Genomic DNA, 144,179 nt, shown 5'->3' on the forward strand with positions numbered 1-144,179 from the left:
GTCTGTCAGTTTGTTGAGAGACACCTACGGCAGTCTCTTCCAAAGCTCCTTGCTGGCCCTTTGCTGAAGAAATCCAACAACACATCCTGTTCTGAGCTTTTTATTTCCGTCTCCTCCTTTCCCAGCCCACATTGCTGCCAAGCCTCCATTGGGTCTGAAATCAGTAACAGGCTTGTGTTGGAACTGGGCCTGTCTTATCCCCTAGCCAGATGTTGTGCCCCAAATTAATTTTCTCCTCCAAATATTTGTCTACTCTCAACAGTATATAATTTTTTTTGTCTATTTTCCTCTTGGTAATTTTGTCAGAGATTAACGTCTATATTGGAAACAAAAATGCATAAATATGTTTGCTGCCTTTCCTTTGTTCATAGTAGTAACACTGCTTAGTACATAAAGCTTTTCACCTTCATTAATTAATACAGACATTAATCAATATGCCTGCTTATCCCTTTATTAAATTGCTATTTGTCTAGCATTTATCATTTCTATTCCCTTAAGAACTTTGCATATCTCAGTGAGGTTCTCGCTTACTTGTGTCTTTTCCACAGCATGTTTAACCATCTTTCTCTAACGGTTTAGGATTGTTAAGGCCTGTTATTCCAGTTGTCCTCCTATGAACCCCTTCTGCCTTTAGGTTTTCCTTTTTTTCAGGTAACCAGAACTATGAATGTTGTCTCAGATTCAGATCTGAGTTACCACAGTATGAATCAGGGGTAACTGAAATAGGAGTAGCTCCATTGGAAGCCAGAGAACAGAAGCTGGCCCAGAATCTCAAATATAACCTGCTATGCCCATGTAGAATACTGTTATAAGCTATGAAACTGTGATGCTTTAATTTTCTGTGTGATAGGAAACTTCTAGGAACTTGCCCTCTGTGCAGATTAGAAAAAGGCCACTACTAGTATACTGTGTCCAGTTCTGGTGTCCAGGCTTCATAAAGAATATGATAAATTGGGCACGGTATCTGAGAAGAGCAACAAAAATGATTAAAGAATTAGAAAACCTGCCTTAAGAACTGAATCTATTTAGCTTAACAAAGAGAAGGTTAAGGAGTGACTTGATTACAGTCTGTAAATACCTACATGGGGAACAAATATTTGACAATGGGCTCGTCAGTCTATCAGAGAAAGATCTAACATGATCCAGTGACTTGAAATTGAAGCTAGATAAATTTAAACTGGAAATCAGGCATACATTTTTTACAGTGGGGGTAATTAATCTTGGGAAGAATTTACCAAGGGTTGTGGTGGAGTCTCATCACTGGCAATTTTTAAATTTGGTACTGGATGTTTTTCTAAAATATCTGCTCTAGGAATTATTTTGGGGAAGTTCTCTGGCCTGTGTTATACAGGAGGTCAGACTAGGTGACCACAGTGGTCCCTTCTGACCTTGGACTGTCTAAACCCAATGTACCTTTATATGCATCTCAGACTTTTCTTTGTTTTTTTCATGTTTCCCAGTATTTGGTAATGTTTAATTATATCATCCAGTGCTACCAGATCCTTCTCTCTTGGTGTACTCCAATGTAAAATCTCTTACACCTTATTCCTTCTCCATCTCATAGCTGAATTATATCCCTCTGTGGTGTTGCCCTAGTCATGATTAACATCCAGTTTCTACCTCTATCAAAAAAGTTTCCTGCAGTGTAGGTAAATTATATCCACAGTTTCTCTGTGTGAAATCTTGTCTGTTTCTTCTTCCATAAAGTGCTATCAGACATGACCTCTGTGGGTAAATCCATGCTCATTGTCTGCCACTTAGCTATAATTTTCTAGGTGGTGACCACCAATGTCTATTCTATATTAGGTTTTCCATCTATTTCTTATTATTGAAATTATGCTTGCAGATCCTTGATTTTCTGAATTTCCTCTGGGACTCTGTCACAGCGTGCTCTGCTCACCACTGGCGCACCTTCCTATGGCCACAGCTGGGGATTAGCTCTGCCAGTCTGACACCGGTTTCTGCAAGTGCTCTCTCCATGTCTCTCTCTCGGTCTGTCAGGACTTGACTGCTCCCTCTTCATGGCTTTGCCCCTCTGGCTAGGTCATTGTAGTTTTCCCCTTCTGGGGGTTTTGTTTACCAACCATCCCAAGCAGTCTTCTGATTTGCTGCCTCTCAATGGTGCCACTTCCCAGAGGCTGGTGGGGAAACCCAGGCTCGTCCTCTTTTCCAGGTTCTAGCCCAGGGACCCTACAACCAGCAGCTAAAGTCTGCACTGTCCCACTTCTTGCCACTGTTTTCCTGCACTGCTTCCTACATTGCCTCTATTGGATTCCTTCTCCACCCTCCTCCAGGTATGCCCTTCCCTTAGGGCCAAGTTCCCATCTCTCCCTAGCCTCAGAGAGAATGACTGCAGACCTCCTTCCTGCAGCCCCTTTTGGCCCTCAGCTACCTGGCTTTATATGAGCCCTCACCTGTCAAAATGAACATCATTCTTTAATTAGTCCTTCTTACTACCTGGTTCCTTCTCCAGGTGAAGCCTAGGCAGTTAATTAGCCCTAGCCACCTGAACCCCATCAGGAGCTGGTGTGGGGTGAACACTCCATCACAACCCCACTTTGGAAATATAACATAAGCTCCTGCCCAGTGCCTGGCTATCTCCTATTTCTAAGGAGGATTTTGTTGTCATTGTTTAAATTTCCCTGAAGTACAGCTGGGGGAATGGCTGGATTTTTTTGTTTGGTGACGCTTGCAAAAAACAGAAAAGAAAATTTGGTTTGGACTGAGCCAAATCTGAAATTTTTCAGAATTTTTAGTGAATCAAAAATGTCCATTTTGAGTCTGTTGCAGAGCAGGGATTTGTTCCTGATTCTCTCACATCTCAAGTGAGTGCCCTAACCACTGGGGTCAATAGAAACTGCATTTCTTGGTGAATAAACTATTCATCTGAAAAATTTCACCCACCTCTACCCTGAAGCACTTTGTTTATGGCTTCTATACACCCCTGGAGTTTCTAATTGTCAGTCATTGTCATTTCTTGCCCATCTGCTTTATGTATTCCTTCTTTCGGTATTTTCCTTTTACCCCCTAAAGAAGTATGTATTTGTGTGGCATCTACCCTCACATCCTCTATGCTGAGCACTCAGATAAAGGATTCTTTTAAAGTAAAACTTGAACTTCTTATAAAGTCTTTCTTCCATTCTCCACCTTTGCTTTTCATACCAATTATTTTACACTTAATATTTTTCTGTAAATATTTTCTCCTCTTTACCTAGTTGCTCCTGCTTGTGTATATCTCTAAATTCTCATAATTTTGACCCACTCTTCATCAGTACCATCCTCCTTTTATTCCTCGTTTGTATTGCTGATGATAATGACAGATCTTGGGTACACAGTGTGTTAATCTATCTCAGAGTGCTTGTCCATTTTTTCTCTTTCATTTTACCCAGAAATTCCATCATGCTTCCAAAATCTGCATAGTTGAAATGCATCAGTGCCCTTGTCATTGAAGCATTTTTAATGCTGCTTACTAAGAACCAAATTCATTGTCATTATTGCAATGATCCTTCCAAGCCCCCTGTCCCCTTTTCTTTGTGTCTCCCCTCATGTCTGCTTTGTAAGTATAACAGCTTTTCAAGGATATGATACCAAACATAGTCTTCTGCCAATGCAGTGATGACCCATTTTTATTTTGTGTCACTCTTCAAAGACAAAAGAAGGTGAGACTGTTCAAGAGAGCTATTGTGATTAATTGGTCTGTGCTACCTGTCCCTGAATGCAGAATGAAATTGGGACACTTTTCCTCCCAAAGCTAAATTCACAAAAAGCAGTTGGGCTTTCTCTAGTAAGCAACAGGCATGCACATCTGCCACTTAACATCTACATGATTTAGAAATGCTGAGTTGTATCAGCCAGATCAAAGCAATAATGCACTTGTATATTATAATTATTTCATCCGTTTCTTGTTTTCTTCCCCTGCTCCCTCTGGTATCCATTCAGTGATCTTTCTGAAATGATATGTTTCCCATTAAGATGTTCAGTTCCATTTTTGGTCTGGAGCCACCAATAGTAAATAATTTCCATTTCCCCTTGTATGTGAGAACATCTCTGATGAATGAACTATTTACCTGGCCTGTTAATAGTGATGGAGAAAAAATCTGTGGTACCAAGATGGTCTCCTTCACCAGGGTATCAGAGCATCTCACAATTATTAATGAATTTATCCTCAAAACACCCCTTGAAATGGGAAAGTGTTATTCCCATTTTATTGATGGGGAACTGAAGCACAGGGGCTCTGAGCCTACAAACAGTTAGTTAATGCTTAACTTAACTATCATGATTGCTTCCATTGAAATCAACAGGGCTACTTACAGTAGTAAAGTTCTGCATGTGTGTGTTTGCAGAGTCAGATCAGAGTGACTAAGTAATTCACCCAAGGTCACAAAGAAATTCTGTAAAGAGCTGGGAATTGGTCTCCAGATTCCCAGTCCAGTGCCTTAATCACAAGACCATCTGTCCATATGAGACATGTACTTAACATAGTTGTGTTAGGTGGTACAGCCATAATTAAGGATTTGTTAGCTTTTACCTTGGGACAACACTGTTTTGGCCTGCTGAATAGCTACTGTACATCACAGCAGAGAAGTGGTGTGCATGAAGTAATGGCTATACATAATCTATTTTATGGGGAAGTTGAGCGCCTTAATTATTTAATGTTGTAAGAAGCTAGAAAAGCATAAAGGCTTTGCTGTTTGTTGTGAAAAAGATTATAGGGAAGATCGTGGTGGAGTTCTTAATTATGACTCAGCTGGTGCACATCTCCATAATCTGAATCATGGTCATAGATATTGTCTCCCTGCACTGCAAAGAGAATTTCTTAATGATCTTCATGTTAATTGTTTTAAAAGTTGGCCTTTGCCTTCCAGTAGTTCTCCGGGAGCCAAGAAGCAGAGACAAAGAACACTCAAGCACACGCTTATTTTCATTTACCAGCTGTCACAATTACACTTGACTGTCTGCATCAACTGTCAGCTGTTGGGTGGATGGAGGATTTCTTTTGTTTTCTAAGCAACAAAGGAGTTTCTTATTAATTTAAATAACATGAGACATCTTAATCATTATGAACATGAAACCGAGGGCTCTTTGATTTCATATTAATGTGCAAAAGTTTCTTCTAAAGGGCTTATGAAAGATGTATAATTGAGCTATGGCAGCCTGTGGAAGCGCTCTTTAGGCATGAAGGAGGAGGACCTCTCGCAAGAGAGACTTATAAAACATTTAAGTAATTAAGAACTACTGGAAACTACATGTTCCAGTACATAGCAAACAGACACATTAAATATGGAAAAGTCCACATTCTGTTTTAAGATTGTAATGCAAAATGAACAGGATTGCTAAGTACAGTGAATGCTCAAAACAAGTAATATGATGATGTACTGTACAATGGGGTTTATCTGTTGTCAGAGCTTGAGGTAATCCAATATGTTACAGCCATTCTGGGGTCATCTATGCCAGTTCACATAAATTCACTCTGGCCTCATGGCTGATTGTTAATTTTTAGCATTGTTAAAGGCTTTACTAATTTCAGAAGATGTAGCAGGTATCATACACATCTCTCTGGCTCTATTTACGCTATGAGCTAGAGGTGTGATTCCCCTGCTCCAGTACACATACTCACGGTCGCTCGATGGAGCTAGTGTGAGGTATAAATAGTAGTGTCACTGCAGTAGCACGGGCAGCGGTGGCACCGCTTAGCTGTCCCAAGTATGTAGTCACCATTTTCAGGAGTGTTTAGCCATGCCAAGTGCAAGCCTGGCCATCATGTTATCACAGCTATGCTGCTATTTATACTCACACTAGCTCTCATCAAGCTACTGTGAGTATGTATGTGTACATGAGCTGGGGAAATCACACCTCTAGCTCATTGTGTAGATGTAGCCTTTGCATAGCTGACAGGAGCCATATTCTACCCTGAGTTACACCTACGTGACCCAAATGACATCAGTAAATTTGCATGGGTATAAATTGAGGGCAGGCTATAGGCCTATATTTCAAGCTTACTTTAAAATGATCCATAATGCCCCCTTGTCTACTGACAACCAGGGACAACAAGGCACATCACATTGTTTTGATATTTTAAAGAATATGACATAAGAATTAGAGCAGCCTGGGTGAGTGCCTTAAAATTTTCAACAAAACAGTCTAGTAAAAAGTTGGTTGCAAACTGAAAATAATGTAAACCTTTAGTTGTGCTTTTTAAAAAAGATAATATGCCATTTATTGGAGTATATAACAGTAAGTGTAATGATTAAACAAAAAGCAAAGCAGACTGAAGAAAGGTGTGTTTCCATTTTTGTGTTTTGAGTCTCACAGAAGTGAACCCATATAATCAGTAGCATTTTCTCTATCAGTATAAATTACTGCACAATAGATATTATTTGCAATTTATAGTAGATTCGGGAGTAGCAGCTACTTAAAGGTCTTCAACTGTGCCCAAGGGTAAATAGGATTTTATTATCTATTTTAATGATAGTGCAAAATACAGGCATTCCAACACTTACAAGCATAGCTGTAAAATTTGAAACAAATACTGTTAGGTTTTTCTCTTAGCTGATTTTAAAAACAAACAAAAAGTAATTTAACCTAATTATTTAATGACATGAGATGCTCCATGTAGAAATGAGTAATCGTGAAACAAGTATTAAATTATGAAAACACAAGCAACAATCTGTGTGAAATATTTGATTTTGCATCTTTCTACTACTCTGTTAATTTCCTGATATTAAATTTAACCTACGGTAAATCCTGTGATGGTATGCAGACAACAGTGTACCATATTGAATTAAATCTACTTAAAATGGCTGTTTAAAAATCTACCACTTATATAAGAGCTGGGTATTATTGTTATTTCTAGCACTTTACAAAAGAGATCAACTATCATTTACAGATGGGGAAATGAAGGGACAGAGTGGGGAAGTGACTTGCCCAGGTCACATAGCAAACTAGTGGCAGGGCTGCGGAATGAAGCCATATCTCCTGAGTCTCAGTCCAGTGGCCTAACCACTAGGCCACAGTATCTTTGCTCCTGTTATAATACCCATAAGTGAAGACTGCTACACTAAGGTTACAAATAAACAGCAGATAAAAACAAATGTTCAGATATCTACCCCAGATAAATAAGGCTTTTTTTTTTTTTTTTGGTAGATTCTGAGCTAGATGATAAGGCCAGGGGAGTGTCAATCCCTTTGAGTGGTTTAGGGCAAGAAATATGAAGATTCTGTAACACTGAATACCGAAGAAAGTTCATGGGTTAGTTTGAGTCCTTAGGCTCAGTCCTGTGTGAGCGATAGTGCATAAACTGCATCACTACATTGTTATTTCTCTGCTCCTTTAAGACTGCAGATTACTTCCCCCATTTGTCCAACTCATCAGCATATATGGGGTGGAGCCATTATTATCTTCATCCACTTCCCACCCACTTGCTCTCTGGTGGAGCATAGCCCCTAAGCTCTGCAAAGCACCTGATCCAGGTAGCACTAATATGGCTGGCACAGGAAGTTCAAGGTAGGAGGAAGCAGTGCACAACCAAGTTTGGGCTAATCCCAGTCTAGCCCTGTGAATTCTAATGTCAGTCCTTGTTTTCTCTTTCATTTTGTGGCTGTCAAACAAAAATCCCCTTTCATTTGCTATTCAAATTCAGTTCCTCTATTCAACTCATTAGTTATACAAACATTCAATAAATGAATGACATGCACATTGTCCAGTATATAATGCACTACACTGCAAATAACTCAGTTCAATTGCATTTATTTTTCTTGCCATGAAGCTATTGTGCCTTTTTAAGCCAGGATTTTGTGGAAAGACTTCCACAGAGACACTTAATTTATCTACCTTTCAATACAGGGCTGAGATAATAATGACGTATTGTACTGTGACTTTAACATTTCAGTATTTCCAGCCCCATAAATGCTGTTAATGTATTGTTTTGTTTCTACATCTATATCTGCCACCTTTGGACAAAATAGGTTTTAATGATGTGACCAACATAATTCATAGCAAGACATGGAAAGACTGGGGAAAACATTCAGAAATGCTCAATTAAATAGGCTAGAATTAGCCAGGGATGAGAGATACTCAGTTGCTGTGCTGTGTGTTACCATACCTCAAATGGACAAGCTGATGCAGATAAAAAAATAAACACTTTCAAGAGCGCTGTCTATAAGCAACTTCACTGGCTACAATGGAATTATGTCTACTGAATTTAGACCCCTTGCAATACAGAAATATTTGTCTGGACATAATTTCAAGGGAGCAAAATGATGGCGAAGGGATTATTTCAGTGATCTTATAATGAAAAACAATCTAAACGCAACGCAAGTTGAATACTTAGAAGAAAATGAATGCAGGGTTTGCTATTAAATAGCTTCAGAGCTGCACAGTATGAGAGGGGCTCAACATAGTTCCAACTTACTATCTGACTTTCTTAGGTTTTGCAGGTTTGAGGCAGATTCTTTAACAGTAAGTGTATTATTATCTGATTCTATAACACCATGGGTGTGCTTTGTGCTTTATAGACAAATGCAAGAAGATGAGGTCTTAAAGTATCACAAATAAAGAACAAGAGAGGCAGGTATTGAGAAAGAAAAGAGCTCTGGGGTTTGGACCATGTGTTAATAACACCATGCAGGGAAATCTTATAACGTCACAATGTTGCCACACATATTTGATCAAGACAATACTGACGAGCAAATTATGAGTTTTCAAATGACACCTTACAAGGCATACCTAGTTCAAAGATTACAGTAGGGGGTAGGGTGCGAATACAGGAGTGTATTGCATTACAGTGATACACAGCAGTCTTTGCCATCACCGCATCTCAAAGGTTTCAGTCTTGTTCTTGACAGCAGCATTAGTTTCCCAGGATTCACAGCCATAAGGTGCTATGGAAAAAAATTAAGCTTTTCACCAGTTGAACTTACATACGTTTTGAGATGCCTTGTTTTTCCATGTTTTCGTAAGGAATGCCGTGGCTGAGTAAGCATCCCTAATCATCTTCTGATTTCTTTGGTGCAGTCTCCTTGGTTGGCTATGTACAATCCCACATAATTAAATTCCTCTACTGCCTCTACAGCTTGACCATTAATTGTGATGTCCATTTGCATCTTGTTGTTGGGCGTGTCAAGATACAGGCATTTCATTTTCACCATATTCTGGGATAATCCATATTCCTCACTAACTGTTTTTACAGACTCCAACATTCATCGCATGCATCAATGGTTGCAGGAAAGAGCGTTGTATCTGAGGTCGGTTAAGAGGTGTCCATTAATGGAAATCCCAGCTGCTTCTACTTTGTCACTTCCAGGGTTTGTCTCATAATAAATTGTGCATACCTGCTGAAAAGACTTGGGGACAGAATGCACTCTTGTCTCACATCCATCCAAATGGAAAACCATGTGCTGTGACCGCTGTTGTTTGCATCTAAGTCTGAAGCAGTCAATGAAACACATAATCAATGGGTGATTATACTCCCTACATTTTTTGTGATTGGTGATATGCTTCTGTGTGCCTCGTCTCTCTCTGAAACAAACTTGTTATGGCGCTACTTCTGCTTCTATCATTCACTTCATGCGATCCTGAGCAGCACTTTATAGGTGTGCAATATCAGGGTGATGGTAAGATAGTTACTGCACTCAGTTACATCCCCTTTCATTGGTAAGGGTAGCAAGATTCCCTTTGTCCAATCATCTAGCCAATTTCTAGTCATCCATGCATCATTGCACATTTTCCACATGAGATCAATACCACCATCACCAATCACTTCTAGCAATTCTGCTGGTACCTTATCTACCTCAACTCTTTCCCAGGCTTTATTTTCATAATAGCATACACCACTACCTCTCACAGGATTGATGGCTCCAGTTCCATACTCTTTTCTGTTGTTCTGTATTGTAAGTGGCTCTGATGAGGCATACAGACTGGTAGAGTCTGCATTTGATATCATCACCTTCAGTAAGAGCTCTGCCATCATGATATTTTATTATGCTTGGTCTTGGGGAAACATTTTTAGTAAGAAGTCTGACCACTGTGAACATATCTTTTGTATTATTACGCCCTTTATAATTCTCAAGTTCCTCGCAATTTGCCCTGATGTGTTCACTCATGTCTCATCTAGCCTGCCTTCGTATCTATCTGCTCAATTCCTTGTCTCCACACCACTTTCACTCTGCATCAGCTTAAACACCTTCTCAGAACAAAGGTCATATTCCACCCCCCTCTCCCCCAGGCCAGAAGGCGCAACAAAATTATACTGGGGAGGAGGTTCTGGCCATTAAGAGTACCAGTAGCGATTATGAAAGTGCTGTACAAAATCCTTTAGGAAGTACAGTGCCTGATGTTTACACCGAGGAAAAGAATGACCTGAACCTTTATACATGAATCATCAAAGTAGGAACATGGACTGTGAGGAGTATCTATGAAGGGAAGCTGTGGAATCTCAGAGCTTCAATAGAATGGTAGGTCCTTTCATGATGGTGGATGGGTAGGTTGTGTACTACTCAGAATCCAACAAAATGGGAGAAAACAGGATTGCATTTATCTTATTTAAGGTGACATCAAAGAGTGTGCTTGGATGCAATCCAATTAATGATAGAATCATTCATATTTGCTTTTGAGTGAAGACAATTAATATGTTAATCATGCAGGTTTATGCCCTTACCAACAGCAGCTGATGCCACCATGACTGAGTTCTATGACCCGTTTGAAGAGACACTTATTAAAAACAAGCAAAGACATTACCCTTGTAATTGGAGAACTGTATGGAAATGTTGGAACTGAAGCTATCATAAAGAAGTAATGGGAAACAATGGTCTTGGTTTACAAAATGAGAGAGCAAAGCATTTAGTCAAATTCTGCTGCTTTAATCATCTGGTCACTACAAACACCATCTTCACCCAGCACCCTAGATATTTATATACATGGATGCCTGACAGTGTAACAAAGACCCACATTCCCTAAGTAATGATACAGGGACACGGAAGATTGAGTGTTCAATAGACAAAAGACTTTTCCAAGTGCAAAGTGTGGGTCAGACCATCAACTGTTAGCCTCAAATATAAACTTAAAACTTAAAAAGATAAGATGTTAGGGAGATCCACCATGTCTAGACTTGTCCAGAATTTTAAAAAACTACTGGACTTCTATTCAGAATGGGTTTGAGGCATTGCCTAAGGTGACAGAGGAGAACAACCTGAATGCAATTTGGAATAAAATGAAAACTATCATGCCTGAAGCGGCTACACATTTTGAAAAGTCAGCATTGGACCACACCATGGTTATGGAGAAGGTATCAAATTCTCAAGCAGTCTAAAAACCACCTGAAAGAATGATAGTAAAACAAGAGTAATTACAAACAGAGAGACAGTTCAACATCCTGTTTCTTTTGTTGTAATCTATCTAGTCTGAAACTCTGCAAAAGCTCATCTAGATAGGTAGGGGCCCTTTAGGTTAAATGATCAAGCAAAATCTTCTATTTCTAGAAAATTATCTTCTCAGTTCCAACTTTTCTTTCTCTCCTCTGACCCTTTGGCTGGGCTACCTGTCAGAGATACAACCTCTAGTTTCCAGGTAGCTGTTATCTCCTCTTGTCTCCCTGGGATCTCTCAATTATGTTTTCCAGGCTACTTTTGTTCTGTCCCTTGCGACCTGCTTGCTACACACAGACCGATGTACTCCCTGAAAAGCCTGTGAAATGTCCATTGTATGTTTCCCAGATCCCTTCTTCGTATGCAGTGCTTTGGTTAATATAAGATGGTTCATGTTTTTCATGTCCTCTTTTTTTGCAACTTAAAATATCCCTGAGCTCCACCTTTTCATATTTTATTTCCTATATTAACATCCCCCATTCCAAAGGTCCAACTGCTCTTTGTTCTAGCCTAACAAAAATTCTTTTCACATGTTAATTTTCCTGCCCGGAGGTGTCGATTTGAATCCTGCTCATTGTCTGCCTTTAAAGAGACAGAGGTAATATTTTCTCATAATTCCATCTTAACTTCTCAATCAGATATGAATTATTGGCAAATTTATGCTGATGTGTTAGAGCAGGGGTCGGCAACCTTTCAGAAGTGGTGTGCTGAGTCTTCATTTATTCACTTTAATTTAAGGTTTCGCATGCCGGTAATACATTTTAACGTTTTTAGAAGGTCTCTCTCTATAAGTCTATATATTATATAACTAAACTACTGTTGTATGTAAAGTAGACAAGGTTTTCAAAATGTTTAAGAAGCTTCATTTAAAATTAAATTAAAATGCTGATCTTATGCCGCTGGCCTGCTCAGCCCACTGCCGGCCTGGGGTTCCGTTCACCTAGGCCAGCAGCGAGCTGAGCGGGGCCTGCGGCCGGGACCCCAGCTGGCAAGGGGCCGGCAGCCAGAACCCCAGGCTGGCAGCGGGCTGAGCGGGTCTGGTGGCCGGGACCCCAGCTGGCAAGGGTCTGGCAGCCAGAACCCCAGACCGGCAGTGGGCTGAGCAGGGCCGGTGGCTGGGACCCCAGACCAGCAGCGGGCTGAGCGGGGCCAGCGGCCGGGACCCCAGACCGGTGGCGGGCTGAGCAGGGCCGGCGGCTGGGACCCCAGACCGGCAGCAGGCTGAGCGGCTCAGCCCGCTGCCGGTCTGGGGTTCCGTCTGCTGGCTCCTGCCAACCAGGGTCCCGGCTGCCAGCCCCACACAGTCCGCTGCCGGTCTGGGGTCCCAGTCCTGCCCACATAGAGTGGGTACCTACCTTCTCCCTGGTTCTGGCCCATTCTCTTCCTCTTTCTCTGCACTGAGCTGAGGGTGGGGGTGCACGGAGCACAGGGCTGGGGGTGAAGGAGCAGGCTGGAGGTTGGGGTGCAGGGTCTCGCCAGGAGCTAGAATGAGGAAGGGGACTCAGGGTTGTGGCAGGAGATTTGGGTGTGGAGCGCTTACCTGGGCAGCTCCCATTTGGTGCGAGGGGTGCAGGTGGGAATGTGGGGGGCGGTGCAGGAGCTCCCGTTTGGTGCTCAGGGTGGGGGGTGGGGATGTGGGGGGTGCAAGAGTTGGGGCATAGGGTGTGGGGGGGGGCTGGATATGTGTGGAGGGTGCAGGAGTCAGGACAGAGGGCTGGGGGTGTGTGAGGGGGTGCAGGAGTCAGGGCATGGGGTGTGTGGGGGGCTGGGTATGTATGGAGGGTGCAGGAGTCAGGACAGAGGACTGGGGGTGTTTGAGGAGAGTGCAGGAGTCAGGGCATGGGGTGTGGGGGGGCTGGGTATGTGTGGGGGTGCCAGAGTCAGGGCATGGAGTGTGGGGGGCTGGGTATGTGTGGGGGGTGCCAGAGTCAGGGCTAGGGTCGTGGGGGGGGTGCAGGGGGCTGGGGTGTGAGGGGGTGCAGGGGTTAGGGCAGAGGGCTGGGGGCATGTGAGGGGGTGCAGGAGTCAGGGCATGGGGTGTGGGGGGGCTGGGGTGTGAGGGGGGTGAAGGGGTCAGGGCTGGGGTCGTGGGGGGTGCTGGGGTGTGAGGGGGATGCAGGGGTCAGGGCAGAGGGCTGGGGGCATGTGAGGGGGGTGCAGGAGTCAGGGAATGGGGTGGGGGAGGCTGGGTATGTGTGTGGGGTGCCAGAGTCAGGGCTGGGGTCGTGGGGGGGGGTGCAGGGGGCTGGGGTGTGAGGGGAGTGCAGGGGTCAGGGCAGAGGGCTGGGGGCATGTGAGGGGGGTGCAGGAGTCAGGGAATGGGGTGGGGGAGGCTGGGTATGTGTGTGGGGTGCCAGAGTCAGGGCTGGGGTCGTGGGGGGGGGGGTGCAGGGGGCTGGGGTGTGAGGGGAGTGCAGGGGTCAGGGCAGAGGGCTGGGGGCATATGAGGGGGGTTCAGGGGTCAGGGCATGGGGTGTGGGGGGGCTGGGTATGTGGGGGGGGTGCCAGAGTCAGGGCTGGGGTCATGGGGGGTGCAGGGGGCTGGGGTGTGGGGGGGTGCAGGGGTCAGGGCAGAGGGCTGGGGGCATGTGAGGGGGTGCAGAAGTCAGGGCATGGGGTGTGGGGGGGCTGGGTATGTGGGGGGGTGCCAGAGTCAGGGCTGGGGTCGTGGGGGGGTGCGGGGGGCTGGGGTGTGAGGGGGTGCAGGGGTCAGGGCAAAGGGCTGGGGGGTGGGCTGGGATTGGGGGGGTGCTCCCAGCCCCCTGCCCTGAGTGGCTTACGGCAGAGGCCTGGAGGGATACGCCCTGATTCCACCCCCTTCCCCAAGGACCCACTCCTGCCTCTTCTCCGCCTCCTTCCCAATCTGAGCAGCGAGGGCGCTGGGGCTCCTCTTCTCCCCTCCCTCACAAGGGCCATCGGCGGCAGGGAGGGAGAGGAGGCAGGGCACAATGCAGCACGCTGGGGGAAGAGGCGGGGGAGGGGGAAGCTTGGCTACCGGTGAAGCCTGCCCTACAGCAGCAGCCGGCAGGACCAAGCTTGCTTCTGCCCCCACCAGAGAAAGTGGTAGGCAGGGGGTGGAGAAGAGTGGGCTGGGCCGGGCAGGATTTTTAATGGCACGCTGCTGCCTGCTGGGGTCCCGGCCGTCAGCCCCGCTCAGCCCGCTACCGGGGTTCGGCAGCGGGCTGAGCGGGGCCAGCGGCGGCTGCAGCGTGCCATTAAAAATCGGCTCGTGTGCCGTCTTTGGCATGCGTGCCATAGGTTGCCGACCCCTGTGTTAGAGCAATGGAGATGTTGGCATTGTAGGACAAGTGATACAATGCAGACAGAGGTGGCACACTGCAAAGCCATAAAAATGAGGGTGAGGAGATTGAATTTGATATAGAAGGAGACAGGTATTAGAACTAGGTCCACAATTTTGTAATGGAAAACTGAAGACAGATTGCCTGAAATTCAGTGCAAGTTAATCTCTTGTGATTTTTAAAGGATGGTGCAATTTTAGCAGTTTTAATTGGAGGGATAATCAGTGATTGGGGAAATCTACTTGATCATAAATTTTAGGGAAGAGGAAATGCAACATAACTAGAAATACATTGCAGGATCCCAGAGTAGAGTCATGTTAAAGAACTGAGAACCATATGTTAAAAGATTAAAGATTATGACAACACAGTTAAGGCAGGGTAAAATTCTTTAGTGAATTTACTCCCCTCTTCCATTTGTGGAAACTCTGTGAGGAGATTGTGATTGCCTCAATTTTTGTTGTTGTTTGAATGTGTTAATTAATAGCTTTTAAAACTCTATGAATATTCAAAATGTGAGTTGCTATTTAGATGTCATTGGACAGCTAAATCACGTGAAATTTCTACTTTTTGGCTGAAGGCAAGCATTTGTGGTGCAAATATTTGCCTGTACAAATTTTTCAGTTTGGTTTTCATAAATATTCATGCACATGACTTCAAAACTCTTCTTCCATGAAATTTTTTGCCATGAAAATTTGATTGCCCAGATCTTTGCACAAAACAAACATGCCAGAGGCATGAGCATGCATTAATTTGAAAATGGAAATGAATATTCATGGAAGACCTTTACATTATACACCCAGTTCTAATAATAAAAATGTGGTGCTTTAAAATAGATATAGATATATGCCACTATGAATCACTTGGCTGGAAAGCTGCTTTGCAAAGTGATTGTACTAGTACCTTAACCCCACTGCTTTACAGAGCGCCTTGTGATGACACTTACAAGGGAGGACATGACTGTATTATTAAATATATAGGAAGCAACAGCAGAAGTAGTGATCGTGGTACAGTTTGATAAGGGATAACACAGTGATGAACTTTAAAAGAACAGATTTACCTGAGTGGGTGGGATGGAAAAGAAGCTTGAATAGAACTATTATGCAAGGTCTGTGCCACCTCAGACCCATTTCTGGCCACTTTAATGCCCTTATGCAGCCAGAACAGCATAAAAGGAGCCTTAGCTTAACTAATAATAAGGCCCAATGTGTCTATAATGAACTTGAATTCTTGACAGAGGTGGACTATTCCTCCTAGAACAGTGATACTACATTCGTATAGTAAAGAACAGACAACTTTCTGTCATGCTCAGAGAAGTAATACTCATTGTGCCATAACAAAGTTTAATATTTAACTGGCTCACAGACCCTTTGCAGGGAAGAGTGGTGCATTGTAAAGCTTTAAGGTGAGATTTTGTGCTGAGACTGTAAGAGGTGCAGCACAGAACTTGTAGGCTAGGAGGAGAGGGGCTATCATGGCTTTAAACAAACTCTCTTCCCTCCACTCCAAGGTTGTTCTGGGACCTGGAGAGGCATAACTGAGACACCCCTGGGGGATGGGGAAGGGCAAGTTATAGCAGCCACTCCAGCCTGATCTATGGCTGCAGTGCTGACCTGATCCTCCACAGCCCTGGTGCGTTGGACCCATCCTGAGCAAGCTTCTCCCATTCCTAGCATGCCTAGAGCTTGTGCAGCCAGCTCCATGCCACATCCCTTGCAGCCTCCAGCATAGGGAGTTTGATGGGACAGGGGAGATGGTCACAGTACTGTTGTATTATGACAATCCCCAGCTGCCAGAAACAGCCCATTAGGAGCCTTTGTAGCTGGGCACAATTTGGAAATTGCATTAAGTTGCTTATAGGGAGTATAGATCACTCTAAATTGCACCCGGGATGAACTGTCCCAAGGATTAGGTAGGGGAGAAGAGAAGTAAAGGTGGCATAAAACCATTTTTGCCCTGTCCCTCAGGTCCTGCACTGACCGCATAATACGTAATCAACCTGTGAAATTTCACAGCAGACTATAGAGTCAAATACAGGAACTGGATTCTTAAAAGGACTCTACAACATCAGGTCCACTAACACAGCTACCATGTTCTATCAAAGATAATTAGAGTAATAAGTCTCATGGATCAAGGTATACAATGATGACATGCATAAGTCTGGGGAGACTTTCACTGTTATTTAGTTGGCCAAGTACAATATGGGGATTTTTCATCAAGATACTAGCCACAACTGGAGATAAGAAAATCAGATTACATGGTCCATTGGCCTGATCTGGTATGGTAAATCATAGCTTCTTATGTTTAATTGTATAAATGTTCTGAAGCTAATAAAAACTGAATGAGTTAGGAAGTGCTTATGCATATTTTATAAAAGGAACATTAAAGTAGAATTACACTTTTACTCTTACATGCTTACTTTCCTGCCTAAGTGCACTGTGTATATGGGGTCAAACAGTGGCATTGTACTTTAAAGCCAATGTCACAGTGAAAGAAATTAGCTTTAAGATTATATATTTATGAAAATGGCTTTAAATGTTATAAATCAAACTGTACATTTCCAAATGTGAGATTATGTGCATTAGTGCAATACATTTCACATTCTCATCCCCAAAACAAGTCAAAAGGCCAGACTGATTTCCTATGTAACCCTACTGAAAGAGTGGGGTTTCATGGATTTAAATCCACTGGGCCTCTTTCACCACTGCGTTACTCCAGTTCCATAATAATGCAATGGAGTTCCACCATTATAAAATTAAAGTAACAATGGTGAATCAGGCTCATTGTGCTCTTAAAATACTACGTGCCACATCCTCAGATGACAACTTTAATAGAGCTACGCCAGTTTACATCAGCTGAGGGTCTGGCTCTAAATCTAAACGTCAGAGTCCAATAAATTAGATGGACATTTAAAAAAAATTTTTTTTTATTTGCCTTCTGGAAAATTTTAGAAGTAGCCACCCACCACTAAAGTGTTTTTGTGATTCAAAATTCAATCTGGACTGTACATGCAAAAATGCTAACCTTCCTACTGGCTGCTCAGAGAAGAGACTCTACTTTCCCTCTCCTATTCCCTAGGATGGGAGAGTTGCCATTTCCCCCCACTCCATCCCTTTCCCCTATCATTAACCTGTCTCTCTCCTTTCCCTGTCTCCCTCTATAGCCCATCATGTCTCTTCCCACAATCCCATTCTCACTTCATGCTTTCCCCTCATTTTCCCTTTTACAGAACTGTACAGTTCACATTTTTCCTCTGCCACTCAACATATTCCTGCAACTCCCTTATGGTCCCTCTCTGCAATGCACATTTTTCTGCACTCCTCATTCCTATCTTTCCTCAGTCATCTTCTACTCCCCACCATCCCCCTACACACCTTTACGTTTCCTCCTGCCATTCCACATTCCCTTGCACTCTCCTCAGTCTTCTGGAAGCTATCATCCCCGAGGGCAGCCTGGCTTCGGTACTGTGGAAAACAATGGGGGTGGGCTATCTTTATTAGGACAGTCTCACTTCTACACACAAAGGCTGAAAGGAATGGCAGCCATCTTCACTGAAATCAGCTTGACTTTTTAGCCCCTTTGAAAGTAATGAGAGGGGATAATCCATTTGAATAATGGAAAATTCACAAGTTGGAAGCCAGGACTCACAAGATGATGTGAAATTTAAAGGCAAACTCCCTTCTCACAAAATATCACAAGGCTTGTGATAAAATTGTGAGAGCTGGCAACATTGTATTGGTGGGAACTCCTGATTTACAATAGTGTAAATCAGATTGGAATTAGGCTGTAAACTTTCATAGATTCATAGATTCTAGGACTGGAAGGGACCTCGAGAGGTCAACTTTAGGCTGCTCTGACTTGAACTGAAGGTCACTTTGGCCACAGCCAGGATTTAAGTAATGCCTCTTCCCGAGCTGCAATAAGCGCTGCTGTGGTACAGCTGAGTCTTGAGTCCAAGAATCCCACCTTTTCATTGAAACAAACACAATCATTACCTCTTCCCTTACATTCCAGTAGTTGTAGCACAGTTTATATTCTCATTATTCCTCAATACTTTTATTAGACTCTGTTTAGGGACTCAATTTATAATCAACCTAGTCAAACACTTTTCCTTTATTTGTCATTCTCAAAGAATGCTTGGGATCCAAATATTGTTAACATAATTTTCTGTTTTTTCTTGGGATTCTGCATATTTGCTGATGCAGTATCAACTATTTTGTTCCTAGGTTGTTAAAAGTAAACTAAACATGAGTAGATTAAAATATATTAATATAGAATGCTCTCACTGTCAGGGCCGGCCCACAACATTTTGGCACCTGAGGCGGGGAGCTCAAATCATACCCCGATGCCCCCTCACTTGGGCCAAAACTTTGAAAGGTCTCAATTCTGCCTTCTTCCTGTTCTACTCCTCTCATGGTACTGCTCTGTTACCTACCCCAGTAAAGGAGAACTAACAACTTAAAATGCCTTGTTCAAAATTTTTAAGTAACACTTAACTTTCAAATGACTGAACAGCAAATGTAACTTTTCTTGTCTGCATAGTAAACACTGGCATTTTTATCTGTTTGAATAATCAAAGTGGTTCTTTCCGTGCTTTCTTGGTTGCAAAGATTTGAACTGCTTCCTGAAGGTCCACAGTCTGGGTCAGCTCACGATCTATTGAGAAGGTTGCAAGGCCAACCAGCCTCTCCTGTGTCATTGTGGAGTGTAGATGTGTTTTTATTAACTTCAGCTTGGAGAAGCTGCGTTCTCCACTGGCAACTGTTACAGGAAGTGTTAGAAGTATGCACAGAGCAACAAAAGCATTTCGAAAGAGGGTGGTCATCTTATTTGTACACATATATTCCAGAACAGCCTTTGGAATTGATCCTGCTGAAATGTACCTTGAAAGGGCTTTCAGTTCATCACCTAAATCACTCGCATCAATATCGTTCATGTCATCCTGTGTCAACACTGTCTCTGGTGTTCTGCATTGCTGGTTTAGGTCTTCTTCAGGTATAGTGAGGAGTTTTGGAATATCATACACCATCCCAAATATACTGTTGTGTTCCTTGAGCTGCATGAAACGTTCTTCAACTGACTGTATTGCACAATCTAGCACCTGGTTAAAGAATTCAACTTTGAATTTTTGTTTGGGGTCCCTTATGGGATTATCCCGTGCCTCGTAATCAAAATGTCTTCTTCTTCGGTGACTCTTGTATTATTGAATGGGTGGGAAAATAGCGTCAGTGTGAAGTTCCTCTGCAAACTTCTGTGCATTCTTCAGAACGTTTTGAAATCCCTCATCTGACCGGTAAGACTGTAGGTATGACTTTGCTTTGTCCAGTTGTTCCATTGCTCCAGATATATCAAGGTCAACACCTTGGAGTCTCTTGCTTACAACATTTATTTCAAACAGTATGTCATGCCACAACACTAAGCCACACAGAAATTTGAAGTTATGTATGTTTCTGGTGATTCCATTTCCCTCTGCCTCTGTTCTCCCACGAACAGTTCCGGTCATAGCATTATCCTCCATAATGGCAACTATGGCATCATCTATCTTCCCAATTTGCTGTTTGATAGGCTTTATCGCCTCCACTCAACTTTCCTATCGTGTGGCACTCAGTGGTTTCAGTGTCAGAAAGGATGTTCCCAGATGTTGCTTCAAAATTTGCCATTGATTGGTTGATGCAGAGAAAAATACATAGATGCTTTGAATTACATTAAAAAATTCAGCAGCCTCACTAGAAGCTGATGCTGCATTACTGACCACCAAGTTCAATGAATGAGAACTGCATGGGACAAAAAAAGCTCAAGGGTTTAACTCTCGGATCCGTGTCTGCACTCCTCTGTTCTTTCCTCTCATGTTGGCACAATTATCGTAGCCCTAACCTTTCATGTCAGCTATCGCAATTCCCCTATCTTCCAACTTTTTAAGAAGCACATTTGTCATACCAGCTCCTGTAGTATCATCAATGTCAATAAATTCTAGAAAATGCTCTCTGACAGTCACCATTGCAGGGACATTTTCACTAGGTTCTGTTGTTGTTCCGTATGGTTGATGTCAGGTGTGCAATCCAGAATAACAGAGTAATATCTTGCTGACTTCAGATCTGCCACAATCTTCTGTTTGACTTTTGTTGCCAGTAACTGTATGATCTCATTTTGAATTGTTTTTCCAAGGTAGTGGTGTGTGTACATTTCTTGGGTGGTGACTCTTCTTAGATGCTCCTGGAGTACAGCATCAACCTCAACCATCAGCTCCACAATTTTAAGGAAGTTTCCATTGTTTGGCACATACAGCTGATCTGAAGTGCCACGCAGTGCTAGGTTTTGGGTAGCAAGCATTCTCACAATGGCAATGAGCCTTTTCAGAACATTTTGCCAGTAAAGAGACTCTGATGCAATCTTCTCTTGATGCTGATCATCTATGGTGGCCTTTAAGCTTAGTGTCATCTCAAGCTCTTTCCACCTATGGAATGCTCTCTGGTGATTTGCTGCCTTCTCATAGCATGCCTGATTTCTAGCCAGATTTTTCTGGTCCTTTGTTCCTGTAGAACCCAATGTGGCTGGAACATTAGACTGGAAGAGTTTGCAACAAAAACAGTATGCAGCTTTCTGGGTTTTTGAGTATATAAGCCATGGCCTCTCCACTTTGTCACCATTGGGGAATTTCACGCCAGTCATGTGTTGGATGGAAACTTCTATTTTCATTGTCTTTGGGGAACATGAAGTTTTTCACTTGCTATGGCTCATGCAGTACAAGGAAGTCCCTCAGGCTACTGCTCAAGTGGGTCCACAGTCCTGGATCATCTAGACTTAAGGAACTAAACTCAGCAGCAGCTGTTTCTTGCGCCTCCACCACACTCTTCTCTGATCTACACTTTTCTTCAGGAATGTGCATGGTTACATCCATTTGAGATGGAGATATGGATGCTGCAGTAGCTGCCCGGTCACCTGCACTCTGACTAACTGGAAGATCAGGCATCTCCTCACCACTCACATCCTCACTGGGGCCGGAAGGCTCACCGTGAACATTTGTGTCTATGTATCTCAGGAGAGCTCCTTCCTGTTTAGATAGAAAAGCTTCCTTTGCTTTCTTTCTTTTTCTGAATGCTGCCCAGTCCTGTGCCCTAGAGGGGCATTTTCTTCTTTCACTCATGACTGCTGTTCTGTGCCAGCTATAGTGGCTCTCAACACTCAATTGAAGGGGACAAATAAGCAGGCTGTTAGCAGGGCCTGAGTGAGGGAAGATATCAGTGTCTTAAGGGCCTAACTGGCTACTTCAGTTGACTGCCTGTTCTCCTCAAGTGGGTTCAGGGAAGCAGCAGGAAACAGGAAGCTCCCTGAGAAACTGGTATTAATCAGTCCAGGCTCCTGGGGGTGCTAGAGAGGTACATAAGAGGCTCCTCCTCCTTTCTCTCTTTGCAGCTCCTGCTGCTTTCTGTTATTCCCTCTCACCTTTTCTCCTGCCTGCCTGTTCTGTCTCTTGTGCCCTCCTTCCTCCAGCACAGCACTCCACCATCTCTGTGCATCTAGAGCAGAGAGAATACATATGGACCAGCAGCAGACACAATTTTCTACACTCTGGGTCCTAGTGGCGCCCCCCCCACAGTCTGGCACCTGAGGCTGCCACCTCAGTTCGCCTCATGGTAAGGCCAGCCCTGTTCATTGTGAATCAAGAGAAGCAGCAACTTGGGTAGAAAGGATTTTTGACTACCTTCTGTAGCATCAATAGACTCTCTTACTCCCTCTGCATCCTGAATGCCCTTCCATGATAGCTGGATACACTTGCCAAAAGCTAGAATTGGAACTGGTTGAAAAATGCCACTTGACTTTTGCAGGATTTTTTTAATTCAAATCTTTTAACATTTTCTGTGATTTTTTTTAAATTAAACTAAAAAAATAAAATAAAACTGGAAACAAAAGAAATTCAGCTTTTGGTTTAAAAATATTCAATTTTGAAATACAAATTTGAGGTTTTGTTTTTTTGCATCAATCAACAAGAACATTTTGAATGAAATGAAAATTTCCCACAAACATTTTTATTTATGAAAAAGAAGGCAATTTTCTGTCAGAAAAAAAGTTTTGAAATAAGATTTTTGACTAGCTCTAATTAGAAGACTGGATATGTGTATTATAAAAATAATACTTAACACTTCTAGTGTCTGTTTCACTTCATGATTTCAAACTATAAGCACAAGGCCCTGATTCAGCAACTTATTTAAAAACATCCTGAAATCCCCATCCCTATTCAGCAAAGAATCTAATTACATGCTTAAAGACTTTATAGACTGCTGAATTGGGATCTGAATGAATTAAGCATCAAATCAAGAGAGGTGTTCAAACTCCAGGGCTATCATACCCCAAACTTTGGGGAAGTTCAGATCTGGAGCTACACTTTGCAGTTTGGGAGCATCTTTATTCAGAACAGTTGGGAGAGATAGGTGGAAGCATTATTATCTCAATTTTACAGATAGTGAAACTGATACAGAGAGAAGCAGTGATTTGCCTGGGACATGCAGAGTTAGTGGCACGTGACTTCCACTCACACGATCTAATCTATAGATAAACTGGCCTTTTTGGAGCCAGCATGCACTGCATTAAATATTAAGGGGAATATTCTCTATCTGATGTAAATTTTTTACAATGATGCAAGTCAACTTAATGTTAATGAGAGCTATATACGTGTGCTGAGAGGAGTATATGAATCAAAATATTCTGGGTTTGAAGTGTTTGCTTAGTAAAGAAGCTTCCTATGTCTTTGAGTTAATGACCCAAATGCTGTTCCAGTGTAACTTCACTGGCTTCATTGACAAATATGGTCCATTATTTCAAAGTGCTATTGACTGTGCATGTACTTATATAACTTATATGCCTGAAGTAAGCTAGTGAGCACGATTATATGGAGTGTGTACTTAGAAGACCATGATGGAGCCCAGAGTGTGGCTCATTATGACTGACTGACAGGGTGAAAATGAAAAAGTCTTGCTGTGTAACAAGTTGGTTTAACTGGGATCTTGTTTCAAATGTATCACAAAAAAAGACAAATGCTTCCCTGTAGCTAACTTTCTAGAGAGACCGTTTATTTCTTTGGCCTGGTCTACACTACGAGTTTAGGTCGAATTTAGCAGCGTTAAATCGAATTAACCCTGCACCCATCCACACAACGAAGCCATTTACTTCGACATAAAGGGCTCTTAAAATCGATTTCTGTACTCCTCCCCGACGAGGGAGTAGTGCCGAAATCGACATTGCCGGTTCGAATTAGGTTTAGTGTGGATGCAATTAGACGGTATTGGCCTCTGGGAGCTATCCCACAGTGAACCATTGTGACCGCTCTGGACAGCAATCTGAACTCGGATGCACTGGCCAGGTAGACAGGAAAAGCCCCACGAACTTTTGAATTTCATTTCCTGTTTGCCCAGCGTGGAGAGCTGATCAGCACAGGTGACCATGCAGAGCTCATCAGCACAGGTAACCATGCAGTCCGAGAATCGAAAAAGAGCTCCAGCATGGTCCGTACGGGAGGTACTGGATATGATCACTGTATGGGGAGACGATTCCGTGCTATCAGAACTACGTTCCAAAAGACGAAATGCCAAAACATTTGAAAAAATCTCCAAGGGCATGATGGGGAGAGGCCACAATAGGGACTCACGACAGTGCCGCGTGAAAGTTAAGGAGCTCAGACAAGCATACCAGAAAACCAAAGAAGCAAATGGATGGTCCAGGGCAGAGCCGCAGACATGACGCTTCTACGCTGAGCTACATGCAATTCTGGGGGGGCCGCCACCCCTGACCATGGATGAGGGGTTACTCTCAGCCATGCCTGAGGATTTTGCGGATGGGGAAGATAATGATGTGGAGGCGGATGAGCTTGCGGAGAGCACACAGCACACCGTTCTCCCCAACAGCCAGGATCTTTCTCTCAGCCTGACTGAAGTAGCCTCCCAACCCTCCCAAGGCAGTATCCCAGACCATGAAGCCGGAGAAGGGACCTCTGGTGAGTGTACCTTTGTAAATATAAAACATGGTTTAAAAGCAAGTGTTTTTTAATGATTAATTTGCCCTGAGGTCTTGGGATGCATTCGTGGCCAGTACAGCTACTGGAAAAGTCTGTTAACGTGTCTGGGGATGGAGTGGATATCCTCCAGGGACATCTCCATGAAGCTCTCCTGGAGGTACTCCAAAAGCCTTTTCACCAGGTTTCTGGTGAGGGCAGCCTTATTCCATCCTCCATGGTAGGACACTTGACTACGCCATGCTATTAGCAAGTAATCTGGTATCATTGCATGACAAAGCCTGGCAGCATATGGTCCCACTATTTGCTGGCATTCAAGCAACATCCGTTCTTTATCTCGCTGTGTTATCCTCAGGAGAGTGATATCGTTCATGGTAACCTGGTTGAAATACGGGAATTTAATTAAGGGGACAGAGGTGGCCATTCCTACTGGGCTGTTTGCCTGTGGCTGAAAAGAAATCCTTCCCTGCAGTTAGCCAAGTGGCGGGGCGGGGAGGCGCATTGGCGCTGAGCTGTTCGCGTTTGGCTAGCAGGGATCTTCCCTGATACCAGCCACGCGGTGGGGAGAGGGGTAAAGCGATCATCCCAGAGAATTGGATGCGGGGGGGGTTAGTTTGGTTTCTGCTGCTGCACGTTAACACGAAAACCACAGCACTCAACGGGCTTTGCTTGGTATGGGAAAGGAGGGCGCTGCTTTTATGAAGGTTGCAGAAGCCAAAAGACAATGGCTTACCATGGCCGCATGCAAGCTGAATTCTGTTGCCCGGTCCTGCATCTGTGATCTCTAACACCAAAGCCGCAGGCACTCAATATTAAGATGCAAAATGCGACCTTGTACCGAAATCACATGTGCTATGTAATGTGAATAGTGTTGTTCACCGTGAAAGAGTATACCCATTGTTCTGTAAAATGTATCTTTTTAAATAGTTCTCTCCCTTTTTTCCCTCCCTCCCGCAGCTGCAAATTTTTCAAGCCTCCCCCCTCCATCCCAAAGGCTATCTCAGATAAGGCAGTGAAAAAAACGCACGCGAGATGAAATGTTCTCTGAGATCATGCAGTCGACCTTCAATGAAAGAGCTCATCTGAATGAGTGGAAGGACACAGTATCACAGGAAAGTGGCCAATGAACGTGAGGACAGGAGGGATGAACGTGAGGACAGGAGGGACGCTCGAGATGAGAGGTGGTGGCAGGAAGATCAGAGGAGGCAGGATGCAACGCTGGGGCTACTGCGGGATCAAACGGACATGCTCCGGCATCTGGTGGAGTTTCAGGAACGGCAGCAGGATCACAGAGTGCCGCTGCAGCCTCTGTTTAACTACCCTCTCTCCTCCCCAAGTTCCATAGCCTCCTCACCCAGATGCCCAAGAACGTGGGGGGGAGGCTCCGTGCACCCTGCCACTCCACCCTGGTGGACAGCCCAAGCAACAGAAGGCTGTCATTCAACAAGTTTTTAAGTGGCCTTTTCCTTCCCTCCTCCCCTCCTCTCACACCCCACCCGGGCTACTTTGTCAGTTATCTCCCTATTTTTATAATCAAATAATAAATAATACATGGTTTTTAAACAATAGTGACTTTATTTCCTTTGCAAGCAAGCTGTGATCGAAGGGGGGAGGGTGGGTGGCTTACAGGGAATGAGTCAACCAAGGGGCAGGTTTTCATCAAGGAGAAACAAACAGAACTGTCACACCGTAGCCTGGCCAGTCATGAAACTGGTTTTCAAAGCTTCTCTGATGTGCAGCGCTTCCTGTGTGCTCTTCTAATCTCCTGGTGTCTGGCTGCGCGTAATCAGTGGCCAGGCGATTTGCCTCAACCTCCCACCCCACCATAAACGTCTCCCCCTTACTCTCACAGAGATTATGGAGCACACAGCAAGCAGCAATAACAATGGGAATATTGGTTTGGCTGAGGTCTGAGCGAGTCAGTAGTGTGCGCCAGCGACCCTTTAAACATCCAAATGCACATTCTACCACCATTCTGCACTTGCTCAGCCTATAGTTGAACTGCTCCTGACTACTGTCCAGGCTGCCTGTGTATGGCTTCATGAGCCATGGCATTAAGGGGTAGGCTGGGTCCCCAAGGATAACTATAGGCATTTCAACATCCCCAACAGTTATTTTCTGGTCTGGGAAGTAAATCCCTTGCTGCAGCCGTTTAAACAGACTAGTGTTCCTGAAGACGCGAGCGTCATGAACCCTTCCCGGCCATCCCACGTTGATGTTGGTGAAACGTCCCTTGTGATCCACCAGTGCTTGCAGCACCATTGAAAAGTACCCCTTGCAGTTTATGTACTGGCTGCCCTGGTGGTTCGGTGCCAAGATAGGGATATGGGTTCCATCTATCGCCCCACCACAGTTAGGGAATCCCATTGCAGCAAAGGCATCTACTATGACCTGCACATTTCCCAGAGTCACTACCTTTGGTAGCAGCATCTCAGTGATTGCTTTGGCTACTTGCATCACAGCAGCCCTCACAGTAGATTAGCCCACTCCAAATTGTTTCCCGACTGACCGGTAGCTGTCTGGCGTTGCAAGCTTCCACAGGGCTATCGCCACTCGCTTCTCAACTGTGAGGGTTGCTCTCATCTTGGTATTCTGGCGCTTCAGGGCAGGGGAAAGCAAGTCACAAAGTTCCATGAAAGTGCCCTTATGCATGCGAAAGTTTCGCAGCCACTGGGAATCACATAGTTGAACTGCTCCTGTACCCAGTGTCACATCTGCAACACTATGCGGTCCCACCAGTCTGTGCTTGTTTCCCGGGCCCAGAATCGGCATTCCATGGCATGAACCTGCCCCACTAACACCAGGATCTCCAAAGCGCCAGGGCCCGCGGTTTGAGAGAATTCTGTGTCCATGTTCTCATCACTCTCGTCGCCGTGCTGCCGTTGCTGCCTCCTCCTCGCCTGGTTTTGCAGGTTCTGGTTCAGCATAAACTGCACGATAATGCGCGAGGTGTTTACAATATTAATGACTGCTGCATTGAGCTGAGCGGGCTCCATGCTTGCCGTGGTATGGCGTCTGCACTGAAAAAAGGCACGAAACGATTGTCTGCCGTTGCTCTGATGAAGGGAGAGGGGGGGCCTGATGACATGTACCCAGAACCACCCGCGACAATGTTTTTTGCCCCATCAGGCATTGGGATCTCAACCCAGAATTCCAATGGGTGGGGGAGCCTGCGGGAGCTATGGGATAGCTACCCACAGTGCAACACTCCGGAAGTCGATGCTAGCCTCGGTACTATGGACGCACACTGCTGAATTAATGTGCTTAGTGTGGCTGAATGCACTCGACTTTATACAATCTGTTGCCAAAAATCGAATTCTGTAAAATTGGAGTAATCCCGTAGAGTAGACATACCCTTTAAATTAGCCCATAAACAGAATTTAGTATTTTGTTTCTTTCTCTTTCCATTCACTCTCATTGTTCAGTTCTGTGTTTATATTATGCCTTTATTGGTCTCTTGATTAAGGAGATTATTGAAACTCAGACAAGCCACATACAGCTGCACATTACTTTGCTGGGCAGTTACAGTAAGACCTTGCTTGATACTGTGTATGTGTGTGTGTGTGTGTGTATTGGGGTTCTTGTTTTATAGGTAATTTGCTCAGATTAGGTTTACAGTGGGTCATCAGGTCCTTAGCAGCCATTTTGTTTGATATGATGCACAAACTGATTTTAGACTATAGTTGGAAAATAAATTACTTTTCACCCTTTTTTCCCAATGTTCAAGTTGCTCTTAATCATACTAAGGAAAGGGTTAGTGGGCCTTAGGATATTGCACCAAATTCATCCCTGTTGTAATCCCACAGATTTGATGGGGTTACGCCAGAGCAAATTTGTCCCTTGTCAACACAGAAGGCTAAATGGCTTTATTCTGTCTTACTTTATATGTTAAAGGAACTACTTTAACAGAGGCATGTGCCTCTGTTTTTAATAGAACAGCCATTCAAACCAGTCAGATGAAAAGATTGCTAAGACATACTGGACTACCCTGGAAGAGTATATGTCCAAAAGTAATTGATATATCTGGCATCTCTGAAAAGGTTAAGAAAAGGCATTGTATTTTTATAAAGTGATTTAACTATAATGGTAAATCAAAGTGCATGATACTAAAATTAAGATTAAGAGCCCATTGCGTTTATATTTTGCCCTGCTATCCATATTCTGATACAGCTCTTTTAGTTTACTGTATTATGAAGAAACAACAAGGACTCCATAGTTAAAGCTGAAGCTAGCTCCCCATCATAGGCTCAATTTTCAAGCTTCCCTCAATATTTCTGAAAAGAAACCAATCTTTCTGATATTTTGCATGCCACAGTTCAGCCCAGGTTAACGTTTTTCTGGGAAGCATAGTAAAAATCAGAATTCTAAAGTTATGCTATTTTGAAAATGTAGCTGCAATTTACTTTTTGAAAAAAGAGTAATGCTTGTTTGTCTCATGGTATCTCTAAATTCTAGAAACTGCAAATGTTGTTTGATTTTTATTGGCCTTACTGAGAAGTAACTTTTAGTGTTTTTTGTAATAGTAGCTGTGGAAATTTTAAAAGATGTAAAGCGTGAAATTCTGGCTCCAGTGAAATCAATGGCAAAACTCCCATTGACATCAAGGGACCCAGGATTTCATCCAGTGAGTTTGTGTATAGATATCTCTGTTTATGTTATAAAAGTTAATACAGTATGTATAAATTGATTGCCTGATTCCAGCTGCTGGGCTGAGCCTGAGGTGAGTGGTATGGGGAGAGCAGGGAAGTCTGGCAGGACAGAAATCTGGGAAGTGGAATAGAGGGGGAACAAATGACTGGGAGAAACATGGACTGGGTGCCAGGGGGCTTGGGAGTATGTGGAAGTTGATCTGTTCCCTGGCCTCAGAACTGAGGGGAGAGGGTTGGGGCAGTGGAGTCCCGGGAACATAGAGGAAGCATGGTAAGGAGGCAGGAGAGAGGGAATGGAGAGGTACAGCAAACCATGAGGATATAGGCTGTATCCTAGTGAGACATATTTAAAGTTTTCCTTGTGGACAAAAGTCTCCCCATCTGCTCCATTCCTTTTCAGCAGCCACTGTCTTCTCTTTCCTTCCAAGTATAACTCTCTGCTTATAAAATCTGTTAAAATGGAGCTGTTCCTCCTCCAAACCTCACACACCAACCAATTTGAACTTCAAGCACTTGTTACAACTCCCCCTCCCCCCCCAACAACAAAATAGGGGAAATCATGAATAAATGAATTTGTTAGAGTTAAATTGAAAAGTGTTTTAATGAAACCCAGCTAGCATCCCAAAATATTAGATATTCTTTCGAAAAAATCGACACCCTTTTTAAAAACTCATTCATTAGACAGTCTGGAAATGAACTGTTATGGGATCCAAGCTTGTTTCCCAGTGCCTTCAGCTCTCACTGTCACACCACTTGATTGCACTGCCCACCCAAACTTCAGTGTTGCCTCCTAAAGAGCCCAATTGTGCCACCCTTACACACAATGAATAGCACCTTACAATACATAGATTCATAGAGTCATAGATTCTAGGACTGGAAGGGACCTCGAGAGGTCATCGAGTCCAGTCCCCTGCCCGCATGGCAGGACCAAATACATCCCTCGGCCCGCGCCGCTTCCCACCGCCCCCATTGGCCCGGGACGGCGAACCGCAGCGAGTGCGGCCCGCGATCGGCTGAACCTGCCGCGTCAGCAGGTAAATAAACTGGCCCGGCCCACTAGGGTGCTTACCCTGGCGAGCCGCGTGCCGAACGTTGCCGACCCCTGGTCTAGACCATCCCTGATAGACATTTATCTAACCTACTCTTAAATATCTCCAGAGATGGAGATTCCACAACTTCCCTAGGCAATTTATTCCAGTGTTTAACCACCCTGACAGTTAGGAACTCTTTCCTAATGTCCAACCTAGACCTCCCTTGCTGCAGTTTAAGCCCATTGCTTCTTGTTCTATCCTTAGAGGCTAAGGTGAACAAGTTTTCTCCCTCCTCCTTATGACACCCTTTTAGATACCTGAAAACTGCTATCATGTCCCCTCTCAGTCTTCTCTTTTCCAAACTAAACAAACCCAATTCTTTCAGCCTTCCTTCATAGGTCATGTTCTCAAGACCTTTAATCATTCTTGTTGCTCTTCTCTGGACCCTCTCCAATTTCTCCACATCTTTCTTGAAATGCAGTGCCCAGAATTGGACACAATACTCCAGCTGAGGCCTAACCAGCGCAGAGTAGAGCGGAAGAATGACTTCTCGTGTCTTGCTCACAACACACCTGTAAATACATCCCAGAATCATGTTTGCTTTTTTTGCAACAGCATCACACTGTTGACTCATATTTAGCTTGTGGTCCACTATAACCCCTAGATCCCTTTCTGCCGTACTCCTTCTTAGACAGTCTCTTCCCATTCTGTATGTGTGAAACTGATTTTTCCTTCCTAAGTGGAGCACTTTGCATTTGTCTTTGTTAAACTTCATCCTGTTTACCTCAGACCATTTCTCCAATTTGTCCAGATCATTTTGAATTCTGACCCTGTCCTCCAAAGCAGTTGCAATCCCTCCCAGTTTGGTATCATCCGCAAACTTAATAAGCGTACTTTCTATGCCAATATCTAAGTCGTTAATGAAGATATTGAACAGAGCCGGTCCCAAAAACAGACCCCTGCGGAACCCCACTTGTTATGCCTTTCCAGCAGGATTGGGAACCATTAATAACAACTCTCTGAGTACGGTTATCCAGCCAGTTATGCACCCACCTTATAGTAGCCCCATCTAAATTGTATTTGCCTAGTTTATCGATAAGAATATCATGCGAGACCGTATCAAATGCCTTACTAAAGTCTAGGTATACCACATCCACAGCTTCTCCCTTATCCATAAGACTCATTATCCTATCAAAGAAAGCTATCAGATTGGTTTGACACGATTTGTTCTTTACAAATCCATGCTGGCTATTCCCTATCACCTTACCACCTTTCAAGTGTTTGCAGATGATTTCCTTAATTACTTGCTCCATTATCTTCCCTGGCACAGAAGTTAAACTAACTGGTCTGTAGTTTCCTGGGTTGTTTTTATTTCCCTTTTTATAGATGGGCACTATAATTGCCCTTTTCCAGTCTTCTGGAATCTCTCCCGTCTCCCATGATTTTCCAAAGATAATAGCTAGAGGCTCAGATACCTCCTCTATTAGCTCCTTGAGTATTCTAGGATGCATTTCATCAGGCCCTGATTTTCTAAGTGATTTTTAACTTGTTCTTTTTTTATATTATCTGCTAAACCTACCTCCTTCCCATTAGCATTCACTATGTTAGGCATTCCTTCAGACTTCTCGGTGAAGACCGAAACAAAGAAGTCCTTGAGCATCTCTGCCATTTCCAAGTTTCCTGTTACTGTTTCTCCCTCTTCACTGAGCAGTGGGCCTACCTCACACACAGTCCCACTGATTTCAATGGGACTACCATGTAGTAAAGTCCTGTTCAACCTGAGTAAGGGTGGCATAATCATTTACAAAAAGGTATGTAGAGTGTAAAAGAATTAAGAATTCCTTTAAATAGTTTGGGAGGGGCCAGCCCTGTCTTCTATAGGTATGCCTATACAGACAGAGGGTGTGACTGCAGTTTGTGTACACAAACCTGAGCTAACTCTAATCTAGCTAGTTTGGGGTACTGGACCAATGAAGCTGTGGCAGCACGCAATTCAGTGTAGGCTGTAGAAGCCCACCCAGGATCGTGACTAATTATTTGGGCAGCTGGCCCATGCTCAAGTGCATGTTTCACTACCCAAGATAGCTAGATTAAAGCTAGCTCAGGTATAGCTACATGAGCTGCAATCATACCCCATGATTACCATGTAGACATATCCTGTCTTTCAGAGGCTAACAAAATATGAGCTGAATATGCAGCTAAAGTTCCCTTGTAATAGATGCAAATGATGCATAAGTGTAAACATAGTTTTCTTAAGGCAAACTTGCCATAATCTTAAACTTTATTTGCTATTAAACCTCATCATCTTAATACATTATTTTTTATTGTGTAGGAAAATATCCTGGATAAAACAGTTTTAAAATGGAATTTGACAGAGAAACAACTAAGAAAAAAAATGCAATTCAATTTACTGTTGTTTCAGATATTCATTTATGTTTTGTCAGCCCATCTTCTCCTGCTGAAGTATGAAGTCAGAATTCTGTGCTGGTCACATTACAAACTGGCATCATATAAATGAAGGGATTGTCCAGTTCCACATTGTTACAATAATAATTGCAGGTAGGCATGAATAAAAACTCTGGATCCAAACTTCAAACCTGGCCCTGTTTACATGGCCACAAACCATAGATCTGTGCAACCCAGACTTTGGAAATGTTCAGAGCCAGATCTAGTTTGTGTATTGGGCCCATCTTTAATAATCACCGTAGGGTTTTTTTAAATATATAAACAATGCCATCTTTCCTTTGGAAGAATTTCAGAGTGATTTGCAATAGTCTGTGTACATACGTATCAGTTAAGCAACTTTTGTCTGTAGCCCAAAAGTTTAGGACAGGACATGAAGATAATTGTATCCAACTGAACCTAGGGAAATTTTAGGAGTCAAAATGTAATTACTAAAGTTGGAGATTGGCCAAAATACTCCTATGCTTGAAAAAGCGCTATGGGATTCTTCATGGTATTTTGTGTTTTACTTCTCATTTCATATATTCTTCTTAGCACACTTGCCCGGAAGAGTACCACCTACTGTATTGCTAACAACTCTTCTGCAACATCCTGCTAGGCTTACTATTGCTGTGGGCTCAAACAGGGATACTGGTTTAAAGCAAATATTTTAAACACTTAGTGTGCGCACACACACATATAAAAACACACAAGGGAAGGGTGTAAAGGGGATCAGATTTAATGTCTGATATATGAGAGATTGTCCTCTAGTAAAAAACTGTAAGATAAAGAAAAATAATAGAGAGTATGAATGTAAAAACAATCTGAATCTGTAGAGAAGTTGTTGAACCTTACAGTAGTCTTGCATTCTGCAGTAGGGCATTGTATCACATCTTTAACCACTCTGAATAATTGCTTTCAACTATTGTTAAACTAAGAGAGAGGTTAGGTTAGCACATTCACATATAGAGGCTGGAGCTTGTGATATCTGGTTTTATAATTTAATCGTTCTGAAACACAGGTGACATTTTTCAGAATCAGCAGGGAAATACGCACTTTCTTTGGGTCTGAAAATTACTGTTTGAATTCAGTTTGTTACTATTTGAAACAAACTAGCCTTCCCCATATGTGATAGATAAAACCACATAATGGTAACTGCAGAAATTCTTTTTCTGAAGATACAGGTCTGCTACTCAATCTGTAGAAATAATTGATAAATAGAACTGAGATGAGGTTTAATTTAAGAATTTCCTTTAAAAAAAATCTTTGATCAATATAGAGGCCTTTATGAGCATGGGGGTGGGGGAAGTCCATAGTGGCTTCTTATTTTGAGGCCCGGAATTCCTGAGATGTTCAGATTCCCACTGCTTTACATTCTGCCCCGAATTCAGTCCTCCCAGACCTACATCTGGAAATCAGGACCAAGCTGCAAACTTTGGATCCACTTGTTTCCAAAGTTTGTGAATCCAGATCCAGAGTTCAATTTCAATCCTATCATGTCTACAAAGAGTTTCTGTAGGATCTGGTAATAAGATCTACACATATTTATATTTCAGGAGATGTTTGAATTGCCTGTGAAACACTGTGTCATAGCTGCATGAAAGAAGTCTACAAATAAGTAGGAGGTATGTCCACACTGCAGTTGGATAGCAGCTTGATTCCCAGCCCAGCTAGACAGACTTGTGCTAGCTATGCTGGAGTTAGCAAGATAAAAATAGCCATGTAGATGTTTCAGCACCGTCGGCAGCTCAAGCTAGCTGCCAGAGTCCAAGCGCACCTGACCCCCTGGGTCCGAGTTTAGGTGGCTAGCTTGAGCTGCTGCCTGTGCTGCAGTGCAACATCCACACTGCTATTTTTAGCATGCTAGCTCCAGCAGTGCTAGCGCGAGTCTGTCTACCTGCACTGGAAATCACACCTCCCAGCTTCAGTGTAAACATAACCTGAGCGACTTGACTTTTTCTCTGATTACTCAGCTCCTTGAAATATACTGATTGCAAGGTGAAGAATTTTTCACTGGTTCAGCTGTCTCAAACCGTTGTTAATAGCAAGAAGTAGAAGGGGTTGGAGGTAGAACAATATCTCAAGTAATAGAAGTCAATGGGCATTTTGCCATGGGAGCAGGACCTGAATTTCAGAAAGACTACTTTGCTTTGTGAACAGTCATAACTTCACTCCCTTTAAATGCCTTTTACTTGGCTGAATAACTCTGTTTCCCATGTTGCAAAGTGAGGCTGTGGTCAAGGAAATTAAAATTAATGCTTATGAAAATAAGTGAAGGGGAAAGAGGACACACATGACTTTATTGTAACTTATCTTTGACAAGCTGATCTGTTATTTTTCATTGACATAAAGGTTAAATCCATTACTTGATGGTCTTTCTGAATATGGAGAAAGAATCATCAAGGCGTGAAGGGCTTGGGCAAGCAATTCTGCAGTTCATTTGATCTTTCAAGGTATGATTTTCATCTTCAGCAGCAAAAGTGACCTGACTTTAACATGTTCACCCAACATGTAAAGAAATGGTTATAAATTAATAGTTACAGTAACTTGCTCTCATGGGTCTATAAAAATACTATTGAATACTGGAATGTTTAAAAGCTATTAGCTTGATTATCAGAGGTGATGAACATCTGTAACTGTTATTGAAGCCAAAGTGGATTTTGGGTGTTCACCATCTCTGAAAAGTTTAATTAAAACTCCCATTGACTTCAGTAAGATTTATATATATACACACACACACACACACACAGGTGATAGCTGAATAATAGCCCTTTATATCATTGTCATATAATATTTCTGCTGTAACAACATTTACCTCTTTAAAATGCTGTTAAAACTAAGGTGGAGTGTTTTTATCCAAAACTGTTTAGATGCAGAAATGTTTTGCATTTCTTCTTAAAAATAAAACTGTATGCAAACCTCAAGGGTAAACTATAAGAGAACAGCTGATTTGGGTTTTATAATTCACACGAGTGAACTCCCTTTGGTAGAATTATGGTTCAATAATAAACCAAACTAGAATGTTCATGTCAAAGTGATTATAATTTTTCAGTATGACAAGCTGTTTGCAAACCTGTTCACAAGATGTCTATGTTTTTATTTGCATTGTATTTCAGACTGTGAGGAAAGATGATTTCTTTTCAATATCACCTTATTATGGAATAATCTTGCTGAAATATACATTTGGGGAAATTATTTTATCATCTAGATTTGGAAGTGAGATAATTAACACTAAATAGGTTCTAAAACTGTATCATACATTTTGCATTACACATATGGAGCATGCATTAGATTTAGGGCCAGCTATCAGAACTGGTGCTGTTTTTTAAAGAGTAAACAACATAGATAAGGGTTGTTGTATGCTTTGTATTGCAGTAGTAGTTACATGTTAAAATTCAGTCACATAGATGAGTGCTTTTTATCACCCCCCCCCCCCCCGCAAGACATTTGCATGTGGGGGGTGGGGAGAGAAGATTTTTAAAGTTTTAATTAAGTTTTTATAAAAGAAATTCCACACCTGAAATTCAGAAAACTATGAACTAACAGACTAGAACCAATCAGGAGAGGAAGGAAAATCCAGCAGTTAGACAATAGCCTAGAATTTGAGAAGACAGGGGTTCAAGTCACAGGCACCAACTTCTCATGGTGCCGGTGAGTGCTCGCGCTCCCCCGCCCTGACTCCACCCCTGTCCCGCCATTATTCCAACCCCTTCTCCAAAGTCCCTGCCCCAACTCCGCCCCCTCCCTGCCCCTATTGGACCCCTCCCCAAATCCCCACCTCTTCCCTGCCTCCTCCCCTGAGCGCGCCGTGCTCCCCCTCCTCCCCCTTCCCTCCCAGTCTTGCCGCGTGAAACAGCTGTTTCGCAGCTGCAAGTGCAGGGAGCCAGGGGAAAAAAGCAGCCACCTGTTGCGCTCAGGAGAGGAGGCGGAGGCGGGCTGAGAGGGGGGAGCACCCACCAATTTTTCCCCTGGGTGCTCCAGCCCCGGAGCATCCATGGAATCGGCGCCTATGGTTCAAGTCCCTGCTCGACAACAAACTTTCTGTGAGACTTTGGGCAAGTCACTTAGTCTCTCTATACCTCAGTTCTCCATCTGTAAAACAGAGATAATCGTTCTTATGTACCTCACCAACATGTTGGGGAAGATAAACACATTAAAGATTGTGAGGTGCTCAGATAGTATGGTAATTGACTCATAGGAACACCTTAGATAGATAAAGGTGCACTTATTCCAATAACTTGTAACCTCCTGCAATGGTCTATACAGGTACTTCAGAGGAAGACAACAACCCATAATACACCTAGCCAATTATGCAACAGAGCAGAGAGTTAGAGAGAGCATTGAATGTTTGGTTGCCTCAGTAAAACGAGTAAAATAGCATTCACAGGTTTTTCACAAATTTTTAAACATAATGTACATTTTACAAAAAGTAGAACAGGAATAAAATCGAGGGTTTCCTAATATATGGTGTTTTTTACCCAATTTCATAAACATAAGACTAGGTTAAGTAGGGAGCATAGTCTAGGGGCTAGTGCAGGGGAATGTAACCTAATATATCCATATGGAAGACGACCCTACTTGACAGGTATCATGAAGCTTAGTTAATGAGGTGCCTTGCTTGGCCACTAATGAACATTTAGATTCTTGCATAGTAGGAGACTATTTTATCCATAAGCTCACCATCCTTTGATGGAGTAACAATCTTTGATGATGGCAGAACCAGATAGTGACAAGGATAAAAAGCCTCCATCCATCATGAACCACCCATTAGGACTGAGAGCAAGAGAGACCCATTGCTTTCACTGTTTCCATTAACTCTATCTTTAGCAACAAACTCCACTGAAGGTCTTATTTTCTTTGAAGGCATGAGTTCAGACTCATCCCCAGTTTAACTAATTAAATCGGGGATTAATTTGCCTTACAATGATGTCATTGTTTAACAACAAATACCTCAGGCTACCATAATATTTTTGTTCATAAGGACATTTCCAGCACTATTAAATGGTTAAAAACATTTTATTCCTGATCTTGAGCAATGAGTTTTTGTACGTAAAATCATAACAGCAAAAATAGTCAGTAAAGGTTCCCATTGGCATAAAAAGGAGAACATCTGCTGAAGTCACAAGTGGCTTGTTGCCTGAGTTAGCAGCAGGACAGCCTACAGCTGATTAGCTGCTTCCTCATAAGAAAATAAGACTGCATTCAATAGAAGTATCTCTATAGTTTCAAGGGTATAATTTTGAAAGTATAAAAAAACAGTTTTGATATTAAAAAATTCCTTTCCTGGGCATCTTGGGAAATTGTCATAATGGCTGTTTACCTATTTGATCAGAACACATCCAGAAGTACACAATGCTTAGTCTCATGATCATAGTATGGCCTGAATTCAGCAAAGCATTTAAGCACATGCTGAAGTCCATCCCTATTTAGCAAAGTGTTTAAGCAAGTGCTTGATTTGAAGCATGTGCTTAAGTACATTTAAAGTCAATAGATTTAAGCACATGCCTATATGTGTTTTTTGTTTTGTTTTTAAGAATAGAAGTAGACAGATGAATCAGGGTTTACACAAAGGCTTCTTTTACATAGACTTGCTGTGATGGGATGTATTCCTCACACTGGCCCATGAGTGGGTAAATTAGGCCAGGCAGACCTAATTACCCAATTAAGCACCAAGTAGGGGAGAGATGTAGGCTACAAGGTGGCCACCAATTAGAAGCAAACTCAGCCAGGCAGGATCAGGAGGGGCCTGTATAAAGCCCAGGTGCTGAGTGTAGAAGGGAGGTTGCAGTTACTCTCTGAGAGCAGGGAATGAGGAGCCAGGTGAACCCAGAGAGGGTGGGAGCTAGGTGTGTAGGAAGAAGCCCAGGGAAACAGCAGCAAGGGCTAAGATGGTACAGGCCTTGGCTGTATGTTACAGGGTCCCTGGGCTAGAACCCAGTGTAGAGGGCAGGCCTCCATTCCCCTACCAGCCACTGGGTAGTGGCACAGGGCGTTGGAGATGTCATCTAGATGGACTATGATTTCCCCGGAAGGGGAGGAACTAGTGACCTGGCCATAGGGCCAAGGCATGGACCGGAAGCTGCAGCTTCGACAGCAAGGGAGGCTGCAGACTATGAAAAGAAGACAGGTAGAGAGACTGTTGAGGAGGGCACAGCACCTGGCAGAGCTAATCCCCAGGAAGGCCAGAAGGAGACGCCATGAGCAGTGAGGGAACTGTGTCACATTTGCCCATTTAATTCCATACTTTCAAGTTTATATTTTGATTATATAAAGTTAATAGCTCTAGTTTTATCCCTTGTAGTGTCATTTTTATGCACTAGATAAATGCACATAAAGAATGAGTAAATAGTCTGTGACATTTCAAAAAGGAAAGATTTAAAAAAAGAACCAAACCCAACAAAACAGGGATAAGTGGTTACCTGAGAGTTCGAAATTCCAAATACACTAGATGTGGTTGAGAATACTAACCAAATCATTCCCTAACATTTGATTATATACACCATGATGGCAACATACTTTTTTTCAAGAATTTGTGAATAATTTTGAAACATAATTTGAGGATTTTGCAATTTGATCATGAACAGAAAGATGTGATATGAATGTTATGAATTATTTGCTTATTTCACAACTACTCTTACAACAGGTGCAATGGAAACTTTGATGATCAAAAACAATCAGATTCTTAGTTTATGGTCCATCTAAAAGATGGCACCTTCTGCAGCAAGGTACCTATAACACAGTGTTGTGGCACTCATTGCATACTGAGTTAAGGAGAGGAGTCCTGTCTTCTGACTTACTCATACAATTTCCTGCACCATTGACATTTTTCCTAGAGATCTCCTATTCCAGTAGTTATCTGACCCAGTCCAGCTTCACTTGTGAGAATTAAAAAGACTACAATTTGATAGGGTCTAGCTGCTGGCCATATGTAGTCTTTGTTTTTATATGCATAATATCTGACCATATTTTACTTTATGACACAGAGGGATATTCAGGCCTTGAGCTACACATAGACACTTGTCCAAAAAGTTGCTGCTAAGAAGGGAATCATTAGGGAGTTGGTGGAATCAGCATTCTTACCATCCCCTAAAACCTGTAAAGTTCACCCTTTTCAGGTGTTCTACAATCATATCCTTAGAGATAGAATCCCAAGGTAGGATCTGGGGGTCAGGGACGTGGTTCTGTCTGGGGATTGGTCCTGCTTTGAGCAGGGCATTGGACTAGATGACCTCCTGAGGTCCCTTCCAACCCTGATATTCTATGATTCTATGATTCATGCCTTTTAATATGACTACCCCAGGCACCCCTATTGGGATTAATTATTCTCCATGGATAGTTCAGAGGTTTTACAGGCACTCTTATCTTACCCAGAATATGGCATTAATGTTCTTTCATTTCCACGCTATGGGCCTGATCCTGACAGTTGCTAAGTTAACATGAGTTGTAGAATCATATCCTAAGAGTATTTATAGCTTGCTTTTATCCTATACCCCAGATCGCATATGTTGCAACATCTCTGATTTAGGAGAGAGTTGGACCTTCAAATGTCTTTGAATCTAAAAAATCCTACAATTAAGTTTGGAATAAAGGTGGGATAATTCTTGATGCCAAAATAATTAGCCTTTACCCATTCCATAGTTAAAAATAAATTAAAAACTCATTTAGGATCAGATGTCAAAATTAGCACAGATTATGCTTTTTAGGCATTGCTACTGTTTCTACAAGCCCAGTGCAATACAGTCAAACTAAGTAGTAAAGATACCTGAGTCCCAAGAAAAAATCAGTGCTTTTAATAACTCAGAAAGTGGTTTTCATCAGCATGCATGTCATGATAGTCTTTCCCGCTGCAGATGGGCCAGAAATGAAGGATTTTTAAAGATAAATATATTTGATGTTTAATGTTTTGGGGTACTTTCCCCCTAGATTTACCAATTACTAATCATTTCAATAATGACAATTCTAGTTAAAATACTAGATGCGGATTGTTGCTTTTCCTCCCTTTATATATGTATTAGTCCCCTACAGTTGGCTGCAAACCTCTGATTTACAATTTGCTTTTTAAAAACAATGAAAAGTGAAGTTTGATTTTTAGAGCATCAGTGAGCTGAACTGGAAGTGATAGCTGTCACCACACTCAGTTCTCCATGAGGGTATTGTCTGCAGAGATAAATCCACTTTCAAAACAGTTAAATATAAACTACTTTCATTACATTGTATATATTGCATGCATAAAGGACCAAATACAGCCACATCTTCTGTGGCCACGCATGACCATGACCTAGGAGATTACTGAAAAAACAAGGGGACAGAATGTGGGGAACACATGCAGTTCTGCACCCTGGTCCAATTAAGCATGTCCTTAAAGTTAGGGACATGCTTAAATGCTTTTCTGGTTAGGAATGGACTTAAGCACAAGTTTAACTGTTTTGCTGGATCGGGGCCTCTGTGTATACTAGGGGGACTCCCTATGCCCCAGGATGCAGGAGGAGTTGTGAGGGTGTGGGGATGAGCGAGGTCACAGGAGGAGTGGAGGCCATTTGACTAGATTGACCAATCCTCCTCCTCCAGGAGAAGGAGGAGGCTATAATGACACAGACTGAGTAGTTCTGATGTTGCTATGAGGCCTTGGTGAAAGGTTTCGCCTTACCTCAATCCAGGTAGAGATCCCCACTTTGCAGCCTGGCAGTGAATACAACATAATTATATAGGTGTGCAGTATATTCGCCTATAACCATTTAAACATTTTGGCCCATGGTGTAGGATGTTGTTTTGTGGTGACATTGTTAACATGACAAACTTCACCTTGTACTGGCAGGGAATATAACAAGTCACTACTAAAGTTCCCATCCTGCTTCCATTGAAATCACAAAGGGTTATGTCTATACTACAAATAAACATGCGTGGCTGGCCCATGTCTGCTGACTTAAGCTCATGGGGCTTGGACTATGGGGATGTAAAACTGTGGTGTAGACATTTGGGTTTGGGCTGGAGCCTGAGCTCTCGGACTCCCTGAGGGTGGAGGGTCCCAGAGCCGGGCTCCAATCCAAGCACCAATGTCTACACTGCAATTTTACAGCCCCATAACCCGAGACCCATGAGCCTGTGTCAGCTGACACAGGCCAGCGGTGGGTGTTAATTGCAATGTAGACATACCTAAAGAGTGAGAGGCTTTGCTGTGCTCCTTAGAGAGATATCACAGAACTCACAGCCCAGGGCAGAGGACTATCATAGTTCAAACTATCTTTGCACTCTCCTGATCCTGGGCTTCTCCACGGCTGCTGGTTTAACACTGACAGACCCTAAGTTAGAGAACCTAAGGCACTGGTTTTCAAACTTTTTTTCTGGCGACCCAGTTGAAGAAAATTGTTGATGCCTGCGACCCAATGGAGCTGGGGATGACGGGTTAGGGGGCATGAGAGGGGCTCAGGGCTGGGGCAGAGGGTTGGGGTATGGGGGTGAGGGCTGCAGGGTGGGGCCAGGAATGAGGGGTTCAGGGTGTGGGAAGGGGCTCTGGGCAGGGGGTTGGGGTGCAGGAGGGGGTCAGGGCTCTGGACTGGGAGTGAAGGCTCTGGGGTGGGGCTGGGGATGAGGGGTTTGGGGTGGCTCAGGGCTGGGGCAGGGGATTGGGGTGCTGGGTTGGGGCACGAGCTTATTTTACCGCACTGCGCCCCGGACGTGGCCAGCAGCAGGTCCGGCTCCTAGGTAAAGGCGCGTAAGCGGCTCTGCGTGGCTCTCGCCCGCAGGCACCATCCCCCCAGGTCCCATTGGGATTGCGGAGCTGGTGCTCAGGGCAGGGGCAGTGCACCGAGCCCCATGGCCCCGCCGCCTAGGAGCCACAGACCTGCTGCTGGTCGCTTCCAGGGCACAGTGTGGTGTCAAAACAGATAGGAACTAGCCTGTCTTAACCGGGCAGCACCGCCGACGGGACTTTTAATGGCCCAGTCGGCGGTGCTGACCAAAGCCGCTGCGACCCAGTGCCTTACATTCCGCAACCCAGTACTGGGTTGCGACCCGCAGTTTGAAAACCACTGACCTAAGGTATGGCAGCCTGTTCCTGGCTGGGTATGGGTTGCAGCACTGCCTGGAGTCTCCCCAGCACTTTGTGCTGCAGCCCTACCCCCATATGCTCTGTCCACCCTGAGATCTGCACAGCATGCACTCTGTACAAGGGCTGGTGGGAGTGTCCTCAGAAGACAACCTAAACATTCTCTCCCTTGTTTCCTAAACCAGGGGAATTCTCCACTGGCTGGATCCAGGGCTTTTAAGCCTCTTTATTCCACTCCAACCATTTTTATTAGGTGTGAAGGAGCCAGATCAGGGGCATGGGGGGGGGGGGGGGTAAGATGAGATCTTGCACTGGGAGTTTCGCCATTGTTTTTCCAATGGGAGCAGGACCAAGCTGTGTATTTGTATGTGAGACATTTTTTCCACAGACAATTATTCAGTGGTCAGCGTGTAATGAGTTTGGTGATCTTAGTCCAGATCTTATAGCATTTGCTTAACACGAAACACATTTTGGACCTTTTGAAGTCAATGGGGTGTACATGTTCTTAAATGCTTTGTTGGATAAGGGTGAAATAAACACATGTTTAAAATTAATCACATGCTTAACTAGTGAATAGTCTAAATAACAAAGGGCTTAATCCACAAAGGGATTTAGGATCCTAATTGTCTCTTTAGCATTAATCATATTACCCTCCTTTCATTCTTTATTCGGTGCAACCCATATCAGCTGCTCTACTGAATTCAAACAGAGATAGGCCTCTCCTGCCGGCCCAGATTTAGGTGCCTAACTCCCTTGAAGGGCAAAGTCTTGACCTACATTACTGCCTGTGCTCCCCTCATCATTTCCTACTGGCTCTCTGCTCAGTTTGCTGACTCCTGAGAATCCCATTCTCAGGTGTCTAACCTGTGCATTTTATAGGGAGTCTGGGCACCTAACTCAGGGCTGTGAATTCCACTGACTGGCAGCACACCTACATCCGTTTGTGGATTTAGCCCAAAAATACTATCACAGATGTCTTTGTCACTCTGTTTGAAAGATTCATAGATTCATAGATTCTACGACTGGAAGGGACCTCGAGAGGTCATCGAGTCCAGTCCCCTGCCCGCATGGCAGGATCAAATACTGTCTAGACCATCCCTGATAGACATTTATCTAACCTACTCTTAAATATCTCCAGAGATGGAGATTCCACAACCGCCCTAGGCAATTTATTCCAGTGTTTAACCACCCTGAGACCAAATTTGGAGTAAGCCATGGAGATTGAATGGACCTTTTATTCCTAGAGGAGGTCCTTCCTAACTCAGGTTAAGTCGTCCTGGCTAGGCAGTTTGAAGAAAGCCTGTGTTATGATTGCCCACATTCTACTTGTTCTGGGCTTTTTTATTTTTATTTTTTTATTTATTTAAACTTTTTAATTTTTAGCATAGTCTCTTAATGTAATGTTAGACTAAGATGCTGTGATAGGACTATATTTAATAAAAATATGTCTGACTGTGAAGGCTGGTACATGCTTTTGTGGGAAGATGATTAGATGATTATGCACTGCAGTTTCTATAGCTTATGTGACTGAAAAATATTTGCTACTGAATAATGCCTATAGCTCTTATTTTTGTAAGTCACCTCGACTTTAAGAAAATTGCTTTTACGGCGCTAATGAAATATGAAATGTATGTTTTGTTGTTCAGATGAACAAAATATTTTGCTTTGTCCTTGGAAATTTCATATTTATTATGAATGGGGTTATAGTGTCGATTTGATATTCTGAAGACATCTATAATTGGTGTTTTCATAATTTTTACATAGAAATGTGTAAGGTAAACAGTAACTCTATGAAGCTCTGAGTAAAGGATAGCTCCCTTATTAAATATTTACTAACTTTAAAAAGAAATATGCAAGAAATTTGTTCAATTGCAATTTGTCCTCTAAAAGAGAGAAGTTTTCACATTTAACTATGGTTTTGTGGTCAACAATTAAGTATGATCCACTCTTTGGTAAATAATAAAGATAATGTATGTTGCTTATTCTTTCTAAAAGTGTGCAGATTACATTTTAATTTTTAATTTTAATAATACGCCCTCACTTTTAATTCTACATTCAGATCAGATCATCCCCATCTATTAATAACATATATAAATAGAAGCGGTCCAGAGATAGGTGACAATAATAACTAAATGCATGGGGGGAGACTTTGTATGAGGAGAGGATGAAAAGAGAAGGTCTGTTTGCTTTATAAAGGAGATATGTAGACAAAAGAATGAATGGTATAAAATAAGTTGGACATTCCTGTTTACCCTTTTTTGTAATACAGGAACCAAAAGAACATTCAATGAAATTGAATGGCAATAAATTTCAAACTTAATTATGAGTTGAACTAAGGGCTAGGGCACCGAGTGTCACAGGCCTTGGCCCTAGACCATGGGGATTCGAGGCAAGGACTGTAACTCAATTGTGGCCATTCCCCAAACTGAGACACAGGGATGATAGGAAGTGGCTCAGGGGCACGTGAGCAAGAGTGGGCCAAACCCAGGCTATTGCATGCTTCTACATGGAGTGGGAGGGTCTGGGTCTCTCTACGCACCCCAGAGTCACAACTGCTGGCCCCAAGAAGGGCAGGGAAAGCGGTTACCATTGAGGCCAGTCCAGTAAGGACCTTATCCAGAAAGCAAAGGACTTATTGAACTGAAATAAAGTCTGAGGTCAGAGGCCCAAATCAGGAGGCCTGCTGATTGACCAAACCACCCACTATAGGGAAATAAATCAACCATTAACTGAGCTATGAAGAAACTTTCCCATGGGCAGGTTATTCAGAGTTGCCTACCCCCTTACACTTTTGAAGCATCTGTTTCTAGCCACTTTCAGATGCAGGCTACTGGCAGACTGGACATGGTAATTCCTTCTTTTTCAATATATCTTTTTTGTATTTTCAGAATCAAATCTCCCTGATTTAAGTGACAAAAATGTTTTTTTTTTTGTTGGTATTGCTTTTTACTTCTACTAACCATGTAGAGACAGCACAGCTAACAAAATATGAACTGAAAGCTGCTTCTTCTTGTACATCAATGGCAAGAGTACAATTTAGTACAAACTGAAGTCAATAGAAATACTCCCATTTAGTGTATTGAACACTAACTATAATCAGTTACAATGGGTTGGTACTGAGGGCCTAATTTGAAGAAAGTTGAGTTGCACAGGTGTAATGTGGGACTAATTTGGCCTGTAGAATCTTTACTTCTGGCAATGAAGTGACAAATGGAAAGAAACCAGGCTGGCTTTTGAATTTGCAGGGCAGGCAGCTCCAAAAACTCATCTAGCATTGAGACAATAAACATGGTACCAGCAATATTTCTCAGACATTTTAAATGTCCAAATTTCTTTTTCAAATTGTATTGCTAAAACTGGAATGTTTGTCTTTATTAAATTTACATACACTGTGTCCAAAACTGTACTCCTTACACACCCCAAATTCCCATTGAGTTAAATGGAAAATATGTTCAGTTTACTGTTACTGATTTCAATGGATATTTTGGGTGCTTAAGCCCACTAGTTTTTCTGAATAGTAGTAAGATTAAATAGTTAACTGTCTCTAGAATCTAAATTAGATTGTTTCTGAAAGGTTAGATTTAACCAGAGGTAGCTGTAAATCAACTTAACTATTTCTGAGATGCAGTCATGCAGCATACCTAGTGTATATCACTTTGTTTTAACATGCGTGTATTTAATATAATCTGAAGTATGGTCCTATCCCACTGGTGTGGAAAGGATTAAATAATGTAAGAGCTACTTTCTAAAACAGTCATCTTTGATCCTAAGATATCCTTGGGCCAGTTTATACATTGCTAAGCTGATTCTACTTTAGTTTTTGTTTATCTGTGGTAAACTAGAACAGTTATAGTGATAATTGTAAATGTAGTAATGTAAGCTGATCTGAAAGCTCAGAAATTAAGTAGAGTGCCTATGAGAGGCTAACTACAGCAAAACTATTTAAATAAAAACATTGTATAATTGTATTTTTATGCATGTAGCTTGAGGATAGGATGGGTTAACCATTAAACCAGAACAGGCAAATTATATATTACAGACTTTTTTAAGGGAAAGGGGAAAAGACACTTCAAGCTCCAGGGTGAGGAAAGTCAGTTAATTTACTATTTGATGTTTTCTTTTGACTTTTGTATTACCTTTTCTATGTAGAATTAATTTCCTTAATGGGAAAGGGTAAGAGAAGAGGGGGTTTGTTTTTGTTATACTGATTGGCTCCATAATAATTCAACTAGAGTGGAAATGGAACAGGTTTATTTCCTTGTCAGCTGTTAATTTAGGAAGTTTTTTTTTATCATAGACTCCATAGATCCTTAATAAATATTGCTGCAGAGTAGTTTTAAATGGCTTATTCTTTCAAAGGGCACAATAATCTTATATTCTATCAGGAAGTACTGAAACATTTTACAGCACTTCCAGATCTTTGTGTAACTGATGCTTTTAATGGCTTTCATTAGCTTTCAAGGTTTTACTGTACTGCTGGAGAAGGTCTTTCACAATCACAGCAAATATTCCAGCATTTGTTCCACTTTACCAGGTTTACCTTAAAGCCAGCCAATAGGACACCGCTGTGAATAGAGGAAACAAGATGCAGCCCTGGAAAGATGTACACAGAGCCCTGGAAAGATGGGATCAAAAGGGGTACATCTACATAGGGATACAAGACCCACAGCACAGCGGTGGCTGGCCTGGGTCAGCTGACTCAGGCTTGCTGGGCTCAGGCTGCAGGGCTAAAAATCACTGTGTAGACGTTTGGGATAGGGTTGGAACCCTCCACTCTCACCGGGTCCCAGAGCTCAGGGTCCAGCTTGAGCCCAAATGTCTACACAGTGATTTTTCAGCCCGAATGAGCCTGAGTCAGCTGACCCAGGCCAGCTGTGGGTTTTTCATCCCTGTGTAGACATACCCAAAGGGGTCCAAGCATCTAGCCAAGCAAGAAACTTTGACTTGGAAAATTTTGGAGAATCACACGAGATGGAAGCAGGAAAATACCTTATGATAATAGTAACTCTTGGTTATAATTCTTTTTAGCAGGGATTTTCAAAGGAGCATAAGGATGTGGGAGTTAGGATTTCAGTGCTTAGCTCCTATAAACTCCTTTATAAATCCCAGCCATTATCCATAAATCTCAAAGTTACTTACTAAAAGAAAGTAAGTATCATCTCTATTTTACAGATGGGGAAACTCTCTGTTACAAATAGATGAAGTGATTTGCTCAAGTTCACCCAACAGAATCAGGAATAGAACCCAGGTTTGCTGACTCCACTCTTGTGCTGTTTCCACTGGAACACATGGTCTCCTGGGTCCCTAGCCTGAAACCTTTACTCTTTCTTCAAATGTCCTGCTCACCCATATTCTATGCTTGATTAGTAAACAGTTGACACATACTTTTTTAGTGGGTTACACAAGTTGTTCTCCAACAGCTGGTCTAGAAAGCTATTTGCAGTTACTCTTGTAGCTCAAATAGTAAGGGCCTCTAGATCTGAAGGTCAAGGCGTTCAAACCCCTGTGGGTAACCTATGGGGTGGGATAGTATGATTGCATGGGACTGACACTGTGAGATGACCTCTTTAAAAGGGTGTTTGTACTTACGCTATGATAATCTGTAAATTATGGTGTGAATCCCCAAAAATTCACAATTCATATTTCAGTTATTTGTCACCCATTTTGTTTGATATAACCTTTGTCTGTGTTGTGTCCCCTGCTGTGCCCAATCCTCAGAGGATGTGAGTCTGTGACAAACATGAGCTATTGAGCCTGGCTCTTTAGCACCAGGTCAAAAGATGCATAATTTTTTAGCTGTGGAGGTCATCAGTTCAGTCCCTGTTGTAGGCCAAGATGAGGTCCATAATTCTTGCAGGTGCCCCACATTGTCATGTTTGCAGACTGAGTGGGTATTCTTCCTATTGGCAGGGATAGGGGAATGCAATAGGCAGATCTGCTGGTGGAATGATGGCACACACACCCTGCTGCTGTATTGCTCCTGACGGTTTCCCATTTTCAGAAGTCCATGAGAGGCTATGAAGTGTTTCAGTAAGTGACTATAGAAACTCCTTTATGGAAGTTCCCTCCAGCTGAGAAGTTGTGTCATTACTGCTAAACATGGAGGGTTGCTCTTACTTTCAGTACTTTCAAATGGGGATAAAATATTGTAGACAGAATTTACTGAAATACATGCAACCTATTGAAAAGTGTGAGAAGTTGTGACCTAGTCAGGAGCACCTTCAGCAGCTCAGTTTCTCCCTCCAGTTCTCTGGCAGGTGCTGTTCCCTTTCTCCCTGACTATAAAGAGCTAATCACCGAGGTGTGCCAAAGCGGTATAATACCCCCACCCTCTAGAAACTAGCAAACAAAAACTTACATTTAGTGACAGTTAAGATTGTGACAGGATAGACTCCATCCAAAAACCTTAAAAGCATGGAAATAAAAAGTTAAGGAGACAGACTTGTGCATTTCTTTCCACCTTCATAATACTTGCCAACACTTCATGAGGCTTTTGCTTTCATCTCGAACAGCTACCCAAAAGCAATACGTACCCCAGCTTCAACACACTTTCACTCTAATGCAAAACCCTTAACTGTTACCTGAGCAGAGTGAAAGCAAAATAACTCCCCAAATGCACAGACTTGTCTGTGCTGATCTGTTGATATTATTGATATAAAAAAGCATTTGAGGTCACTTCTTGAGCCCTTATATATCTGCATTTACCACAGATATAAACAGTTTCTCTTTGTATTTTTTATTCTGGTTATAATGAACAACAGTAAATTCAAATTTTTCACCATAAAAAGAACTGAAATACTCTTCAATTGCCTTTTTTTTTAAACCCATAGTTTGCAGGGTTTTTTTTTTTTTTTAAAAGATGGGATTCATGGAATTTTACTCCATGAACATGACTGCCCTATTTTCAGTACTATCCCTAGGGTTATGAAATGGGCAAATCAGCAAGTCAGTTTCTTATCAACTGGAAGAAGAAATGTTCAGATGCTTTAAAATTTAAAGAGCACAAACTAGGGACCAGTTAGGATTAAGTAAGAACTTCCCATCCAAACCAGATTCACCTTTTTCTCTTTGCTTATTTAGGAATGTCCTGATAACCTTTCAAGCACCATCTCATTTCCAGAAGGCGATTGAGAGGGTCGAGCATAACCCTCCACCCCCTTAGGATGCATGCAGAAGGAATACTCCTCTGCACAACTCTAAGGAATGTTACCAGTGGATAGAAATTTCTTTGTGAAAGTCTGTCAGTTCATAAATATCTATGCACATAACACTTTGTGCACTGAAATCCATTTTCAGTGCATACAGCCCTATATTCATAAATATTAATGGATTCATTGTATCTTCACTCTTAGTGTGGTGCAGAATATTCCTTATTTCAAAAAACTGAAATTCCTTGTTTAAAAAATAATATTTGAATGCTGCAACAGTAAATACTTTTAAAATTGTACAAAGCTGTTTTGTAAACTTCTAAAATATTCTAGAAATGAATATCTAAGGCGATTTACATGTAGTTTATTCCACTTACATTTCATACAATGGCTTAATGGAGGCATAGTATGCCAGAGCACCAGCTGTGCTATCATTTTGGTTCAGCATAGTTTTTTATTTAAAGATGGACTATTCTAAAACCTGCATGCTTACTCAAATCATCTTGAAATTTGACGTGCTTCATTGGAATGCTGGGCAGTGTTACAGTTCCACACATGGAGTGATCTCAGCAAGTGGTTCCTGAGATATACAGCCCCCCTAAAACAGCATATTACAAAATGTTCATTCTTCTAACTTCTTTTTGCATGCACCTGGGGCTTAAACTATAGCTCTAATCATCCCCCAACTGATTGCAGTAGTTTGGCATTTCAGCTAGTGTAAGGCACCCACTGCCCCTTTGGGGAAGAACTGCTGAAAAAGTTACTGACTTTAGAGTTTGTATCTATAAATTGGCTTGTGCCAAATTGCTGAGCCAAACAGATTGAAGTCAAGACTAGGGCTTGATTGAAACAAGAGGGTTTCCAGCCAGGCTATTGTCACCCTACTTGAGTGGCTCAAAGTGACATGCAGTGGTCCTCAAACTTGAGTTGAACCCAGATACTATAAGTTCAAGTTCTTCCCTTAGCAGTTTGTAAAGAATATGTCATGTGGCTATTCCTTTCTCTCTATCTGCATGCTGTGAGTTTTGCCCTGAGACCAAAATTTCTGGTTTGAGTGATATTTTAAAGTGCTCTAAAATTCACATGCTGATTCTGATTTTACTGTAGAAGTATTGTCAAGGTAATTAGCATTGATTAAATAGAGGGAAAATGAAAGGGTAATGTAATCATGTTTTCTGAATAATGGAACTGAGTGTGATCAAAGGAAATCAAGTTGTTAGATCATTTCGTCCAGGAGTTCCTGATACACAGCCCCTCTAACATGAGCTGTTCATGTTCAGATTTTTATAACTTTTTTTGATTCAGAGTGAGGGAATATGGGGAATTAGAGTAGTGAGGGAGAATGTGTTGGAATGGTGCAGGAAGCAGAGGGGGATAAATGGGGATGGGTGGTTTTGGGGTCACCCAGGCCAGTAAGGGGTTCTATCACTGTCTGCTTTGTAACCTTAGGGTGCCTTAATGCTAAGCTGCTATGGCTCAGGATCCTGACACCACTAGCCAGCCTACAAGCATAAAAGTCTGACCCTAGTTATTCCTTGCAGGGTGACTCTAGCAGCCTTTCTAGTCCCAAGTCTCCCCAAATCCATCTACTGAGTTCTTAACTTCCAGACACTCACTTTTCCCCTGTGGTTCATCACTCTCTGAAGGAGTGAAACCTGCCCCCAGTTATCAGTTCATTTTGGCACATACACTCCACACAGTTTGCATGATAGAGACCTGGTGGGCATAAAAATAAACAAAAGGTGTATATAATAGAAAAATCACAGGTGATTCATAGAATCATAGAATATCAGGGTTGGACATGAACTAGCAAGGGAAGCAAACACATACAAGTTACACAGAAAATATACATATAGATGCTTTGCACTTCTATATTAGCTAAATTTCCTTTTCTAGTACAAGTTACCTATTTTCTTTGAACAGTTTCCCAGCGTGCTCCCTGTCATAGCGGGACCCAGCCTTTCATGGACAGCACCCTCCCTCAGTGCTGGCCCTCAGTTTATGGATAAAAAACCTCAGCCACAAACCTGCTTTTAAAAGCTTCCCCCATCCCCATCTTTCCCCCCACCTTTCTCCTGGTATGATGACTCATGGGTTTTCAGAGTGGGGAAAACTCCTTCCTAAAACTTGGATTTTTTTTTCAGTTTCAATGTCTTTCCATTAACTTTAATGACCCATCATTTGTCTTTTCCTGGGTTATATACAATGCTAAGTGCTTGAAGCTAGTCTCATCTGGGTGGGGAGGCAGCCCTGCCCTGCCCTCCTTGGCTGACTACCTTCTTGTTGTGAGGTGGAACTAAATGTTACAGCACAAAGTTATGAGCACATTTTTGTATCTACACAAATACATAATTTCATAATCACAGTCTGTATACATATCTCATAAAGACCACCAAATTCAGAACATTACAAGCTTTCATAAAAAGACCTTACTTGACATATTTTATGCACAATAACATTGTACGCAACCAGTTGATTCAATTACTTATTTTGAGGCGATAACACCCCCTGTTCTCTTCTTGGGATGTGTCATAACTAAAGGGAAGGGTAACAGCTCTCCTGTGTACAGTACTATAAAATCCCTCCTGGCCAGAGACTCCAAAATCCTTTTACCTGTAAAGGGTTAAGAAGCTCGGGTAACCTGGCTGACACCTGACCCAAAGGACCAATAAGGGGACAAGATACTTTCAAATCTTGGGGGAGGGGAAGGCTTTTGTTTGTGCTCTTTGTTTTGGTTGTTGTTCGCTCTTGGGACTGAGAGGGACCAGACATCAATCCAGGTTCTCTACATCTTTCTAAACAAGTCTCTCATATTTCAAACTTGTAAGTAAACAGCCAGGCAAGGCGAGTTAGTTTTACTTTGTTTTCTCAACTTGTAAATGTACCTTTTACTAGAGTGTTTATCTTTGTTTGCTGTACTTTGAACCTGAAGCTAGAGGGGAATCCTCTGAGCTCTTTAAGTTTGATTACCCTGTAAAGTTATTTTCCATCCTGATTTTACAGAGATGATTTTTACCTTTTTCTTTAATTAAAAGCCTTCTTTTTAAGAACCTGATTGATTTTTCCTTGTTTTTAGATCAAAGGGGGTTGGAACTGTATTCACCAGGAGTTGGTGGAAGGAAGGAGGGGGGATGGTTAATTTCTCCTTGTTTTAAGATCCAAGGGGTTTGGATCTGTATTCACCAGGGAATTGGTGAATGTCTCTCAAGGCTACCCAGGGAAGGGAATCAGCTTTGGGATGGTGGCAGCGGACCAGATCTAAGCTGGTAGTTAAGCTTAGAAGTTTTCATGCAGGCCCCCACATTTGTACCCTAAAGTTCAAAGTGGGGAAGCAGCCTTGACAGGATGTCTGGACCCTGATTGTCATAGTGGTAAGGGAGAGGAATAAGAAGAGGGTGAGGGATTGTGGTAGCTTGGGCCAGGGGATTTGAGGGTGAGGGATTGGAGGGGGTTGAGCTAGGGGATTTGAGGGAGGGGCAATGGTGGGTGGGAGGTTGAGAGGGGGACATGAGGGTGAGTGGCAGAGGGAGAGGAGGAGTTTGGGGGGCACTCTAAGCCCCTCTCCTTGCTCCCAGTGTGTAGGCCTGGATCTGGGGGATCTGCTCCTCTGAGGGGGTCTGTGCCCTTGCATGTGTGTTCGGATCTGGGGGTGGGGGAGTTGTCCCTTAGTGAGGGGTCTGAGCTCCTCTCCCTACCCTTCATTTGTGAGCTGGTGATACTAAATGCCTGAGGAAGTGAGGAATCAGAGCACCCACTGATATGAATGGAGCAGTTCACACATCTCAGAACTATTGTTTTATGTTATATATCTCATTAGGGTATTTGTAGTGTTGTAGCTGAGTTAGTCCCAGGATATCAGAGAGAGAAGGTGGGTGAGGTAATATATTTTACTGGACCATCTTCTCTTGGTGAAAGAGACAAGCTTTCAAGCTTTCAAGAGTTCTTCTTCAGCTCTGTGTAAGCTCAGAAGCTTGTCTCCCTCACCACCAGAAGTTGGTTCAATAAAAGATATTACCTCACCCACTTTGTCTCTCTGACATCCTATGACCAGCATGGCTACACCAACACTGCATATGATCATTGGAGGATTTTCATTCAGTTAAATAGATTTCATTGAGATGAATGGGCTACTTCACACCTGCACGGCCAGATTAACCTTTTGTGGGCCCGGCATCAAAACATATTTGTGGGCCCCCATGGGGGCAAAGGAGTATGGCATGAGGAGGTCGGTCCCCAGAGCAAGGGGCCAGCCAGGGGCAGTGGGGCATAGCATGGTGGGATCTGCCCTGGTCCACCCAGCCCAGAACAAGGGCACAGTATACAAACCGGCAGTTGCCAGACGCACACTGGCCTGCCCAGCCCTGTGCTGCCAGCGTGCCCCTTCCCCTCGGGGGGTGGGCCCATGCTGTGCCACACAGCCCCCGACTCCCTACGCTATGCCCAGCAGTCCCCCACGTAGACCCTCCACCACAAATGCACAGCGGCCTGCACATCACCACCCCTGCCCAGCACCCCCCTACACTGCCCAATGCATTTCCCCACAGCCCACCACCACAACTACATAGCACTCCACTCAGACCCCCCCACTGCCCAGCATCTCAAAACACAGACCTCCCCCACCCCACCCCCCAAGAGACTCCACACTGGCCAGCAGACCCACACACACCTCCAGAGACCCTCTCCCTGGCCACACTCACCGGCCCTGCTGGACGGTGACAGCATCTGTCAGGCTGAGCTGGCAGCGCGGCCAGGGCTGGTCCAATGCCAGGGCAGGGAATCACTCCGGCTTCTTGGGAGTGGCGCGATTAGCCAGGCCAGGGTCTGCCCCCATCCTGGCCGGACTCCCTCAGGACCCACTTGCCTGGAGATAGGGTGACCATACATCCCCGTTTGGCCGGGACAGTTCCCTTTTTAAGCTCTGTCCCGGCCATCCTGACTTTTTTGACAAAAACAGGCATTTATCCCATTTGCTCTTGCCAACTGGCAAGTTGGCAAGAGCAAATGAACAAATGCCCAGTTTACAAAAAAAGTCCGGTGCGCCCCCCTAACGGGGCGTAGAGGAACGTGTGTGTGGGGGGGTGGAGATGCAAGGTGTCAGGCATCAGGGCTTGGGGGGTCAGCCCCAGCCAGAATGGAGGTTGGGGCAGTTAGGGGCCAGCCCCAGCCCCTGGCAGCAGTGTGGGGAGGGTGTCAGCCCCAGCCCCTGGCAGTGGTGTGGGGAGGGTGTCAGCCCCAGCCCCTGGCAGTGGTGTGGGGAGCTGGGACGAGGGAGGGGTCAGCCCCTGTCCTGGCAGCAGCATGCGGAGCTCGGGGAGTGGGGGATCAGCCCCTGGCTGTGGCGTGGGGAGCTATGGGGGAGGGGCAGCCCCAGTCGCGGATTTAGAGTTAGTGGGCCCCTCCTTGGGACCCAGCCAAGAAAAAGAACATTCTCTCTTATCTCCCCTCCGCCCCCGTTTTTCATTCTTTTTTCTTCATCCTCCTCCTATAAGTAATAGCAAGTAGATGAAAATAAAGTGAGGTACCTTGATTGTTCTTGTAGTCTAACTTATTTTTCCACAGACCACTTGAAAATTGCTGGGGGCCTCGGCGGACCACTTAATGATCTTTCCAAATATTGTTTGTACCGTTAGCTAACTATTGTAAAGCGCTTTGGATGAGAGCGCTTTATTAAAAAAATGTAAAAATACGTTGAGGTGTGGGATCTGGCCAGGACTTAGCGTGCAGGAGGGGGCTCAGGGCTGGGGGTGCAGGGTCTGGGAGGGAGTTAGGGTCCAGGAACAGGCTGGGGGTTGGGGTGCAGGGTCTGTCCAGGAGTTAGGGTGAGGGAGGGGGCTCAGAGTTGGGGCAGGAGGTTGGGGTGTGGAGCGCGCTTACCTGGGGCAGCTCCCATTTGGTGCGAGGGGTGCAGGTGGGAATGTGTGTGTGTGTGTGCAGGAGCTCCCATTTGGTGCTCAGGGTGGAGGTGGGGAAGTGGGGGGGGGGTGCAGGAGTCAGGGCTGGGGTCGTGGGGATGTGTGAGAGGGGTGCAGGAGTCAGAGCAGGGGGCTGGGGGGGTGTGCTGGGGTTGTTGGGGTGCTCCCAGCCCCCTGCCCTGAGTGGCTCACAGCAGGGGGCTGGAGGGGGTATGTGTAGAGGAGTGCGGGGGCCCCACCTTTGCTCCGCCCTGCCCCAATTCCACCCCCTTCCCCAAGGCCCTGCCCTCACCTCTTCTCCGCCTCCTCCCGCGAGTACGCTGTGGCCCCACTCCTCCCCCCCCTCGTGCCAGCTAACAGCTGTTGGGAGGCAGGGGAAGCGCTGGGAGGGGGAGGGGTGGGAACGTGGAACGCTTGGGGGAAGTGGAAGGGGGGGAAGCTTGGCTGCTGGTGGGCCCTGCAGCAGGAGCCCCAGAAGCCGGCAGGACCAAGCTTCTGCCCCCACAGGAGAGAGCGGAGGGCGGGGGGCGGAGAAGAGCTGGCAGGACCTTACTGCAGCCCAAGCAGACTGGGCCGGGCCGGGGCCCCTTTGGAGGCTGGGGCCGGCGCCATGGTAAACCCGGTACTGCATGCCTGTGACATTACCCAGAGTATACGCTGGACCAGTGGTGGTCAACCTGCGGCTTGCGGCTGCACGCGACCCATCAGGGTAATCCACTGGTGGGCCGCGAGACAGTGTTTACATTGATTGTCTGCAGGCATGGCTGCCCAAGCTCCCAGTGGCTGCGGTTCGCCGTTCCAGCCAATGGGAGCTGTGAGAAGCGGCGTGGGCCACAGGAACATGTTTCACATTCTTATACTTTTCCATTTCTTTGAGAATCCTCTCCAGCTGGGCTTCAGGAGACAGAAAGTCTGTGGGGACGGGAACCTCCAGCTGTTTCTTTGCCAAGATGTAAATGTCTTTCTCAGGCTTTGTCTTCACTACCCGCCGATCCGGCGGGTAGCAATCGGTTTTTCGGGGATCGACTTACCGCGTCTAGTGAAGACGCGGTAAAATCGATCCCTGATCGCTCTGCCGTCGACTCCGGAAATCCACCTCGGCAGGAGGCGGCAGCGGAGTCGGCGGCAGCGCGGCAGCGGTCGACTTTCCCGCGTCCTCACCGCTAGGTAAGCCGACCTAAAATACGCAACTTCAGCTACGGTATTCACGTAGCTGAAGTTGCGTATCTTAGGTCGGAACCCCGCTGCAGTGTAGACCTAGCCTCACACCCTTTTTCCTGCCAAAGAATGGTCACTTAACCAAGTGATGTTCCATTTGATTTCGTTGACCCCTGGCTGAGGTGTTGAATAGCCTTTTCTCTGAGGAACTGGTTTGTGGCTGCTTTTAGTAATATCACACAGTAGAATCTTATAACTTTACATACAATATTGCCACACATATTTTACCAGGACAATAATGATCAACAAATTATGTGTTTTTCACAAGACATACTTTGTACAAGATTTATCATAATCCTATAAAAAGGGGTGAACATAGAGGTACAGATTGTCACAACATCTCTTGAAACTTCCTACACCATAAATGGATGTGTAGAGCCACAAACTAGGCCTAGATTTAGAGCAGGAACTCTGCATCTCTACTGTCGTGCCCCTTTTTGCCTCCAGCTGGTGCATACACTCTTCACAATCCCACTACCTTCCCCTGTCCTCATAGAGCCTCCAACTTTAAAAGGGGCATAGAGTAGTAAGTGGGAGGGTGGAGCTGGGGTGTGTGTGTGTGCGCGTGCAGGAGGTGGGGGTCTTGGAGCAGCAGGGTGGTCAGGACAGAGGACATGATGGCAGGAATGATAGAGGAGGGAGCAGTGTTAGAGTCTCTGAGCAGATGGAAGAAATACCGGGGTCAGAGCAATGATGAGGGAGATGGCAGTGTTGGAACAGCGCACTGAAGAGTGCAATGAAAAGGAGGTGGTCAGAACTGTGCAGTGAGGGATTTGGGGGTTGCTTTATCTCTGTTTCCCCCCCCCCAAATATGCCCCCCTTTAAAAATGTGCCCTCTGTGTTCATGCCAGCCCCTGCATTCTCTCCCCAGCTCCTCAACCTATGGGGCCTGTGCCAGTACTTGCCTCTCCACGGTGCGGAGAGCTGAAGAGGAAAAACCAGGCTGTGTTGGACAGGCAGAGATGGGATACAAGGAAACCATGCAGCGGCAGTGAAGGGACTAACATGTGGCCAGTGCATTCTGTGGTTGGGTAATCACTGCCAAGGAACCAGAGTCAGTGCAGGTGGAGAGCTGGGCTGTGGTGCACAGAGATGCTGAGAAATTGTTTATAGAAAACATAACAAGGAAATTAAATGCCCCCAAACTTTGATAATACAGTGAGAAATTTCCCAGTGGTGCCTCCTGTACTTCCGGAGAGTGGTTAAACTTTAACCTCTGAAACCCAGGAAAGGAAGAGTTAAGAATAAGATACCTCAGATGCCACCCCTGTGAACTTAACTCTACCTTTTTGTTGTGATACAGTGCACTGTCCCTGCCCACCAAATGCAGGGCTTCCCCAGGGCACCCGCCAAGCTAGGGGGTCCAGACTCTTGGTACTCTGCTTGGTGTGACCAGGAGCTGGGTGCTGCTTAAGGGGAGTCCATAGGGACACTGCTGGCTCCTGAGAGCACAAACACAAGGGCCACGGGTTGCCCTCCTGGGAAGGTACAGGACAGCGAACACTCTCCTCTCCTGCACGCCTCCTGGTATCTCAGGAGACCCCTGATAGAGAGTTAGGCTGAGAAGATGGTCCTGGTGTAACCACAACCCCTGCCCCATCCCTAGATGGGTCAACATGCATAGGAATTGCCCCCTAAATCAATTCCCCCCTAATTAAGGGCCGGGTTGCTCTCTAGGGCTGTGTTTCTGCAGATGTCGGTGTAGTTTGTGTTTTTAATCTAGTGACTCAAAATTCTTGCTCTGCCACAAAACCTGCTGGAATATGAACGTCCAGCCAGAACTGGCGAGTTTAGGGGGGGGGGCACTGTACATGCTGGTAGACCCCACCTCCTCGGGAGGGAGGCTTCCTCCTACCCCCAACTTGTGCCTGCCGAGTTGCAGGCTCTGGGAAGCTCAGCCCGGGGGCCATGGCAGGGGCTCGCCCACCTGTCCGGTGTCAGGCAGTGAGGAGACTCTCAGCCAGGCGCTGCCTCCGCCTCGCAAGTCCTTTCAGTGGCGCGGGGGGTGGGTGAAGTGAGTAGCTCTGTGCCGCGGGCCTGAGGGAAAGGGCGGCTGTTAACAGGCTCTCCCTGTGCCCGGGGTTAGCTGCGCGAAGTGAGGCGGGAGCAGAGCTCTCTGCCCTCCAGGGGGCACGGAGACGGAAGCCGCTCCTCGCTTGTCACATTACATCCATTTGCAGTGTGTGTGTGTGTGTGTGTGCAGCGTCCAGCCCGCTGCCCGCCGCCAGATGCTCCCTGGCAGTTGGGAAGCGCTTCGCCAGCCGGAGACGCGCCTTCCTTTCCCCCCACAACTTTAGTGTCTCCTCAGTTACCAACATGCCGGATTACAAACGCCGCGGAGAAGGGAGCAAACCCACCAGCCCGCAGGAGTGGTGAGCGGCGCCGGGGCGTGCCGACAACAGGTAAGTGCGTGCTTCCCCCGGGCAGTAGGGAAAGGCGGGCTGGGGTCTCTTTCCCCAGGGCTGAGCAAACACTGCTGGGGGCTGGAAGGGGAACCAAAGCCCTCTAGCTCCTGTGCCTTGTATTTGCGCAGCCGCTTGCCCGCTGTGAAACTTCAAGCGGCACGTCTCTTTCTTTACTATAAGCGTCTGTGCGATGAATTGCTTCACACAGTTCGGGTCAACCATTGATCTGTTTCCGTGTGATGGGCGGCAGCTAGTGACCTTGGAACTGATACAAGTAAGAAATGGGTGTGGCTCTTGCCTTTGTAAAATGTATGAATGAATTAATTCATTATAGCGGGTATTTATTCCCGGCTCTAAATCCGTTCAACCTGCGTGGTGTGCAGAAGCTCTACTAGTCATTGCTACAGCCTGCAGGTAAAGGGGGCAAAGCTTTCACACCCCTCTTTCGCCGCTTGCTGAAAATCATCCGCTTTGTAAGGGCTATTGAAGCAGGATGTTTGCACAAAAGGGGAGTGGGTATCAGGTGCCACAGCACTTCTCTGCCTTACCAGCATAACTGCACAGACCTATATAAACATCATCTGGAACCCCTTCAATGTAAGCAGCACCTGGAACTCCTGCCTAGCCATGCTATGCAGGGCTGAAAACTAAGACACTGATCTGATTTGTCAGAGATCTAACCAACTCTCCTACTTCTGTATCAGTGTTTGCATTTGATGATTACCCGCCCCATCCACTGAAGATTAAATGTAGTAGAATTATAAACCGGAATGAGTCTGAGAGAGGGACTCGTGAAATGCCCTGCCTGCGGAGAGGAGCAGCGCTGAATGTGCAGTTTTTGCGCTGGGACAATGCAACGCCAGGTGGCGCCGGTTTAAGTGGACAGTGAAACTGGCCTTTGCAGCCCAGCTGTTGCACATTGCACCGAGAAAGAGTTATGCAACTACTGTGACAAACTAAGGCTAGGTCGTGGGAGCTTCAAAGTCAGTCATTCATTGGGCAGTAACATTAGAAAAATAAGCTTGCAGCTGGGTTTTTGTTCTTGAGAGAAAAAATTGGAAGCAGGGCCAAATTCCACTCTTAGTTACACAGTTGTCAGTCTTGAGTAACTCTTGAATTTAATGGAGTTACTTAGTTAAAATACCTAGATGGGTGGTAAGTGAGAGCAGAATTTGGCCCAACAGTCTAGGGATCCAGAATGAGATCAGGAATTTGGCTAGCAGGGGAAGATGCTGGAATTTGCCTTGGAAACACATTCCTACCCTCTGTTGCAAATAAGAGGAGAGCTGGTGACATATTTGTGTGTGTTTGTGGGACATGGACAGTATTAGGTAAAATTTAGGGATTGTGAGCTGAAGGGGATGGTGGAAGACACATTTTGAGGGCTTGTGAAGTTCAAGATCAGTGAAGAGTGTAGTCTGGGAAAACTTATGGACTGAGCAGTACGGGGGTAGGTGAAGTCAGAGTGTGGTAGAGATCTGGGTTCAAGAGCTGTGTGGGACTTTGTGTCAAGTGGGTCTGGTAGAGCTTTGGGGACAGGAGTGTGTGCAAGGTGGAGAGGAATATATTAATGAACCACATCTCAGTCACTTGTAAAGAAGGAGGTGAGAAGACAGAAGTGAAATGAATGGGAGAAAAATATATAGAGAATGAGAGGAAAGGAGGAATTACAACATGGATTGAGCTGGAGAGCCAGAGTGGGGCAAGCCCTAGACCCTGCTCCCCAGCGGGAGCTCACGGGCCGTCTTAAATGGCTCACGGGCCGGATCCGGCCTGCGGTCTGTAGTTTGCCCACCCCTGCTCTAGGTAGAGGTTTTCCCATCTTTTCTCCCTCAGTCCCAACTTCTGTCTTTGTTCCTCCAGCATTATCCTTTCTTTTTCTCTCTCCCTTCATCTTATGCCCCTAAACCCTTCTGTTTCCTCCCCTTGTCTCCTCCTTCCCCAGAGACATTATCCACCTCTCACTCCCCCATAGGCGGCATCCTCCCTGCTCCCACTTCAGAAATAGTTCCACTCCTCTTTTGGCTTCATCCCTCCATCTCCCTCCTGTCTTTTACTTGGCTGTGCTGTGTGAGCTTAGTCGGGGGCGGAGTCTGGGCTGGCTGGCTGAGATCCTGGCTCAGGCTCATTGCTCTCTCTCGCTGTGCAGCTGGAGGTCACAGTGTACTCCCTGAGCAGTTTGCTTTTCATAAATACCTTTTTGCCTCCTTGCACTGACTCCCCTGAACTACTACCCTGAGGATTTAAGATGTATCCCAGGTAAGGTGTGTTCATGGTAGTTGTTTCTTTGCACAAAGGAGTTGCAAGGGGTAGAGGTGGGAGGAGGAAGTTATGTCACCTTTGCAGACAGGTGAAGAGCATTCCGAAGAGGGGCAAGTGAATTATGTAAGTCATTGCAATGTGATGGTGCCATATCAAGTTTTCTGCTTCAGTTTCAATGGCAGATTTTGCTTTTCATTGCTTTTGTGGATGGGACAGAATGACACTGGAGTGTCTGATGATGAGTGTTTCACAAGTCTTCTCCTCCTGTAAATGTAACTCCTTAGTCAGAGCTACAGTGTAATTTATGTGCATTTCCTATCAAACTACAGTTTTTACAAAAACTAATAACATTTGCAACCTAGCTAGTATTGAATCTTTGACAAGGATAGGAGCGGTGAGTGGCCTTTAGTATTTATTTCTGTCTTTTGCAGGTTTCCCACATTAGGTTGTTCAAATCTCTATCAGACCTGAAACTTCAGTGCTAAAAAGTGTACCGTGATTGTTGCTCTTTTCTCTAGCTTATCAATCTTGTCTTAATAAAAATGTAAATATATGCATAATAATTTGCATGTCATTAACTTTAGAAAGAACACTGTCATATTAAAAATCTTTTTTTAAAGAAATTAATTTCCCTGCCTGTCTTACAAAGAGCACCTGAGATACATTAAAGCCAAAAGAACTTTAAAAATCTAATTTACTTTCCACACTCTATGCTGTTTACTTTGTGCATTTTTCAGTTTGGACAATGGAAACAGTCAGTTTCAAATGTGTTTATGGTCATTTTTGAATCAATGTCTCTTCCAGGTTCTTATATTTCAGCATAATGCTGTATTGCTTATATTGCAAATACAGCAGAGGAATGTTTGTTTGTTTTTAAATAAATGGTTTCCATTGGATTTAAAAATAGTGTATGAAAACAATACAAGTGGTCTTTATTTTTACAAACAAACAAACAAACAAAATAAAACAAATCTGACCTCTTTCAAATAGGGTATCTGCCAGTCAGATTTTCTTTTACTATAACACTTTCAAATGTTTTTTTTATCGCTATTATTATTTACTTATTAGTAGTATATGTATTTCATACAAAGATCTATATTAAAAGAACATTAAGGTTGCAAAATCAAGCCCTCAAAAATCAGGAAATGTCAGAGTTAATGTTGCCTGTGTAACCGTATTTCATCTCCTTTGTGCATACAGATTATTGCCTGAGCTTGCAAGACCTTATGTTCAACTTGATGGTATTTCAACATCTTGATGTAATGGGATAACTTTTGAATGCCAGATTTGATCAATTCCAAAATTTCAGGTTAAGTACTGGTCATCAGTGGGCACAGCCCTATTGATTTTTGCAAAAATTAGAAGGAAGAAATAGGGGGCACATGGAGCCTCTGGCAGCTGGTTAGCAGCAGAGTTGGAACCCAAGGCCTTTGGAGCCACAGCACAGATCTTTATTACTTGAGCTCAAAGAGTAACTGGCAGCAGAAGTAAGCTGTTATCCTCATCCCGTGGCTGGTCCATATCGAGTATGTGACTCATACTTTGCTAGTGGGTTCAGGGCCCGGCTCCAGCATTTCTGCCGCCGGTGGCACTTCGGTGGCAGCTCTACCGCCGCCGCTTCATTCTTCGATGGCAATTTGGCGGCAGGTCCTTCCCTCCGAGAGAGACTGAGGGACCCGCTGCCGGATTGCCGCCGAAGAGCCGGATGGGCCGCCCCTCTCTGTTGGCTGCCCCAAGCACCTGTTTGCTGCGTTGGTGCCTGGAGCCGGCCCTGAGTAGGTTACACCAGGGTTCTTTTTCTTTCTGAGGTCCCCTCACCATGTTATAAAAACTCCATGGCCCAGCTGTGGCAAAATAATTGTTTTTCTGAATATAAAAGCCGGGACCAGCGTTAGGGGATAGCAAGCAGGACAATTGCCTGGGATCCCATACCACAGGGGGCACCATGAAGCTAAGTTGCTCAGGCTTTGGCTTCAGTCCCAGGTGGTGGGGCTTGATGCCCCAGGCTGCAGTCCCATGTGGCAGCACTTTGGCTTTCTGCCCTGGGCCCTAGCCAGTCTAATGCTGGCCATGCTTGGTGGACCCCTTGAAACCTGCTCGCGGCTCCCCTGGGGGCCCCAGGCCCCTGGTTGAGAACCACTGGGTTACACAATTATTTGCCAGATGGCAGAGAAATATTAGGAATCAAGAATCTTGGGTTCTAGTCGTAGCTCTGGAGGGGAGTGTGGTCTGTTGATTAGCGGCAACATATCTAAGTACCTATGTTTGGCCCACTCATTCAAAACAGTAGCATCACTACTGGAGGAGACATCAATCATATTAGAGACCTGGGGCCGGATTCTAGCCCCTGCTGTTTACCAGCATCACATATAATTACATCGAGGCACAAACAGGATTATGGCCCCATTATACTAGGCCGTGTACATATCAAGTTAGTGGGTCTCTGTGCAGTCTCAGGGATCTACCTATGCAGAATCAATTGTAGGATTAGGGACATAAAGTAGAAGGACTGAAATGCTCACAGTCTTTGAAAACAAGATGTGAATTGTACTGTAAATAAAAACATAAATCTTATGCATTGTTGAGCTTGGAGCACTAGTGATTAATAATTAGTGCTATGTGTTTCTGAGTAGCAATGAAAATGTCATTTCTTAGGTAGACTTTTTATATAGTAGATTATAAATATGTCTTCCGTGGGGGGGAGGGAAGGTAAAAGAACTATTTTAATATGAATATGAAGTCAATTCAAACACACAGAGATAAAACACTAGTGATCTTATGGGTCAGATTGAAGTTCAAAGTTAAGTTTGAAACGCCATTTGAACTTTTGCTGCTGTGCAGCATTTGGAGTGTGTGTTGTTTCACCATTATTTGACTAGCTTTGTAGGGTCTAGGCTGAACAAGTTTAGAACAAAGTCTCAGCATTGGCTGTAAATTTCCTAGGGTTTGTTTGCTTATGTTAATCACGTCGATAATGGTGGCTGACTAGTTTGTGTATGTGTGTTTTATGGTAACAAGAAAAATCATTATGATGTCATTTTAAAAATAATACATATTTGCCCAATAGAATGTAGAAATAGATTTTTAACCATGGAAGACATAGTCCCTCTAACAGAACCTTTAAGAAGCCTCGTGATGCAAGACTATGACAGTATTATTATAATATGAATATATAAATATTGATGTGTAACTATTTTAAAAATTAAAGATATTTGTACATTTTTTACCTTTTCAATTTAAAAAGTACCAAAAGGGCTACACAGGTTGACATTAAAATATAACTGAAAAAAAGGTGGCCATACAGTGGTATCTGAGATATGGCAAGTGTATCCCATTCTGAGTGTAACATCCAAATTATGAATGAATAGTCTGTAAAGTTTCATTTAAAAATAAAGGCTTTTTAAAATTAATGTGCCAAAAAATCCAACACTTGTTACCTTCTATTTTTCTACATTAAATAAAAAGTGTTGCTGTTGAAAGAAGTGCAGAGAGCCCATATGCTAATGGTCACTCTTCAGCATTTGCTCAGCTCCTGTGCAGAGAGGCTTTCACAGAGTATGGAGATGTGCATTATGCTCAGCAATGTGAGCATACCTCTGTGCCTATAATGAGATGTGCATGGTCAAGCATGAAGATGTGTATAGGGCATATATGCAATCCAGTATGTACAAATGATGTATGTAGCTGCCATGTGTAGGGGTTTTCAGTTACTTCAAGTACTAGGTGCAGTGGCTCACACAAGCATGCTTCAGAACTGCACATGGTAGAGACTAAGATCAGGGCCAGTTACCCACTGTCTCATGCTGTATATTGGGCACAGTGTTATACCTGCACACCAGGCTAAAGTACCTGTTTCCCCTCAGCATTTTTTTTCACCTTAGTGGATTCTGAATAAAAATGCATTGTTGTTCTCTCTCAGCGTTCATTTTCACACTTGCACGATCAAATACATGTGTATTTAAAACCTTAAGGCAACAATGACCTTTTATTTGTTAGACCAGCCATATACACTTTGATATACAAGATTATGGGTTGTAAAGTACTCATAGAAGCTATATCACACACCATGCTGGATAGAGAAATAAGTAATCACTTTATTTTGTCTAATTTTCTTTGGACATCAATAAGTCTATGAACATAGTTCAGGACTTTTACATAACTCATATTCTATGTAATCCATCTACCTATAACACTTATAATATCATTTAGGCACTTGCCATGTTAGGCTCTAACATATCTATCCTGTGAAGGTCTAAGATTCTTGACTTGCTGGTATTCAGATTATTGACAAAATGGACTGATGGTTTCCTTGGAGCCACAACAGGTATAGTGCCAGAGGCACTTGGACACACAATAATATTCAGATCTTACCTCAGACTGACTGTCATATCAGTTGATTTCTAATACTTAAGCACAAAAATTGAAATCTAAAAATGTGGAACTGATTTTTTTAAGTTGCTAGTTGATACACGTTAAATGACTGTATTTAGTCACTTCAAATACTTTACATGAGTGGTCAACATTTTGGGCTAAGGGTGTGTACTCTTTTGATGAGTTCTTGTGTGCATAAGTTTCATGGCTTAGGTAGTACTTCCCACAATTTCAGATTTGAAATGGAAATACTGGAAGACCCTTATTGTATATCAGCACGGCAAGGCATTGCAACAATATGTTTTTGGAAATAAAGTCCTTCTGATTACACACAAGGGATATTTACTCTAACTGGATTCATTTTGAAAGAGAACCCACAGAAACACTGTAGTTAAATGGTGATTTTTTGTTTTTTATGTTCAACACTCAGGCCACATCAAACTATTTTAAAAAAACTGAAAACTATTAAAAATGACACATGGAGAGCTGGACAGACCAGAGTACAATGGAGAATAAACTTAATCGTCTTTATCCTGATTATAAAAAGAACCACTATTCATCTATGTTACACTGTAACCTCAATCTTTATTGAATGTTCAGAGAATGAGAAAAATTTTATTATCATTTCAAATAAAATAACAGAAATAGACTTAAGCAATGACACTTCCATTGGGATGCTATTCCATGTAATTAATAGAACTCACTCTTAAGCATATGTCCTTAAATTAATTTAATCCTTATTATAATTTTATTTATTAAGGGCTGGCAACAAACCATATGGGGGGTAGCTCAGTGGTTTGAGCATTGGCCTGCTAAACCCAGGGTTGTGAGTTCAGTCCTTGAGGAGGCCACTTAGGGATCTGGGGCAAAATCAGTACTTGGTCCTGCTAGTGAAGGCAGGGGGCTGGACTCAATGACCTTTCAAGGTCCCTTCCAGTTCTAGGAGATAGGATATCTCCATTAATTTATGTATGGTACCCATTACTTTTATTTAACCCCCCTCAACCACTAAATATTGTATCTCCCTCCTTTATGTTTGCACCCTTCCGATACTGGGGTGCAAAACTTCAGCTTGAGGTCAATGGAGCTGTGAAAATGCACACAATCTGAAATTAGGGTTGGCAATTATTGTCAAATTCATTCTTTGTGTGATATTAACCAACCTATTTAATTAGAGGGTTTGCTAAATGATATTTTACCTTTACAACCGCTCTGCAATTCTACGGTTGGCAGAGGCTAGTTTGGACCCTGTACTAAGGTAGAGTAGCCACAAAGGCTGATTTTATACTTAATTGCAAAGCTGCCCAAGGGACCAGCCTACAGTGTGGAATAGCTGGATTACAGTGCATTCTGGCCCCCACTTCATATCCCAAAATGTCCACTCTTGCCGTAGGCCTTTTTTTCTGGGTGCTGTGAGCAGGGGCTATGTAGGCTCTGCTGTGTTGGCTCTATGACTCTTGACCTTCCCCTGCACTGTGGGAATTCTCACATGATCAGATTTGCTTTCTTGCTCTTTTATGCTATAGGATTGGCATTAAAGGGGCAGGAATACAGCCCAGAATAATGGCTAGAGTGTTCCTCAGGAGGGAATAATGGAGAGAATGGACGAGATTGTGTGGTGAAGACGGGTAAGAAGAGCTCAGTTGAGAGGGAAAGGAGAAGTGAAGAAAAATAGGATGAATTAGGAGAAGGAAAAGGAGACAGATAGAGAAGGGAAGAGGTAAAGATAAAGGGGACAAAAAGGACAAAAATCTATCTCAGGAGAAATATTGCCTCATGTCAGTCACAGCCAGGCACACATCTTGCAGGACAGCAAAGTCACATATCAGGAAGGGTCTTGAGTATTGAGGGATGCCTGAATCACCTGAAATAAGGTAGGATATCTAAAAGAAAAATAATCAACCAAAAAAGGACCAAAGTGAAGGGGAAGGAAAGCATGACTTAAAATGCTTTCAAATGCTATGCATTTAAAACTCCTAGAGGAAGGAGCACTATCCAATGAAAACTCAATCCCCATGCTCATCACTCTGTGGGAGATTTAAAGATTCAGCTACATCTGTTATGCCTTTTTGATTTGCTCTTCTCAATTCCAGTTTGAATTGTGCTACCATTTGATAATGTGTTTAGTTTCTTTGCTAACGTTATGGAAGCTCTCAAAAAATCAACTTACACTGTGCTGAAGCTAGAGATATGGGATGCTGAGTTAGGCGTAATAGATAGGTGACTACTTGCATCCTCTTAGGAGACATTCCTTTCCTTTAAAGACTTTTTGTTAAGTCAGAAATATGAACCAGTCTTTGAATTTGTCATGTTGTGTTGAGTGTGGAAGTGGCACTGCATCACACTCTGATTCCACACTAACTTTCAGGTACAATGTAACTTGTGATTAAAGACTTGTGTGAGTTTAGAAGACTATTTTGTCTGGTACTGATAGTAGAGAAATGCCTTTGTAATGACAGGATTGTGTTCAGCTCTTGTCCACCTTATTTTAAGATGGGGGCTAATTTTAACAATTGTGATACACAGTAAATTGTTAGTTTTTGATGCTAGACTTCTTCATATAAAGGTCTTAAAGCAGCTTCATATCCCACTGCTTCATTAAATTTTGTGTCCCTGGGTTTTTTATTGTTATTTTTGACTGGTTTGTTGACCACTATAATGCTTGGAAATTTTTCATTCAGTCAGAGTCAGCTGACTTCATCTCCAGTGTAATTCCATTTAACTTAATGGGCTGGATTCTCACCTGTGTCCAGGCTCCACTCAGATAAAGTGAAAGGAGGAGGCCATCAGGCAGTCTGTTGCTGCTCCCGGAGCCCATGTTGTCCCAACATGCTTTAGAGCTGCTGTAAAGGAACTCTTTATCAGTGTTTTCCCCAGGAATTGAAATTAGGGGGAGTGTTGGAATATTTGGGGGGAGGGGAGGTAAGGGCCGACGAGGGTTGAGACTGAGGGTGAAGGTGGGCTGTATGGTGCCAGAGTAAAAACTGAAAAATGTTTCACAACCATTTTATTAGATTTAATTCATGTTTTAAAATCATCACACAAATTAAAGTTGGCTGCTTAAGCCTACTATGAAGCACTGTATCTACATCCTTCTTGGTTTCTTGTTGTAATTTTGCACTCCTTGGTGTCTCCTTGTGTGTCCGGTACTTCCAGTCCTTCATGATATGCTCATGATCAGGCAGAAGGTGACTTCTTTCAGAACACACAATTCTATTCAATGAGGAAAAAGAACGCTCAACTGTAGCTGTTGTAACGGAGTAGCAAGAGATGAATTCCTACTTCTTTCATCCCAGGAAACATAGTACAAAGATTGGGTCGAACCGCTAGTGATGATAAAGAGATTGAAGTTAAATTTTCATTCGTTCATCATATGCTATTCCGCTCTGTGTTCAAAATTCTCTATTCTGTCCTGATCACATAGCAGCCCTGTTGCGGGTAGTGCCTCACTCCACTCAACTATAGGTGTTTTATAAGACAGGCATCTGTAAAATCTATGTGGAGGTTGAGTAGAATCCAGAAATCGCTATTGTAGTTTTGTAAGAATCAAGTCTGTGTACTTTTTCAGCTGGCTTAACAAACACTTCTTGTCCTTTTCACTTAAGGAGTCAGTATAAGTACCTTCATTAGTCAACTTCTGGACTGAAGTTTTTGCTTCTTCCAGTACATTTTCAATGGATATCGCTGTTAGATCCAAGTGTAGTTTCTATTGCTGGACAAAGATCTACTACTGTTGGAGCAAATGCCTGGATGACATTGTTTAATGACCCAAGTGGTTTCAACAGTAGACTTACAAGAGAGAGAATGGTGATAGTCTTCTCTGAACTTAGTAACAAAAGTAGTCCACCAGCCTCACTTCTTAGATCTGTCCTATCTTGGTGGATACTTTCCAAAGCCAGTAATAACGGCTGCAGTAATTTTAAGACAACCGCCAAGAAACGCTCATGAGAAAGCCAGCAGGTTTTCCCAGGTTGGACTAATTTCAACTTCAATCACAGTGTATCTTCTATTTGTTTCCAAGACATTCAGTCCTTTTGGACTCTTGCTGAAAAAAAGAGTATAAAAAGCCATTAAATTTATGGCTTTTTAATGTCTTTTGAAGATTCTGCAGCTTGTACTAGCGCTAGCTGGAGTAGATGGCCTCTGTAGTGTGTATAGGAGAGATTAGGGTTACACTTTTCTCTGAGCAAAGCTTGTACTCCACTATGTCTTCTAGAGAAGTTTGTAGCTCCATCAAATGCACAAGCAGCCATCTGTTTAGGGTTCAATTTACAAGCATTTAACTCTTCTAAGATGTCATAGATGCAGCTGATGTTTCTTCTATAACCTGTACATCTAGAATACACCTACTGGCCTACCACAGACATCAAGATAACATACGCAATGACGTAATACTTGATGCCTATTTGCATTGGTGCATTCATCAGCCATGTATGCACTTTTTTTGAATATGATGAGAGAGTTCTTCACTTTTTCAGCTGCTGAGTCTTTAACTGTTGCACTGCATGCTTCTAGAGAGTCAGCTGAGTTTTTTCAGAAAGATAGCGAGCATTTGCCAGTCTTGTTCAAAACCAGTGTCCAACTTCAGGATTAATAAGTGACAATGCACTTAACATTGGACTCCAGTTTGTAGTGTGCGGTATCTCTTACTTTCTATTTAAGCATGATGCAACAGCCATGTTGGTTCACATAAACTGAGTTGTGTCTCCAGCATTTTTAACAGCCTCATTAAGTTCTTCTAAAATTGGCTTTGACAGTGATTGGCTTATTAGACTTTCTGTATGTTGATGCAGTCCAGAGGCATGGTGTTTTGAAGCCTTTTCATATAGGTTGTCAGTACTGGCTTAGCTGATTAGTCTGGCAAACCAAGCTCCTCCACTTTTACTATATAAATCCATGATATGCCCACATCTTGACTACTGCATGCAATTCTGGTCACCGCATCTCAAAAAAGATATATTAGAATTGGAAAAGGTTCAGAGAAGGGCAACAAAAATTATTAGGGTTATGGAACAGATTCCATATGAGGAGAAATTAAAAAGACTGGGACTTTTCAGCTTTGAAAAGAGATGACTAAGAAGGGATATGATAGAGGCTTATAAAATCTTGACTGGTGTGGAGAAAATGAATAAGGAAGTGTTATTTACCCCTTCACTTAATACAAGAACCAGGGGTCACCCAATGAAATTAATAGGCAGCAAGTTTAAAACAAACAAAAGGAAGTATTTCTTCACACAATGCAGTCACCCGTGGAACTTTTTGCCAGGGATGTTGTGAAGGCCAAAATTATAACAGGATTCAAAAAAGAACTAAGTTCATGGAAGTTAGGTCCATCAATGGCTATTAGCCAGGATGGGCAGGGATGCAACACCATGCTCTGAGTGTCCCTAGCCTCTGTTCACCAGAAGCTGGGAGTGGATGACAGGGGATGGATCACTTGATGATTCCCTGTTTTGTTCGTTCCCTCTGAAGCACCTGGAATAGTCACTGTTGGAAGACAGGATACTCGGATAGATGGACCATTGGTCTGACCCAATATGCCATTCGTACATGTAACCGCTTTGGGGTTTAGAGAGCATGGCCCCTTTAAATCTTTTTCCTAGGGGGGAGGGGGAGAGTGAGAAAAAAGGAGGGAAACTCCAGGGGGTGGCTCTGAAGCTGAGAGGGAGTGAGAGGGGCATCAGCCCGCAGGCCCTCGCAAAGTGAAGCAGCAGAGAACCTGCCTGAAGCCTGGGAAGGACAGGGCGGCCGATCGGGAACACCCCAGGACAGGAACCAGGAGGAGCACTGTGCCAAGGAGGAATTGCCTGAGAAGGACAGGCCGGAGCTGGACCCAGTATCACGGCTGCCCAGAGCTGCATGGGGCTGTGAGTACTGGGGCTTGTGACTTTGCATTGGGAACAAGGAGGGAGATTGCTAGATAGTTAAGTGGGGAGGTGGTCGCTCTGTGTGGCTTTGCAGAGCGGCAGAAGAGCGCACCGGAGGGGTTTGTTGGGGAAAGTTCACTGGCGCCGAAGACGACCAGGAGCACCCAAGACTCACCACTGGACTGGAACTTTGCTCAGGACTCCTGAACTCTGTGTGCAGACACATTGCTCGGTGTCTGCCCTTCCAGACTGCGCTACCACTGGGCCCGTGGGGCCTTGGTTTGGATGCAACCCTGTTTTACTGCTCCCCTTATATTTCTCCTTGTTGTTTTCTCCTCTCATCCCTCTGTAAATAAATATTTCCCTTTTCTTATATCCATTGTACTTTTCCTGTGGGTGTGTATGTTCACTCTGGGGGGTTTGGAACAGGTGCCCCTGGGGTGGAAGGGATTTTTCCTGCTGCATTCCTGCGCGCGCCTTCTCTTGGCCAGAGCTGCCTGCAGAGCAGACTCCATCTTGGCCATGAGGGCGCTAAAGTTACATACATAAAAAATAATTAGAATAATCAAAAAGTTTAGTACAGAAATTCCCCAAGATAATGACTTCTTGAGATAGCAACTGTGTGAGATAATGACCTTGGCAAATAATGCATTTTAAAAATCTTGGCCTACTAGGAAATGTATATTTATATAAGTTTCCCACAAATCTAGCATTTTGGAGCGAAGTCACTAAAACATAGTCCAGTACTCTGGCTGCTATTTGTTGTGCCATCGTTCACTCTATTGCTCCGCCTCAATAGCCCTGCACTGTCACCTTCTGCTGCCACCTGCCACTGTGACCTCTGCAAGTCGGTCTCTTGAGGTTCCACCCAGGGCTTAGTGATTTCAACTCTCTGTGGGGGAACATCGCTCCTAGTGCAGGCTGGGCTGTCTCTTCCACAAAAATGCTGTGCTGAACAGGTCTAAGCACTTAGATCTGATTATCAGTGATTTCAGCTCTAGTGGTCACTTAACAAACCAAAAGACTCTCTATGAAGCCTAATCAGCTCTCTCTCTAAACAGGAGAGAGGGACAGGTCAAATAGTGCCTCTGACTCTTAGGCAAAGCCCACACCACCAAGCAAAACATCTGTGCCGCACCCTCTCTCTCTTCACTAGGATATGGCATCCAAACCTCCTGCTTAGGGAGTGCAGTTCAGTTGAGGGTGACCAGTGCTTAATTTGTAATGAAAGAGGTGTTGGGGCTCAAGCAAGTTTGTTACTTTCATAACTGATGTGGTAAGCCCAGAGGTCCCAGGGCTATGAACTGCCAAGCCTAGAGGTGCCGGGGCTCAGCCCTGGCAAGCCCTAGCACAAATTAAGCACTGAGGGAGACCCCCTCATTCACTCAGGCTAAGTACAGTTCTGCTGCCCTTTACTCATACAATAAAGATAACAACATTTCATAACCCCCACATTTAATACTTCAATGATTTGTAACCCAAAACCAGCCAAAATTGATCAGTTGGGCAGCACAGCTCTGTCTGCTGGATACCTAGGCAGAGTAGGTGTGTTCATGTAAATACAGTCTGGTCCTGGAGCCTTTCCCCCTCCCCTGGCTCATCACTAGCTGTCAGGGCAGAGCTCATTCAGACCTTGCTTACAAATCATAATTTTAAATTATAAGGTAGGCCAACATTGCTGAAACGAATGTGCTGACATTGTCATAAATAACAGCTGTATGAGGAAGCTAATTTTTGTTCATACTTTTCAAACCCATTATGCTTTCTCAGGTACAAGTATTTTCTCATATACTTTGTGTGTGCTTTTAAAGTGTGTATTAATGTTTGAATTTCAATTCAAATTTCCAACCAACAACTAAATTGGCAACACTGCATGAAACTTAATTTAAAATTTAATTTAAACTGGGGGCGGGAGGGGGGGTGTTGGGGAAATTCAGCGGGGGGTCTAGGGAAATTCCTGGGCCTTTATGCTAGTGATAGCTCCCTGGTGCCGAGGGAATTCTCTACTAGCCACTTCTGTACAGTTAATTTCCAGCATGAAGTTGATGTGGCAGACTGAAGAATTTGGCCCAATGAATTTAACTTGGTGTGCATAAATATCTGTAACCTATACCGTCATGTGTAGACTTCTGATAATAAATAACTGTCTCTGTGTGTTTGTGACTAATCATATATGTATAGTAAACACATAACACACAAACCATAATATCCCGCTAAAACATCTGCAAGGTTTTGTTACAACAAGAGCGTGGTTATAGTGCAGAGAAAACTTAACAGATTATTAGACATTCCCTCAGTATGCTTGACGAGGTGGGGGTACTTCTGAACATGCAACAATACTAGCATTCCTGTAGTAGCCTGAATAATTTCTGCCTTCTCCAGTACCTATCAGAAACACCAAGATTGACAAGTATATTGTGAAATGTAGTTTAATGTTAACCTGCAAAACATAGGCAAAGGTCCTCACTCCACTACCATTAACAACATACCTATATAGTGTAGTTGTCTGTATATTGTTATCTTGTTGATGGCTTGTTTTGTTGCTGAGACTATCCAACTCTTTGCACAATAGTATTATTGATCATCATTCTAAATTTTACCCAGATGGTATTTTGAATGAAGAACATCTAGATAGCAGGCAATGTTCTGGCTATTTGTATCCTGCATGCATTCTGCAAAAACTGGGAATGTGTTCCTAGGTCTTTAAGGAAGATATATAAATATTTTTGTTGACCATTATTATATAAGCTCTTAGGAGGTCTGGCTAATGGTCATAATTAATATTTTTAATTTTATCTTTTGATATTTTAGATAGCAACTGTTACTAAGAAGCTCTACATCTTAAGGTACTTCCAAGGATTCAGAATTGTGACAGTGTCCTATAGCAGCACATTAATACTGGTTATGGAACATCAAAGGATGTTAATACAGATATTTTAATTCAGCTCAACAGTTCTGCATCTCTCACTATATATAGTTATTCTGTTTAGATTCATTTTTCTTTTTGTTGTTTGATGGATTGACTTTGATTCTTGAATGAATGCTTTAGTGGGAAGCTATTTGAACAGGAGAAGTTCTAATCTTTATTATGGAACAACAATAATTATAATTGAAGCTGGTTTCCTATTATCCAGACTTTCTCACGAAAACGAATCCAATCTCCTGAAATTTCACTTGTCACATGTCATCACAGGGTAGAATTCTGTGAAATCTGGGGAAAAAAATCAAGTGATTTAGTTGGGGATTGGTCCTGATTTAGTTGGGGATTGGTCCTGCTTTGAGCAGGGGGTTGGACTAGATGTCCTCCTGAGATCCCTTCCAACCCTGATATTCTATGATTCTAAGTGGACATTTACAGTTAAATGCCAGAAGATCTGGCTAGGGATCTTCCTACAGTGTTTAAAAATTACCATTATTGACTTTTTGAAGCATTTACTCACATTATTTGATCCCCTGTATCTCCAAAATGGCTTGATCAAGAATTTCCACTTTTTTTGCCATTTGGCCTTGCTGAGGAGAGGCTAATTTTCAGTGTGGTCGTTTTTGTTTTATTTGCTTTTTAGTTTTGGTGGGGAGGTGCTTAGAGAGGAATTACAAGGACTATATATAATATAAAGAGCTTATACCTATTTGTATATACTTCACCCCAAGGTAGGCAAGGAAGTAATTAACTAGGGGCTAATTAGAACAGGGTTATAAAGAGAAGGAAGTGGTAGGCTAGAGATGACCCTTGATAGGAAGAGGCTGCTCTCTGTGTTCCTATTCTGCCCAGTCCAGCAAAGAGGCAAGGTCCGAGAGTAAGAAGGAGCTGGAGATCTGGCTACCTGCTTTATACAAATCAGGTACATACTACTTTAAGGAGACTTTAAATTAAAGACTGTTTGTTTTTTTCCCCACACAGCTGAAGTAAACTGTTTATGGTTTGAAATTTTGCTCTTTTTCCTTCAAGCTTAACTCCTCCCCACAACTCCTCCCAGCCACTTCTGACTTCCCACACACTTGCTCAGAGAACTGACTCTGCAGAAATACCTTTAAAATGACAAGATGCATATTCTGTCTCTCCACTGCTGTCTCTCAACCCCACCCTTGTTTTCCCCCATTTCCTGTTACCTGTAGTTGTGCTATACTAGAGTGGCTTTTACATGTATGCAGAACAATACTTAAAATTATTAAACCTTTATAAAATGTTCCGTTACTGACTCTCAGCTATACTGTTTCAGTCTCTGACTTGGGCATGGATGGGGTTGGGGAGAAGAGACTGGGGGAAATATGGGGTTGGGAGTTTAGGCGGGTTGTATGGGGGCTGTGGATGGGGTCAGGAGGAGCATGAGGGAAATGGACTGAAGAGCTCAAGGAGGAATGGCAGCTCCCTTATCTTGGACTTGGTGGTGGGGGGCAGCAGTGTTTGGAGGAGTGGGACAGGCACATGTGGGAATATGGAAGGAGAATTTTATCCACATTGGAAATTATGATGACACCTCAGATTACAGCCACTTTGGCTGGCAGGTATATTTTAAAGAATTAAGTTTATTTGGGGAAAATTACTCGAGGACCTGAAGTGGATCAGTATTCTGGCACTCTTAGGATACTACACAACAATCCTGCTTTCTAGGTCTCAAAAGTTACATGACACATTTGCAACCAATTAAAGTAAGAATATTTATACTCTTGGCTTTTTGATGAGTGCTTTAAAATTGCTTTCGTTTAATGAAGAAATTGGTTAATGCTTTAACTATAGCCAGGGCCGGCTGCAGGCACCAGCTTGGCAAGCAGGTGCTTGGGGCGGCCACTCCGGAGAGGGGCGGCAGGTCCAGCTATTCGGTGGCAATTCAGCGGATGGTCCCTCTCTCCCGCTCGGAGCGAAGGACCTCCCGCCGAAGTGCTGCCGCAGATCGCGATCGCGGCTTTTTTTTTTTTTTTTTTTTTTTGGGCTGCTTGGGGCGGCCAAAACCCTGGAGCCGGCCCTGACTATAGCTATAGTTTATGTATATACACCTCTACCCCGATATAACGCTGTCCTCGGGAGCCAAAAAATCTTACCGCATTATAGGTGAAACCGCGTTATATCGAACTTGCTTTGATCCACCTGAGTGCGCAGCCCTGCCTCTCCGGAGCGCTGCTTTACCGCGTTATATCCGAATTCATGTTATATCGGGTCGCGTTATATCGGGGTAGAGGTGTACTTTGTACATTAACACACTTTAATGAAATGTGAATCAGTTTCCTGAAGGTATTCAGTACTCTGAGCTCTATAGCTCATGTTTTAAATCTTAACAGAGGAAGTTAGATGTACATTATACTCTGGGCAGGAAAACATCATTATTTGTGTAAGATGCTGATTAGAAGAAATAGAGCAAGGTTTTAAATTTGATTGTTTTTATGTCACAATTTCCCAAAACTGTCTCTGGGGAAATCTGATCTAGAATGCTAGAATTAATTCATCTGAAAACAACTTGGGAGTCCATTACAGCTCATAGTACAGTATGCTCTTTTAATTTTTAAAAGCGATGAGTTGTTGCATGTAGGGTATTGGCCTTAATTACTTTTCAAGATGAATTATGATTTAATAAAAATCAATAAATATTGACCTACATGTTGGTTTCAGTTACTCAAGGTTATCAGGTCTTCCGAGAGGAGCCCATATTGTGTATTTTAAAGCTTTAATTAGTATTCTATTATGATGAGTCAGCTATAATACTTAACAGTATATAATCAATACAACAGAACATATTCATCTTTAACCACCAAGTAGAAATGTATGTGTCTCTTTCACTGAGGTGAATATGGCTAAAACTAAACTACTTGACATGGGTATCAGCCATTATTTACAAATGCACTAGCTTAGTTGTCACCAATCATTTAAATTTAATAATATTTGCCTCTTTTATCAAGACTGACCAATTTTTAAAATGCCAGATTGACATTGCATTACAGTGTAACACTTTGAATTGTAAGCTGTATATTGTAACATTATTTTCTATCTTATTCTTTATATATACTAACATTTTGTTCACTGTTTTGACCACTGTTGAGCATTGAGCTGAGGTTTCGATTGAGGTGTCCACAGTGATGCCTAGATTTCCCCCCCCCCCCCCTTGAGTAATTACCTAATTTAGAATTTGGGAATATGTATAAGCAGTTCAAATTATTCCTTCCAAGGTGCATTACCTTGCAATTGTCAACTCTGAATTTCATGTACCACTGTGCTGCCCATTTACCTACAATGGCTCTAATACCGTGGTCAGCAGCCTGTGGGCTGCACACGGCCCGTCACAGTAATCTGCTGGCGGGCCACCAGACAGTTTGTTTACATTTGCACGGCCGCCCACAGCTCCCAGTGGCCGTGGCTCGCTGTTTCCGGCCAATGGGAGCTGCAGGAAGCGGCACGGGCCGCAGGAACATGCTGGCTGCCACTTCCTGCAGCCCCCATTGGCTGGGAACGGCGAACCACGGCCACTGGGAGCTACAGGCGGCCGTGCAAATATAAACCAACTGTCTGGCGGCCCACCAGCAGATTACCCTTACGGGCCGCATGTGGCACACTGGCCGCAGGTTGCCCACCGCTGCTCTAATAGGTCTCTCTGAAGTCCCTCAGTCTTTTCTAGTCTTGAATAACCTAAATAATTTTGTGTCATCAGCAGATTCTGCTACATCTTTTTTCTTTCTCTTTTTCAGATCACCAATAAATCTGTTAAGCTACATTGGTCCTAGTATAGAACCATGGGTGGAGGCTACTGCCAACCTTTTGCCATGTTAAAAATTAAACATTTATTATTGTTTTCAATCTCTTAGCCAATTTCTGATCCATGGCAGTACTTTGCCACTCACCCTATGACTATTTCCTTAATAACTTTTTTGAATAAGGCTTACTGATCTGTACTTTCTAGGACAACTTCTAATGCCTTTTTAAAATATAGGGTACAAAAATTGTCACTGCTCAGTATTCTGATTAGCTGATTTTTAATGAGAGACTGCATATATTTGTTAACTCAGCCACTGCATTCTAAAGTTATTTCAGAACTCTTGGTTTATATGACATCTTGTCCTGGTGACTTTTTGCTGACTAACTTATTGGTTGGTTTCAGCACCAAGTGTTTTGATACCTCTCTCTGACACAACTTTTCTTTATTACCTGAAAAGAGTAACAGCTCTTGTTGGCTGTCCCCTAGCTGCTATTTTAAATAATCCTGCCATATGTTGTTAATTTTTGATGCCAGCATTTTCATTTTAGGAGAGGTCGAGCCTATTCCTTCTGCATAAGCTATTCCTTCCTCCCAAAATTCCCTAACACCTAATGAACTTAAGCCCCTTATCTTTACACCATTTTCTTTTCCATGCAATGTAACTCTGAAATTTCTCCCTCCCACTGCTTTCATCCTTGTAGCTGGACCTATTTATGGAACCAGAAACTTTTCAGAGGAAGTTACTACAGAGGTGCTAGAGATGACCCTTTCCCCATATAATCTAAATTTAATTTCCAGAACTACTTCTAATCCTCCTTGTGTTATTGGCAACCAGCATGTCACAGGCTTTTTTCCAATGCCCATTAGAACCTTGTCTGGATATCTTGTGGTATCTGCCAACTTCCCAATCAGTGGGGAAGTTGTTATCCAGTCTACATCTCTAAAAGTGCTGGGAATACCATCTGCAAAACAAGTCTGAATGAAACATTTCTCCTTCCAGTGGAAAAACATTTCAGTAGAAAAATATGCTTAGTGAGTGAATCAGCAAGCGTGTTGCCATCACTAAATGTTTACTCTGATAGTAAAGATTATCACCAAACAAATATTTAAAAATGTTATCACAGAAAGATTTAGCTTTTGATAAATTCTGCTGTCTATTCTGGCCTTTGCTCTTTTACAATCATGTTTTCAGGTTTTGAAAATGGCATAATTCTTGGTATCAGCATGAATGCCATTCAACTTATCAGTCATCTGTAAAATGAATCCCCAGAATAAAGCAATAAGAAATTTTTAGACTTCAGAACCAGTGAAAAGGATTTGCTAAGATATGAAAGTAGTTTCTTAGACTATGAGAGCCAGATTCTCTGCTGATGTAAGCTGGTGCAGCTCCACTGATGTCACTGATTTACCCCAGCTGTGGATTTGGCTCTCAGAATCATACTGATTTATGCCAAGAGGAGGCACTCTGAAATGTTTTTAAAATGCTATTTGGAATAGACTGTCTCAAATACCCGAGGTGGCAGATTTCTCTCTCCTTCCAGTTTGGTATATATGGTTATAAGATATGGCTAAGTCTTTGAGCTGTTTTATAGCTCTACAGATTCAGTCAGATAAAAATCATACATCTTCTACAATTACTTATTTCCTCCTTTTTCCTCCTCTATCCTTTTCTCCATTCTCATGTTGTCCTGGTAACACCTTGTTTTTCAGATACCTTCAAATGAGACTGTGTTAGCTTTAACTTCCACATGACTATGTCATGGGAATGTGGTAGCCTACACCCTGCAGAAATTTTTTTTACTTTTCAGGGTGTGTCTTTGGTTTCTACTGGATCAAGGCATCGTGATTATATTCTTGAATCCAAATAACAATATACATTACTAATGTTATGTCAGGTGGCTTTTTTTTTCTTTATCATTCATAAGCCTTTTTAAAAATAAATTCCTGAAGTAAAACTTTTTGTATATTTTGTTTTGAGGTGGGATTTGGGAGGGGAAAAAAGTTTTAGTTTAACCTTTAAAAAACCAGACACAATAAGTTACCTGGTCTATTTATTGTCACAATAATTTGTCTATTTATTGTCACAATAATTTGTTTGTTTGGCATTAGTTCCTCTCCTGTCCATTGTAATGGACTAAAGTTTAAAGGATTATAATGAAACTTGTTTATTTCCAGATACAGGGCCAGACGTTCTCCCAGGAGGGCAAAACTCCATGAGTTCAAATTCTTGCAGTTTGTCTTTGGTTTTCTGTTGCAGGGTTCCAACACTTGCCACCAATGGGTGGCTACAGGAGAATCTTGTCAGCTAGTCACAGTATATATAACTCTCCTCTCCTAATTGTCTGTAGAAAAGTTAGTGATTGCTCTCTATGGTCTATTTATACTTTATATTTTTATGCAGACAAGCATAATATTGCATGTGATAGAAAACTGGTGCCTGCCAATGTAGTATCTAAGCATACTACCTCTAGCATTACCAGATAGGAATGTTTCCTTCTTTTAACATTTTTTCAATCCCACTTGATCTGGTTCACTGTACATCAGAGTATTTCCACTGAGTTTTAAGTTGAATTAATCCATCCATGAAATTATTATCCAGCACATAAGCCTCAATTCAGTTATATCTCCTCACACACACTGTTTTTTTTTTTAAGGCTTTAAATTTATTAAGAAAAATTAGCAAACAACTTGTATTATGTGTTTTGTGTGTCTCTGAACTAGACTGTAAACTGAGCTAGTTGGGTCAGGAACATTCTCTTCTCATTTTTTGTGAAGTACCAAACACTCAATAAATAAATAATAACAACTTGGGTTAAAAAACATTGGAGACATGTAATATTGATGATGATTCTCATTCTAAGTAACTCTTTCAGAACACCATGTGCAAACTAATGCAACAGAATGGAAATTAATTATACAAAATGCAAGAGGGGGTAGCAGCCTTTAATGGCATGTGGCAGGCATCTCAGTGAAGTGAACGGCATGTCATAGGCATGCTTCTTGGTTGTGACATGTCACTTCAAAAGGCAACATTATAAAGGCCTTTTGCTCCCGTAAGAAACTAAACATGGAATGTTTCAGCTACTGCATCAAAGTGTTGCAATATTTACCTGTCAAATGTATCATATTGCTGAGCAATATAAATCTGGTAATTGTAATAGTGATGATTAGAATTTGGATATTTAATTTGGCATGAATAATTCTAAGCCACTGGTACTGCAGTTCCACCCAAATATTATTTTTTCCTTAATACCAGTTGCTGGAGCTTGGTGAATAATGCATAAAATTCTGTGAATATCCATTCAGATTTTTAAGTGAATTTGTTTGTCATTTTCACACCCTTTGTGTTAATTTTCTGCAAACATTTGAGTGATTCAGTGTCACAGAACTCATGTCTGTAGAAAGTGAATTTTGAAGCCCGTTTCAGAAGGGCTTGTGCACTTATCCACTTGGAGAACAAAAACAATTACCTGTGTCTTATGACCTACCACAATTAGCACAACTAGCCTCAAATTCAGAAAATTCAAAATCAATCCAAAGAATAATAAAAATATTGAAATAATATTCATCCACTATGAAGAAGAAGTTCAAAGAAACTGTGATCTACTAATGGATATTTCAGAAAGACAAAAAGGGCCATCAAAATTGTTTGGCAGAGCTAAGAAAAATTAAGAGACATCACACTTATGGTGCTAAGAAAGTCAGACTTCTGTGGAGAACAGACTAGGCACCTGTTCTGATTTTGACAGCCAGATAAGGTACATGGTACTGAAAGTGCTGAAGTAGGGAACCTTGCATGGGTAAAAGGCTCATTGTGAGCCTGCCCCTGAGAGATGCTGAGCTCCACAACATCTGCTGACATTAGTGGGAATTTTGGATGGTCATCATCTCTTGGGATCAGGCCACTTATTTGGCTGGGATGAGGTTGCAGAAACCGCGTCCACAGCCATACCTATCATATGTAAAACCACTGATTTCTTAAAAAGAAGTCTCTTGTTCTTGTAGCAATCCTGCAAGGCATTGAGTCTCCTCATAACTTCAGTGGGAGTTCAGGGTGCACATGTCATGCAGCAAGCACTCAGAATCTTGCAGGGTTGAGTCAATAATAGGCAGAGATCTTCCAAATCATTCATCTTTAATGCATTTCCCTGAACTTTATAAGCATATTAGCATTGCAATAGCATTTGGAGCCCCCAAACAGGATGGTGTCCCCCATTGTGCTGGGTATTGTACAAGCCCACAGGAAAACACTGTTCCTGTCCTGAAGAGCTCACCCCCAAATTTGAAACAAGGTGTAACAAGTTCATGGAACAAGCTATAGAGGGAATTGGGGAATGGGACAGTAATTTGATAACATGATTACATAAACTGTGTGCATAACTTGATAATTCCAAATCATTTGTAAAAATTTTGTTTTAAATAAATGAATACATAAATATGGCGTAGTTGAATGTCACCATGTGTATAGAGAAACAGCCACATAACTGTAGAAGCAAATTATATTTAGGTAGCTGATGTAACTTATAAAATAAATTGTTAGCTGTAGTAAGTTGCTACGTATTTTATATGTCCCCACTCCATGGATTTCCTGTGTACTGGGTATTTCCATCTGTCATTTCCAAAATAGTATGAAAGGGGCCAAAAGGTTATAAGTGGGTTCAACACCCTTGCAATTGGCAGTTACACCTGCTTACATAAGAGTGAATTTGCCCCAAATGTTTTTTTATTTGACACTTCTGACTGAAAAGGCATCCTAAAACCTTGCCAGGAAATAGTTTACAATGCTGAGAATGTATAAAGGGTATCTATTTTTCCTATATCATGCAATAATGTTTTCCATTAATTTTCAATATTGATATTGGATGCTGAACTAATCTTGTTAACTTTGAGTTTCTCCCTTACTCTACCCCAGGGGTCGGCAACGTTTGGCACGCGGCTCGCCAGGGTAAGCACCCTAGTGGGCCGGGCCAGTTTATTTATCTGCTGACGCGGCAGGTTCAGCTGATCGCGGCCCCCACTGGCCGTGGTTCGCCGTCCCGGGCCAATGGGGGCGGCGGGAAGCCGCGGCCAGCACGTCCCTCATCCGCGCCGCTTCCCGCCGCCCCCATTGGCCCGGGACAGTGAACCGCGGCAAGTGGGGGCCGCAATCGGCCGAACCTGCCGCGTCAGCAGGTAAATAAACTGGCCCGGCCCGCTAGGGTGCTTACCCTGGCGAGCCGCCTGCCAAACGTTGCCGACCCCTGCTCTACCCATATACATATAACAGGGGAACCAGATTTGTTTGTTTTTTGTACTGAAGCACTTTGCTAAGATAACATGTGACATCTGACACCTCTTAGTTGCCAAGATACACAGCATCAGAGAACTGGTAGTTTGGAGCATTAGAATGTGATTTCCCACTCTTAATTTCTGAATATGGATTGCTTGGTTTAATAGACTGAATGATTATGGATATAATCCTTTGGTTTAGCCTCTCAGAAAGCCCAGGGTATGGCAAATGCCCAGCAGCTATATTGAATTATCATACTATATATAGCTTCATTATATTCATTGTATAAATATTTTTAGGTGGACTTGGTCAATTAATGTTCTGAATGCATAATAGCTTGTCTGTATTTGTTGTGTAGAGCTGTTTAATCTTAGGAAAGATGGAAAGGTTGCAGGTATTGTCAGTTCCTGGGGCCATTCTGAAAAGCACACATGTCTGTTTAAGGTTATTTTTTCCAAATATTTATCTTCCACCTGAAATGCCATTTAAATATGCATAATTACTTCTAATCTTGTATCAGAATTGGGTGTTCTCAACCGTTGATCATATTCTTCAGGATTCCAGATGACTTCTTTAATTTGATCTCAGTTCTTTGTAACACCAGTTGCTGAAGTCTACAGTTACTATCATGAGAACAGAACATAGCAGTTCAAAAGACAGTACTTTCAATCTTTTGATAAATGGCAGACAGAAACAGTGAAAATAAAGCAGTGTGATAAAAACTGATTCAATTATCTGACATAAGAACAGTCTCTTTTCTCTCAGTGCAACAATGGCAATCTTTTAAAGATTAGAAATGGATCCACCATCTCTGACAACTACAGTTATGGCAACCATCCCAAAACCAGGCATTATTAATGTAGATCATTATTACATAATACAGTTGAGCTTCTGTAGCAAAGCTGCAGCTTAAAGAAGCATGGAAAAGAGAAATTCTGCTGACCTTTAATTCTACCAAATCAAATGATACTGTGGTTTTATTGAGACTGCTCCCAAAAAGATACTACAACCAAAATTTCATTTGACAGATAAGATTTCATGTAATTTGTTATGGCAACTGAAAAACAAACCTGGCTCTTAGCTGTAGTCTTATCCAGAGCATACACATCCACTTTCTCTGTTATCAGGAGAAACTTTTTAACCCTTCTGCAGTTTCCTAGATCTCATTTGCTGAACGGCATTCCACAGTTGAATACTATTGTAAATGTCAGTGGTAGCAATGATTACAATTACAGTGTTCCATTGTAAATTATATCCTTATCTACTGTTAAGCAGAGGCACTCACTGTCACAGTGAAGAGATCTTGGTGAGGGAAGTGAGGCTGAGTAAGGGCTTGTCTACACGGGGCAGCTGTGCTGCTGTAGTGCTTAGTGAAGACGCTACCTGTGCCAACGGAGGGGCTCTCCTGTTGGCATAGGTACTCCAGCTCCCCGAGAGGCAGTAGCTTTGTTGACGGAACAAACCCTCCCATTGACATAGCGCTGTCTACACTGGGGGTTAGGTTGGTATAACTCTGTAGGATTTTTCACACCCGTGAGCGACGGAGTTATACCGACATACGTTTGTAGAGTAGACCAGCGCTAAGTTTCAGAAAATAGGTCAAAAGAAAATAATTCAGGTTCACCAAAAGTATAGGCAAAATCCAGAATCTCCTCTTTTCTTTAGTTTTGTTTTGAGAAACATTGATCTGAATTAATTCTCCTTTAAAGAAAAAAGAGGGAGACTGTGAGCTATGGAGGATGAAAGATGGGGTGTGTCCAAAGAAAGAAAATTGTATCCCAGAATATAAAAAGTGGCAAATGATAAAAAGAGAGAAAGGATGAACCTGCTAAAGGTTCTGATTTAGCAAGGTACTTAAGCATGTGCTTAACTTTAAGCATGGGAGTAGCCCCATTGGCATCAGTGGTATTATTTGCATGCTAAAAGATAAGCATGTACTTAAGTATCTTGCTGAAAATGCAGCCAAAGTGTGATTCAGTTCTGCCTATGTAAAAATAGTACCTTAATCAACAGCTCTCCCCTATGTGTGTCAAGAGTCAAATATACTTAGTTAAGTGACAACCATTTTTTACTCCTGTTAGCTCTGCAGAGCTAACACAACTGATGGAAAGATTCTGTGCCTGGTGAGAACCATCACCAGAAAGATAACTACATTTCAATCAGTTACACCTGTGCAATCCTACTAACATAGCAATGGAACTGCATAGGTGTCAGCAAGGGTACCATGGAAGTAGTTCTTACACCAAACAGTTTGATCAATGTGAATAAGAGTTGTGGGCTCCCCCCCCTTATTTAAGGCCTGATCCTTGAGATGACATAAAGACCAGTCACCTGTTAAACTTCCTTCACTTTCCCTTTGCAGTTGATCCGAGTTTTAGTCTGCATAGGGACTTTTGGATTGGGCATTTAGGACTTATCTCAACAAAACACTTAATCACATAAGCTTAATTAAGCATGAGTGGCCTCACTGATTTCAGTGGGGCTACTCGTGTTGAAAGTTAAGCCCCTGCTTAAGTGTTTGTTGAATTGAAGCCTTTGTGATTAGAATTTGAGGATGCTTTTGATCATTATTGAGAAATACTAGAGAAATTAAAGTAAAAACACAAACCCACATCCGTCCACCCACCAATTGTCCTGGATAACTTTTAGTTTATTTTAGTTTATTGTTCATTTCAGTTTTTCATTGGTTCACTTAATTGTTGACTCAGTGGAGATGGACAACTTATGATTCCTGTTTGAAAATATCCCTGCTGTATAACAAATGGCAACTAAGATACCGAAGTAAAAGAGATGAGAGAAAATATGTATGTTTCTCTATTTTTGCAACTTTGTACTTTTGACATCACTTTGTGTATGGTCAGTTTCACTGTTATCACCTTACTATCTGAAATTCCCCTCTGCTAATATTCAAGACACTTTTTTCCTCACACTGTCTGTCAAAGTTTCTTGTCTGGGGAAATGTGGATGAAAGGGGTATTTATTTCATTCCCAAATGTGTGCATTTCGCTGTGTCATAGGGTGTGTGATTGCATATCATCACTTACTGCAATATGATACACGTTGGAGATTTAAAGAACAGACTATTTTTTCTGTGCAAACACCATCATTGCATTACCTCTTAGCAGCCTTTGCTTTTATAGTTGCTTTATTGAAATCATAATAATTTTGCAAATCTCTCATTAAATAAATACCAGCTTGTAGAGAGAGGATCTGTTGAAAGAACACTTTTTCAGTCTGGACTATGTTGATTATCCTGTTTGTAGGGGGACATATGTCCACATCACAAATGCTATCATCCCAATTGGTCTCAATAGAGAGGAAAAAGAATGAAGACTGAACTATGCTCTTGCCCAGTTTTGTGGTCATGCCAGGTCATGGTTGAGATATATACCAGACACATGGTTGTGTGTGTGGGAGGGTGTAAGTGCTCTGCCCACATTGTAGTTGTGTATTGAAGAAAGAGGTCTTCACTGTCAATCTGGCTCCTTTGCCAGTTCTGCATTCAGGTGTGTATATTATCAAAGTAGCATACTGAGCTAGTTGAATTTTTTGTCACAAACAATTTACCCCAGGTATTTTGTTTGTTTTCCTGGTTGTGAACCTGTCCTGACTTCTAAATAAATATTTATTATTTTTAATTATACACCAGGTAGTTTGTGAACTAATATCTTCCTATGGATTTTTCGTGAAGTGCTTACTTCGTCTCATTGCTAGTTGGCGTATGTGGTTGGTTCCTAAGGCACATGATACACTGGCTTATTTAAACTTATGGAAAAGGAGAAAACAACTGACTAATAAACCACTTGTTTGAATTTTCACTTGAATAGTCATTCAGGCTTAAATTCTTGAAAGGTTCAGCATTCATAAATGTTTTCTATTAGAATAATGGTAGTCTGAACAGTTATGAACAACTAATAATATAACCCACAAATGACAGTGGATGTACAGGATATTAAAACTATATATTTTAAAGTATTTTTAATACTTATGTGCCTATTAAATAGTCACTTGCAAAACACCAATTAAATAATCATCATAAATACATATTCATCTTCTGTTAAGGTTCATTAGAAGAGGTGACTTATTCAAGGGATGGCAGATCCACTGAGTTAGCAGCATGTGATAGTGGCATTTATCTACTAGGAGTTCTTTTGTTGGGGTCGGTTTGGTGTAGTGACACACATTGTTTTTTCTAATACTTCACTTGGAATAGTCTCTAGTAGTTGTGGTAGGTAAATAACCTAATTAGTTTTAAGATATAATGTAGCAAGTTCTCAGTGGGCTTTTATGACATGATTGCCTGCAATGGTGGGGGGCTGGACTCAGTGGCCCAACGGGTCCCTTCCTGACCTATATCCTAACTCTCATGCTTTGGGGCTTCAGATGGTTCTCTGGAAGAAAATTTTTTCCCCTTAATTTTTTTTAGCGCCTTCCTCTGAAGCATTAGAGTTGGCCCTGGCTGGAGCTGAGACACTGGATATGGCGGTGGTTGATGTGAGGGGGTACAAAGTATTCTTTCTCTCAGATACTTCCTGGTGGGTCTTGCTCACATGCTCAGGGTCTAGCTCAGTGGTGGGCAACCTGTGTCCCGTCATGGTAATCCGCTGGCGGGCAACCTGTGTCCCGTCATGGTAATCCGCTGGCGGGCCGCCTATGGCCCACAGGCCGCAGGTTGCTCACCACTGGTCTAGCTGATTATAATTTCTGAGGCTGGGAAGGAATTCTCCCACAGCTCAGATTGGCAGGGACCTTGCAGCATGGGGGCCTGAGTTACTTGCCAGGATGATCAGGGATATTTCACCAAATCAATTCCCCACTATTACTGGGGCCTCAGGTAATGGTGCACTTCCATCACTTCTATTCTCTGTGTCACACAGTAGTTTAATCTCCAGAGATCTGTAATACTTTAGTCTAATCCAGGTTCTTGGTCTTGATGCAGGTTAACTGGGTTGTATTTAGTGGCCTGCAATGTGCAGGAGGTCAGACTAGATTTTCTGGTGGTCCCTTCTGGTGTTAAACTCCGACTCTATATGACATTGGCTGATAAAAATAATTGAAATGTTATATAGCATTAGAATTAAAAAAATATTTTGAATCTGTTATGGTCTCTGCAAGTACCCACTTGTGATTTAACTGAAATGTTAATTATTTTTAGTTTGTCAAATATTTTATTTTGGTAGAAGGTTTCTATAATTACAACAAAAATATGACTACTTAAAAGTGCACTTTTTGTAATTTTCTGTATCTTCTTCTAAGTCTATTTACTAGAATTGTGTCCAAATCAAAACCTCAAATCTTAACATACTGGAATTTTGGGAATGTTTGGCTCCAGATGTGAACTTTGTAGGTCTTGATTCTTTCCAGAAAAGAAGACAGGCAAATATTGGTCAGAAAATGTCTCCATCTGATCTGCTTACGGTGTGCAATCCAGCCTCCATTGGAATAATTGGAAGTCTTTCCATTGACTTCAGTGGAAGCTGAATCAAAGGCATTCTATTGAAGAACATGCTGGTTGGATCTACAAAAATATCGATAACTGTGTGTTCTCAAGTGTCAGAATAGGTACTTCATCCTCTGCTAAAATACTCCTTTCAAAACCTCAGTGCATTATGGGTATCATATTGACTTAAGACTCTGTCACTCAGAAACATTTGCATCTCAGACAGGACTTAAATCACAGGAGAATAGCTAAAAGCAACACAAAATCATGTTTCCATTCAATAGAAAATGAGCACAAATAAACAACTATTTCATTCTTAGGTAATATTAACATCTGAGCATCATCACAATGTGCTAATACAATTGGGGTTTCATATTATTGTTTGCATTTACTGGTACTAATATGCCATGAGAGAGTTTCATGTGATCTCTATGCTGTAAGTCAGGGGTCAGCAACCTTTGGCACGCAGCTCGCCAGGGTAAGCACCCTGGCGAGCCAGGCCGGTTTGTTTACCTGCCGCGTACACAGGTTCGGCTGATCGCGGCTCCCACTGGCCACGCGGTTCGCCGCTCCAGGCCAATGGGGGCGGTGGGAAACGGCGCGGGCCGAGGGATGTGCTGGCTGCCGCTTCCTGCCGCCCCCATTGGCCTGGGATGGCGAACCGCGGCCAGTGGGAGCCGCTATCGGCCGAACCTGCGGATGCGGCAGGTAAACAAACCAGCCCGGCCCGCCAGGGTGCTTACCCTGGCGAGCCGCGTGCCAAAGGTTGCCAACCCCTGCTGTAAGTGCTTAGACCAGTGGTTGTCAACCATATGCAGCCCACAATGTGTTACGTGGACTGCAGGTTGAGAACCACAGTGCCCCCCCACCCTAAAACCACCCACAGTCCCGTATGCCCAGCACCCCCACCCAGAGCAGAGCCAGGAGTGTAGGCCTGGGCGTTGGCCGGGCAGCTGGACCCCAAATTCTGCCACGCGGGGCCGGGCAGTGCAGTGGGGACCTGGACCTGGCCGTGCGGGGACCTGGCCGCTGCTGCGCAGGGCCAGGCAGCGCAGCGGGAACCCGCAGCGCAGTGCAGCGCGGACCCAGATGCAGGGACTCGGATCTGGACCTTGCCGCCCCGTGGGGCCGGGCAGCAGCCGGGACCCCAGCACCAGGCTAAGAGTGGAGCGCCCAGCAGCCAGCACCCGAGAAGGGGTGCCAGGAGTGGAGCCCCACCTAAAACCTGGGGCAAACCCCTAGTTCCCAGAACCCCTCATCCCATCCCACCCACAGACCTACTCTCCCGCCCTCTGCCCCACTGCAGCACTCACCAGCCCCCTGCTGGTAGGAGCACTGGTGCAGGTTGCAAGACACTGTCTCCCCCTCAACCAGCCCTGCCCCCTGCCAGACCAGAGTACAGAGCTGTGTGCTAATTGGGCCACGCGTTGAGAACCACTGGCTTATTTGGTATATTATGAATGCAAACATGGAGCTTATTGTCTGTCTTTCCCCCAAACCCTTTCCCCTGTGACCAGTCTTGCACCCTGTGTGTTCTCTTTGTCTCTTCTACCTTTTCTTCTTCTCCTCACTACATCCAGGCTCTTTCCAGTCTGTATTATTTCTTTCTCCATAAAAGCTCTAAAATCCATTCTTTCCTCTCCCCACATCTTTTGTCTCACACCGTGGTGATCTCTTGCCTTGATTTGTGCATCCCCCCTCTCTAAGTTGTCTGCACCCCTTCCGGTCTATCAAAAACCTTGCTGCTAACCTGACCTGTCTCTGCTGCCAATGATGATCATGTTGTCCTTTCCCCTAATCCCTTTAAAAACTACTTCTCTTCTTTTTCTTCCTCCTCACATTCCTCACTCTCATTGGGAGCTTTACAAAATAATTTGCCTCTCAGCTGAGATCTTGGTATGTTTCAGCCCAGAATAAAGATTATCAGCCAAATTGTAAACCACTGAAAGAAAGGTGAGTTATGAAGTGATACGAACAGGGAACTGATGTCTGTGATGTAATCAGCTAGTGAAGACAGTGAAATCTAGAATGAAATAAAGTTCTCCTGCTATATACTTCCAGTGCTTTATGTTGTAGATCTTTTCAAAAATACCACCAGTATTAAGGAGATTGGTGTTTTGCTTTTCATACTACCTATTGTATTCTTGCCTCTTTTCATCCGAATGGTTAGCAAATATTCAGGGCTTTGCAGGGTTGTTTCCCTTAGGAGGAGAAATTGATTATCCGAGTCAGGTATTCTTCGGTGCAGTCCTGCGTATTTACAGAAAATGTACACAAGTACAGCTTCCCTGAACACAGTAGGAACAAAGAAAAGCAGGCAGTTTCCTTCCTTATCATTTCCAAGCCTGTCCCTCCAGTCAGGTCTGTGCACAAAGAATTTTGTCTCTGCTCTCCCTCGGGGCCACACTCATAACTGCTTCTCTTCCTATGTGCTGGATTTCTGTCACACAAATGCACACAGCTTGCCAAACAATCTCTGAGACCACTGGTCCCCAAATGTTTTACTTCTTGCCCCCCTTACCCTTGTCTGTGCCTCCCACCAGAGCCAGGGCTGGGAGTGGGTTGCAGCTCCAGAAGGGGGGTGGGGTAAATGCGGACAGAGGTAAGGGGGATGAGGTTGGGGCAACAGCTGGGGGCAGGGACGAGACTGGGGCAACAGCTAGGGGCAGGGATGAGGCCAGCAGCCGGGGACCCAGGCTGGATGGCACTCCCTCCCTGTCCCCCATGAGTGCCAGCTGTGCCTCCCCGAACGTTCCTCCATGCCCCCCTAGGAGAGCACGCCCCACATTTTGGGGATCTCTATCCTAGACCCTGCCTTAGGAACCACACCCAGGGAAACCTCTCACTCTCCCACTGCCTTATGCTCTAGCTTCTGTTGTTTGTAATGATCCCATTATGGAAAGGGCAGTTAATTGCCCCTTCCATTTTGCATGAAAGACGAGTGCCTAGCACCCCCAAGAGTGTTAGCCAGGTTGGTAATTGTCTGTAGAGAAAAGACCCCTTTCATGGCAGTAACTAACACCTTCCAACATAACAATATGTTTCCATTAGTGTAGATGTATAACTTGCCCTCAGAAGTCATAAATGCCTCATTTTTGGGTGAGACAAGGTGGGTGAGGTAATATCTTTTATTGGACGAACTTCTGTTGGTGAGAAACAAGCTTTTGAGCCACACACACAGAGATCTTCTTCAAGTCAGTTTTTTGTTGACAGTTACTTTTTTTTTTTTTTACAGGTGCACCCCTGAATAGTTTATGCTAGGATAGGATTACTGTGTGCAGTGTGTTAGTTTTGTTTAAAATTTTAAAAAAACATAAGAACCCAGTGGATTTTGTCATGAAGTCGCATTTTGTATCCAAACATCCTACTTCTCTGAATAAAGGTCTCATAAATAGAGCATAAATTTTTTGTGCAGATGGATATTCACTTAACTGAGGCTGCATGCTTACATATTGCTTCAGGGCACATTAAAATATGCTGTTTCTGCATGGAAGGGTACTTTTTCCTACAGCAGTGTAAGCCCCTGTCCTGCCAGTTCAGTGATCTACAGTAGTTGGATTCCATCTGTAAGGATATAAAAATGGGTACCTAATTATTTTAAGATAGCACTTGGATTTTGTCTAAATTTAATAGGCTTGTGTGTTTTATAATGTGGATAGGTACCTAATTTTTACACATTTGAAGGATTTTATTTAATATATTTTTGAAAGATTAGGCGCTCTCTCTCTCTCTCTCATTTTAAAGATGTAGCCAGAGGGCAAGAGAACAAGCTGAGATTGTAAATGGAATAAACAGATGACAGAAGACAGTGTGACCCATATTTGAAAGTTAGGACAACAGTGCACATGGTTTTCCCAGCAATTGTATCTAATCAAACTTTATTTAATAATTTGAATTTCATAACATATGGAATGTAAATCTTCTAATTTCTAATTTATAGCCAAACTATTCCATGAGAGAATTCTCTGGTAGCATGTCTCTGCTAAGGAAATACTACACATCAGAAGGTCAGTTATCCTTTCTGGGGAAGCCAAATAAATCAAGAGCCAAATTCATCCCTGGTGTGATGCCACTGACTCAATTGGGTTATACTAGGAATGAATTTGACCCCAATGGACTAGATCCTCAGATGGACAATCTAAGGTCCCTGATTGCGCTGTAGGCAGAACACATCCTTGCTCGCCTACCCTTGCAACCCATACAGAACTGCCTTCCATGCTATCCCCAAACTCCCGCCACACATTCCTTGCATCTTCCCAGGCTGTCACAGTACCCCATGCACTCCACCCTAGAGATATCTTTCACAATGATCTAGGGACATGTTTCACAATGACAGCTGGACATACACCAAGCTGTGAGAGTCTCATTTCAAAAAGTGCTCTGCACTGTTATGTCTCCTGTAGAAAATAGAAATGTTTGTATAGCTGTTGAATAAAAATGTACTTCTAGAAAGAAAATGAATATTTGTCTCCTACACATGGGGGTTGCTGCTGAAATTCATACACAGTGGCAATCAGTGCATTCACAGAGTAAAATTAACACACACACAGCAATCATTACAAGGGTTATACTATGGTGCAAGAAAGCAATACCTGGCTTAGTGCATTATAGAAAGACACATTACTGGGGCTCATTGTCAAAAAATGCTCCTTCAAAGCCTCCCTGATTCGAATAGCCCCCTGTTGAGCCCCTCTAACAGCCCTGGTATCTGGCTGCTCAAAAGCAGCTGTCAGCGGATCCACCTCAACACTCCACTCCTGCGGGAGCTTTTCCCCCTTAACTTCACAAATGTTATGCAGAACACAGCAGGCTGCTATGACCATGGGACTATTTTCTTCATTGATGTCTAGCCTGCCAAAAAGGCAGCGCCGGCAACACTTTAATTTGCCAAAGGCACATTCAATGCTCATTCCGCACCTGCTGAGCTTATTGTTGAAGTGCTCCTTGCTGCAGTCAAGGTTTTTGGTATAAGGCTTCATGAGCCACGGAAGCAAGGCTGGGTCTCCCAGAATCACAATTAGCATTTCCACATCCTCAATTGGAATCTTCTGGTCTAGAAAGAAAGTCCCTCCTTGCAGCTTTCTATATAGGCCTGAAGATGTGTGTGTCATGCACCTTCCCTGACTACCCCGTGTTGGATGTCGGAGAAATGACCCCAATGATCCACAGCACTTTCAATACTATAGAAAAGTAGCCCTTTCTGTTGATGTACGCTGTCTCAAGGTAGTCTGGGCCCAAAATGGGGATGTACATGCTGTCAATTGCCCTGCCCTCCCACAGTCTTTTCCATACAGTCTGCCCTATTTCCCATACACTGCCCAGAGACACAGTCTTTTGTAGCCAGCGGAGATTAATGGCCCTGCACACTTGCATCACTGCAACCCCCATGGTGGACTTCCCAATCCAAACTGATTCACGACTGATAGGTAGCAGTCTAGAGTTGCAAGCTTCCACACAGTGATCCCAACTCATTTCTCCACCATGAAGGCAGCTCTCTTTTTGGTGTCCTTGTGCCAGAGGGCATGGGCAAGCTCCGCACACAGTTCCAGGAAGGTGGCTTTGTGCATCCGAAAGTTCTGCAGCTACTGATCATCATCCCATACCTGCATCACAATGCGATCCCATCACTCAGTGCTTGTTTCCCGAGTCCAGTAGCGACAGTCCACCGAGTGCAGCTACTCCATGAATGCCAACAGGAATCCTGAATTGTTTCTTTCCATGGCATACAGTAGGGAAGACACCACAGTATCATCAGATTTGCAGCTCATGAAAGACTGCAGGATCAGCTACGTTGTGTTCGTAATGCTCATCACAAGACTGGAGAGTAGCGAAGGATCCATGCTTTCAGATGGAGATGGCAGGCCGACAGTTTTCAGGGGCTGTTAAAAAGTGACATGAAACATAGTCGGAAGCCATAGAATGATGGGACAGAGAAAACTGCATCATGGGATGATGAGCCCACTCCTATGAAGTAATCACTTCCCAGAGCACCCAGAGGCAGGTGGTGGCGAGTTGCACAGTGGGATAGCTACCCATGGTGCACTGCTCTCTGTCGATGTAAGAGCACCAACTATGGACGTGCTCCGCCATCACAAGAAGAGTTGTGTGGATGTGCAAAGTGGTTTAATTACAGCAGTGGATGACTGTTGATGTAACTTAAGTCGACTTAAACTTTGTAGTGTAGACATAGCCTAAGTCTACAGACTGGTACTTGTAGATAAGTAAAATATACGGAGCCAGACCCTTACAGGTATAAATCAGCATAGCTTTGTGGACATCAGTGGAGCTATAGTGATTTACCTAAGCTGAGCACAAGGTCCTTGAGCAGCTATATCATCCATTCCTGCCCCTGTTTCTTCTCCTGGCTATCCATTCTCAGTTTTTCATTGATAGCCTCTCTCCATGATCTCTGCTCGCTATCAGTAGCATCAGATGATTGCAAACAGTGCTAGTGTTGGTTACTTCTATCCCTCTTCTACGCTGGGGAGAAAAAAAAGCTGAGCTCTACCTCAGGTCTCTCTGCAGTATCAAAGCACAGTGAGTACTTAGCCGAGCTCCCCTCTCCTGTATCAGGCACGCCAGAGCTGGAGTGCTGGGACTGACTAGACCCCTCCAGAGTTAAAAAGAGGTCCTGGATCACCATGCCAACTGACAACTCTGTTGCCTATTCCCCCATCCTCCTCCAACTCCACTTCCTCATCCACCACTTTGTCCTCGGGGTTCACTCTGCTGGTCACTGCCTCCAGCCCCTGCGTAATATCCATAGGGCTCTTGGTGGGGGAGAAAGGGTCACCGCCAAGGATGGCGTTCAGCTTCTTGTAGAAGCGGCATGTCTTCAGCACCGCACCAGAGCAATGGCTGGTCTCCCTTGCCTTCTGGTACGCCTGCCTCAGCTCCTTGATCTTAGCACAGCACTGCTGCGTGTCCCTTCCATGCCATGAGCAATCTGCCTATAGATATCAAAGTTCCTATGGCTGGAGCAGAGCTGTGACTGCACAGCCTCCTCTCCCCACAGACCTAGCAGATCCAGCAACTCCGGTGTACTCCGGGCGGGAATGCGTTTGCTGTGGGGAACTGGCATGGTCAGCTGGGAAGATGCTATGTGAGCTATCCATGCCAAGCAAACAGGAAGAGGAATTTCAAAAATTCCCAAGGCTTTAAAGGGGGAGGGGCGCATGCCTGTGTATCTGACGGAGTTTAAACTAGTGACCAGAGCAGTCATGATGGGCATTGTTGGACACCTCCTGGAGGCCACTTAGGGCAACATAAGCAACGCAATGTATACACTGACACTGCATCACTCTAACTTCATTGCAAAAAGCTCTCTGCTTCTCATCCAGGTGGTTTTATTATGTTGGCATAGCAGGAGAGTTAAATCGGTGGGCGGAGCATTGCAGTATGTACACCAGTGGTGGGCAACCTGTGGCCCGTCAGGGTAAGCCGTTGATGGGTCGCGAGACAGTGTTTACATTGACAGTCTGCAGACACGGCTGCTCACAGTTCCCAGTATCTGTGGTTTGCCGTTCCCAGCCAATGAGAGCTGCGGGAAGTGGCATGGGCCACAGGGATCTGCTGGCCGTCGTTTCCCGCAGCTCCCATTGCCCGTGAACAGCGAACCGCAGCCACTGGGAGCTGTGGGCAGCTGTGCCTGCAGACGGTCAATGTAAACAGTGTCTCGCGGCCTGTCAGCGGCTTACACTGATGGGCCGCAGATTGCCTACTACTGGTGTATACCTCCACTGCTTTGTCAACAAAAGCTGACTTTTGTCAACAAAATTGTATAGTGTAGACATGGCCTTAATGGGCAAAACTTTGGTGATAGTAATATAGGCAGAGTGATTACATGATAATGATAATATCCTGATATGTATTTCTGGGCACATGCAACTAACACCTGCATATCCCACAAATTAAAGCAAGCAAAACTTTCTAGAAACTGGCCGAGGAACAGAATCCTCTCAGATACCCTATGGACAATGATTTGGAAATCTTAACTATTGCAGTTAGTCTCTGATCCAGAAAAGCACTTTAGCACTTGTTTAACTGTAAGCATGTGAATACTCCCATTGAAGTTAACGTACCTAAATTTATGCATATGCTTAACTACGCTGCTGAATTAGGGCTTTAGATACTATTGTGACTGGCACTCTAGAAATGCCTGAATTTATTGTTTCAAAGTGCTGTTCACAGATTAACTAGTTGATGGGATCAGGTCTTAGTGTATTTTGAGTCCTCAGAATGAAAACATTAGGATCAATTTTCAGCCACCATATGCCCCTCTTGTGCCCATCAAGCTTAGCATTTGGGTAACTAAAGGCATAAGCAAATTGGTTAGTATTGTACGTACATATTTCCACATGCAAGTGTACTAATTGGCTTGTGTCCCTCACTTCTGGTTTTCTTCCTAGATTTGGGAAACAACAGGTTGAGAAATATAGGAATTGGCAATGGAGTTTAAATACTGTTCCATTAATGCTGTAATAATCTGTTTAATGTGTGTGTTTCAACACTGCTTTCTAGGGGATAGAATTAGAATTGCTCAACTGTATATAACACACCCTATACTGGTAACTGCTGCAAGAGATTATCCTTTAGTACAAGTGTAAGAGGCTGGGGTTTTTGGAAAAGGAAAAGATAAAATCTAATCCTGCTCCTGCTATGAATTTCTGAGTGTGCATGCAGCAAAGTAAAATAATAAGTAGTAGATGGCCATAGATTTGTTACAACATATCTTTGTTGCCTACTGTTATCTAGAGGGCTGAGCTTTGTTCTCCACTACATCTGTGCAGCTCAGTTGACTTCTATTTTCACTTTTAAGGCATAGCGGCTGAAATTCCCTCATTGGGACACAATGACTTCAGTAAAAAAATGAGGAGTCCTTGTGGCACCTTAGAGACTAACACATTTATTTGGGCATAAGCTTTCATGGGCTAGAACCCACTTCATCATTTGTTAGTCTCTAAGGTGCCACAAGGACTCCTCGTTGTTTTTGCTGATACAGACTAACACGGCTACCACTCTGAAACCAGTGACTTCAGTGAGGATGTGTGGATGTAAATGAGGCCTGAAGTGCACAGCTGCTTGTACAGAATATAAATTTTGGAAACAAAGCAACATATGAAAGACCATATGTGCATGTAGTTATGAAAAATCTGTGCTGCACTTTAGAACTTCAAGGAAACATGGAAATCTATCCTACTTTTTCAGCACCATAACATTTCTGATACATATCTTAAAATGTAACAATCTGAATTTTATCAAATGCTCATGAAGTGCTAATTATCCATTAGAGAGAGAACAGAATCCATCTTACTTTTTTAGTTTTATTGTAGAGTAATTTAAAAGGCAGTTATTGCTACAAATTCCCACTATCTTTGCTCATTGTACACAGCTGTGTTATGTTACAGCTTGTCAGGGTTCCCTCCCCACTCTGAACTCTAGGGTACAGACATGGGGACCCGCATGAAAGATCCCCTAAGCTTATTTCTACCAGCTTAGGTTAAAAACTTCCCAAGGCACAATTTCTCTCGTATACCTTGGATTAAGTAACGCTGCCACCACCAAGTGATTTAAACAAACATTTAGGGAGGGCCACTTGGAGCCCTATCTTCCCCAAATATCCCCCCAAGTCCCTACACCCCCTTTTCTGGGCAGGCTTGAGAATAATCCCTCCAAGCCCCTACACCCTCTTTCCTGGGAGGCTTGAGAATAATATCCTCACCAATTGGTACAGGTGAACACAGACCCAAACCCTTGGATCTTAAAACAATGAAAAATCAATCAGGTTCTTAAAAGAAGAATTTTAATTAAAGAAAAGGTAAAAGAATTACCTCTGTAAAATCAGGATGGTAAGTACTCTACAGAATAACAAAAGACTCAAGAACACAGAGGATCTCCCCTCTAGGCAAAACCTTAAAGTTACAAAACCAGGCATAAACCTCCCTCTTACACAAAGGAAAACACAAGCCAAAATAAAAGTAAACTAACGCATTTCCTTGCTAAATACTTACTAACTCTATAGGAGTTGGATTGCTTGCTTCCTTGATCTGTCTCCGGCAAGCACACAGAACAGACAGACAAAGCCTCCCCCCCCCCCCCCAGATTTGAAAGTATCTTGTCCCCTTATTGGTCCTTTTGGTCAGGTGCCAGCCAGATTACTTGAGCTTCTTAACCCTTTACAGGTAAGAGGATTTTGTGCCTCTGGCCAGGAGGGATCCCGTAGCACTGTATACAGAAAGGTGGTCACCCTTCCCTTTATATTCATGACACGCCCCCCAAATCACAGATAGTGGTGGACAGCCGATTCCACACTGGCTGTGATTTCTTCCTGGAGCTCTAAGAGAAGACAGAGTTAATAAGACACATGTACCGTTAGATATACTACTGACAGGGCCGTTGCAAGGAAGTTTCGCGCCCTAGGCGAAACTTCCACCTTGCGCCCCCCCCCCCCAGCCCTGCGGCAGCTCCCCGCCCCCCTCCACCCTGAGGCGCCCGCCCCCCTGCGGTAGCTCCCCCCCCCCCAGCCCGGGGAGCCGTGCGGCAGCTCCCCCCCGCCCTGAGGCACCCCCCCGCGGCAGCTCCCCACCCCCCAGCCCGGGGATCCGTGCAGCAGCTTTGACCCAGGGGAACCCCTGTGCTGCCGGTGGCGTGCTGACCCAGGGGAACCCCTGGGCTGCCTGCCGGCGGCTCAGACTCCCTCTCCCTCCCAGCACAGCGGCCGCTATATAAAAAAAAAAAAAATTGGGGGCACCGCTTTTTGGCGCCCCCAAATCTTGGCCTAAATGGTAGCACCGGCCCTGACTACTGACTATATAAAAACTAACAATATTTTCCACATTTCAAGGATGGCTTTAACCAGTTGATTCTGGGAAACTTTCACGGGAGAGTGCATCAGCCACTTTGTTAGAAGCTCCTGAAATGTGTTGCATTTCAAAATCAAAATCTTGGAGAGCTAAACTCCACAGAAGAAGTTTTTTGTTATTGTCCTTGACAGTATGAAACCACTTCAGCGCAGCATGGTCGGTTTGTAGGTGGAAACGCCGTCCCCAAACGTATGGGCGTAGCTTTTCCAGTGCATACACAATGGCGTAACATTCCTTTTCGCTGATTGACCAGTGGCTTTCCCTCTCAGACAGTTTTTTGCTGAGAAACACAACAGGATGGAATTCTTGATCTGGTCCTTCCTGCATTAAGACTGCTCCCACACCACGCTCAGACACATCTGTGGTTACTAGGAACGTTTTGTCAAAGTCTGGGCCCTTAGCACAGGGTCAGACATGAGTGTTGCTTTAAGCTGGTTAAAGGCCTTCTGACACTCTTTAGTCCACTGAACTGCATTTGGCTGTTTCTTTTTGGTTAGGTCTGTCAGTGGGCCGGCGATTTGGCTGTAGTGTGGTACAAATCGCCTGTAATATCCGGCCAAGCCTAAGAAGGATTGGACCTGTTTCTTTGACTTTGGGACAGGCCACTTTTGGATAGCATACACCTTGGCCTGTAGGGTGTTGATAGTTCCTTGACCCACCTGGTGTCCAAGGTAAGTCACTCTGTTTAGGCCTATTTGACACTTTTTAGCCTTAACAGTTAGTCCTGCCTCCCGTATGCACTTGAAGACTTTTTGGAGATGCTCCAGGTGTTCTGCCCATGAATTTGAAAAAATGGCCACATCGTCAAGGTAGGCGACTGCATATTCTCCCAATCCCGCTAGGAGACCATCTACAAGTTTTTGGAAGGTGGTGGGTGCATTTCGCAGCCCGAAAGGGAGCACATTAAATTCATACAGCCCGACATGGGTGATGAAGGCTGACCTTTCCTTGGCGGATTCATCTAGCGGTACCTGCCAGTACCCCATGGTTAAGTCTAAGGTAGAGATGAACTGGGCACGTCCCAGTTTCTCCAATAGCTCATCTGTGCGTGGCATTGGATAGTTGTCTGGGCGAGTTACAGCATTTAGCTTATGGTAGTCCATGCAAAAATGTATCTCCCCATCTGGTTTGGGAACTAGAACCACTGGAGATGCCCATGCACTGTCAGAGGGGCAGATTACACCCATCTGTAGCATATCATGGATCTCCCGTTCTGTAGCAGTTTTAGCTTGAGGAGACACTTGGTAAGGTTGGGCTCTAATTGGGTGAGCATTACCTGTGTCAATGGAGTGGTATGCCCGTTCGATCCGTCCTGGAGTGTCTGAGATCATCGGCGCGTAGCTAGTGCACAGCTCCTTGATCTGCTGTTGCTGCATACGCCCAAGGGTCATGGAGAGGTTCACCTCTTCCACGCTACCATCACTTTTTCCTTCGTAGTAGACACCTTCAGGCCACTCAGCATCATCTTCTCCCTGGGCTGTAAACTAACAAACCTTTAATTCTCTGGAATAAAAGGGCTTTAGAGAATTAATATGGTACACCTTAGGCTTTAGGTTTGAGGTGGGGGATGCTATGAGATAATTAACAGCTCCCAGGTGCTCTTGGACCGTGAATGGCCCTTCCCACGACGCTTCCATCTTATGGGCCTGGAGCGCCTTCAAGACCATGACCTGGTCCCCTACATAGCATTAGCACAATTTATGGGGTCACCTTCTACCTAACTCACAGTAACAGCATTTACATAAAAGGTGGCAGTGTTGGGGTACATTTGGTTAGACCCAGACAAGTGCTCAAAGTTAAACATACCAACATTGTTATAAACTGGACTTTTTAGGAGGATACAATTTCAGCTGTTCTTCCTTTGCTTTTTTCACTTGGAGCTGAAGTCTGGCAGTTTCTTGTTTCAACTTGTGAGTTTCCTGTTGCATCTGTTGAGCTTTCTCCTCAGCAGCCAGCAGCTCCAGACGCCCCTTACGAGCTCTGTCGTCTCTCTCATCAGCTTCTCTTTCTAATTCAGCTATTTTTTGATTTTCCAGCAATCGAAGATCTGCTAGATTCCTTTCATGCCCAAGTTGCAGTTTATTTGTTGCCTTCTGCACTCTATTTTTTTCTGCATCTTCTGTAGCCTCAGGTAAGGGCTGTGCTCTTGCCCCCTGATCACTGGCCATTAACAGTTTTCTCAGTTCTTGAGTTGTAGCTTTCTTTCTAAAGCTTATCCTCTTTTCTGAACACAAATCTTCCAGGGCTTTTTTTGCCAAGGCCCTCATATGCTCTTTGCTCACCGATTGCAACCGCTCTTTAACCAATCAAACTCTCAATCCCAAAATTCAAATTTGGATAGCGTGGGGTTCTGATCCAAAGCTTAATTGACCTGGTTCTGTGGATCCTAGCGCAACTATGCCACTGTAACGATGCTGGTTCTGGTGGGACCCAACTGAGAGTGCCAATTCAGGACAAATTGCTTAAAACAGGGCAGGTACAGCCCAAGGCTGGGGTTTTTCCACCTCTAAGGCAAACCAAACCAGCCAGACAAAGAGGACTTTGGTCTCACCCCACTGGCTAACCACAAGTCACACAAGCAATTCCCTTAGACACTCCAGTTTCCCAGTATTCATAAAATTTGTGAATAATAGGAGAATAAAGTATGTGCTCTGCTCACCTCCAGTCCTGGGCCACCATTACTGGCTAGCCTGTGTGTATATGGTGGGGAGCTGTACAGAAACTGCAACTTACCACAGTACAAGTGGTGCTGGAGTATTTGGGACTAAAAGTACCCAGCTGTCAGGTTCTATTCTAAATTATACTAGTGTAAATGCATAATCTGTTGCATTTCCATTGAGTTACTCCAGATTTAGGCCAATGTAGCAGAGACCAGAGGCCCTGGACACTGTAGTACATTTTTACAATGATTTCTTAATATTTTAGATTTAGCCAAAGATAACTAATTTTTATCCTGTTAACATAATGTTTTAATGAAACACCAGATAAAATAAAATTGTATATTTCAAGTAATTTAATCAACCTCTGTGTGTACTGAGGGCTATAACTGTTGCTGATTTGAATTATTACAGTAACATGAATTTACTAATGCATATTACAAAGAAAAAATGTAATATTTTGTTCTTGAAATTTATCAAGTAAATTATCCTGAGTACTTCAGGCTACAAAGGCTAAGGAATGCTGCATGATCTCCAGAAAGTAATCAGGCCTGCTTAATTTTATGATGTGCAGACACTCTTTTTGTGGAGTTAATTACTAATAAAACTGACATTTTTTTAAAAAAAAATCTGCAGATAGTTAAAAAATTAGGTCCATTTCTTGTCAGAATACAAAAAATCCAGTTTATACCTGGCCATTGAGCATTTATTTTGGATTGACATGGTGAATTTTCCTGGAGGCGTAGAGTCCAATCTAGCTTCAGATATATAGACAGACTCACAAAGGCAGTTAGGCACCTAGAGAGGCAGTGAGGTGTTTAAATTCAACATTTAGGTACAACTGACATTCTCAAAACCACTGCTCAGCTTCTGCCTAATTCTGTAGGCACCTAAAATTCACCAGGTGCTTAAGTTTCCATCAGTAGGCATGTGCAAAGCCGCCAAAATCCTGATGCTGCCCCATAGTTCACAAGCTGGTCAGAGCCCTCATTCTTGCCTTAGCTTGGTAGGATTCTCAAACAAGTCACTTGCATATCTCACCTTTGGGGCCTAATCTGGTAGGCATGCTCAGAGCATGCCTTACCTCTACATAAAAGGCAGCTGGGAATTTGGCAGGTGAGTGTGCCTGTATCCCCAGAATAGTACTCACTTGGGAGACCTGTTTTCAGATATCTGCTTTGCCTGATGTGGAGCAAAGACTTGAACTCAGGTCTTCTGTGTACCAGGTGAGTGCCCTAACCACTGGGCTATAGAGTCATTTTCTCACTTATTCTCTTGCCCAGTGAATATTTAATTATTTATCCTCTGTGCCTAAGTCAGGTTCCTAAGGCCCCATATCAGTGGGAATTAGGCATCTAAGTACCTTTTAGGATCTGGGCCCTAAGCCTCTCCCCTTTCCTCTGCATTTTACTTCTGGCTAGTTTTGGCAGCTCCCTGCTCAGCTTGCTGCTTCCGTGATTCCCTTTCTTAGGCACCTAACTCTCCCCATACAATGCTTGGGGAGCCTGGGTGTTGAACCTGGGGCTGTGAATTCCACTGTGTGGCGGGGCAAGTAGGAGATGGACATTGTAATGCTGAGCATTGCATAATGTCCCTTTGTGAATCTAGGCCAAAGTCCCCATTTAAGTCAGTGGAAGTTCCCTGCATGTATCCAAGGGCATTGAAGTCAATGACAAAACTCAGTGGAAGCAAGATTGGGCCCTTCATATAGTAAATAAAATATTTCTGGTAAAACAAAGGGGTGGAGATTTTGCAATAGAAAATTTAGCATTTACTTCATCCTAGAAAAATAATTATGATGAATTGGTCTGTGTATGTCTCTATGAACACAGGCGTCTAAGGTGGGATCCCTTTTAAAAATAATCTAATATTTATTAGTTAACATGATTTTTTCATTATGCAGTGAATGAAATAATCATAAGCCATGAACTGAGGATGATAGATTTTTCTTTCCTCACTGATTACTCATAATTTGTACTAATACTTATTACTGTGATTATGTTGCCATTTTATGTTTGGGTAAAGCCAGGAATGAAGAATTTTACTTTCCATCACTGAGCCAGTTTTTAACCTATTAGGATCAGAAAGAAGAAAATACAGGATCAGATTCTGATCTGAGTGTCACTGGTGTAAATTAGGACCATATCTACACTACCACTTTTGTCGGTATAACTTATGTCGTTCAAGGGTGTGAAAAAAAATCCCCCAGAGTAACGTAAATTACACTGACAGAAGTGCCTGTGTAGACAGCACTATGTTGGTGGGAGAGCTTCTCCCGCTGACATAGCTACCGTTGCTCGGGGAGGTGGTTTTATTATGTCGATGGGAGAGCTCTCTCGTGCCGACACAGAGCGGCTACATGAATGATCTTACAGCAGTGCAGCTGCATCAGTACAGGTGTGCCATTGTAGGCTCACTAGTGAAGACATAGCCTAAGAGTACAGCAGCTGGATTGAATGGAATTATTCTTCATATACAGTGATGTATTTGAGCTCAGAATACTCGGTATTGAAACCCGGAAAACTACATTTTGGAGAGTAAGAGTGACTGATTTTAGAAACATGGAAATGTATTGAATCTATGGATTCCACCAATGCTACTGTCAGTGCCAGATATAAAATTTATAGAAAAGCAGGGGATCTGGACATGTTTATTAGAGGGAAAACTCCTAAAAGTCTTTCTATTTTATATTATTTTATTTTATTGTTCATATTGACTTAAAGAAATAGATCAAACCCACTGGGCCCTGATCTTTCAAAAACTGAGTACTCCCCCTTTGACTTCAAGGGTCTACCCACAGTGACAAAAGTTAAATACACCTCTACCCCGATATAACGCTGTCCTCGGGAGCCAAAAAACCTTACTGCGTTATAGGTGAAACCGTGTTGTATCGAACTTGCTTTGATCTGCCGGAGCGCGCAGCCCCGCCCCCCCGGAGCGCTGCTTTCCCGCGTTATATCCAAATTTGTGTTATATCGGGTCGCGTTATATCGGGGTAGAGGTGTACATGCTGAATAAAGGTCTTGGTTTGTAAATTCTCTGGTACAGGGCCCTCTTTGTTGCTTGTTTGGATTGTGCCTATGACAATGAGACCCTGATTCCGGACAGGAATTCCTAGGCACTAACATAGTAGAAATAAAAACTCTGTACAATACTCCAACATGCAATATGTTAACCAGTTGGTAGAGCTGGTTTTAAAATTTTGTTGTTGTTGAAAAATAGTCTTGTTTTGAAAAGGAAAATTATGTAAATTTCCTGGAAGCATTCCAGTTTTGTTTTGTGTTTTAAAAAAATCCCAAACTAACTATTGGTTTTCATTCTTTGTTATTCTCACATTGCTTCTCTTCATCTCTCCCCCTTTTTCCTTTTTGTTACCTTTCCATTGTCAAAATGGGGGAAAGAGAAGAAAAAGATGGGGTAAAGAGAATAGAGGGAAGGAAAAACTTGGAAAAATGAGGGGGAAAATTCACAAAAATAATCAAGGATTTTAACCTTCCCCCCCTTTTTTCTTTTCTTGTCAGTTTTGGGTAGCCTTTTTTGTTCTCCATTTTCTGTCATGCAGAAAACAATCTGGCCAAATCATTAATATCTTTCTACACAAAAAGTATGTTTATAAGTGTATTATGCTTTTTACCTGTTCCTTTAAAAAAAAAAAAAAAAAAGTGACCTGATCTTTTTCAGATGTGCTGGGCAGCATCCATGCCATTGACTTTAACAGGAGTTGTGGGTGTTCAGCCCCTCTGAAAATCAGACTAGAAAATGCATATAAAAAGACGACAAGCTTATCAGTCATTATGAAAAAAAGAAAAAAAAAAGCAGCCATACTTACGGGATGGGGGACTCTATCCTGGGAAGTGATGACTCTGAAAAGGATTTGCGTGGGTCTATATAACCTATCAGCTTCTGTACCAGATGACTGCAGGATAGCTAATGTGACGCCTTTTTTAAAAAAAGGCTCTAGAGGTGATCTTGGCAATTATAGGCCCGTAAGCCTAACTTTAGTACACCTCTACCTCGATATAACGCTGTCCTCGGGAGCCAAAAAATCTTACCGCGTTATAGGTGAAACCGCGTTATATTGAACTTGCTTTGATCCACCAGAGTGCGCAGCCCCGCCCCCCTCCGGAGCACTTCTTTACCACATTATATCCGAATTCGTGTTATATCGGGTCGCGTTATATCGAGGTAGCGGTGTACTAGGAAAATTGGTTGAAACTATAGTAAAGAACAGAATTATCAGACACATAGATGAACATGATGCATTGGAGAAGAGTTAACACCACTTTTGTAAAGGGAAATCATGCCTCACCAATCTATTAAAATTCTTTGAATGGGTGAACAACGATGTGGACAAGGGTGATCCAGTTGATATAATGTACTTGGACTTTCCTAAAGCCTTTGACAGGGTCCCTCACCAAAATCTCTTACCCCATGACCAGGGCCGGCTCCAGCATTTCTGCCGCCCCAAGCAAAAAAAAAAAAAAAAGCCGCAATCGCGATCGGCGGCAATTGGGAAAAAAAAAAAAAAAGCCGCGATTGGCGGCGGCAGTTCAGCGGCAGGTCCTTCGCTCCTAGAGGGAGTGAGGGACCTGCTGCCCCCGAATTGCCGCAGGTGCCGCCCCTCTCCCTTGGCCGCCCCAAGCACCTGCTTGTTAAGCTGGTGCCTGGAGCCGGCCCTGCCCATGACTGCTTAGCTTGCTTAAGAGGGAAGGTCCTCTCATGGATCAGTTAGTAGTGAAAAGATAGGAAACAAAGGTTAGGAATAAATGGTCAGTTTTAAGAATGGAGAGAGGTAAATAGTGGGGTCCACTAGGGCTCTGTACTGGCACCAGTGTTGTTCAACATATTAATAAATGATCTGGAAAAAGGGGTGAACAGTGAGGTGGCAAAGTTTGCAGCTGATACAAAATTATTCAACATAGTTAAGTCAAAAACAGACTGGGAAAATTGACAAAGGGATCTCACAAAACTGGACAACAAAATAGCAGATGAAATTCAATGTTGATAAATGCAAAGTAATGCATATTGGAAAACATAATCCCAACTATACATATAAAACGATGGGGTCTAAATTAGCTGTTACCACTCAAGAAAGAGAACTTGGAGTCGTGGATAGTTCTCTGAAAACATCTGCTCAATGTGCAGCAGCAGTCAAAAAAGCTAACAGAATGTTAGGAACCATTAGGAAAGAGATAGCTAATAAAGTTACTATCATAGTGCCACTATATAAATTCATGGTATACCCACATCTTAAATACTGCTTTCAGTTCTGGTTGCCCCCTCTCAAAAGCAATATATTAGAAATGCAAAAGATACAGATAAGGGACATAAAAATGATTAGGGGTATGGAACAGCTTCCATATGAGGAGAGATTAAAAAGACTGGGACTATTCAGCTTAGAAAAGAGATGACTAAGGGGGGATATGATAGAGGTCTATAAAATCCTGAATGGTGTGGAGAAAGTGAATAAGGAAGTGTTATTTGCCACTTCATATAACATAAGAACAAGGGGTAACCCCATGAAATTAATAGGCAGCACGTTTAAAACAAACACAAGGAAGTACTTCTTCACACAACGCACAGTCAACCTGTGGAACTTATTGTCAGGGATGTATTGAAGGCCAAAACTATAGCTGGATTAAAAAAAGAATTGGATAAATTCATGGAGGATAGATCCATCAATGGTTATTAGCTAAGATGATCATGGATGCAACCCCATGCTCTGGGTGTCCCTAAGCCTCTGACTGCCATATGCTGGGACTGGATGACAGGCGATGGATCACTTGATGTTTGTACCCTTCTATACCAATATTCCAGTCATGTGTATTATCCCACCAAGTCTCTGTGATAACAACTATGTCATAGTTGTGTTTATTAGTTAGCATTTCAAGTTCTTCCTGCTTATTCCTCATACTTCTCGCATTTGTATACAGACTTCTAAGAAACTGATTTGATTTCCCCCCTCTGTTCTCTCTTGTCTCCCCCTTATCTCTGCTATAATAGCCCATGCTGGCCTGACCAACTCTGTGAATCCCATGTACTGTTGTCTTGATATTGATTTAAAAAGTGTCTTGTCATATATCACTGATCATTAATATTCTTGTGTGATGTATCTATGGTCAACATGCAAAAAACTGTACAGACGTGCTGGAATTATGTTCCTCAAATGTGTTTGGCAGACAGTGCCAAAGCCCAGCCAGTCTTAGGCAAAGGCGTATTGTTTCCTAGGCTCGCTATAAACCCATTCAGTGCTATGCATTTGAAGAAGAGGGTGTGTTAACCCCAGTTAGGCTATCAGGCTGCTCCGTACAGTCTCTTTAAAAAGGAGCAGCAAATTTGAGGTTTTGTGAGTGCTACAGCAAGGGGGGCTGAGCACTGCAGAAGAACACTTTTGGGGAGAACTCAGGGCTGGATGGGTTGCTGAGATCCCCCTGCCAAGATTTCAGAGTATCAGCCATGTTAGTCTGTATCCGCAAAAAGAACAGGAGTACTTGTGGCACCTTAGAGACTAACAAATTTATTAGAGCATAAGCTTTCGTGGGCTACAACCCACTTCTTCGGATGCATATAGAGTGAAACATATATTGAGGATATATATATACACACATACAGAGAGCATGAACAGGTGGGAGTTGTCTTACCAACTCTGAGAGGCCAATTAAGTAAGAGAAAAAAAACTTTTGAAGTGATAATCAAGATAGCTCAGTACAGACAGTTTGATAAGAAGCAAGTGTGAAAATACTTACAAGGGGAGATAGATTCAATGTTTGTAATGGCTCAGCCATTCCCAGTCCTTATTTAATCCTGAGTTGATTGTGTCTAGTTTGCATATCAATTCCAGCTCAGCAGTCTCTCGTTGGAGTCTGTTTTTGAAGTTTTTCTGTTTTAAGATAGCCACCCGCAGGTCTGTCATAGAATGGCCAGACAGGTTAAAGTGTTCTCCCACTGGTTTTTGAGTATTATGATTCCTGATGTCAGATTTGTGTCCATTAATTCTTTTGCGTAGAGACTGTCCGGTTTGGCCAATGTACATGGCAGAGGGGCATTGCTGGCACATGATGGCATATATCACATTGGTAGATGTGCAGGTGAACGAGCCCCTGATGGTATGGCTGATGTGATTAGGCCCTATGATGATGTCACTTGAATAGATATGTGGACAGAGTTGGCATCGGGCTTTGTTACAAGGATAGGTTCCTGGGTCAGTGTTTTTGTTCAGTGATGTGTGGTTGCTGGTGAGTATTTGCTTTAGGTTGGGGGGTTGCCTGTAAGCGAGGACAGGTCTGTCTCCCAAGATCTGTGAGAGTAAAGGATCATCTGCCAAGAGTAACTTAGCTGCTGGTGCCAAGGCTCTGAGCCACAGCACCATAGCATTTAAGGCACCTTGAGTTCCAATGGTCTCTTCAAACTAGCAGAGAAAGTTGTAACATGATCCAATGGCTGGAAGCTGAAGCTAGACAAATTCAGACTGGAAATAAGGTGTAATCTTTTAATGGTGAGAGTAATTAACCATTGGAACAATTTGCCTAGCGTCATGGTGGATTCTCCATCACTGGCAATTTTAAAATCAAGATGCAATGTTTTTCTAAAAGATCTGCTGTAGGAATTATTTTGGGGAGCTGCTATAGCCTGTGCTATAGTCAGTGAAGATAATCACAATGGTCTTTTCTGGACTTGGAATCTAGGAAGAGATTTAGCCCACTTAAAATGGATTTGTGATTTAAATTACAAAGGTCCCAGGTGAAATATCTTCATATTTTTTCTGCAGCTTGGTTTATTGCAGTTTATGGATACAGATTATTTTCTGGTTTTCATTTATAGATTATAATGCTTCATGTAGTCTCTTCTTATTTTGATCATATCAAGAAAGAAAATTCAGAGTTCTCAGGAATCCCTATTATGTGGGTCATATAATGTTCTGCTTCATGCAGTCATTTGTCAATTCAATTGTTCACATCTCTCATGACTTCTGCTTAGTGACTTAAATATCTTACAGGTCCCCTGATCCCAATTCTCTCAACATTTCCCTAAAGGGACCTTTTTTAATGAAGGTTATGCTGCAAAAAACAGTCCTTTATAGTACAGTGATGAGTGAGCTGCTGTGAATTCATGTCCTAATTTATAAAGTAAAAATGTAGAAAGCTATTGCCCTAAAGGGTCCCATTGCAGTTCCCATAATTGGGAACTCTCTGGTGTCAAGCAGTGCAATGACACTTTGTATTAGGAGTTACACAGGGCTACTTGAACAAGATTACTGCACAATGGCAGTTTAACATATAATGGCTGATGGCATATCTCCAATAGGGTACTTCTTGATTTCTCAAGACCCCCAGCAACCTAATAGACAAAGCTTGCTATGTCCTACCTAGGCTGTGAGAGAGATTTGGATAGCCAGTTAAATCGGGTAGGGCTGGTAGTCTCAAAAACTCAGATTATTTCAAGTAAGGTAGTTCATTTGTTATAAACACCACCCTCAAAAGTTTTTGCACTCTGCATAATATGGAATGAATACATTCTGAACATTCATTTGTTTGTAAACTGATCAACTGTACAGTGAGATCTATCAAAAATACAACATGCAAAGTATTTTGGAGGGAAAAAAGCAGGTTCAGAAAGGGCCATTAAAATCAAGGATCAAGTTTAAAGAACCTCCAAATAGTGACAACTGATGGCCTGAAACTCTCACACACAAATTCTACGAGAGGAAAATAAGTCCTTGTTGTGTCCTCTCTACAGGCTAGATTGTGCAATGCAGGCACTGCCTGCATTGCAAGTGACAAGGAGCTACCCTGCTGCATGGGAAGCTCAGAGAAGAGGTCATGTCCCACTCAAAGTTTCCTGGTGCAGCCTTGGCACTACCTCTTCTCCTTCCATTTTGGGGCTGATGTGTGCCCTTGGGGTGAATGAAGAAGGGGGATGAGCATGGTGTGGGTGAGTCCCTTTGTGCTCTCCTACCTTTCCTTGCCCATATGAGGGACCTTCATAGTCTGACTCCAAATTGACCATGTAAAATGGTTTGCCCTACTGTAACTTGACTCTTTCTGCTATATTTTTGAAGTTGACCTTTTCCTGTACTTGTTAAGTGTCTTCAGTCAGATCAGTTAGATTAGATACATGAGGGTGTGCACTTTTCCCACATGTCTTAACTGTAAAAGAAATAAATAACTGCAAGTATTGGTACTGCCTGTGTTTGGGCTGAATTAAAGCCTTGTCCCTCATGCTGAAAATGAGTAGGCTACAGAAGCAAAGCATCAGACATTTTTGAAGACCATTCTCTGTCACCATATGTTCCACATTTTTAGCCACACTATGAAGGATCTCTCTATTGTATTTTCTATGATTTTTAAGATTGCCGAGAGAAAAGACTAAAATATCCCAGAACATGGCAAAAAACAAAGGATTCCTTTTAATATGTGACTTCACTGCAGCCATGGCTTTAACATTTAACACTGACAAAGCTCTACCTGAAGTTCTATCCCTTTCCTAAGTACATGCCTACCCTTGTCTCTACTTGTCTCCATTTCCCTCGTTCCCTTCACTTCTAAGCTCAGTAAGTGGACTGTCTGCAACTGCCGTATTAACTTCCTCACCTCAAATGCACTCCTGGATCCTCTCCAATCTGACTCCTCCCTCTCTGCTCTACAGACACTTCTCACTGAAATCTCAAGCAACTTCTTCCTTATTAAATCTCAAGATCATCATTCTCTTGATACTGTTGCTCTGAAACAAAACAAACTAAAATGAACCATTTAAAAAAAATCTCTTCCAAGTAGTAGTTGAACCCACAATATGTACAATCACACTAGCAACACTCTAAACCCTGGTACCATCCTCCTGTCGTGTTACTCAAAATCTTACATTGAGGGTCAGGAAGTTGTGGAACACAAACATGTACATGAGTGGGAACTGGTTGTGCAAGGAACACCTGTGATACTGGTAATTGGGCTAATATAATGGGTGGCTTACAGCCTAATCCTTAAAGGTGCAGAGTGCCGTAACCCCCTAGCAAGCATACATAGGCATACTGTTATAATAGCAGTCATTGCTGCTACCCTAATACATGGATATTTTAGCCACTTCTGTGAAACCAAAAGTGTGAATTACTTTAGTTCAGCTGATCTCTGGCACCCAATATTATACAGATGTGCATTAAGATTTGGTGGAATAATTCTGTAACAATTTTCTTTTAGAGCCAGGTGAGTTGAACATCTATTTTATATAGAAATAATATGCAGACTTCAAATTTAGGAAAGGGAAGCTATCTCTGTGCACATAACTGGTGAATGAAAATAGGAGGAGGAGAAACAGTTAGGCCATGTCTACACTACCAACTTTGGTCAACGCAAGTTATGTCAATATAAAGCTGCTGCAGTTAGTATATCGCTCGTGTGCATGCTTGTCTCATTGCATCAGCACTATGTGTACCCACCAGGAGTGCTTGTGTCAATGCACCCTTGTGGTGCACTATGAGTAGCTATCCCAACTTGCCATCATGAGACACATTATTTTTTGGGAAATTTTGGCAATGCATGGTGGGGCAGAAAAAGTCACAGAGGGAATACTGGGAGCCAGTGGTCAAGTTCCATCCTGCAACTTTCTCCATCCCATAATGCCATCCATATCCCATAATTTTTGCACTATTTTAAAAAAATCCCACAAACCTGTGTAGCACTTTTCGCTGTCAGCCATCTCTGACAGAAGCACGGAGCCCACACTATTCTCATGAGTGTTGCAAACACAGGACGAACAATACTGCAGTATTTGCAGAGCTACAGGAAGAACCGCAGAAATGGGGGATGTGACTGTGACACACTGTTCACCAGCTGTACCCCATGTTCGCCACTTTTGTATGGTTATGATATATTTTGTACAAAGCATGCCTTGTGAGGTATAATTTGAAAACTCATGTTCTACTGGACATCATTGTCCTGTTAAAATGTGTGTATTAACATTGTGCAGGGAGTTATGAGATTTTGCTATATGTTTGTTACTGAAACATATTTGTAAGTTTGGGAAACACCCACCAACTAGCCCTTCAGAGACACAAAGGACTGACCACAGGTGTTAGAAAACTATTAACTGCTAACTCTAAACAAAGGATTTACATGTTGCCTCAGAGCTAACGGCATGTACACAGAAAGTAGAAACAAGAATTTACAGTTCACTTGAAGGACAGTTTGCAGAGCACATAGGCAATGGGACTGCCTAACCCCATGACCCAGCAAGGATTTTTCCAGCACAAGGGGTTGGGGTATAAGAAGGGGGGAAAAAGGCCTCTAGTCACTTCTCTGCTGCTACCTCGACACATGGAAGCAAGATGGTTTGGAAGACAAAGAGAAGCATCATTGAACAGTGGGAGGAGTGTCCCAGGACACTGGGAGGAGACAGTCTGTGAAATGTATTGCAGCTTATGGTGAGACAACCTGTTTTGCTTTTAGAACTACTAGTCTTGGTAAAGTTTAGGAAATAGCTTGCGTGTTTATTTTTTATTTCTTTCATAACCATATCTGACTTCTATGCTTTTATCACTTATAATCACTTAAAATCTATTTTTCTTTAGTTAATAAACTTGTTTCATTGGTTTTTTCTAAACTAATGTGCTTTTGGTTGAAGTGTCTTGAGAATCTCTACTCAGGTTAAAAAAGGCTGTTGCATATTCATTACCCTTTGTTGGAATGAAGGACTCATAATGAGCTTACACTGTCCAAGGTGGGCTTTGAACTGTTTAAGATGCATGTTTCTGGGGTGCAAGGCTGGGACTGAGGTATTTGCAGGTGTTGTCTTTACATGCTAGTAGTCATGTGAACAGTGCTTGGAGAGGCTGCTTTTCAGTAGCAGAACAGAGTAAGAGATATTCTGGGCTGCAGAATTAAGGTGGCACAGCAGTTCATTGGTCAGCTTGCACCCTGCGCGATGTCACAGTGATGATTTGTTGGAGGGTAGTTTGCTGTGGGACATAGTGAAAACCAATTCAAGGTTGTTGGTGGCATTCACGGAGCAACTGCAAATGGTGGAATGCCACTTCTGGGCTTGAGAAACCAGCACTGACTGGTGGGATTGCATTGTAATTCAGGTTATGTGAAAGGCCGCATTTCTGGATCTGTGTGCCAAACTCGCCCTAGCCCTCCCAGTGTGAGCAAACCAGAATGAGAACTTCTCTGGCAATTGAGAAGCGAATGGCAATCTCACTGTGGAAGCTTGCAACACTGGATTGCTACCTTCCCTGACCAACCAACATTGATGTCAGTGAAGTGTACTTGGTAATCCACGAACACTTGCATAATCATAGAAAAGTAGCCCTTTCTGTTGATGTATTCTGTGGCAAGATTGGCTAGTGCCAAAATAGGGAGGAGTGCTTCTAGTGTGTGGAGCTGGCCTGGCTGGTTGGGCAGTTGCACACAATAATGGAGAGCTGCTAGGTGTGCTGGCCAAGCTGGGCAACCAGGAAAAGACATTTCAAAATTATGCAGAGGTTTTAAAGGGTGAAACCACACAGAGGGCACAGCCAGGGAGCACTATAGAGAGTAGGTGCTTACAGGACGTGCCGCCCAAGAGACCCAGAGTGACGGGAACCTGCTGCCCTCTAATTGGCCTCTTTAACAGCAGAGGTTTCCCCAGGAAGTTGACTGAGCAACCTCACAGACTTCAGCCTGCTGCAGCGCCAGACCTTGCTTGATCTCTGGCCTCCAACACCAGCCTGACTCCAACCCTGATTCCTGCCTCTTGATTCTAACCTGGTACTGCTTCTGATCTCCAGTCTCGGAACCCAGCCTGACTCTGGCCCTGACTCTTGCCTTCTGTTTCCAACCTGGCACTATTTTTGATCTTAGGTCTCTGACCCTGGCCGGACTCTGATCCTAACTCTTGCTTATGGAACCTGGCACTTGCGATTGATCCAGCTCCTGCCCAGCGATTACCATCACTGGTAGGCAGACCTCAGCCCAGCTCTGACCAGTAGGCAAGACTGCTTATGCACCGGTCCATTACAGCATCGACCTCCATAGGTCAACTATGGTTCAATGTTGTTTGGGGAAGTGGTATTACTGTGTTGCTGTAACAGGGTGCTTATGTTGCCCAGATACGTATTTGAGTGTAGACACATGCACAATTAGGTCAATACAAAGTGACTTAAATTGAACTCTCTTTGTAGTGTAGACTAGGCATTAGATACTATGGTGCTGGGTACTGTAGAGAACCCTAAGTGTTTGTCTACTTGGGGACACTCAGAAAAGTTAATATGTGTTAACCAAAGGTACCAAGTATTAGCTTGTATTATTATTAGCTAAAGTGCATTAAACCCTTGTGTGAACACTCTAATTCAGAAGTAAAGTGGCCTTAGTTAAGCTAAAGCAAATTGAAGCTACTTTACTTCTCATGTGTGCCCACAAAAGAGATTTGCATATGCATATGGCCAATTGAATGAACGACTGGTCACATGCACTTGAAAATACACCACTTTGCATGTAAGGATTTAGGATTTGCACACACTACTTAGGATTGTGCAAATATTTGCATGAACCTAACTTTAAAAACTTGCCCAATTTGAGAAATTTCAACTGTAACTCCTGTAGTTTACCAATATGTGTGTGTATATATAATAGATATACAAATGGTTCTGAATTACTGAGGAGTTCTGGATGATTCTCTTTGGTGGGTCCTACTTAACCTCTGTTTTGAGGTGTAAAGCTGTGTGTAGAGCTTGTACTGACCCGCAGCAGAGAGGTGAATTTCACCCTGGATCTTTTTCTACAGAGTACAAAGGATTCCATTATTTTCTGGCATTCTGAAAGCCAGCATAGGGCTGATGTGAAGTTCAACTATGCAGAGCAACTTTACAGCCAAAATAAATGTTGTAGAATCCTGCCGTTGACTCACTGTGAATTTGTAAATAAAAGAGTTTGAACTTTGTAAGATAATGAAATCCCTGCATTCTTGCCTCCTCAGTGTGAAGTGAAGGAGTTTCCTGCACATGGACAAAAGCTGAAAGTTGCCTTCATCTTTTATTTGTGTAAGTACAATAGCAGCTGAACATGAAAAAGTAGCAAGACTTTGTACTTATACAGCTCTTCTTATATTTAAAGTGTGTACCAATAATCCTCAAAATGTCTGCATGAGGTGGTTAAATAATAGTCTCCCTATTATAGATAGGTGAAAATGAAGCAGAGTGATAAAAAAAAACTTGCCAAATATGATACAAAACCAGTGGTAGCCTTATGTATTATTTGTGGTATAGTAGTGCCTAGAAATCTAAGTTAGCCATGTACTAGCACTTATTATAGGCATAACTGTTAGAGGCACCTATAATTAAGGTTGATTAAACACTTTTCATTATAAGACTCTGTTTACTTATTATTTTGCCAGACTTTTAACTATTAAGGCTGAAATTTTCCATGCTGTGTCTGCCTCAGGCTGATTTTTTTTTTTATTTTTTTTTTTTTTAAATTTCCAGCTAAAATGCTTTAACCATTTTTCAGAACAAGGTTAGGGAAAAATACATTGTCTTGACAATTTTTTTTTTAAATCTTACAACCGTTTCATTGAGAAGCTCTAGCACCTCCATGCTTTGGAGAAGGGACTTGAAATTTGGGAGAAGGGCAGGGAGGGGTGTTGCCCTGGTATCAGGGATGTGTTGTTTCCAATTCCCTTGGAAATCTACCCAAATTTGGCCAAGTTATAAACCTTTGAAAAATCTCAATTTGCACATGCTCAGACTAGTTAGAATTTGGCATCTAAATTCTCTAAAGATTTCAGCTGCACTGGGCATGCTCCAGCCCAGGGAGGCTGGGGCAGACTGGACTTTCCCTGCAGTTGCTCCTCCTGGCTAGGGTGACCAGATGAGGGGAAGAAAATATCAGGACACATGGGGGCGGGGGGAGGTGTACACACTGGCAGAGCAAAAAAAAAAAAAAAGCTGAGCTGTGTAATTCTTCCTCACCTAGTTTATGACAATATGATTAAGGTGGAGTGGGAATTTCCTAACAAGACATACACTACGAAGATAGTGTATGTCTAGTTGTGCATGTGAACCATAGTTGCATAGTTGAACCATCTGAAGCGTGTTATGGAACAGGGTGCCCCAGTAACTGGTAAGTTCCTTTTCAATTCTGCATAGGTAGATCGAATCGTCCCTCCCTCCCTAGATGATTTACTATTCTAACATCTATTAGATTTCATCTGAACTGCAGCTGACTGTTATATGGTATAAAATATGTTAGCCTAATGTGGCAAATATGTTCATTACTTAATTTGTTTTCATGCTGATGTTGTGTAACAGTATGTGTAAAAGCTGTGCAGGAAATGTTGCTCTAAATGAATGTGTAAGTATTTTCTGATTGAAACATTTTAGGTTAGTTTGATGCATTTTAATTAAAAAGTAATGACATTTGTTTTTGTAGTTAATTATTTAAATATATTTACCAACATGCACATAACAATACCACACAACAAAGTGGACCTATAAGAAGCGCAACGTGACTATAGGCCTAATTTTGATTTCATTTATGTTTGTGTAAATCAGATGCAACTCAAATGAAGTCCAGGTAGTTGCACTGGTGTAGAACTAGTGTAAGTAAAACTGGAATCAAGATTTCTAGATCTGTCTGCTCTCTGGAGGTTCATGAAATACACAATTTCAGCTGCATCAGATTACATTACAGAGGACTAAACCACTGATTGTCCTGGGAACAAGACTGGGCTCAATGCTACTTCCTCTAGCAAATGGCAGGAACTGTGAGTGCATTGCATCTGAAACGGGTCTCTGATGTGTGTCATTTCTGATCTCTTAGTATGCCAATCCATGGATAGAATGCCTCACCCCATAGCATCTAGGTATCCAAAAGCAAAATATATTTTTTCCAGCACAATTGGCTGGATTTCCCCCCTACTTAGAATCATGGAAGGCAACAAAATTGTATGGCAATGGAGCAGAGAGTACAAAAAGAGGAAGACAGTATCTCTGTAGCATGGTCCTCCGCCCCCTGAGTGCAGTAGAGCTTTATGGTTAGGGGGTGTGGTATGTAGGGAGGAGCTAAAAAAGCTGAGTAAAAGTTACTCTGCTCAGCATGGAGGGGAATGAAAATCCATGGCAAACTGCCATAGATATGAATGCTTTTCATACAAGCATTACTGTCATCACCACAATCATTAATCTCCTACCGCTCTGTGTAGTTATGCCTGGGGAACCAATGGCAGAGGTTGATCAGAAGCCAGAGTGCTGTTGGGGGCATGGATAATCTTGCAGTACACCTAGTGATACTTCTGCTCTGAATGTCTGTAAAAAACGCATCAGAGTTGGGGACTGTTTCCATGGATCCTCAGTTTCTTCTCCTAGGTCACAAACACCACCGCAAAAAGCAGACCATGAGACAGGGACACTACTACTGAAACCTTGTGATATTATTATAGTAAGGCCTGGTCTACACTATGAGTTTAGGTCGAATTTAGCAGCGTTAAATCAAATTAACCCTGCACCCATCCACACAACGAAGCCATTTACTTCGACATAAAGGGCTCTTAAAATCGATTTCTGTACTCCTCCCTGACGAGGGGAGTAGCGCCGAAATCGACATTGCCATTTCGAATTAGGGTTAGTGTGGCCGCAATTCGACGGTATTGGCCTCCAGGAGATATCCCACAGTGCACCATTGTGACCGCTCTGGACAGCAATCTGAACTCGGATGCACTGGCCAGGTAGACAGGAAAAGTCCCGCGAACTTTTGAATTTCATTTCCTGTTTGCCCAGCGTGGAGAGCACAGGTGACCACGCAGAGCTCATCAGCACAGGTAACCATGCCGTCCGAGAATCGAAAAAGAGCACCCACATGGACCGTACGGGAGGTACTGGATCTGATCGCTATATGGGGAGAGGATTCCGTGCTAGCAGAACTACGTTCCAAAAGACGAAATGGCAAAACATTTGAAAAAATCTCCAAGGGCATGATGGAGAGAGGCCACAATAGGGACTCACTACAGTGCCGCGTGAAAGTTAAGGAGCTCAGACAAGCCTACCAGAAAACCAAAGAAGTAAACGGAAGGTCCGGGTCAGAGCCGCAGACATGCCACATCTACGCTGAGCTGCATGCAATTCTAGGGGGGGCCGCCACCACTACCCCACCTCTGACTGTGGATTCCAAGGAGGGGGTAATCTCAGCCATGCCTGAGGATTCTGCGGAGGGGGAAGATGAGGAGGATGAGGACAAGCTTGCGGAGAGCACACAGCACTCCGTTCTCCCCAACAGCCAGGATCTTTTTCTCAGCCTGAATGAAGTATCCTCCCAACCCTCCCAAGGCAGTATCCCAGACCATGAAGCCATGGAAGGGTCCTCTGGTGAGTGTACCTTTGTAAATATAAAACATGGTTTAAAAGCAAGCGTTTTTTAATGATTAATTTGCCCTGAGGACTTGGGATGCATTCGCGGCCAGTACAGCTACTGGAAAAGTCTGTTAACGTGTCTGGGGATGGAACGGAAATCCTCCAGGGACATCTCCATGAAGCTCTTCTGGAGGTACTCCAAAAGCCTTTCCACAAGTTTCTGGGCAGTGCAGCCTTATTCTGTCCTCTATGGTAGGACACTTGACCACGCTATGCTAGTAACAAGTAATCTGGTATCATTGCATGACAAATACTGGCAGAGTATGGTCCCGGTGTTTGCTGGCATTCAAGCAACATCCGTTCTTTATCTCGCTGTGTTATCCTCAGGAGAGTGATATCGTTCATGGTAACCTGGTTGAAATACGGGAATTTAATTAAGGGGACAGAGGTGACCGTTCCTACTGGGCTGTTTGCCTGTGGCTGAAAAGATATCCTTCCCTGCAGTTAGCCGAGCGGGGGTGGGGAGGGGCATTGGCGCTGAGCTTTTCGCGTTTGGCTAGCAGGGATCTTCCCTGATACCAGCGATCATCCCAGAGAATTGGATGGGGGGTGGGGGTTTTAGTTTGGTTTCTGCTGCTGCACGTTAAGGAAAATCGCAGCACTCAATGGGCTTTGCCTGGTATGTGGGAAAGGAGGGCGCTGCTTTTATGAAGGCTGCAGATGCCGAAAGACAATGACTTACCATGGCCGCATGCAAGCTGAATTCTGTTGCCCAGACCTGTGTCTGTGATCTCTAACACCAAAGCCGCAGGCGCTCAATATTAAGATGCAAAATGCGACCTTGTACTGAAATCACATGTGCTATGTAATGTGAATAGTGTTGTTCACCGTGAAAAAGTATAAGCATTGTTCTGTAAAATGTATCTTTTTAAATACTTCTCTCCCTTTTTTCCCTCCCTCCCGCAGCTGCAAATTTTTGAAGCCTCCCTCCTCCATCCCGAAGGCTATCTCAGATAAGGCAGCGAAAAAAATGGATGCGAGACGAAATGTTGTCTGAAATCATGGAATCGACCCACAATGAAAGAGCTCATCTGAATGAGTGGAAGGACACGGTATCAAAGTACAGGAAAGATGCCAGTGAACGTGAGGCCATGAGGGACGCTCGAGATGAGAGGTGGAAGGCTGCAACGCTGGGGCTGCTGCGTGATCAAACGGACATGCTCTGGTGTCTGATGGAGCTTCAGGAATGGCAGCAGGATCACAGAGTGCTGCTGCAGCCCCTGTATAACCGCCCTTCCCCCTCACCATGTTCCATAGCCTCCTCACCCAGACGCCCAAGAACGCCGGGGGGGTGGGGAGGCTCCGTGCACCCTCCCACTCCACCCCAGTGGACAGCCCAAGCAAAAGGCTGTCATTATTTTGAACTTTTTTAGTGGCCTTTTCCTCCCCTCCTATCCTCCTCCCAAACCCCACCCGGGCTACCTTGTCAGTTCTCTCCCTATGTTTATAATCAATTAATAAAGAATACATGATTTTTAAACGATAGTGACTTTATTTCCTTTGAAAGCAAGCTGTGATCGAAGGGGGAGGGTGGGTTGCTTACAGGGAATGAGTCAATCAAGGGGGCGGGGTTTTCATCAAGGAGAAACAAACAGAACTTTCACACCGTAGCCTGGCCAGTCATGAAACTGGTTTTCAAAGCTTCTCTGATGCGCAGCGCTTCCTGGTGTGCTCTTCTAATCGCCCTGGTGTCTGGCTGCATTGATGTTGGTGAAACGTCCCTTGTGATCCACCAGTGCTTGCAGCACCATTGAAAAGTACCCCTTGTGGTTTATGTACTGGCTGCCCTGGTGCTCCGGTGCCAAGATAGGGATATGGGTTCCATCTATCGCCCCACCACAGTTAGGGAATCCCATTGCAGCAAAGCCATCCACTATGACCTGCACATTTCCCAGAGTCACTACCTTTGGTAGCAGCAGCTCAGCGATTGCTTTGGCTACTTGCATCACAGCAGCCCCCACAGTAGATTTGCCCACTCCAAATTGATTCCTGACTGACCGGTAGCTGTCTGGCGTTGCAAGCTTCCACAGGGCTATTGCCACTCGCTTCTCAACTGTGAGGGCTGCTCTCATCTTGGTATTCTGGCGCTTCAGGGCAGAGGAAAGCAAGTCACAAAGTTCCATGAAAGTGCCCTTACACATGCAAAAGTTTTGCAGCCACTGGGAATCGTCCCACACCTGCAACACTATGTGGTCCCACCAGTCTGTGCTTGTTTCCCGGGCCCAGAATCGGCGTTCCACGGCTAGAACCTGCCCCATTAACAACATGATCTCCAAAGCACCGGGGCCCGCGGTTTGAGAGAATTCTGTGTCCATGTCCTCATTGCTCTCGTCACCGCGCTGCCGTAGCCGCTGCCTCCTCGCCTGTTTTTGCAGGTTTTGGTTCAGCATAAACTGCACGATAATGCGCGAGGTGTTTACAATGTTCAAGTCTGCTGTCTTGAGCTGAGCGGGCTCCATGCTTGCCATGGTATGGCGTCTGCACAGTTCACCCAGAAAAAAAGGCGTGAAACGGTTGTCTGCCATTGCTTTCCCGGAGGGAGGGGGAGGATGTACCCAGAACCACCCCCGACAATGTTTTTGGCCCCCATCAGGCATTGGGATCTCAACCCAGAATTCCAATGGGCGGGGAAGACTGTGGGAACTATGGGATAGCTACCCACAGTGCAACGCTCCGGAAGTCGACGCTAGTCTCGGTACGTGGACGCACACCGTCGAATTAATGTTCTTAGTGTGGCCGCATACGCTTTACTTTATACAATCGGTTTCCAAAAATCGAATTCTGTAAATTCGGAGCAATCCCATAGTGTAGACATACCCTAAGTGTTCCCCTTCCATGGTTGCTCCTGCAGAAGGGGAAGATCTTAGTGTGATCCTAAGCACCCCTATATTCACACTCTATGCACTATTGTAATAACCTTTGAACAAAATATACCTTGCAAGGTATCATTTGAAACCTAAACTCACTGATCATTAATATTCTTGCATGATGTATATACTCAATGGATATTAAGAGTTAGGGATATATGCCTGAATTATGACTAAAGTGTGTGTAAATCAGGTGTGCTAGGGAGAGTTGGTAAACACGTCTGCACTAGACAAAGGAATGTGTTTTCCCCACCTGGGAGTTACTTCCAAAGTATGTTATAAGACAATGAGAATGTACTTACATATTGCGTAAATAGTCCCATCAGACTAACAAGGGGTGGAGGCAAACCTCAAACTAACAAGCGGGAGCAGCAGGGGAAGGAGACAGCATATGGTCTACACCTAGTAAGAGAGAGAAGCTTGGTCTGGGTTTTACTTTTCAAAGAATACATTGTAAAGGTTAACTGGTCTATAAAGACTGGGGGCTGAACCTCAAGAGATAATCAATTGAATCAACTGATTGTATACAATATTACTGAATTATAAAGTATATAGAATGAGGTCTTTTCAGGAAGCCTATGACATGCTGATGATTAATAGCATTGTGAATTTTATGTATTAATACTATATAGGGTCTTATGGATACTCAGTGATACTAGACTGTACAGTCTGCCCAGACAAGAGGGAATATCACAACAGCTATCTACCTGATTCCTATGTAAATTAAGCATGATGAATCAGAAACAATGGAAGCTCTATTTACATAGAAATCATATAGGGGGATGGGAAACCCACATGAAGGGAAGAACAGAATGAGGTCATCGTGCCTCTTGAAACAAGTTAATTGAACTTTGGAAGATATAATCAAGGAGAGAAGCCATCTTTGGCATCCATCACTTGATAGACACAAAGGAGCAGAGCTCCTGCAAGCTGTGAAAGATGTCCTTTAGCCAAGGGGGATTGGGAACTGAATATAAGTGAGAAACCATCGTGAACAAAGCCTGTATATTGCTAGATTAAGTTTTAGACCTTTAGATGTATGTTTTCACTTTTATTTGCTTGTAACCCTTTCTATTTTTATTCCTTTAATTAGACATTGTTAATATATTTGTTTTATTTTTACTATAAACCAACTCAGTGCTGTGTTTAAAAGAAAGGGTGTATTTACCCTAGTTAAGTTAATAAAGTGTGATTTGTTTTTGGTCTTTAGAGGAACAAATAAACTATATTATTTCTCTGAACTGTCCAGGAGAGGGCTGGGCACTGCAGAGTGCACAATATTGGGAATATTCAGGACCAGAAGTGTGTTAGGCTCACCCTGCAAGTAGTAACCAAGGCTGTTGGAAGCCAGAATAGGGCTGTAGACAGGCTGCTGCAGTCAGAGTTGCTGAACCAGGCTGTCTAGCACACAGACACTCCAGGTGTGACCTGCATGCTGGTAGGCTGGTTGGGAGCTATAGCAGTCAGGCATTGTGAGACACTCAGGATTACAAAGTAGGCGGCAACATAATCCTACACTGGTCTGTATTGCACCCCAAATTACCATCTGAGTAATAATATTTTTTTTCCATGAAGGCATAACAGATCCCATATCTGTGGGATTATAATCCACTAGTACTACATTAGGGCAAAGCAAGATGATAATAAAACTAGAATCTCATATTACAGTGTTGTTCCTAAAAAGCTATCTAATTTTATCTGCAGTAATCAGAGAAAGTAGCCTCATTATCTGTAGTATTAACTATACTTACTGTAGGAAATGCCTTAAAATACTGCATAAACTGAGGTTATCTAAATGAACTTTCTTACGTAGTTACAGAAGGCAGTTGACCACTGGAGTGGGGAGTTGTTAAGGGCCAGATTCTACCACCCTTATTCATGTTGAGTCACACCTTATTTTGCAGGTAGTCCCACTGAAATCAATTGCACTAGTAGCAATTCACTGTTTAGCGTTTTTTTTTTGTTTTTTTTTATTGTAAATCTTTTGAAAAAGTAAAAGGATGCTTTCTGCATCTAAAAAAAAGTGATTTATTGAATTCACAGAAAGAATTGATCAATTTACAGTAGAATAAAAGTTGCTTTAAAGAAATAATTTGTCACTAAGGCAGAAAGTCTCTTCTCAGTGTAAAGATATATAGCCTGTTTCTGCTTTCACACTGATTTTACAGTATCAAAACCTCTGAGGTCAGTGTCATTATTTTTGATTCACATCAGTGCAACTGAGAGCAGGACCAGGTTCAAAATCAGAAGCAGCCTATTTCCTGGTTTCAGTGGGCAGGAATGCTGGAACAATTTTTATAGTGGGGATGCTGAGAGCCATTGAACCAAATTGTAAACCCTATATATGATGGAAACCACTTCAAGCGAGAGGGTGTGTGGCAGCACCCCCAATTCCAGCACCTATGCAAATGAGCTGAAATCTTGGCATATGTATCACAAGTACAGCTCACAAGAATTTAGCATGGTCAGTTCTGAGTTTGCTAGCTCTGATTCAGCCTAGAACCAAAACCTCAACCTAATCTCAAACCACTTCTGAATACAAATTACTCGGCCCACCTGTTGTTAATTTGTAATATATGCAAGAATGTACTCCATTCTGTACCAGACACAAAATGAAGATAGGGCCTGCCCTTAAGAGTTTGTGTGTAATATTTAAATGTTAGGACTCGGTGTGATTTTTGAGATGAGTGGTGTGATATACAGTTGTCTCAGTGTTTTACAGTATAGCATGCCATTAGCTCTCTTGTGCTGTGAATCATCCTATTTTATAAACAGTTCTTAGAAAGTAGGAGTGGCCTTTTGACTGCTGAATTTTTTTTTCTCTGTGTCATTCTTTGTGCCTCTCTGTACCTTTTACAGAAAGCTGAAATGAAAGATTTAGATTCTGATGAACTCGATGTAGCTGCTCTCCATGTCTGTGCTAACTGGTAAGTTTGTCGATCAGCTGCTATTTCAGACAAATCATTGGTGTTTATTCATGTCTGTGGTTTTCTTTCCTCTATTATACACTAAGATTCTTAGCATAGATTTCAAGGCATGCAGTAGCAGAGTTAATAAAACTGGCTTGGCAGTATCCCTCTGACAAAAATAAAACCCTAGTGGAAAATGTACTCTTTGTTTCCACCTGCTTAAATTTTGTGTGGATAACAAAACTGGTCCTACAGCAGAATAATTCTCAAGCTAACTCTAAAAGAAAAAAGATTTTAATGAAGAAGAATGGTTGTATTAATTTTTACTTTCAAATATACCTCCCCTCTTCCCACCAACATCTTTTAAAGTATCCATTACAGAGTACAAGAGTAAACTAACATTAAACTTTCTTACTAGTTGGGCTTAAGAGCTATCCACTATTTGGAAATGACTGAAATTTTTTAACTAATTAGTCTTTTTTTCCTGAGTTGATTGTACACTGATTGTACACAGCTGAAGTTGAGGGTAGTAAAGAATTTGAGTGGCTTCTCTATTTGAATATGATCAAACATTTAAGCCCCAGTCTTGCAACGTCTGTATGGGTGGACCATTGCGCCAATGCAGAGCCCCCACTGACTTTACACATGAAAGTTCCCTGGATCCCCTTTTCCTATACATATTCCATCCTCCTCGATATCTTCTATTCAGCCTACCTTCCCAGCCTGCGCATTTACTTTTCTTCTTTGTGTCTCTTTTCCATGTTCCTCTTTCCTATGTTTGTCTTTGTTCCCCTCTCATTTCTATACATCTTTGTCTCTCTTCTCTAAATGAGAACACATTTTAAAGCAGTTAAGGGATCTTTGAATCTATGCCTCCCATACCTACCTATGACTATTTAATCTGTTATATAGTATTGTAATGGTGCGAGACTCACCCCTGCAGCACCTCCTGCTGGTTTCCTGGGAATTAGCTCTTTTTCCAGCTCCGGAGTACCCTCTGCAGGCCAGTGTCCCACTTGCCGCTGGCCCCCCATGTCCCTCCCGGACCTCAGTGCCCTTTACCGAGGGGTTCTGCCCACTGCAGCAACCCCCAATCTGGGTTTCCCCACTCAGGGGAACCCCCAACCCCCTATCCCCACCTCGCCTCAGTGGCTACTGCTAGTCACCATCTAGCCCCTGCTCACTGGGGCAGACTGCAGTCTGTAACGGCCACTCATCATTGGCAAGGGGGGTTTGGACCTGCTGCCTTGGCCTACCCCTGGGCTGCCCTCTGCAACCCCAGTATCCTTCTGGGCCTTTAACAAGGCCTGCAGCCTGGGGGGTTTCCAGGGCGGCGCTCCCCAGCACCTCTGGCCTTCCCCCAGCCCTGCTCCACTCTAGGTACTCTGTGAGCTCCTAAGGAGCCAGACCTTCCCTCTCAACAGGCAGAGAGAGACCATCTGCTCCTGGCCCACTGCCCTCTTATAAGGGTCAGCTGGGCCCTGATTGGGGCATGGCCCCCAGCTGAGGCTGCTTCCCCAATCAGCCTTGGAGCTGCTTGCCCCAGCCACAGCCCTCTCCCGGGCTGTTTTTAACCCCTCCGGGTAGGAGCGGGGTAACCACCCCGCTACAATTATAAATATATTTATTTCACTTGCTTATAGTGCAGCCATCACAGAACAAACTAACTTCAATTTTAACTCCAAAATCAAAAAAGTAAGAACAAAAAAAGACAATGATTTAGATTAGATTTAATTTGGACAGTCAGAGGAACTGAGTCCTATAGGATGGGACTTTTATGGAGAATTCCCTGATAATGCTGCTCTCGTGTTGCTGGAGCCTGCGCCATTTAATGCTAATTGGGAACACAGGGTTGTGATAAAGTCTCCACAGCACTGGAGGAACATCTACCATGTTCTCAAACACAGTTTAGCATTAGACAGATGCTGGAGAAGGGCATGGTATGAGGTGTAATGTGACACTAAATGATTTAAAATTTGGAGGAAAAGGTTGGAGACACGCAGAAAGAGGAGAAACAGAGCAGAGAAGACAGTACCTCAAAAGCCTGCCAAGTGGGAAATTCTGATTAGCTAGTCTTTTAATTAGTAAGAAATAATGGGTACGTGTAAACTTTTCCAAATGTAGTGTCTAAAATATGGTACTGACAATAATTAAAAATCTTTAAAATAAACCCCATTTATACCTACCATAAGATGACATCAGTCGTTTTCTTTTCTTTTCTTTTCTTTTCTTTTCTTTTCTTTTTATAGTTTTAAACTGCAGTGTTAAGGATTTTTTATAATTCTTAGATAATTACATCAACATTTAACTCTTAACATTTTTAATTGTGTGGACTACTCCCATTAGGACAAATTCTGTCTTAATTGCCTTTCACAGCATGTAGGCCCTGCTTCTGCTCCTATTGAAGACAATGGTAAAATTGTGCACTTTGACAATCAGGGCCCCAGATATGAGGGTGATGAGTGCTTCAGAAAAGCTGACAGACAAGTTAAAGCATGCAACATCATTTCACGATATATTTGAGAGCAGAATTTGGTCTGCAGGACTCTAATGCTAATTTCTCTGTTTCTAAATCAACTTTTTCTGTATAGTATCTATGAGGTGCTATCTACCACAACAGATCCCTCTTTCAATATTCTTTGTTCTAACTCTCTCCCATCTCATTTTCTTGAAGGTGGATGTAATATATTTCTTGTTTGCATTGTGCTACTCACAGCTCTTCCTAGAGGATCATTTGGAAGAGTGGCTATATTGCTATAGCCCTATTTCTGGTATGTTGCACTGTAGGCTGACAACTGGTAGAATTTAGAATTATTCTTCGAAACATTTTCTTGTAGTAATCATTACTCATTTATAGGTGTATTGGCTGATTGCATTGGTACCTACACACTGCAATTTTGGTGCGTATAAATACACAAGATAGATATCACTGCAAATTAGTAGAGGTGGTAATAATGCAAAAACATTTTTGCAAATTTGTTTACATTTTAAAATTAATTCTCTTTCGCAAATTTCATGTCTTTCTCATATTTATTTCTGTGAATATGTGAATCATTAAATTTGGCTGGCAAAAATGTTCATGGAAAGTGAATTTCTAAGTTGTTTATACAAGCCCTAGGAAAGATGTCTTAGTGTGAATGTGATGTTGCCACTAGTATGTGATATGTTTTACGTGCACAATTTATCACAAGAGTAAAAGAATTTACTGTATCACATGGATACTACCTCCACCTATATGGTGTATATATATCTTCAAATATGCAATGGATTTGAGAACATCATGATGGGTGAGCAAAAATAATCAGCCTAATTCCAAACATAAGGAGAAAAATAAGCAATATTTCATTATGAATTCAAATTCATTATTAATTATTTGTTCAGCTGTGCTAAATAGTCTGGGGGGAATGGAAAGACTTCAGTGGTGTATGTCTGAGCCATCAAGCCTGAGGCACAAAGAACAGGGGTTGCTCTGAAGGTAATTTGGATGGTATATAAGCAGCAAAAATAGACAACAGCACAGTTTGAAGTTTACTGGATGTAATGTTGTAAGGCTTTTGCTTACTTTCTAATTCTGGGGTGCCTTTTCTCATTCCTCTGCATTCACATTCATAGCACTCATGATCACTGCAAATGGGAAAAGCAGACAGTCACAAATGAGCATGTCGTGCTGCTTTATAATGAGAGGCAATGGAGCAGTACAGGTATGCGTGGTATAGGCTATAAATCTTCTTCTCCTTAAGTGCTGTGTTGCTCTAAGCTTTGAATAGCTAGAGGAATTAGAGTCCAAGATCTGATTCTTTGCATCTTTTACATGGTATTGTCTTGTGGATCATTGGGCTAGTCATAATTTACTTCTTTTAAACATAGTTGGGTGTATTTAATACAATATAACTTTATTTTGTACAGGGTGTTTCACATGAGTTATGGAACCGCTGTGATAAGTTTCCTTTTGACTACACTGGGTGCAGGATCAGGCTTTATATATCAATATTCTTTATGGAGTCAAATAATACAAAGTATCAGAGGGGTAGCCGTGTTAGTCTGGATCTGTAAAAAGCAACAAAGAGTCCTGTGGCACCTTATAGACTAACAGATGTATTGGAGCATAAGCTTTCGTGGGTGAATACACACTTTGTCAGACGCATGTGATACAAATAATACAAAGACAATGATAAAATGAAAAATCAGTTGTAGAAGGAGGCACAGGTAAGGTAGGAAAGCTATGTTTTTCACATTAGTTTTGAAAATTGATGGCAAGTCGATGAGGAGTTAGAAGGAGTCTATTGCAGATGTTGGGGGCTGCAGAGGACGAAGGTTTGCTCACTGACATTGGTCCATATGTGGGAAGGGGCAGATAAGAGGATGTCACTAAAGAAGCAGAGGAGGCAAGAAAGGAAGTAGAAAACACAGCTTAAAACCGGTGGCAGTGCCAGAACAGGCCTCTGGTCTTTAAGGTAGGCTGGAGCGAGTCCACCTAAGGTTTTAAAAACCAAAAATTCTTTGCTAGGGAAACTCCACTGGCTCCATTGGAGTTACACCAAAACTGTCTTCTGTCCTGGATGTGGTGTCAGTGGATTTGTTTCAGGGTGGGAGTGATGAAGTTGCTCTTTGTGGTTTGTGAGAAGACAGGCTACAAGATTCTGTGTGGGCTGGAGTCTGGAGTGGTGGGACCTGTGTGTGAGGGAAGCATAGAGACTTCAAATGCCGTAGTGAGGGTGAATAGGTGAGAATTTGAGCTTTTGAGGTAGTGTTTCCAGTTTAGGTTGTTTCTTTCTTTTCTTTTTTTATTTGAAGAGGGAGAACTGAACAACTGTATACTTTTATTGAATATTACAGAGAAAGTGAAATATTACTTTCAGATCACTTTTAGTTAAGGCATCTTGAGGTTTTGGCTTAATGTGTTATTTTACAGTCTCTGGCTTTGACATAGATTCTTTGTTTATTTCCCCATAGCTCTTACTGTGGAAAAAATATACCCAGTGTGAAATAAGGATATTTGATCTATAATGAATCATAGGTATGTGTAAAACTTCTACCAGTGCACAAAATACATTTTTATATAATAAAAATAATTCTTAATACCACAAATGTTCCTTTACATAGTCATATTGCACTTCTTTTTACCTTCCATTAGTGGAAGTCATTCATAGATTGTGTTAGAAAATTCCCTGCAGCCACGTGATATATATTTTACTCCTCTGTATTCCAGTTTCTTAGGCTAAATTATACAAATGTCACACCCTCCGTTCCTCCTGTGCCCATGTACAGATATTTTTCTGTTCATCTAAAAATTTAAACTTTGTGGGAGTGCATGAGGGCTTTATTACATCATTAAGATGAAATACCATACCAACCGCACATAATAAAGACTGCATTTGCATTGTGTCATTGTGACCCTAAAGAGCATCCCTATGCTAGAAGGCAAGAGGTCCCTGGTATCTAGTAGTGAGTTTCAGTTGGTCTGACCAGTTCAGTGTACCCCAAGTCACTATTATTATAATATGTGTGTAAAAGGTGTCATATAATATGTCATTAAAAAACTAATAACTCACTGATCATTAATATTCTGGTGTGATGTATGTACAGTGAACCCTCAAAGGATTATATAGAGGTGATGGAATTATACTATAATGTGTTTAAACCAGACATTTCAGGGGGAGCTGATAAACAGGTTTTCTCCAAGAAAAGAAAAGAAAAAAGGAAAGAGGCCAACACCTCAAACCAGAAGTGGCCAAATTTAATGGGCTATTCATTTGTATCGGAGGTTGCAGAAATTGGTCATTTGCAGTGTAAAAATCACCCCCGGGGAGAAGACTGCATGGAGTCTACACCAGACAGCATGGCTTCCACACCCAGCAGGAAAAAGGAACTCTATCTGGGGATACATTTAAGAACAATACATTTCAAAGGTTTACTGGTCTAGATAGCGAGGGGGAGTGAACTCCTAAGTTATCTTACACCTCAGGAAACAACAGGGCCGCCCAGAGGGGGGGGGGCAAGTGGGGCAATTTGCCCCAGGCCCCGGGCCCTGCAGGGGCCCCACGAACCCTGGCCCGGCGGTGGTCCGGGTCTTCGGCGGCATTTCGGCGGCGGGGGGCCCTTCAGTCGCTCCGGGTCTTCAGTGGCATTTCGGCGGTGGGTCCTTCAGTGCTGCTGAAGATGCGGAGGGACTGAAGGGCCCCCCGCCGCCGAAATGCCGCCGAAGACCCGGACCGCCGCCGGGTGAATACAAGCACCGCAGCTCCCCCACTTTGCCCCAGGCCCCCTGAATCCTCTGGGCGGCCCTGGGAGACAAGGAAAGCCAGCGCTTTTGACTCTGGGGAACCTGGCTAAGAGCCAGGTAGTCTTTGCTGGAAAAGGAAAATTGGTGAGGAAACTACCTTGAAGAAAGACAGTAGTTTAAGTTAGGTCTTATCTATTAGAAAGTGTATTTTTATTTCTGTTTGTTTGTAACCCTTTCTGTCTTTGGGCTTGTCTACACTTAGAGCGCTGCAGTGGCACATCTGCACTGGTGGAGCTGTGCCGTGGCAGGATTTAGTGAAGATGCTACCTTTGCCAATAGGAGAGCTTCTCCCAAGAGGCGGCAGCTATATCAATGGGAGAAGTTCTCTCATTGACATAGCGATATCGCCATCAACAATTATACCAGCGTAAGTTGGTAGTGTAGACCAAGCCTTTATCCCTTGAACCTGAATTCACTTAAATCTACATATTTTTGTTTAATAAACGTGTTTTACTTTTACTATAAACCAATTCAGTGCTCTGATTAAAATAAGAATGTTTGTCAAACATCAGTTGAATTAATGAGCAGTATTGTATTGATTCTTTAAAGGAGCAAAGACCTTAACTTCTGTGAGTGTTCTAGGAGAGGGCTGGACACTGCAGGGAGACGGTGTTGGGGAAAATCAGGGCTGAGGCAGCGGTGTTACTGTCACTCTGCAAACAGTAACTGGGTGGTAGAAGCCAGGGTGTGACCTGCATGGTGTCTGTTGGTGTCTGGGCTATGAGCCACAGCAGCATAGCATTTAAGGCACGCAGAGTTGCAGAGTAGGTGGTGACACATCCCCGCACTGGTCTGGGTTGATCCCCAAAACTTCACAATTTTCTTTCTTTCTTTCTTTCTTTCTTTCTTTCTTTCTTTCTTTCTTTCTTTCTTTCTTTCTTTCTTTCTTTCTTTCTTTCTTATATATTAAAATAAATACACATCCAGATATTCTAACCCTGATGGCTTGTTTTTCCTGATGGCAAACCTCTTTGCCTTCAGTGGTTCAGGATTTCATCTAGAGTGAGAGCCACTAGGTAGCTCGGGCTTGTGTTGGTCAATCTGGAAGTTTTGAGAGCCCAGGGAGAAGAATTACTGGGCCTATCTGTAACCAGAATCATCATTTGAACCATGTCTATTCTCTACTACAAGAGACACTACAAAAGGGACAGAATCAGGTTAAAAATCATAGGCTGGATTTGCACCTTCATGAAAGAAATCTATCTAGGGGAAAGGAAATGCCATGTATTTCAGTGCACTGAATTTCCTCCTGATTGTTCTCTTGTGTGGTGCCCATCTCTCTGCTTCCCGAGCCCCTTAAGGAAACCAGGCCCTTCAAAAGCACAATACCCGTAGGCATCACTGCTTGGTCAGTGCATCTCCTCTTTACTCTTATGACAGAGGCTTCTGTCTGTAAGGTCGTGTATGATCGGCTATGTTCGTCACCTACATATGATTTAGAAAGATCTCTGTAACTGTTGTTAGGTTTGTGCTGGTAAAGGCTTACATTTGTAGTCCTGGAGTCTGATTTTGCTTAATTTGTATGACCTGTTGTTAGGAATATTTTAGATCATGATTCAATCAAGGTTTTTCAAGCCCTTTTATATTCCCTTTGCATTCCTTGATTAGGCTGTTATAATTTCACTTGTTTGAATTTCCTAAGTGTTCTTTCATGAAATCACAAATGGTAATGAATTCACCTAATCAGGCTTTAAAGGGGTACCATCAACATGAAATCTAGTCAATTACAAATAAATACATAAGTAAAAAATATTTCTTGTCCTACACCTGTCCCTCGAGTTCTCCTGTCATTCTCCCCTGTTGCTGAGTTAAAGGTCCACACAAGCAACAGGGGAAAGTGATGATACAAGAGAAACACTGACAGTGACAAAGTGAATAAATTAGGAAACATTTTTTTCCCTAGGGGAACGCCTGATATAGATAGGGTGACCGGACAGGAAGTGTGAAAAATCGGGACGGGGGTGAGGGTTAATAGGAGCCTATATAAGAAAAAGACCCAAAAATCAGGTCTGTCCATATAAAATCGGGACATCTGGTCACCCTAGATATAGGGTCCTTACTTGAGCAAACCTCAAGTGATGTTTTGCGTGAGTCAGGACTGCAGAATCTGATCTCTGTTTAATGTGTAAATATATGTTTAATATGTGTATATATTTTGAGGGCAGAAATTAATTCTCTAAGACATGAACATTACTCCTAGTGGGAATGGTGTACATGAAATCCAGGACAAACAAATTAGCCTGATAATTTTATTGCAGTCTTTTCTTTCTTTCTTGAAAAGAAAGTGTGACAGACTGACAATTTCCTGTAATAGCCTGAACAAACCTTATAGAATCAAGATAAATTTTATTGAATTAAGTTAAACCTTTTTGAATTAGGGTTAATATCTTTGGGATTCATTGTATTAAAATGCAACCGTGTAGGTGTTATTGTGTAATTGTATGTATTTTCATTGGAAGAAATAAATAGAATAATACCAGGGGTGATTAGGAAAATTCTTGCAGGTTGTGACATCTCCAGAGAAGCCACCCTTGTGGAAAGGTGCACCTATATTAGTACAAACTGGATTCTCCAGAGACCAACAAAGTTTTTTTTTTTTTAAAATAAATAGCTTGTTATTAAACTGACTCAGGGCCTTCTTCCTGATCCAGCAAATGGACCGGACCCCTGGTCCATGGAGGGCCTCCGTCTTTAGGGTAGGGCTGGAAAAACTGTCCCTATTGAGGCCTCATAAGACTGTGTTGTTCTGAGCTGAAGCCGTGATGAACTTGTAACCATAAGGAGACCCCTTGGGTGGGGTGTTGAAGGACTGCTCCTGCCAGAATCCATGTTAGGGTGAACTCTGGTAAGCTTATTAGCATGCATGTAGATTCTTTATTGTCTTTTAATATGTTTTATCTGTAATGCATTTTGTCTTAAGAATGAAGTAGGCTTGCAAGGGAAGTTCTGTGCAGTACTGTGTATATGTAGCAATTACACTAGTTAACCGTCTCTGAATATAAGGCAGGCAGGTGTCCTTGGGCTACCTGTCTGTGGTGGGAATAACACAGAGTAGGCAGGGAATTGCACAGCCTGGAAATACCCTGGTCAGAAGGGAGAGAGATTCAGGTCTCCACCCAAGAGAAGAAACAGTTGGGGAGCTGGAAGCCTCAGAGTGGGTGCCCTTGCTGGGCCACAAGGGGGAAATACAGGTGCTGTTGCCCTGAACTTTGACAGGAAGCACAAGAACACTACCCCGCCACCTCTGCCTTTTTTGGTCACAGTGGGTAGTTCTGAAGAAAGCATGTGAAGGATCTCAGGCCTGGTCTACACTAGGCGTTTATGTCGAATTTAGCGCCATTACATCGAATTAACCCTGCACCCGTCCACACCACGAAGCTATTTAGTTCGACATAGAGGTCTCTTAAATTCGACTTCTGTACTCCTCCCCAACGAGGGGAGTAGCGCTAAATTCGACATGGCCATGTCGAATTAGGCTAGGTGTGGATGGAAATCGACGCTAATAGCTCCGGGAGCTATCCCACAGTGCACCACTCTGTTGACGCTCTGGATAGCACTCCGAGCTTGGATGCTCTGACCAGCCACACAGGAAAAGCCCCGGGAAAATTTGAATTCCTTTTCCTGTCTGGCCAGTTTGAATCTCATTTCCTGTTTGGACATCGTGGCGAGCTCAGCAGCACTGGCAACGATGCAGAGCTCTCCAGCAGAGATGGCCGTGCAATCTCAGAATAGAAAGAGGGCCCCAGCATGGACTGATCGGGAAGTCTTGGATCTCATCGCTGTGTGGGGCGATGAGTCCGTGCTTTCCGAGCTGTGCTCCAAAAGACGGAATGCAAAGATCTACGAGAAGATCTCTAAAGCCATGGCAGAGAGAGGATACAGCCGGGATGCAACGCAGTGCCGCATGAAAATCAAGGACCTGAGACAAGGCTACCAGAAGACCAAAGTGGCAAATGGACGCTCCGGATCCCAGCCACAGACATCCCGTTTCTACGAGGCACTGCATTCCATCCTAGGTGCGGCTGCCACCACTACCCCACCACTGACCGTGGACTCTGAAGATGGGATATTGTCAACGGCCGGTTCCTCGGACATGTTAGCGGACGGGGAAGATGAGGAAGGAGATGAGGACGAGGCAGTCGACAGCGCTTACAACGCTGATTTCCCCGACAGCCAGGATCTCTTCATCACCCTTACAGAGATCCCCTACCAACCGTCCCCAGCCGTTAACCCGGACACAGAATCAGGGGAAGGATCATCCAGTAAGTGTTTTAAACATCTAAACATTTATTTTTAACAGAACAGGAATATTAACAATAACAACAATGGGTTTCTCATGATTAGTGTGCCCTAGGCGCTTAACGTTTCAGTCCTGGGCAGTGCAACTATTGAAAAAAAATCTAACAATGTCCGGTTTTGCATGATTGTTCTGCCCAAGCCGCTCTACTGTTTAGTCCCTGCCAGTGCAGCTACAGTAAAATGCGGTCTATATGTCCGGGGATAGAGCAGAAATCCTCCTGGGACATCTCCACGAAGCTCTCCTGGAGGTAATTGGAAAGCCTTTGCATCAGGTTCCTGGGGAGAGCGGCCTTATTGGGTCCTCTGTAATAGCAGACATTTCCGCGCCAGGAGACAAGCAAGTACTCTGGGATCATTGCCCTGCAGAGCATTGCGGCATACGGCCCTGGTCTTTGCAGGCTTTCCCGAAGCATTCTTTGTTTTTCCGTGTCTGAGATCCTCATCAGGGTGATGTCGCTCATGGTGACCTGCTTTGAATTAGGTAGGGGAATGTTAGTATTGGGACTGCTTGCCCGTTCCTTTACAGAACTGTAACCGGCGGTTTACAGCCACGTGGTGGAGGCGGGAGAGGGGCAGCATACAGGGATCTTTCCCTTGGACAGCCGCGAGGGGGTGGGACAGGGGCAGAGCTCATGCTTGCCGGATTGCTGGCAGCAGGGACTGGCATTGCTTTCAATGTGAAAGGAGGCCAGTGCAACTATTAAAGTTTTAAGCAGCCACAAGTCTACGGCTTACCATGTCGGCCTGCTACACAAATTCCTGTGTCCTGCCCCGCTTCTCTGATCTGCACTGCAAGACCCCAGGCACTGAATGCGAAGGCCGAAAATTCGACCTTGTCCTGAGTGCGCATGTGATAGGTGCTGTGCATGGTCTTCTTTACAGAGAAAGACTATGTTCTTTGTTCACAACTAAATTTATCTTTCTGAGGAATTCACTCCCTTTTCCCCATTCCCACAGCTGCGACTGTCTCCCAACCCAGCCTGGCATCACACTCCCAGAGGCTAGCGCAGATTAGGCGTAGGAAGAAGAGGACACGGGAGGACATGTTCTCGGAACTTATGGGATGCTCCCGAGCCCAGGCAGCCCAGCAGACCCAGTGGAGGGAGAACTTGTCCCAAATGCACCGTTCACACATGGAACGGGAGGAGAGGTGGTGGCAGGAAGACCAGCAGGCGACTCAAACGCTGCTTGGACTAATGAGGGAGCAAACGGACACGCTCCGGCGCCTTGTGGATGTTCTGCAGGACTGGAGGCAGGAGGACAGAGCCCCGCTGCAGTCTATCTCTAACCGCCCTCCCCCGCCACCAAGTCCCATACCCCCCTCACCCAAAGTCCAAAGAAGGAGGGGTGGCAGAGTCCGTGAAAACTCTCACTCCACCCCTGCAGACTGCTCTACTACTAGAAGGCTCTCATTCCCCAAAATTTGACAAGTCCTTTCCTTCCCGCCTCACCCAAGCCCCCGTCCCAGTTTCACCCCCAGTTTCATGTGTAGTTGATAATAAAAAATACATTTCTGTTAATTACTGTTTCCATCATGTTCTTTAGAGGAGAGTCTGTCTGAAGGGGGGGAAGGGGGTTGGTAATTGGACAGGACAGTCACCTTTAGCAGGGTACAGAGACGGGGGCAGGTTCAGCAGCAGGGCACACACACATTGCAGTCACTAGTTACCCTGGTCAGTCTGTGAGGTGGTTTTAGTGTTCTGTGGGGGGTGGGGGGTGCTCTGTGACTTTGTGGCGGGGGAGGGCAGTTACAGATCTTATGCGGCGGTCCTTATCCTGGTTCACAGAGCCACGCAGCAGGGGATCTGTAACCGTCCTCCCCCTGCCACAAAGTCACACAGCCCCCCCACACACAGAGTCCCGAACAGGAGGGGTGGCAGGCTCCGTTGAAACCACCAGTCCACCACTGCGGAGCCTGTCATTCCTGGAGTTTGGAAGCGTCATTTGCATCACTACACTACACCCGCTCCCCACCACAGTCTGCGTCCCAGGTTCAACACTTTCCCACGAAAACAGTAATAAAGAAAACGGTGTTCATTAACAAAATTCAAGTGATTTTATTTTTAAACGTGTGTTGGAAGGGAGGGAACGGGGTATGTAACTGGAGAGGATACTGAACATTTAGTGGGTAAAGAAACGGGGGCAGGTTCAGCTTCTCTGTACACAAACTGAAAAGTCACTGGTTACCCTGCTCACTCAGGAACCTAGCTTTCAAAGCCTCCCGGATGCACAGCGCGTCCCGCTGGGCTCTTCTAATCGCCCGGCTGTCTGGCTGGGCGTAATCAGAAGCCAGGCTACTTGCCTCAACCTCCCACCCCGCCATAAAGGTCTCCCCCTTGCTCTCACAGGGATTGTGGAGCACACAGCAAGCTGCAATAACAATGGGGATATTGGTTTCGCTGAGATCACAGCGAGTCAGTAAGCTTCTCCATCTCCCCTTGAGACGGCCAAAAGCACACTCCACCACCATTCTGCACTTGCTCAGCCGGTAGTTGAAGAGTTCTTTTTCAGTGTCCAGGGCGCCAGTATAGGGCTTCATGAGCCAGGGCATTAGCGGGTAGGCTGGGTCCCCGAGGATGACTGTAGGCATCTCCACATCCCCAAGAGTTATTTTGTGGTCCGGGAAGTAAATACCTTCCTGCAGCCGTCTAAACAGACCTGAGTTCCTGAAAACACGAGCGTCATGAACCTTGCCCGGCCATCCGACGTTGATGTTCGTAAAACGTCTCCTATGGTCCACCAGTGCTTGCAGCACCATTGAAAAGTAGCCCTTTCGGTTGATGTACTGGCTGGCCTGGTGGTCCGGTCCCAGGATAGGGATGTGAGTTCCATCTATAGCCCCACCGCAGTTTGGGAATCCCATCGCGGCGAAGCCATCTATGATGGCCTGCGCGTTTCCCAGGGTCACTACCTTTGAGAGCAGTACCTCAACGATTGCGTTGGCCACTTGCATCACAACAACCCCCACGGTAGATTTGCCCACGCCAAAGTGGTTCGCGACTGACCGGTAGCTGTCTGGCATTGCAAGCTTCCAGAGGGCTATGGCCACTCGCTTCTGGACAGTCAGGGCTGCTCGCATCCGGGTGTCATTGCGCTTCAGGGCAGGGGACAGCAACTCACAAAGTTCCATGAAAGTCCCCTTCCGCATGCGAAAGTTTCGCAGCCACTGGGATTCATCCCAGACCTGCAGCACTATGCGGTCCCACCAGTCCGTGCTTGTTTCCCGTGCCCAGAATCGCCGTTCCACAACATCCACATCACCCATTGCCACCGTGATGTCCTCGGCGCTGGGTCCCGTGCTTTCTGACAGGTCTGTGCTACTCTCAGACTTCAGGCCCTCACCGCGGTGCCGTAGCCTCCTCGCCTGATTTATCTGCATCTGCCTCTGGGAAAGGTGGATGATAAGCTGCGAGGCGTTGACAACGGCCACAACTGCAGGGATGGTCGCAGCGGGCTCCATGCTCGCAGTGCTGTGGCGTCCGCGCTGTCACTAACCAGAAAAGTGCGCGAACTGATTTCCCGCCGACGCTTTCAGGGAGGGAGGGCGGGAGTGACGGTTGGATGACGACAGTTACCCAAAACCACCCTCGACACATTTTTTTCCCCAGAAGGCATTGGGGGCTCTACCCAGAATTCCAATGGGCAGCGGGGACTGCGGGAACTGTGGGATAGCTGCCCACAGTGCACCGCTTCCAATGTCGACGCTTGCCCCGTTAGTGTGGACTCACAAAGTCGAATTACTGTCCTTAGTGTGGACACACACGTTCGACTTTGCAATATCGATTCCACATATTCGATTTAAGTAAAATCGAACTACTCTCGTAGTGTAGACATACCCTCAGTGTAATAAATTATTACTTCATTTCTTATTCTTGGGAGAGATTGGCTTCTAGTCTAACCCTATGTACAACTTTGGTGGTATATAGAGGCCATCAACACACTTCCATAGACTGCTCTTAATGAAGGCACAATGGTACTGTTGCCCCCTTGCAAAGCCTGGCCTTGGTGACTGCTAGGGGAGGTGTCAGGAAGTGTTGGGGTGTGCCATGTAGAGTGACCAAGGTGTACGTTTTTTGACCGGAATGCCCAGTCGAAGAGGGACTCTGGCAGCTCCGCTTAGCACCACCGACCAGGCCATTAAAAGTCTGGTTGGCGGTGCTGCGGGTCTAAGGCAGGCTAGTCCCTACCTGTCCTGGCACCATGCTCCGCCCTGGAAGTGACCAGCAGGTCCGGCTCCTAGGCTGGGTGGCCACGGGGCTCCATGCGCTGCCCCCGCCCTGAGCACTGGCTCCACACTCCTTTTGGCTGGGATCCGCGGCCAATGGGAGCTGTGGGAGTGGTGCCTGCGGGCGAGAGAAGCTTGCAGAGCAGCCTGCCACGCCTCCGCCTAGGAGTCAGACCTGCTGGCTGCTTCCGGGGTGCAGCGCGGTCCGTGATGCCAGGACAGGTAGGAAGCCTGCCTTAGCACCCTGCTGCGCCACTGACCAGAAGCCGCCGGAGGTAAGCCTGCACCCCAACTCCCCAAACCCGTAGCCCCCTCCTACACCCCAAACCCCTTATCCCTGGCACCACCCCAGAGCCTGCACCCCCAGATGGAACCCTCACCCCCCTGCACCCCAACCCTTTACCCCAGCCCAGAGCCCCCTCCCACACCCTGAACCCCTCTGCCCCACCCCCAAGCTTGGAGCCCCCTCCTGCACCCCAAACCCCTTATCTCCAGCCCCACCCCAGAGCCCGCACCCCCAGATGGAACCCTCACCCCCTCCTGCACCCCAACCCCCTGCCCCAGCCCAGAGCCCCCTGCGGCACCCATAACCTCTCATTGCTGGCCCCACCCCAGAGCCTGCACCCCCAGTTAGAGCCCTCACCCCCTTCTGCACCCCAACCCACTGCCCCAGCCTAGTGAAAGTGGTGAGGGTGGGGGAGAGTGAGCCACCAAGGGAGGGAGAATGTAGTGAGCGGGGGGCAGGGCCTCGGGGAAGGGGCGGAGCAGGGGGCGTTGCCTCAGGGAAGGGGTGGGGCTAGGGTGTTTGGTTTTGTGGGATTAGAAAGTTGGCAATCCTAATGCTATAGGGATTCTGGGCTGCAGTATAACCCGAGATGGGCTTCCTGGAGCTGTTGTAATTTACCTCAAGGATTTTTTGGCCCCTGGAGCAGCCCAAAGTTAGGATGGCACATAAGCTACTCTTGTCCCTGCCACTCCACTGGGCTATGGCTTATGTGCTACACCTCCTGGAGGCACAGCTATGAATCAGGCCCACTATGTTCAAGGGAAGCTGATATTTATTCCTGATTGTGCCAACACCCTATTGTGTGACTTCAGGTGAATTACTTCACCTCTCTGTTTGTCAGTTTCCCCATGTGTAAAATGGGGATGATGATATTTCTTTTCCTCTGAAAAGCACTTGGATCTCCAGATGTAAAGTACTAAATAAAGAGCTAAGTATTGTTGTTATTGTTTACTTAACTCTTGTATTATGTGAAGGGCAAGGAAGAAAAATGACTCTTAAACAAACCATATACCTTCTTTCATAGTTAAATTGCATTGAAACCTTTTGTCACATGCAGAATTTCAGCTTTTGTTTTCTGTTCGGTCACCTAAACCTTGACCATGCTGACAAAACCGTGGAAGCTTTATGGTAGGCTGACAGCAGTATAGGATAGATTTACCTTTTTTTGCCGTGTGCTACAATGGAGGAGGAATGGTTCAGAATAATCTAAATCCCTAAGCCAAAGCTATTGTAACTCACTGAAAAGGTCTGGTGCTCTGATCTGATAGTTCTGCAGTTCTTGGGTTGGGCACATTCATGTGGTTTCTGTCTAATGCAGAGGAGAGACTTATCCTTCAAGGCACAGCTAAGGAAATATCATTGTGCAAGCTGGCCTGTTATTTATTTTTAATGTTAAATGCAGAACTACATCTGGCAGTTAAGCCAGTGAAGGCTTAAAGAGTTTGTTGCAAATCATGCGTTGTTTGTAAATACTTGTATCCTTTTAATTTTATTTTCTAGGTCTCTATTTTGTCTGCATACCAGATATATACATAAATCTCATTCAGTACTTTTCTCTACTAACAAATGAACATTGCTTAGTCTGGTTATTGAAGATAGTAAGCAAATCTAGGTAGCTAAGAGTATACTCTGTTAATTTCACTAACGTTTTTTGACCTATGTTGGAACTTGCCTACATTTTGTCTGGGTAGAATTTAAAGGTGGGAGTGTTATCTTTCTATCCCCTGAATCAAAATCCTGGAGATCAGGTTTCAATGGCCAGTGCTGCCACTGACTTCCTCGGTGACCTTGGGCAACTCATTTAATCTTGTTGTGCCTTAGTCGCCATCTGCGAAATGGGGATAGTAATTCTGCCTCTTTCCCACCTTTGTCTGTCTTGTATATTTAGAGTGTAAACTCTTAGGGACGGGGGCTGACCCTTGCTATGAGCTAGATTGTAATCTCACAATCTGCTTTAAGTAAGGGGCAGAGCAAATACTGAATTATGGCTCTAATGGCATGTCTACACTACAAAAAATAAATAAAGCCCACAGCAGCGAGTCTCAAAGCCCGGGTCATCTGACTAGGGCTCGTGGGGCTCCTGCTATGGGGCTAACAATAACAGTGTAGACATTCAGGCCTGGGCTAGAGCCGAGCTCTGAAACCCAATGAGGGAGAAGGGTCTCAAAGTCCAAGCTCCACTCCAATTCCAAATGACTATGCTGCTATTTTTGGCCTCACAGCATGAGCCCGAGTCAATTGAACTGGGCTTTGAGACTTGTTGCTGTGGTATTTTTGCAGTGTAGATGTACCCTGAGCTGCAATTTAGTTGAGGCTTTCCCCTTGCTTCATGAGGGAAGTAAGCTCTTTTTTCATAGCACAGCTATTTCCCCCAACATGCTGGTTCAGGAGTGCTCACCAATGTTTTGGGGGAACAGGGCTGGCACCTCACTCTTGTTCACCTTACTGTGTAGAAAGGGGATTAGTGACTCAGCAGTTTATGCATTGCCACCCATGATGTCAACTTACTCCCCTGCATGAGCAATCTGGAAGGGTCATATTCTCTAGCCCTAGCCTTGTACAGTGTGTAGCACAATAGTTTTGATCTCAGTAGAGGCATCTAAGCATTACTACAATACACATAATAATGATCCAAATTAACCCATATTTTGAGTGGTGCCATGGTTGGGTTTGAAATTGGCATCAGAATTATCTTTCTCCACACATCTCTATTATTATCTAATATAGATGGGCCCGAGTGGAGGATTTCTATATTTCAAAATTTGGATCTGTTGCCGCTCAGAAAGAAAACAAACAAATTCAAAATGATCCACAAAAGGAAATAGAGCCCTGGCTCTGGGGCAGTCTACATGCAGGTTGCTGCAGATCTTGGAAGCCCTGGGGTTCCTGGTCGTGAGGCAAACCTCCTGGCAGGGTACCAAGAAGCAAAGCAGGCAAGCTGGCAAGAAACCAGGCAGGTTTCCGATGAAACACTACCTGGATTTCAGAAAAAACTTTATTAAAATTGATCTGTTTC

Source organism: Emys orbicularis, chromosome 4 (genome assembly GCF_028017835.1).
Source record: "Emys orbicularis isolate rEmyOrb1 chromosome 4, rEmyOrb1.hap1, whole genome shotgun sequence".
In the NCBI taxonomy this organism is placed as follows: Eukaryota; Metazoa; Chordata; order Testudines; family Emydidae; genus Emys; species Emys orbicularis.